This window comes from Sinohyriopsis cumingii, chromosome 7 (genome assembly GCF_028554795.1).
Source record: "Sinohyriopsis cumingii isolate HCF-2022 chromosome 7, ASM2855479v2, whole genome shotgun sequence".
Taxonomy (NCBI): domain Eukaryota; kingdom Metazoa; phylum Mollusca; class Bivalvia; order Unionida; family Unionidae; genus Sinohyriopsis; species Sinohyriopsis cumingii.
In genome coordinates, this window is record NC_142967.1 from 50,266,463 (window position 1) to 50,410,641 (window position 144,179).

Consider the following 144,179-nt stretch of genomic DNA (forward strand, 5'->3'; position numbering starts at 1 on the left):
GATCTACGGTATAGTACGCCGACCCTTCCGTAAGGTCTACCTGTATGAATATCGTTAGAAGATTTGATCGGCGATTCCCCTGATCCGTAGAACTCGTCGTGTACGGATGAGAGACAGCCTAACTCACTGTCGAGAAGCCACAATTCTTGTAAGAAACAAATATCAGAACTATCCAATAAAGTTCTTACATTTTGTATATTTCTTGTTAATGAACGACAGTTATAAAAGGAAATGCGTAAAGTATCTGTTATATATATTTGAGTCCAAACAGAATACAGATTTCACTTCCGGATCATCACCAAGGCCTTATTACTCACTGTGCACTGTCGCCGAAGTACACAAGGACACCCTCACCCTGAGCTCATATTCTCAAGAATAAACAATTACCTTTAATTCCCTACCAAAGATGCATAAATAAATTGCTTCTATCACCACCAAAGTGAGAGAGGAAAATATGTTCTAAAAATAGACTAGAAACTGAACTGGAAGTACTAATTGTGATCCTGACAGGCTCCATGTTTCAAGCCAATTTTAGTCAAAGTTTTATATTTGCATGCTACACCTATTTCAACTTCATACATGAAGTCTTTTTGAATGTCCTTGCAAATAAAACATGTCACACCTGTCAGAAATTATGTAGTGCTGGTGTTCCACAGGGTGCAAGTTTTGGTCCAAGTGTTCTTGAGAAACCAAAACTAAATTTGCTACATCTTCCATAATTATAGGAATTTTTCAATGCAGTAAAAACCTAATTGTAATACAAGATAAGGCCTGTCTTAAAATATGTTTGAAATTCAAAAATATTGATAAATTAAATTTTAATGGCAAATTAAATAAATATTTAAATTTTAAAAACTAAATTTTATTGAAAACTTAAATTTTTACACAAGTTTTAAAACACAGTTTGACTAATTTTAGACAGCAAAGTTGACTAATGAATGGTATTTAAAACAAATGGTAGTTTGGGTCTGTACAACTGATAACATTTTCCCCAGGGTTGTGAAGCAACATAGCTCATAGTGATTTTGGCAGCAAACCACAATATGCCTGTCAAGATGCATTTGGGTGTACACACTAAAGAAACAATGACAGGTGCTATGTTCCACATTTATTGTATCAGGTACTTAGGCAGTTGTTTGTGTCACTAATAGCACACTCAGATTTAAATTTCTGATGAGACCACTACCATATTTTTATATAAAAAAATGCATTCCATTTCAATGTTGATAACTACAAAAGGTGAAAATGGGATAGGAAAATAGTTTCTAGGTAGGCTCTACCTTACTGAAAAATGGTGCTAATTCTCTCTCATGAAGACCTAAGCCAAGTCTTTGAGGTGCTATATAACAGTGTGGTGATATGAACTAATCTTGGCCACTTAATGGCAGTACACTGCACATGCCCTTATGAAACCTTGCCATCACAACTGGACTACTGGAGAGCTTCCAAGCTGATCCAGCTCTAATGCTTTGTTCCAGATACCAGGCTGGACCTGAAAATATACAATATGTTTCAATTAATGCTTTAAAATAGTAAGGTATAGGTAAATGAAGTTAAAATGTGTTAGATTTGGTGATTTCAAAATAACATTAAGGTTGCAATCATGGGAAAAAATATTAAACGTGACAGAGTGACACTCAGAAATGTGAAGCAATGGCCATGTATTAAAGTGATAAATTCATCCTAAAAATATATGAGGTTCCTAGAAGCATATTTAGCCATTTACAGGTTAAAAAACTAATCAGGTAGACTGTGTATCATAAAGTTTAAGGCCATGTTGGGGCGGTGAGGTTTGATCATTGGTGCAAACCTTAGTACATACCAGTATACAAGAAAATCAAGTGACAATGTACTAAATTAAAATATATTACTATAAGCAATCTTATTCATGAAGGAAATAACAGTTTGGATATTGCAATACAGCTGATGTGGTCACACAGATCAACTATAGGTACCAATAAATCCAATATCATCAACTAAATGTGAAATTCTGATCCCCAAAACTTGTAAACAAGGATGGAAATTTGCATATGTGGGACATATACAATGTACTTGTTAAGATCAAATGTGCAAACACAATACAAATGATCTGTTTGAACATTTATAGTGTATTTTTAAGAGTGTTGGTTACCAATTATTAAGCTCATTGATTCAATGGAATCAGATATCAGCTGATGCTACAATACCGCACTCTGTCAAAGTACTAAATTGAAATATGTTATCATACATAGGCACATTCATGATGAAAATAAAATTTTGGGATATTTTCAGTGCCTACAGCCAGAAATGTGCCTTAAAGATTCACTATAGTTACAATGGCAGCCTATATAATGTACTGAATGTGAACATTTGATCCCATTCTAAAATATATGGATATTTGTTCACGTGGAATATTTAACCATGTTAAGATCAGTTTTACAAAGTTAAATTCAAATAATATGTTTGAATATTTCTTATGCAATCTTTAGAGTGTCAGTTAACAAATATTATTAGTAATTAATAATGCATAAAGCAAGATGAATTCCCATAACATCATATAGGCCACAATGCTGCACTACACCAATCAGTATCTTAACCAAACTGAACAATAAAATGGAATGCATTCTGTGTTCAACTTACATCATGTTGCTGTTTTCTTACATCCAAGGGTAAATATACCTGGGAAAAGTATATTTTATCCCTTTGACCTGTATTTCATTCTTGGACAGTTTAAAATGATTTAGTAGACAACTTGAGTAGGTTCTAGTATAAAGTTTTTATCTCTGTTCTCTCACTAAATACCTTGTAACTGTTTATAAACAATTATTGAAGGCTATACAAGCAGATATGTGTTACTCGGGAAGTTACCCCATCATAAACACATAAATTAACTGCTTGAACCCCTAATAAATAGTTTGAATGACCAATACAAAACAGAATTTTTCTTTGTGTATTTTAAATGAAGGTCTCATTTTGACTTACAAAGATATTTTCTCTGACAAAATTTGACAAATATCCAACATTGGAGCTTGAATATGGTGTAGGAATATATACATGCTGATATCATTTAATATCATTCCCCAGAAGTAATATATATATATATATATATATATATATATATATATATATATATATATATATATATATATATATATATATTTTGGGGACCAAATGTTTAATTTTTTATTTTTTTTAAATTTTCATTTAAATTTTTAAAATAAAATTTAATTTTTTATTTTTAATTTGATTCTTATATTTTCAAAGTCAATTATACAAAACATATTCAAATTTCATGTGTCTATCATTAATAATAAAGATTCTATACCAATTTAAACTTTACTCAAATACTGCACTGACAGGCCATAGAACAATTCATTTTACTATATGTTCTCTACATTTGTTTCTCAGTACTGACTTTTTCACTGTGTGACAATCAATACAAATCATATGCTAACCTAAAATACCTTCAAAGATGACTTCACATTGAAGTTCTTGTCAAAGGTGGACTTGCTCTTTTTTGAGATGCTGGACTGTCAACAGAACAGCATGTAACAGAACACAGATTTCACTTCCGGATCATCACCAAGGCCTTATTACTCACTGTACACTGTCGCCGAAATACACAAGGACACCCTCACCCTGAGCTCATATTCTCAAGAATAAACAATTGCCTTTAATTCCGTATCAAACATGCATAAATAAAACTCTTCTATCACCACCAAAGTGAGAGAGAAAAATATGTTCTAAAAATAGACTAGAACTACATTCGTGGGTACTGAACTGGAAGTACTAATTGTGACCCAATTCCAGGAGACCACATTAAATCCAAAGGTACCAAAGATGACAGGAGGAGTGACAGATGAGTAGCCAAGTCAAACATCGGAAAGGAAACACTTGCTCTAAAGCCCGTTAAATTCGTGTGATGTTATTTGACAACTTGTAACATGTCATTGATTGCAATAGTTTGAAAGAACTGAGATTGAGAAATTGTCACAAGAAGTATTGAATTCACTTGTTATATTTTATTAAATTGAAACATTTTTGGCCTCAAGTTATTTATATACCTGGACTGTCTGCATTGCTGAGTGGGGAGTTGGTGCTATTTAAATTTTAATAATTCATCTTTCTCCGGTATTAGAAATAATACCATAGAAAGCATGTGACACTAATAGATAGCTAATGTTTTCTCTGAGTATGGATAACTATAAGGATTATTATCTTGGCCTTCGTCAAGGACATTGTGTTTATTAAGTTCTTCATTATAATTTTAGTAATCAGCTTTCTAATTAAAACTTGGAACTTGTAACTGTAAACACTTAAAATTTCCTGAATAATATTTTCAAATAATTAATATTTTTGTTAACAAGAAAATTTTAATTGTGACCAGAGGTCAAGCAGAGGACTATATCATCTTGTTTTTCTATAAATTATTCATTCGTGCTCTTAGATCTTGAGGCTAAATCATTGTTGTTTACAGTATTTTATTTGGGCTGGAATTTATTTATTCACAAATACAAAGTGCTCATCTAAAATTATATTCTTGTAAAGAGACATTAACAGGAATTACAGTGAAATTCAAATAAGGATATATTATTGTAGTGAATTCATGTGATTCAACAAAAGACTAGGCACATCACCATGACATGTGTCACCAAAGGCACATCACCACTTCCAGCTTAGAATCTATTTTGGATTACCACTAAAGTTTATTCAGAACTTTAATTACTAGGACTTGTGTTAGTAATTTAATGATTATTCAGGATTTAATTCACAATACCATAGGTTCTTTTTACATTTGTTTCACTTTGTATTCAATGAAAATAAATTATTTGTTCAATTTTACAAAACTTGTTCATTCTCACTCTTTTCTATTACTTATTATAAGACCACAGAGTCATAATATATCTTTTAGCACTGCCACATCTTTTGCCAATAAAAGAGTAACTCTTTCTTTTCTTTTCACTTTAATAATGAAGTAAAGGAACAGTGTGATTTACGTGGACAAGAACCTCATCTAGTTAGCATGCGGAAATGGGAGACATTTGGTGGTTTAAGATTCCCATCCACCTGTATATTAGTCTCCAATTTCACAAATAAGATCAAGAAACCCAGGTTATGTCCAGATTTCAGCAATCCAGCTAGAGGAAATTAAGTCTAACATGTTGCCTCACTCATTTTGAAACCATACATTTACTAATAGTGGACGATGTGGTGAAATTGGGGCAAAATTAATTAAATTATTTAATTAAACAATTAAGTAAATCAATATTTTTAAACAAAACTTTATTCCACAACAGAGAACATGCAACTATATACATGACAGGCAAAACATAACATATATATATATAATTAATGAAGTGTGAATGTGAATATTTCCATTTTCATAAACAAGCTGAAATGTATTAGACAACACTGCCATTACCATTTTCATAAACAAGCTGAAATGTATTAGACAACACTGCCATTACCATTTTCATAAACAAGCTGAAATGTATTAGACAACACTCCCATTTCCATTTTCATAAACAAGCTGGAATGTATTAGACAACACTCCCATTTCCATTTTTATATAAAAGCAGAAATGTATAGGACGGAACTCCCATTTCCATTTTCATATACAAGCTGAAAATGTACAGGACTACTTCTATTTCCATTTACAATGGGACCGCCCATTTAGTATATATGCATGTAGGGGGATAGCAAAATTGCATACACTTGCATATGGTGGGGGTCTACTGATAATGTACATATGCATAGGAAGCCAGGGGGTGGGTGGGGTGAAACCTTGATAATAATTTGTCTAATACGTAACCTGTTTGACTGGGTTCAGTCGGCATGTGAATTTTAGTGGAGACTAGACAAACTTTTTAAAGTTACACAGCTTATTTCTTTAATGCAGCCAGACATTCAATGTCGGTGGACTACCTGTTTTATTAAACACATTAATATTATTAATCCTTGATCGTTTCTGCATGGATTAAATATAGGCCGTTCTATAGAATTTGGAGGGTGGTGTCAAGCATACATACACAGGTGTAGGGTGTGTGTAAAAAGGTATGCATGTGTACGTGTGGGGTGGGGTGGGGAAGGGGTCAAGCTTTGCCAGATTTTTGCGTATGTACTAAATGGATGGCCCCCAGGCTGAAAATGGATAAACTCATATTTCCATTTTCATATGCAAACTAAAACATATAAGACTGTTCTCCTATTTGCATTTTCATATACAAGCTGAAATGTATAGGACTGCACTCCTATTTCCATATAAAGCTGAAATGTACAAGAGATCTAGACTTATATTTCCATTTTCATATACGAAATGAAATGTATAGGTCAACACTCATATATCCATTTTTATCTACAAGTTGAAATGTTAGGACTACACTCCATCTGTATGTATTGCATGTATGCTATTTGTATACATTTTCATGTTCTAGTATTGACAGAGATATTCATAAGCAAAGGACCTGGTGCTTTTGGCTGGAAAGAGTTTAGCAATCACTGTGAAGTCATTTACATCCAACTTTACAGTGTTCATTTTTAGAGAATGGTTCACAAACTATAAAATCAAGCTTATTGTTACAAAAATATATACTGAAAGATTCTGAAGAGTTTCTTCCAAAAGTATGCAACACATGTAAGCACTAATGACAGACTGACACTTCAAGCACATAAACACACACAAATTACAAAATCCATGGAAAAGCAGCACAAATTATTCGTACACCTTGTTATTGCTCCTCAAAAGAAATGATCAAAACACAATAAAAACATATAAGAAAAAAATTAAAATCATGGAAATATTAAATATTTCACAAAATAACATAACTCTGAACAGTGTCATATTGTCAAAACAAATATCCATGTCCAGAAATCAAGGATTCCCCTGCTAGTATTGTGGAATTGAAAAACCTTAGTTATTATTAAAACAGTAAACGTCTAAGCCACATAAGAGATACAATGATATCAAATATTGACAAAGTGTGAAAATCAAAATGGTCTCTCCTTAGTATTAAGCTTTACAATCAACCTAAAATGTCTTTCACATATTACTGAGAAGAACCAAATTTGTGATGTACAAGACAGATACAGGTAAAACCCATTATAATGCGATGCTCAGGGTCCCAAATGTAACATCTTATGTAAGCAGGATCATGTTAACAAATTTTTTGAAAAACTTCCTCACAGAAATTTCAGTGTCATCAGTTTTAACAAACCTCTTGATCATATAATCTGCTAGAGATATGAATAATCAGCTTTTCTGAGAGCATGTACTTAGAATGTTAAAAGGAGAGGTCACCTTAAATTAAAAAATGGGAGTCTTGCTGCCATTGTATTATAAGCAGAATTGCTTTATAAAGGGTTTTACCTGTGTGTGGACAGACAAATGTAGCATGCAGAACAAGGTAGGGACGCAACATATGGAATGTATATTTCTACACATAGTCATTAATATCAATAAGTACATCACATGTTAAATTCACAAGTTCGAGTTGGCTATCTACACTGATTTATTTTAGAACAGTACACATTTCCCTTTGAGACCAGAGAACTATACCTGGATATGGTCATTACATATGTTCTATTAGACACTAATACCATGCCCTGATGTCACATGACAATATATTACATTATGTGAAGTACTACATCTATTACTGCTTTCCCCTTGTGAACTGTTCTCTCATAGTGCTGTCTAGTTGGGTACAGTATCATTGCATTGAAGTCTGTCGTTATATCCTATTAAACACCACTTTAGAAGAAGAATGCCCCCTGGAAAAAGCAATAACAGAATAACAGTCTGCATTTAAATCCAATATTTCTCATTAACTTCGCAAAGAGAAAGAGATACAAGTCCAAGGTAACTATTCTCTTGGAAACACAGGAACTGAGGTGTGTTTTGATCAAATAAGATTTTTAAAAGGAAAAAGACCTATTAATGTCTTAACTGGAACTAGAATTATACAAGTATATACCTCTACTTCTCGGCCACCATGGGTTCTGAGCATATGACACATTACCGTACAGTTTCTAATTTGGACACCACACTGTATCCATTTATTTACAAAGATTATACAATATATATATCTTTACATTTTAGCACAAGTTATAAAAATGTACTGATGTAATTCATTTTCATTGTAGCAATAGTTAAAAAAATTGTAATGAAAGTGAAACTTAGACTGAAAATTTTGCTTATCAGTGGTATCTGTTAATGAATCTATAGTATATATATGTAAACCACTTTGCTCTTTCTGGATCTGTAACAGAAAAATGAAACTTGTGTCTGTATATTCTACAGGCATTAAAAATGTAATGATATAGTTTGATTGAATACTTCTTCACTTATCCATTTTTCCCCCATTTTTAAAAGCAGCAACATCTCAGATTTGTGAACAGCATTGCCACAATTTTATTCCATGCTGTAGATTTATTTTCAAACACAATATACCCAGATGTACAGAATGGATTTGACTCTCTACTGATGTAATTTAAAGTGACTTTTAAAATTGCATTTTGCAACATGAATGAGAAAAACAAAACAAGATCCACTCTATCACAACACCTTTTGAAACCACATCCATACATAATAAACCACCAGGTAAATTGGAATAGGTACCCTGCCATTTCTTTGAAGATCATATAATCTCATCTGCTACAGCAGTGATTGATGGCCTCATTTTCATATCACTAGGGAGTCAGACATACATAGATTCAGAATAGGTTCAGATACCGATCCCCATTAATTCTAAACAGTATAATTCTAGTCCCAGGTTTTTAGCAACCAGCTGTACAAAAATAATTTAAATGTGACCTTCACCTATTTATATTAATGATGTTGGAAAAAGCAAACATTTTCCCATCATCTGAAGATAACCACATCAAATATTTATTTGTTCTTCTACCTAATTGTCAACTCATGCATTCCTACAGAGTTCCTTATTATTCCATGTTCAAATATAAAGAGAAGTATTCTTTATTCTACTGATTGTTGTTATTATAATCAACACATACCATCATCATCAATAGGTCCATCATTCCAAAGGTAAAGATGCATTGTACACCACACCCTCATTATAAGGTAATTCATTATTACACATTTCCTGTTTGAGGTGGTGGTGTATAAATACTTCATATCTCCCACAGACTGCATTAAAACGAATGAGTGCTGTGCTGTAATGTCCATAATTTTTCATACACATTTTAACTTATTATTTTTACTTAATATTTTTCAGCTCTTCTGATAATTTCTTAAGTACAAATATTTGAAAAAAATTTAGAGGACAAAAAAATCATTGTAATTTTAATGTAATGATAGTGTATCAATAATTAGATGGTACAAAAATGTACAGACATTACTGAAAGTGATAGTACAGTTATGGTACATAGGGAAGAAACATAACCTGTACATGACAAAAGGTCAATATAATGACCATGTACACTTATATACAAGAAAGATCCAATTCCAAACTTCATAGATCTACTGTTGCATAAGGCCTAGCAGATCCGGGTCTGTGCAGTCTGTAAGGAGTAATGACTAAACAACACAGATCCTGATCTGGCAGTGCACTGTGTGACTGCAGATCAAGGTCTATGATATTTTCAGCTGGACCAATAAGCAAGTAAATATGGTAGGTATATGCACATATTTACAAAAGATTAGGCAAGAAATTCAACCTTTTTGTTTTATTCACAAAACTGCATATATGTACAAATAGGACAAGATTACATAACAAACTGACATGAAATGGTCAGTCTTACACACACACACACACACACACACACACATACATATACATATATATATATACATATACATACACATACCAGCCATTTGATCAGAGACTTGTACCATATGTACTCGCTCATATTAGATGATTCCAACTGCAAATTGCACAGACCCAGATCTGAAATTGCATAATGCACCAGCTCATTTGGGTCTATGCAATTTGCTGGGAATAATATGTAGCACAACAACAAAATCTGATCTTCAGGTGCATTATGCCACGTACAATCAGGATCTTTGTTGTTTGCAGTTTCACTTGACTTAAAAGCAAGTATTTACAGTCATCTTGGCAAGTAGGCTAAGGTGCTTCTAACCTATGGTAAATTGTTTACATTGTCAACCACACACACCATTGAACTTTGAAACTCAAAAACAACTGTATGATTCCCATCCTTTAAAAAGTCGAATTGTTTACACTATCAACCACACACACCATTCAACTTTGAAACTCAAAAACATAAACTACGATTCCAATCCTTTAAAAAGTTGAAACTAATGAACAATATGCTAATGTAGATTTACATCATATCATACAACAGGAAATAATAAAAATGCCTCATGTGGAGAAAGGTATCATACGTAACCAAAATACCAGCCTCCAAGTTCTGGAGTTTTTTTTCTTCTTTTGAACTTTCAAATAAGAGACTGACATGTACTTATTTACATTATAATAATTTACTAGTCATAAAGCCCTCGACTCCTTTGCTTTCACTATTAAATCTCTCAACGGCAGAATAACGGTGATCATTAAATAGGAATTTTACCATGAAGAGTTATGGTGATCATTAAATATGTTTCGCTTATTGGAGAATTATCATCATCACATAATGGTTTCACAATGGGAGAATCATGATGATCATCAAACATGGGTTTCACAATTGGAAAATAACAGTGATCATAAAATATGGGGTTTACTATGGGAGAATTATGGCCACCATCACATAGAGCAGTGCTGTCCAACCCGCGGCCTGATTCTAAGTGGCCCGCCAGAGCTCAAGCAGCTGTATAGTCATTGCTTTTCAGTTTTCTGCTGCGGCCCTCAGCTTCAAGAAAAGCATTTTTCAGTGGCCCATGGTGTCAAAAAGGTTGGACAGCACTGACATGTAGGTTTTACCATAAAAAAATAACTGTTTATAAAATATGGGTTTATAAATGGGAGGATTATGGTGATCATATATTTAGGGTTTAATTATTAGAGAATTATGATGATCATCAAATATGGGTTTTATTATGGGAGAATCATGGTGATTATAAAAAATGGGTTTTATTATGGGAGAATCCTGGTGATCTTCAAATATGGGGCTTATTATAAGAGAAATATGGTTATCATTCTTCAACTGCAATAATTCTGTAGACAAGAAAGAAAGAATAACAATCAAACAATGATAAACAGTCTTGTCATGTATTGCAAAATATCCATTATCAACAAAGAAAAAAATCTTAAAGACTACATTCACGTATACATTATTACCCGATAATAAAAATAGCTTGCTCCTTGGTATGAGTCTAAATGAAATCACACAATCATAATTTCATCAAATGCCAAGAAAAATAAATGCAAAATGTCAGCTTTACATGTATAAAGGCAGTAAATATAAACTTCATTTGTTAAAAATAAAATGATTTTCATCATTAACAATAAAAAAATATGTAAGGACACTATAGAATTTATGCAAAGAGTGAAGTCCTGTCCGAAGACAATGTGTATGTATGAGATTCTAATGTAAAATAGAACTAAGGGTTTTCCCCCAAGCCAGTAGACCATAGTGGTTCCCTTAGTTTTCTTTCAGTTCCATTTTCATCCATGCTTTCTTAGCTTCACTATATCTTATATCATGTTGCCACTGCACCATGTTACTCATCCCTCACCACAAGACTTACATTTGTGACTAATCTGGTCATTTTCAAAGTGCAATTTATATCATATAAAAGCTTTTCACATTTCTAGAAACACTTACAGTACAGTGTTCACTCACCATAAAAGCCCCACTGTACATTGCCGCCCCTTCATACTGAGGGTATAATAATAATAATAATAATCGAGGATAATAAAACTGGTTCAGGATCAAAACATTACATGCAGTCCTCAAATAAACTATAAATGCAAAATGTACAAACCAAACTTAAACTAAAATGTCTGACTCACTCACATGCAGCTAACACTTACTGATATATTATTTTCATGAAAACTGTCTCTATCATACTTAACTATTTTGTCTGTACTGAGCATGTTTGGGCAGAAATAACATTTCCAGTAAATTCTGATAAAGAATATGTTTTCACAAATAATATCCACAGCAGGAATGGATAATCTTAATCTTTTTCTTGTTGACAGGAATGCAAAAACACTGAATCTCCAAATGTAATGCAAATTTTGAGGTCGAAATGTATACACCTCTCCCTCGATAACTTGCGCACAACGAGGTCCGCAAACATAGACCGCACTATAAGCGAGAAAACTGGAATGGGGGTGGGGTGGCGTTAGGGAACTGAACTGTTTAATGACTGAATCCTCATTTTAAAATCGTGTCAATAATAATTTTTAATAACATGCTTTTTCTAATGAAGTTGTTCATTATTCTGTTTAAATAACATTTATTTTCAAAATGTCCAACATGTGAAAGATCATTCCAACTAGTTTCAACAACCATCATGTGTACGCGAAACATCTGTGTATTACGTCACTGCTTTTTGTTTTCTTGATGAGTCTGGTTCCTGTAGTGGTGTTTAATATTATCCTGCCAAATCGGGAGTCCACAGAGCAGGGAACTAGACTAACTGTTGATACACCACCAAACAAGATTCCTTTTCTTCAAAAACAAGCAACATTTGTGAGACAATCATCTATGTCGAAACTCAATTTTTGTATTGTTCAATTAGTACAATATTGATGTCATGATTTTATTGGAAGTAATAATGAAACTTCTTATCATCCTTCAGAATATCTCTAAGTGCCAGTTCAAGAATTCTCTGAAACTCGCTTGCCCACAATGGTCCATATCTGCGAAATCAAGCACTTTATTTTACGAAGTATTCATTTCACTTGGCTGCCTTGTTATCTTTGATCACAGTTATGAAAGAGTTGGTTAATTTAAGGTAGTTTATGTTACATACACAATAACATTTATAAGTGTTCGATTGATCAAATGAAGTGAGTTCACCCAACATATGACCAGGGCCACTAGATTTTAAGTTTGTAGGATTTTCGTGCCTTTTAACTTTTCTTTTATTCGACCTCCTTTATTTGATTCAAAAGACATAATTAACGTGAAAATACAAAGGAGGCCAGCTTTTAATTCAGTGAATTCAGTGCAACAATACAACAAATACTTCTGCAGGTCAGTTATCAAAACACGTTCAGCACTTAATTAGTTTCTCAGAGAAACGCTCGTGGACAAAGCTGTTACGGTAGATTACACTTAAAAGGAACTAAAAGATAGAACTAGAACACAAATTTCAACTGTTAAAAAAATTATTTAATTTGTATTTATTTATTAAAGTACTGCCTCCACTCAGCGTAAGTGACATTTTCATTGATCAAAATTTCCTTACATATCGATAATTGTGGTGTACTAGGAATGTCGTTTGGAAAGAAAATGTAAAAAATTAAATGACCTATTTTAAATCTGATATTTCACTGTATTGATTACAATTTCCAGGTCCTATCTACCGTTTTCGATGATAAAACAAGCATACATTAAAGTTTCCATTACCAATTTTGATCATGATTTTCTTCAAGTTCAACAAATAGAGATCAATTCTGGGGGTATTTTCTGTTTAAACTGACCCCATGTTATAAGTGGGTTCATGAGTTATCAGGGTGCGAGTTATTGAGGGAGTGGTGTATAAATTCCACCAAGGTTTAAAGAGTAAATAGGTCTGTTTATGATATGATTCAACTGTTAGAACAGAGATAAGGTGATTTAGAAACTGAAGGGAAGTAATACAGTCTGACTCAAAGCCATGTTTAAATAGAAATTATTTACAAATCAGCAGCTGAAGGAAGAATTAAGAATTACTAAATTATGTTTTTAAAAGTCAAACCTTTAGCTGAAAATCAAGTAAAGTTCCAATTTTGCCTGCTAGTTAGAGCCCTGGCAGATAGGTATAGTTATCTGAGTTAACATTTACTGTCTATTTACATAAAATTCGATTTAACAAATTTAAAAAAGCATATTTCACAAAAATATTTCAGCTATCTAGAACTTTTCACTTTAAACAAAAATTCTTTTCAGTACACATACCAAAAATGTTCAGCACATACTTTATTTGTTGCTGTAAAACTACTCATTTAGGATGTAGTCAAAATACAACTACATATGGATTATTAACAATTAATTCACTGATCGACTTGTTGCTGTAAAACTACTCATTTAGGATGTAATCAAAATACAACTTCATATGGCCATATTAACAATTAATTCACTGATTTATTTGTTGGTGTGAAAATAAAAAATACTAATTAAGCATGTAGTCAAGATACAAACATACATATCGTCACATTTCATGATTTTCTGCAGCTAATTCTAGCAGAAACATTTCACAAAATGTATATGTACTGTACGTTATTCAAATGATGTGATTTTCCAGGGTGAAATATGCTAAATTGTATACTGTAAATACATGGATATGTCACAAAATCTAAATTTCTATCTGAGTTATTCCTATATAACTACTGTTTCCATTGACTGTATTGTCATTTGTGCGACACTATACTGGATTAGTGATTCATTGGGGGATCTGACATGACAGCAATAAAACAAGTTGAAAAATCACCATTTACAGAAAAACATACAGTAAGTATTAATACACTGTCATATATACATGTAATATATTCTTGGATGGAGGACCACTCTGGTGGCCTTGTGGTTAGAGCATCTGCCTCGGATGTGGGAGGTCACAGGTTCGAACTCTGGCTAAGTCGTACCAAACACTTATAAAAATGGTACTAACATCTGCCAAGCTAGGCACTCAGGATTAAGAGGTTAGTGTTAGGACTGGTCAGCCTGGTGTCAGGATAATGTGACTGGATGAGACATGATGTTACATGTCTACAGCATGATGCCCCAGTGCTAGACATCACTATAAACTGCAGACATCATAGCGACATAACTGAATTTTTTTTTTAAAGTTACGTTACAAATTTAAAACACACATACAATATTCTTGGCTGGTACATTAGATTGCAAAGACCTTTTCTTAGTAAAAGTCACATGGGTCATATAGGTGTTCAGAACTGACTATTTCAGCAATGGGTGTCATTTTAAGTATTTGTTTACACTTACCTTTAAATTGCAATTATTCACTTTATTTGGATTCTCATATATCCATATTCCTTTGGAAGGTCATTATTTACATGCCCGAAGAAATACTTATGGCCAAATCAATGTTAAATTACATGGATATTTTTGGATGAGGTCAGCCTAATTTTGTGATCCAGTAGAAGCCATATTGAATGCCATGTGCTGTGATGTCACAATGATACTGCGTGTATTAAAAACCAATTCATACCACCCTGTTTATTATGTAATGATAGACCCTACATACACTTTTCTTTACCCAGCTTAGTATATGGCCGCCATTGCTGAAGGCCACAGTGATCAAGAATTTTCATCTAGAAATTTTTGGATGGCATTTATGGTGTAGGGCATTCAAAAATCAGGATTGAATAGACTTTGGTTAAATGAGTTTCATGTTCAATTTTAGAACAACAATTGATACTTCATTTAACTTCAGTAAATGTGTCTACATGACCATACTGACATAGACTTTGGAAAAAGACAATTAATATCTTACTTTACATATTTTTGTTTTTTTATGTTCTCTAATTAACTAAAAATACATAATTAACACCAAAAACACCTTGCATTGCACTCCTTGATGATAACAATTAAAATGTCCTTCAGACAGTAATGTAACTTTGTATTTTTAAACAAAATTAATAAAATTTCTGAATTTGTTACATTTACAAGAAGGATATGCAAACAAATTACTAATTAACATTTCTAAATTAGACATTTCTCAATAAAGAATATGTAAACAAATTATTGAAAGGGAGCTAATTAACATTTTTAAATTAGGCATTTCTCAGCCAAATCAAAGCAGATTTTTTTATAGGAATTTTTATCAACATTTATAATGCTCTAAATATTTATGATAACACAACAATTAAAATTCATAATGCACTAAATATCTCTGAACACCAAACAAAATTCATAATGCCCTAATTATATATAATAATGCACCAATTAAGATGTTCAAATTTTATATTGCATCACGAACTCCCCTTGATCCTACCCACACCTCCAAAAGAATGACTGAGGACATTATTGTGTACTCTTAAAATATGTAATGACCTGCTCCAATTACTCTACTTTTATATGTAACTACTAATTAATTACCTGTTAAAAGACAATTTTAAAAAAAATGCAATTTGGCATTACAAGTTTTTTTTAAAGAGTGAAATTAAACAGTTTAAAGAAGGTAAGAAATGTTAAAAAGCACTCCACAATTTCAGACAAGGTGTAAATCACATTATCATCAACATAACAGCTTGTGATTATCATTTTCTTTTACAATTTTCCCACCAACAACAATAACCATTTCTGTCCCATTCAGTTTTTCTGTCTCGGCTACATCTGCTTCATCTGTATCTCGGGCCCAGTCTTGTACAGTCCCTGATGCAAAGATAACATAGAAGGCAGCACCAAATACATAAATGGCAGAAGAAATGTAGAATACGATCTGCCACTCCTCTCTACTGTGGTGCTAAAACAAAGAATAAAATATCAACTTTATTTATTTAAAGTGGATAGCACAAGTTCAATCAACTTATAGGGTGCCCTAACAATGTGTAAGATTTTGACATTGCATTCTTTTCAGGGTGACCAGAAAAGTAGACCAAAAATGAACAAATTCCAAACAATAAGTAAAATTATGAAAATTAAACAAGAGACCCAAGTGTGCCCAATATCACTCACCTTTCTGACTTCTGCCTAAAGTATGCTTCATATTAACTAACAAAAGCATTTTGTCTGTGATAATGTCATTTATATGGTTATACATGTATTTGAGTAATAAAAAGAATATACCTTAGGCATAAATAAGTAGCCATTTTTGATTTCCAAAGTAATAACTTCTGGATGCCTAATTTAATAGGATTAAATGGTGTTTGGCAGTCTCCATGAGTTCACATTGGTGACTGGCCACCATTTCTGCTGTGTCAGAGACTGGTTCTTTAAATCCCATTAACTTCACAATAAATTTCAAAACTTGGTTCCAACCCAGTAATATGAATGGAACCAGTCTATGTAGACTGACCCCAAAAAAAATGGCAACTGATTGGCATTGTAAAACCATATAAAGACTATCATATCCTGTTTTAGTAGCACAAAATATTGCCTCCACACATTTTTACAAGACATCAGTTACTGGACCTCTGCAGTATGGAAACCATGCAAATCTTCTGATTTAGATTTTGTTTTGACCAATCAGAACTGTTATATCTGAAAGGTCATTTCTGATTGGCTGATTTTGGAAACTATCACAAACATAAGTTGATAGTTTTATAATCCAAAGACCAGATTCTCTGGATTTCTCCACCTGTAACACCCTTGGTGGTCACTTATTCAGAATTTTCCACAAAGTGGAATTTAACTCTTTCGGCCCCGATCCTGTCTGTAGGCGTGATCCGGTTTCTGCATTCATTGGCCGATCCCGCCTGTAGTCGTGAATTGTTTACTGCATTCAATGGCCAATCCCGTCTCCAGGCATGATGAATGTGTGTTAGATACAACGTCTCTGTTTGGTTAGAAATGGGTTTATTCCAAGAATTAAACAACTATTAAACCAATCAGAAATGATTTTACTTTCATTTGTGGAAATTTTAATTGTTCGGAAGCCAAGGACTCGTGTTTGAGAGCGGTTTAACTACACGTATTCTGTTCATGAAAAATCGTAAATGATGGCAGACGTAAGAGTGATTTTTGATGGGAGCAAAAGTGAGGAGTTTCTCGGGTTTGATATTGAGCAAGCTGAGGAAAGATATGTTTGGCAGTTGGATATTTTGTGAGATTTAGATTCGGACATAGAAGTTTCTGAGATTGAATCGTCCGAAGATGAGGATGCTGACAGTGATGACGATAGAGTTCTTGCGGATAAACGTTGCACATATTTTTGTAAATACTGTATAAATAAGTTGTGAAAGACTTGGACAAATAGGGAACAAAATAGATCACTGTGTAAACAAATTCATTTGGAATAAATGGTGAAAATTTTGTGGATTTTAATTGGATATAAGAAGAGAAATTAAGGTAAGAGTGAATGCATGTGCACAATGTTTTCAAAATTTTTCAAACAGGTAAAAGCTCATGGGCACAAGCAGCTAGACACAGCTTTGTGCTTCTGAGGCATAGCAGCAGAGATACTGATAACAGTGCTGGGGCCGAATGAGTTAATAAGCTTTGCATATATGCAGCAGAATCGGGCTTTTTGAGGACTTTGTCATAAGTTGTGAAATCTCTGGTAACTTTAGTATCTTTCTCTGCACTTTCTGTTATTGAAAACAGCAACCATAGCTACTATAATTGACTGTTTGCTTGACTGCAAGTAAATTATGCATGGTGGTATCTTAAAATAAATACATTGTAACAGAAAAATGAAGACATCCACAATGAAACCATGCTTCAAAAAATGTGAACAATATGGAATTTATGAATGAGTACTGTGAACTCACTTCTATGGCTTGGCAAAAACATGTCTCTGTCCATACTTAATTTCAGAGATTGGGTGAAGAACCTTTTGGTTTCCAAAGAAGAATCACTGTTCAAGGTTTTTAAATTCATGGTTTGTAGTAAGCACTGAGTCCTTGAAATCTTGTTTATTTTTACTTTTTGTGTTCTTTTTTAAACTTGATCTGGCTACAAGGCCAAGTGAGCTTATGTTATGGTCCTATATCTGTTGTGCTACTGTCAACAGTTGCTTTTTAAACTTATTTTATCTGTCATCCATTGTGCATCCATCTGTCCTTTAGAACAAGTTTGTCACTGTTACCCCTTCTAAACTGCTTGAAGGAGTGCCATGAAAATGTACATACAAAATCATTGCTAGGTCTAGTTGGGACAGCTCTGGTGGCCTAGTGGTAGAGCATCCGCTTAGAATGTGTGAAATATAACAGTTCTGATTGGTCAAAACAAAATCTCAATCTTAAGATTTGCATGGTTTCCATACTACAGGGGTACAGTAACTGATGTCTTGTACAAAAATGAAAATGAGAGAACTTGATATAAGAAAGAATTTAATTCAATAGCAGAAAGTGAGTAATGGGGGAGGGGGGCCCCATATCAGACCTGCTGACCCTGACGAGTCTGTCTCAGTAAGGCAGTTGATTTTTTTCCATAAGTTTGACCAGTTTTCAGTAAGATGTAACAAAATACTATAAAATGTTATTGTACAGCTGGAAAACATAATTAAAAGTTCGGTATTCGGAATGTGCAGTGACGATAAACTTTATGTTCAACTGAAAAGTTCATAAAGTACACATAGACTTTATTTACCACTAGTACAGTTGAAACATTTTTAGTTCCAAACCCCATGGAGCTCAATGGCTTGTTGCTATCTCTCAACTTGATTAATTCTTGGACATTCTTTTTTCCATTTCATATGAGGACAGAAATTGTATTTCCCGCCACAAGTCATACTCAAATTGGCATGTGATGTCCAATAAACATAATTGTATCTCTTCCAGCTTATGTTCACAAGAATCTGAATATTCCTTTATATTTTTCTGTGTTGATTATTAACACTTTTCAAGAGGCTTACTTCCCCTGTTGTCTTAAATTTGCATCGCTTGCTGGATGCCATTTTTAACAAAATTCTATGATGAACAGTTTGATCATGCAGACACTTAGCATGAACAAATATGTGCAGTTTAAAGCATCTGATGTGCTGCTGTAAAGTTAGTCTGGTTCCCTGACCAATTTCACTACTTCTACTTTGAAACCCAGATCCAAATCAAACAGGGATGAAACAATTTTCCGAAATTTTTGGCAACAATCATTTTTCGTAGTTTTTTCTTGTGTGCCATAAGTCCGTATTTTAAGGGCAAATTTCCTAAGACTTACGGCAAAATCTTGAGAGTTGGAATGTCTGCCATATTCACAAATTAACTTATTTGAATGAACTTGTTACCAAAATTCAACATAAGTGCTGCATATCATGTATAAGGGGGGAAAAGATGCAAAAGTTAATAAATAATTACTGAAAGGGAAAGTAATACAATTTAAAAATAAAAATGCAAATGTAAATATTCATTAGACAGTTGTTTTCAGTGATGTGTAATCTGGAAATGGAAGCCTTATCCAAAATATACAACCCAAATTTTAATAAATATTAACACCTATATAAAATAAAATAAGTTCTAAAGATATAGTAAAAAGCTACATTTAAAAAGTATTTTTGTATCCTATACAAGTATTAATCCTTTGAAACTCCTAAAGTGCTTTTGTCTCCTAAACTATTAAATATCCTTCAAAACTCTTAAAGTAATTTTGCATCCTACACAAGCATTAATCAATTTAAACTCTGAATGTATTTTGTATCATACACAGGTATTAATCATTTGAAACTCTGAATGTATTTTGTATCATCCACATGTATTAATTATTTGAAACTCTGAAGGTATTTTTGCATCCTACACGTTTTAATCCTTTTAAACACTTGAAGTGTTTTTTTATCCTCTACTTGTATTAATCCCATCTCACCTCTGTCTGCGTGGGTTCGAGTCTCGGATTCAGCCAATGTGGGTATGTGAGAAAGCTTGCCAGTAGCTTCTCGTGGGTCGGTGGTTCTTTCTGGGGTTTTCACGGGTTCTTCCTCCACCATTAATACTGGCCGCCATGTATAGCCTATCGTTTGCCGAAAAATGGCGTTAAACCCTACTACAACAACAACAACTTGTATTAATCCTTTGTAACTCTGAAAGCACTGTTGCATCCTGCACTAGTATTAATCCATAGTGTATATTTGATCTTACAAATATTAATCTTTTAAAACTCTGCAACTATTTTTGTATCCAACTCTACAGTAAAGATACCTTCAAACAAATTAAGGAATTATCTACCATAATCTACTTGCTTATAAGTCAAGCCTAACTTTAAACTGCATAAACCCAGATCTGCCAGTACATTATGCCCTGGTAGATTCGCATCTCTGCAGTTGTTTTTGTGAGTAATCAGTTGAACAAACTTCATGCCAGTAGATCTTCATCTGCCAGCACAGTATAAGATGGCAGATCAGGGTTAGGTTGTTTCCAAGTGGATTTGACTTATACACGAGTATATACATAACAAAACTGTGATTAGAAAAGAAACTGGAGCTCATAATGAAAATCTCACTTTATTTTCCATTTGACTCCATACTTCCATCAACACCTTACCTTTGTCAGGTTGCTAGTTGCAACAGGTGACAAAAACCCTGTCACAGCAGCAATGGAGTTTGCAATTCCAAACAGTATCCCTGCAAATCCTGGGGCAATGTCCATGTGATTGACCACCCAACCACTATACTGGATGCCGGTCAGCGAAACACTGAGAGTCAGAAGGGTAATGGCCACAGCTGGCTGTGTGCAGTCAATGTAGCCAAGACCAATTAGAAGAATGGCTGGTACTATCATGCCTACCAATAACACAGAGTAATAGGAAAATGTGTTCGAGTTAACAGATAAATAATTTAAAATGACTTCATGAATGAAATAGTCGGACATTAGAGGATTTATTCAAATAGTTAATTTATCTTACTCATATTCTGACTAGATATTACTGAAATCTTTATATTAAGTCAATATTCATAATTCTTTTGACCTAGTTTTTTTCATGTAAAATAGTTTATTTGAGCAAGCATTATACAATCTTGAAATAGAAATATTCTATACATTATGGCATGAAGTCTTAAAACTATTTTTATTTTCTTCTAAAACTAAAGGAAATGTACAAATTGGATTGAACTAATCTTTGTATTGCTAAGGAAATGTACAAACTGGCTTGAACATATCTTTTAATTGGTAAGGAAATGTACAAATTGGCTCGAATTTATTTTTGAATTACAAAGGAAATGTACAAACTGGCTTGATCGTATCTTTGAATTACTAAGGAAATGTACAAACTGGCTTGAACATATCTTTGAATTACTAAGGAAATGTACAAACTGGTTTGAACATATCTTTAAATTACTAAGGAAATGTACAAACTGGCTTGAACATATCTTTGAATTACTAAGGAAATGTACAAACTGGCTTGAACATATCTTTGAATTACTAAGGAAATGTACAAACTGGCTTGAACATATCTTTAAATTACTAAGCAAATGTACAAACTGGCTTGAACATATCTTTGAATTACTAAGGAAATGTACAAACTGGCTTGAACATATCTTTAAATTACTAAGGAAATGTACAAACTGGCTTGAACATATCTTTGAATTACTAAGGAAATGTACAAACTGGCTTGATCTAATCAATGTATTGCTGGACATTTTTTTTTATTAATGACACTACCAACAGGTATATATTAATTAAACTACTGTGACAACCTTGTGCAATTAATTAAAACAAATTTAATTCAGATTTGTGAGTAAATAATAATAATAATAATAATAGCTATTTTTCAGATACAAGTCCATGAATGAAAACCAGAAATTTCACAAATGATATGACAAAAAATATTAATACAACAATTTACTACAACGATCAACTGATGAATTATGACAGCATGTAAAGTGAAACACTTCTTTCAACATTTTGTTTTAGTAAAGAATATATCCTATGCAATTACATTACATTGAAAATTGAGCAAAATGATGAGGTACATTACAGGTACGACCTTTCTAAAACACTTACCAACACTGGTGAAGACTTTTCTAGTCCATATATTACTAAGGACCTTATGAGACATCATAAAATCAGCAATACACCCAGAAATGTTAATGACAGCCCAAAATGCAATGTATGGCAATGCTGAGTAAAGACCATTCTGTAAAAGTATGAAATGCATGGCAATGCTGAGTAAAGAACATTCTGTAAAAGTATGCAATGTATGGCAATGCTGAGTAAAGACCATTCTGTATGAGAATGCAATGTATGGCAAAGCTGAGTAAAGACCATTCTGTAAAAGTATGAAATGTATGGCAATGCTGAGTACAGACCATTCTGTAAAAGTATGTAATGTATAGCAATGCTGAGTACAGACCATTCTGTATGAGAATGCAATGTATGGCAATGTTGAGTACAGACCATTCTGTATGAGAATTCAATCTTTGGCAATGCTGAATACAGACTGTTCTGTATGAGAATGCAATGTATGGCAATTCTGAGTACATAGCATTCTGTATTAGAATTCAATGTTTGGCAATGCTGAGTACAGCAATATATTCAACAATATAACAATACTTAGTCAATTTAAGCTCCAGATATGAATGTTATGAGGCTAAGCAGTTGAGACAAAAACTCCTTGGAAAGATAACTGATATAAAGATGCATACCAAATTTGGCTAAAATCCAAAAATTCCTATTAAAGTTACCTTGCAGAAACAAACTTATTGACAGATGGACAGACACGGGATCTATTCTAAGATATGGGATTGCAGGAGACACATTTATTTCTAGGAAAATATTGCTGAAAGATTAACCATAGTGCATGAAAATCACATATTAAATTTTCAAGCATTTTTGTCACTTAACCTGAAAAATTAATATATATGTGGATTACACATATATCAGTTAATAAATTAAAATCATATGAAACAATTAATTTATGAAAGATTTGCATGTGTATGATTGTGTGTGGTTCATTAGGAAAATAATTCAAAAGTCAAAATGTTATTCTGTGACTGATGGAAAACAAGAAAGGCCCTAATTACATTAAAATCTGTGCATAGTATTCAGTAGAAACCATCCAGAAGTTGTCTTTATAAAGGTAAACATGTATAAACTGGAAGTGGTCTTAACATGTGGGTAATTTTACATACAGGTGATCATAACAGCAAGATGGCTGTAATTACAAGTAATATCTATAAAGTAGGACTTAGTTGCATCAGATATTTTTTTTCTGAGAGTTGATTGGATTGGATTAACATGACTACAGTACAGTGCAATAAATTAGATGGTTCAAATATCTCACTGACCTCTATAGTGATTGACATTTTTGAAAATGCTGATAATCTGACATTCAAAAGATAAAATTTGCCCCATATTTATTCTTATTTGGTTGGAAAATTAAAGTATATATAACAAATAATTTATTTAAAATCTAAAATCTCCCACATTAAAAAGGCCCTTAAAATTTCTGACCATTAAATTTTGAGGGGTTCAATCCCCACAGGCAATTTTGTCAAATTGCCATAGGCTGCCACTTTGTCAAATCCTCAAGGGCTGCCATTGTCTCAAGCTTTATATAATTCAATACTTATGGATCATCAAATTATGTCTGGACTATACTGATCATCAAATTATGTCTGGACTATACTGAAAGAGTTACTTTTGGAATTGCTTAAACTTTAATATGATTAAAATCAAATCTCCATTGTCCTACATGAAGATCTGACAATGACTACTTATGGATCATGTTCAGGTGACCTTTAAATTAGCCAATGGAAATAAAGCTTTCAAAAATATTAAAGTGAATCAAATCGTTAGCACACATTGATGCTCTTCAGCCACACTACTCAGTCTCCCAAAAGTGTAGTGATTGGATGATAAAATTAGTGCTGGTGGTAATAACATAGGTCACCAGAACATGACCCCTAAGTGGTCAATGTCAAATCTTTAAGTAGGACAGTGGAGATCTGGTTTGAATCTAATTGCCTAAACTTTTAAAACATAACTATATTGAATCTAACAAGTTGCATCAATTCCAAAGTTTTTTATTAAAAACAAGTTATTCCTGCCAACCTTCCTGACAGTGGTGTAGTCTTTTGAGACTCAAAAAGTGGATTTTTTGGTCCCAAAGGTGGTCAGTGCATGTGAAGCAATTAAGTGATGTTGTACAACTGAGAATATATACTAGCCATCAAAAAATGCTGGAAATACATTTTAAGAAAGAAAATAAAATGCATGCCCCCTTCCTTTAAAAAAATGAATTAAATATACTTCCAAAGAAACAAACCTAAGAGAAATAACATTTTCAAATATCACAAGCATATACACATATGCACACACTCACAATAATGGAATGATAATACCATATCAACGTGCCTGAAAGGACAAATGTACAACTTAACCAGAGTGTGATGGACAGACAGACAGACAGACAGACAAGGCAACACTATAAGACTCTACAACTGTCAAGGTGAGGCAGAATTTTATTTAGCATCCACTTTCAATCTTTTACATCTTTTATAATTAAGTCATGAATTGCTCATAACAGACCATTCCTTGGACTATGGAGAACAGCTTTAAGGTAATTGCTCCTAATTGATGTCATCTGTTAGACAATGGAGTAGATCATGAATTGGTCTTAATTGACACCATTTGTTGGACAATGGAGTACATCATGAATTGCTCCTAACTTACAACATTTGTTGGACTGTGTATTACTATGTTAATTTCTCCTAATTGACTATTAGCTTAACTATGGAGTACAGCATGAATATTTGCTCCTAAATTACAGCTTTATTTGAACTATGGAGTACATCATGAATATTTGCTCCTAAATGACAGCTTTAGTTGAACTATGGAGTACATCATGAATTGCTCCTAACTGAAAACATTTGCAAGACTGTGAAGTAGGAGTTCAATGTTCATTTCTCCTAAATGACAATTAGTTGAACTATGGAGTACAGCATGAATTGTCCTTAACTGACACCAGTTGCTGGACAATAGAGTACAGTACAAATTGCTCCTAACTGACAATTTCTTGGACTATGAAGTACAGCATTAATTTGAAAATGTAGACTTTGATGGTCTTTCAGGTCAATGAATGGTCTGAGGTGACAAAAGTTATATCAGTGTACATTTTTGCACTCTTTAGAGATTGGATGCCACTGTTGTTCAAACTTTACTGAAGATCTTGCTGTATTTTTCGGACCATTGAAAATAATCTTTTCGCACCTGTATTGCTGTGAGTGTCAAACATGGCTACACTTGTTGACATGTCAAATATTGACATTCATGATGGTACATGACAGATGTGTTTTGACATTTTTCCTTAAAAAATAATCCCACATTCCTACTCCTCCAAACTTTATGGGAGGGTGGGGGCCATGTAGTCGAAGGCACTCACCTTTTAAGGATCAACCACACCTCATCTCTGTTTCCATGGGTTCGAATTTCAACCCAGCCAACATAGATATGTGAGAAATCTTGCCAGCAGCTTCCCCAGGGTCAGTGGTTTTCACCTTCCTCCTCCAAAAAACATATAGCCTATCAGGTGCTAAAATATGGTATCAGAGCCCACAAAACAAAATCCTAACTTAACCATTCTGTCTCCAAAAAAATCATGCTTTGTTTTTGGATGATTACATATATGTAGAAAAATGAACTGGCCCAAATCTTTAAGATGGCATCAGCAGTCTCATGCAAGGCAAGAAAATGTAATCCCTATCATTTCTTCCACATGTATTTCTCATTAAATAAACTTCCAATGAATAGTGTTCCCATTCTCTGTACTTTATCTACTGAAATTAACCTAATGGGCTCTCCAACTGCAATATTCCAAGTACTAGCAGCATGCGTCTTTCAAATGGTGGTTGTTTATCTCCTACCCCCATTCCATTTAATCACATCTATGATAATTACCTGTTAAAGCTGTCCAAGAACATAGGTTTCCATGAGCATTAATGATTAAGCATGAAATTATGTAAATCATGATTGTTTACAGTTTACACAAGTATAAATTGCAGTCTCCAAAAATGTCAAATATAAACAGAATCATGTTCAGGATTTGAGGATGTGACGATTTTTTATACATCAGTGGAAATCTCTTAGGATTGTTTTCTTACAGTGATGGAACATAAGGCTGATGCAGGGCCTTCCATTAGATTAAAAGCTGGAGAGTGAGTTGCTGAGGTAGGTGGGGGGTTTGCGTGACATCACCCAAAGGTGATGCAGTTTTTTTTAAAAAGTAAATGGGTGTAAAGTAAAAGTAGCCAAGCAAATTGCCCAGTTTCTGGCTGATAAGGAAACATGACTGACGACGCATCATCTGACATCATGATTTACCAATGATGTCATAAATGGTGTCACAATGTAAAATTCAGAGTCACCACTTATGACAAAACCAAGAAAAAAACTGCCACATGTTTTGTTGATAATTACTATAAGTCATATGTGGCATTCCAGATCTTCGTCTCATAAATATAATGTACTCACAGCTGTAATGTCAAATTCCAAGATGTCGTTCATATACGTTGGAATGCCGGTAAGTAGGGTGTACGTGCCCCAGTCAGAGCAAACATTAGCCATCAGTATCGCAAGCATGGGAAGAGATGTTGCTATCTTCAACCAGGGAAAACTCCGTCTCTGTGATAGACAAATAAATGCAAATTGGTTAATGCTGATGTCATAGGATTTATAATAAGTGGAAGAACAGCTGATTTACCTGACTGACCATACACACTACAAATGTAAACAATCTTTTGTTTTTCATTTTTGTTAAAATTTATTCATATCCAGTGATCTTGATTTTAGACGCAACATTGGAAAATCCCTCCTGAAATGAATTGCAGCTATGAACAGGCATTGGACCATTAAATATTTTGCAACCAGGAACCAGTCAACTGGTGGGGGAATAAAAAAAAATGGAATACTAAATCTTTTGATGCACCCACTGGCTTATAAAAAAAAATTTCATGTTCAATTTCACAAATTTCAATTTATGTACCATAGCTGAAAACAAAAAAATACTTTATTTTGAAATGTTTTTCATTTAATACTGAGAAAGTATCATACGAAATCATGCTGTGAAGCTATTTATTACGTGCAGACAATGTAGTACCCCTATTTAACGGCACAAGGCTGTAAAATGTGTCTCAAAACATCTACTTTTCAATATTTTCCTATCATTAAAATGATTTGTATGCCAGTCTAATGCACAAAATACACCACTCCCTCGATAACTTGCGAACCCGCTTATAATACGGGGTCAGGCGTGGATCCCATTTTGAAACCAGAAAATACCCCAAAAATTGATCTCTATTTGTTGAACTTGAAGAAAATTGTGATCCAAATTGGTAATGGGAAGTTTGATGTATTGCTTGTTTTATCATTGAAAACGGTAGATATAACCTGGAAATTTCAATCAACACTATGAAATATCAAATTTAAAAATAGGTCATACAATTTTTTACATTGTCTTTCAACGTGACATTCCTAGTACATTGCAATTAACGATATGTGAGGAAATTTTAATCAATGAAAATGTCACTTACGCTGAGTGGAGGCAGTACTTCAATAAATAAATACAAATTAAATAATTTTTTAGCTATTGAAATTTGTGTTCTAGTTCTATCTTTTAGTTTCTTTTAAGTGTAATCATCATAAATGCAATGTGTCCTCTTGTAATTAAATGTAAAATGCATCAATCTACCGTAACAGCTATGTCCACGAGCATTTCTCCGAGAACCTAATTAAGTGCTGACCATGTTTTGATAACTGACTTCTGGAAGTATTTGTTGTATTGTTGCACTGAATTAAAAGCTGGCCTCATCTGTATTTTCACGTTAATTATGTCTTTTGAATCAAATAAAGGAGGTGGAATATAAGAAAAGTTAAAAGGCGCGAAAATCCTACAAACTTAAAATCTAGCTGCCCCGGTTGTATGTTGGGTGAACTCACTTCATTTGATCAATTGAACACTTATAAATGTTATTGTGTACGTAACATAAACTATCTTAAATTAACAGACAGTTTCATTATTACTTGCAGTGAAATCATGACATCAATATTGTACTAACTGAACAATACAAAAAATTGAGTTTCGACGTAGACAATTGTCTCACGAAATAAATGTCGCATGTTTTAAAGAAAAAAGGAATCTTGTTAGGCGGTGTATCAAAAGTTAGCCTAGTTCCCAATTCTGTGGATTCCCGATTTGGCAGGATAATATTAAACACCACTACGGGAACCAGACTCATCAAGAAAACAAAAAACAGTGATGTAATACACATATTTTTTTGCATACACGTGATGGTTGTTGAAACCAATTGGAATGATCTTTCATATGTTGGACATTTTGAAAATAAATGTTATTGAAACAGAATAAAGAACAACTTCATTAGAAAAAGTGTATTATTAAAAGTTATTATCTACGTGATTGTAAAATGAGGATTCAGTCAATAAACATACCAGTTCCCTAACGCTGCTCCCCCCCCCCAGTTTTCTTGTTGTCAAAGCGATTTTTTTTTCAATTTTTGGAGGTCGCTCGCTAACTTGCACCTCGCTTATAGTGAGGTCTGTTTGTAGACCTGGTTGTGCACGAGTTGTCGAGGGCCAGGTGCATTATTATTTTTTAATATATTAACATTAAGTTCTTCGGGAAATGAATTAGTCGTTTGATCCCTGAAGGTGATAAAAATTTGAGTGCTCCAGTGACCTTATCATTGTTCCTAGCAATCCCAAAATAAAAAGGCTTCCACCTCTGCCAATGGGTAAGGCACATACCAGGTCTGAGAAAAAGATCATGACAAATCAGTTATGTTGCAGAAGTCACATGGTCCACAGCTTGATGAGCTGACAGACAATGAGAGGGACATTGCTATCACTACATTACCCAACTCCTTTCATTAGGATGATGAAAGCTTTCATTATTTTGGAAACAAATGGAAACAAAGAAGCTTACCAATTGAAAAGTGTGATATAAACCTGGTTTTATTTAATGGTACATAAACATTTTTTTGTGTTTTAACAGCTGTTCAATTTCAAAGATTGGCTACATGTTACTTAAGTTCTGAAGAATAAGAAATTAGCTGCTATTAAATGTTACAGTCTATCCCACCACACCCCATCCCAACCCACCCGCAATCTACACCAAAAATAATAGTAGGCAGAGCTGTGAACAGGTACCCGATTACTCAATCACCCACCGATTGCCTATAATAAAATGAGCCAACGGGTACCTATTCTGGGTTCATACAGAATTCTGAATGATAAATTCAAAGACTTTTCCCAAACTTTCAAAGACCACAAACATAGATTTCCAAGACCTATTTTTGCTAACAATTTGTTATGTTATATTAGAAAACAATTAATGCAAAACACTACAATATTGTTTAATGATGAAATGAAACTAAACGGGTCATCAAAAAAAAGAAACCAGGAATACTCGACTACATCAGAATCTAAAAACCTTGGATAATTTTATTTGTGACTATGGAAAGAATTTAAATGTTATGGGTTTATTTCAATTTTGAACGATTTAAAGACCTCAGGGCAATCTGCTCGATTTTCCAAAACTTTCAAGGCTTTGAAAATGCTACCTTATTTTTCCCAAACTGTCAAAGACTTTCAAAGACCATATGAACCCTGCTATTTAATGTATACATACAGTCTACCAGTGCACATGACCCCATAAGTCCATGGCTTGTAAAGGCAGCACTCACTTTATTTTCAAGTCATCAATCCTTTTGACTGAGCCATGAAATTAATACAAGAACTTGTTCAATACCAAGCAGTCTTGCCTCTTCCAGTAAACCTTTGACCTTAATCTCTTGGCTTGTTTTCCCATGTGACAACCCTTTGACTTAGCCATGATTGATATTTGCTCAGTGGAAATTAACAGAGGCTGGTTACTTGAACTTGCCACACAACTGACACATGTTCAGTTGCAACCTTTAACAGATTTCACAAACTGTATGATCAAAGTCTTACTTACAGAGCCCAAGCTCAGTCTCTTCATAAGCAACTACATATGGTAGTGAGGCCAAGGAAAGGGAATCTGACAATATTTATGATGAATAGACCACAATGATTTACTAGATGATGATGGAGGATTTCAGAACTTTTTCAGTTGTTGTTGTTGTTGTAGGGTTTAACGCCATTTTTCAGCACAAGATAGGCTATACATGGCGGCCAGTATTAATGGTGGAGGAAGAACCCGGGGAAAACCCGGAAAGATCCACTGACCCAAGAGAAGCTACCGGCAAGCTTTCTCACATATCCACATTGGCAGAGGCCCGGGACTTGAACCCACGCAGACAGAGGTGAGATGGCAGTGATCCGGAACGGTGAGCGCTTTAGACCACTCTGCCACTTGGGGCCCCGAACTTTTTCAGACAATGAGGATGAATGCTTGAGCTTTGTACCAGATGACATTAGGAAGTGGCATTTATACGATACTGTGAATTTTAAAAAATGTGGACTTACCTTTCATTGTTTATTTAGTATGTTTAACATAGTACCAGTGAATTGGACTATTTTTATAGCACTATGAGACCTGTAACTGAATTTATGGATTTAAAACATCAAGCATTGTAGATTTTAGTGGATTTCATTAGAACAATTTTTAAGTATTTTTCATTTATTTGTGACATATTCCACTCATAAATCAAGTACATTTTACATAGTTATGTTGTCTGTTTGTCTGTCATCCATCCATCCATCCAGCTGGGCTTATTTATTTTCCAAAATGCAACTCTGACTCACTGACAAGTCACCCCCTCAGACATATCTGACTTGCAAAATACACTCCCTGACTTGTTCACTTCAACCACTGAAAAAATACACTTTTGCATGCCGTTCATGCCAGCATCAACCTACAACAAAGCAGTTCAAGTTTGTACACACATAATACGATTTCCCTTTGATTAGGTACCCAGCTAACCAATCATTAAGATGGACACGTATCCGGTAGATGTTTACTGGTATTTTCACAGCTCTGTTAGTAAGCAAATAAAATTGGTAACACAGTATAATTAATGAAGATCAAAGAAAAATATATATAGGTGGGAGTAATATCAGTTTAATTTCAAAGTTATAAACTAATTCAGCTAAAATTAAAGCTCAACTACTTTAATCACTTCACAAAATTATCATTTTTGCAACTAAATGTTGAACTCACTTGTTAGTTCAATGGTTAAACAAATTCTAAATACATTACAATCTATTATAACCTCAAATTTTGCAACTTTACTTGTAATATGATTATTAAAAGTACAATGTGTAAGATAATCATTGCATCAATTACTGTTTTTCATGAAACTCTCCATTTATGTATTGTTGGTAGACGACCCCTGGTGACTGCCCACAGTGTAACCTTGGGGTCAGCCTCATTATGGATTGTTCCTGTGACTTTTAAATTGAAAATTGGCCAAAATACAAGCAATATCCACAAACTCGTGTTCTTCTGTTTCTGCAGCTGACTAGACATGCCCTATTTTGTGAGGGATTCCAGGATCTGGTCGGACATGCCATGTTTTATGAGGGATTCCAGGATCTGGCTGGACATGCCCTGTTTTGTTAGGGATTCCAGGATTTGGCTGGACATGCCCTGTTTTGTTAGGGATTCCAGGATCTGGCTGGACATGCCATGTTTTATGAGGGATTCCAGGATCTGGCTGGACATGCCCTGTTTTGTGAGGAATTCATAGATGATCTGGTTACATATGCCCTGTTTTGTGAGGGATTCCTGATAATCTCAAAGATGCCAGACTGAGATTCTATGATGGATCCCAAGAGATAGAAGGTGTGAAATGTTAGGCAGATCCTGGAGAAAGTCCATAAGAAGTCACAGTATTTAAAATAATTTTCAACCGATAAACACTAGAACAAATGTCTAAAAATAGCTCAATTTCTTGGTCATAATGTTATTGCATAAAATAATAAAGCATATTAAACATGACAACAAATACACCATCTTCGAAATCCATGTTCACGGAATCTGCATCAAATGTGGATAACGATGTACTTGCTGAGACACTGTTTTCCAACTTTATAGCCAAACATAATCTCCCATTTACAGTAGCAGACCATTTTCGGAATCATACAAACAAATGAAAACTACTCATATGGTGACCCAAACTCTGTGTCCTTACAGGAACAAGAAACTCAGAGAAGTGTGCTGCAAAGAAAAATTCACCATTCTCATTGAAAATGCTCCCTCCTTTGAAGTCAAAACTCCCTACCAATTTTGCAGATCTCCCAGTCTGTCATATGCTGACTTACAAGGTCAAGTCCATCTGCAAATAACATAAACCTTGATCTGATATCACATAAGGTGCCAACAGATCAAAGTCTATATTTGTTGTGCTGATTACTCCTAAAAAGCTGTATATATGCAGACCTGCCATCACATAATATGCCAGCAGATCTGGGTCTATGCAGTTTCTAAGTCCTAGATTATTAGCCGAATTTAAAGCATCCATTTCAAAATAAAGACTATACACAAAATGACTTTGGAGATTAAGGATCACCCTCAATCAACCATTCTTCCTATGAAGTGAAAACTGGTCATAAACATACTGTATATACCTTGTGTGTTTCAACTGTGAACAGCATAGACTCACATCTGCTGTCATATAATACACAAGCCGATCTGGGTCTGTGCAGTTTGTTAGGAGTAATAAACAGAACAAGCAACACAGACCCTGATCTACCAGCATAATTTGCGAAATCAGATCAGGCTCTATGCTGCTTGCAAAGGGACCTGATTTGTATATGACTATCTAGAGTACCTGAAGTAATGTCATGCCAATGCATCATACTGTTTTCAGTTGCCTCTGAATGAGAGTCTCCTCTATATTGATTATGTTTATATTATAGAGCTGTAGTTCTCTTGCACTCACCTCATTACTTGCTACTTAAAACTGTGCCCTGGAACTCCGTTGACCTAAAAAATGTTGCTTGCAGTAATTTTTATTGCTGTTATTTGCATGTCAAAATTACTATTTTCTTGGTGGTCCAAATTTCCTAAAACCGATGTTACCTTATGGCCTTATCACTGATTGGAATGGGTGTTTGCATTCAAGCTTCTGTCCTAAGAGACTGGTGTCTTGTATAATCATTCTCAAACAAAAAACGTGTGATTTTTTGGGAGTTTATGCATATAAGTGTATGTTTCCCTCCTGGGGCTGGCTTCAGATTTTCCCTTCTATAAAGACTGAGCATAGTATTGGTAGCACCTCCAAGAAGAAACTTCAAAGCAATTGTCTTCCTGTTTATATCAGCCAGGATGTCAATATAACTTGGTGAAGCCTGACATTTATCAATGCATTGTAAGTTCTGTTATAGCTATCATGTCTTTCGTAACCAAAATGACATTTAAGCTGCTGCAATTGTACATATCATATGTACTAGCACTGCAAAACCAAGATCTGCCATTGCATAATGTACCAACAGATCTGGGTCTGTGCACTTTTGTATGGAGTAATCAGTAGAACAAACACCACAGACACTAATCTGCAGGGCATATTATGCTATGGTAGATCAGGATTTTTGTTGTTTGCAATTTGACTTGACTTATAAGCAAGTATATAAAATATCTTGACCTGATGTCAGGTCTAATAACAGCCTGATAACATGTCTATCAGCAGCCTGATATCAGGTCTAATAACAGCCTGATATCAGGTCTAATAACAGCCTGATATCAGGTCTAGTAACAGCCTGATAGCAGGTCTAATAACAGCCTGATATCAGGTCTAGTAACAGCCTATATCTCTGGATTCACTACTGGAAGAATGAAATTGAGGCAGTTCTCAGCTTGGGATCTTCATTCAGCAATGCCTTCAACTTCTGAGACAGATGGTGGAGCCCAAACACCTCCACCTGATAAAATTCAGATATGTTTATCATCACTTTCTCAAATTCTCTCACTTCATCATCAAACTGTTTTAGAATTGTATCTGTCACTGCTGCCACTGTGATAGATTATATTATCCAAATATCGAAAGTGCAGTAAAAACTGTTTTAAGCGATCTCTGCTATGAGCAACCACCTGTCATTTCTGATCACAACCATAATGCACATCGATTTTATTATATAAACCCTCTGTTATGAGCAAACACCTGCTGAACACGACCAGTGACCGTGTTGTCTTGGCAAAATATGCATTTCAACACTGCTATGAATGACCGTATCGCAAAAAAAAACAGATTGACACCAATGACCATGACTTAATCCGTTGTAAACATGAGAGCCCAGGATACATGTAGTATGAAAAGAAAGTGCACATTAAATAACACTACAGGCGTACAACCATATAGCGAGATAAACACCACTAACCATCATTTAATCCTTTGTAACAATGACTGCTTAACTAGTAAAGATTGTTCTAATAAAGTATTTTTTTGAAAATTGGCTAGCTACCAGTTTTGTGAAATTTACAAGTCCAGCATATGGTGTCATTTGTAAACTGCAGTAAACCAGACTAAAGTAGATGTCACTAACTGCCATCATAGTGCTGAAGTCATGTGAATAGCCAGTAAGATTAATCATTTTTTCATCAAAGGGAGTAATGATGGACATACGCAGTCAAGTTAGAGGTTTGTATTTTTTCTTTATCCTAATGTCCCAGTGAGAAATCTGTTGAAAGGACTTCAGTGCAGTATGGTTGAGTACATCGTTTGTCTTTCCAGTTAATCAGTAATGCCGGGGGATGGGTGGGGTGTGTGAATGAGCTTCTTGTCTTTAATACTAGTAAGTGAAAATCGTTTCCAGATTTGTTATACTTTATTAAATTCTTTTTGTTACAGTGTTTCACCAAGCCACCATCTGATTACCCAGGTGCAGATGATCGCAACTTTTGTTTATTGAGCTATTACGCTGATCATTTAAACTTCATCTCATCTCAAAATCAATGTATTGTTTCTTGATGAGTTAATTATGTCTTTTGGTTTCATTCCTTGGTACATATTATATAATTATTCTACATTTCCCCAAAACCTGATCAAAACCGAAATACATTCAGTCGTTATTACGTCAACACTAATAACAATGGCAGAACCTCCGAAGAAAAAAATAAAAATTCTAACACTGGAAGAAAAAACATATTCATGTGATGTTCAAATATAAATTTGATGCACATTGTTTGAAAATGTATATCTTTATTATATAAAGATATTTTGAGAGGAATGCATGAAATATTTAACAAGATTTATGAATGAAGGATGTGATACATGTACAGTGAGTACGGGTATTTTTCCTTCTTAAACAATGCTATTGATCCTGGAAACCAGTCCATTTTCACACACCTCTTATGAGAGACCACCTGTCTTGAGAGACCACTTTTGGTTGGCATAAGGGGCGGTCTCTCATAACAGGTTTTACTGTATGATTAAATCTGAACATTGTCAACAAATGATGTGCATTTACACAGAATGGTAGAAATCATCTGATGTAACCCCCATGCATTATAAGGTGTAACTTTTGGTTCCTGACTGACCAACAAAAACACATGAATTCTAGCTGTGATCATGTAAACACCTATGTGGCTGATTAGACTGGTTAGCTGGCTACTGGAGTGTCCATTTTGCAACATATAACTGAAAGCCATAAGGTCAATCAAGAACGGTGAGAGACTACAATACCTATAGCAAACCACTGTTGATGGTCAGCCATCAAAATGCAAGTTATGGTGCTAATCCAGGAGTTATGATCACAAAACTGTAAAGGTGTATATTGATCACAATAACTAACACAACTGAAAAATAACTGATCGAGTTTTGAAAAAAATACCTTTTCCTCTGAACTTTTCCTGACCAGGGCCCCATCTACAGCCTGTGACTGTAATATGTACTCCCTCTCTATCCGGCTGATTCTCTTGTGTTGGCCTGGGGTGTCACTCACAAGCAACATCCATAGTACAAACCATACCAGACTCATCATACCTACACAGCATAATAAATAAACATGTTCTTGTGGTATTAGTTTTGTTCTTTTTTCAACAAAAAAAAAATCAAAACAAAAGACTGTTATTTTATTTTATTTTGAAACTGCAGTTGACAAAAATACAATATTTTTGTATCCCTGCAGCTGAATAAATAAATTCTATTATCAATTTAACTTGACCCTAATACCAATGGTAAAAGGAAACAAATTTAAACTGTTCCATAAATCAAATTATCCTCCCTGTTTGGGACATGTATTTTAAAGACATTAGTAGTGTCATTGTAAAATCTGTAAATCTCTTTCATTGTAGAAGTTAAAATATTAAACTGTGTTCCTCCACAATTCAGTGTCTTCAAAACAAGAAATTCAATATATATGATACTTTCAGTATATATTATCAATAATTTCTGCCAAATAATGTTTGTTTTCATGCCTCACAAGACACCTATAGAGAAGGAAGATAATTTAGATGATCCAATGTCTACCTACCAAGAACATAAAAAATGGATGGCCAGCCTCCTGCAAATCCGTATTTGCACAGTAATCCTGCCAGAGGTAGTGTGACTACATTACCAATCTGTGCCCCTGATGAAATGAAGAAAAAGAAAAAAAGAAAAAAATCCACATTTTACCAGTATTCTGCAATGATATGGTTAGTATATTTTAGAATTGAAAATGAGAGGAAGATGCCGTTTCATGAATTATTAGTGGAAAGTCCAACAACTACATTTTGATTGATTAATATTAGTAATTTTCATGTATCTTAAAATAGAATATGATAATCAAGTTATTTCGCACAATAAATGAAGTAAGAAAAAACTCCTTAGGATGACAATAATTTCTCCTGCAAGGTCTGGTGATTTTTAAAAAAATGTTTTTGTGGACAAACCGTCCTCTATTTTGTCTATACCATGCATATGCTGACATTTAACAAGTCTAAACATACACTAAGAGTTAATATTCATTTTAAAATGGATCAAATGTCTGACTCTGCATATGGGAGGTAACTCTTGCAACAATAGACAAGAGTCCATCAAAGGGACTGACATTCTACTGGCTAAAAAGAATCTCCAGGAATTTAAGACAAGACTATTTCTTCATTTTTAATGCACAGTGTTGAAACCATCTTTGACATTCTTTGGCAAGAAAAAAACTGTCAAATTAGCTGCTGTGGTGGACATACTGGATGTCAAGTGGTGGACATACTGGATGTCAACTTGTCTCCATTTTCGTTCTGGACCAATAAGACATCATAAGAAATTTTCTGCTGAAAACCCCATGCTGATATGACTTTCGAATTTGGAGAAGTAATGAAAAGGAGATTTTGAAGAAGGATAAGGAGATTGTGAAGATGGACACCTCAGTGACTACATTCAATAGCAGATTGGCATAATTTCTATTTTGTACCCCCAAAAAAAGTCTTTGGTGACAGCACAATGTCAATCTGATCATCCATCTAGAAGAAGTAGCAGTAACAAAATTTTTAAATATGGCCAAAGTGGTTATTATCTTAGAAGTCAAATCAGCACCATTTTCATTTATGACCAACTAGTTACCATAAGAAGTCTTTAAGTGAAAACTTCATGCTGGTATGACTATTCATTCAGGAGTAGTAGTGGTAACAAGATTTCCAAGATGGCAACTGCTGCAGGCATAGTGAATGTCTGAATGGCTCAATTATGACCAACTAGACATCGTAATAGGTGTTAAGTAAAACACTGAGCTAAAACTTCCGCTCATCCTTGATGAAATCTACGAGTGCCAATTCAGGAATTTTAAGTCCACAACAAGTCACTTCTCCCTAACAAACCATATCTTTGTATTCACCAGGTACCCATTTCACTTGGCTGCCTTTCTATCCTTGATCACATTTGAGAATGAGTAGTCTAATTTAAGGTAGCTCAATTATAGTACCTACTTATATAATAATACTTATGACAATGTTTGACTGATCAACTGAAATGAACTGACCTGACACACGAATGTGACCACTAGCTCTTACACAAGTTGGATTTGCATGCCTTTTAACATTTCTTTTCTTCCACCCCTTTCATTCGCTCTGATACAAAATACATACCTAATGTGATAATAATGTTTTTATTGAGTGTAACAATACAAGAAATACTTCAGCAAGTCAGAAATCAAATCAAGGTCGGTACTTAATTAGGTTCTCATAGAATTGCTGGTAGACATAGCCATTATGGCTGAGAAGAAGGTATACTGTCCTTATAATGGTTATGCTGATACTGAAATAAAACATATTTCACTGCACAAAACTTATTTAATTGGTATTTATTATTAAAGTTTTACCACAAGCTGGTATAACTGACATTTTGCAGACATCAAAATTTCATCCAATAGTTATTCACAGTGTAGTACTGAGAATGTCTGGAAAGAAAATTTAGCAAAATAAATGACTTCTTATTAAAAGGTTAGATTTTCATAATGTTCACTTAAATTTCCTTGGACTAACCACTGTTTTTGACAATAAAATGATTGATATAGCAAGGTTTCATTTTACCAATTTTGATTGTTTTTTCCACATTCAACAAATAGAGGCCAAATTGGGTGGTATTTTCTAGTAACAAAATGGGATCCATGCCAGACCTGGCATTATAAGCAGGTCTGTGAGTTATACATGTACAAGTTATTGAGTTAGTGGTGTAATAACAACATTTTCTAGATGGTTGCTGTGGCAGCCATATCAGACATCAGCTCATTTCATTTAGGACCGACTCGTCATCACAAGAAGTCAAACTCCATGGCAACATTACTTTTTATTCAGAAGGATTAGCAATTGTAAAATTTTCAAGATGGCCACTGTAGCAGCTTGGCACCTATTTATACTTAGGACCTACTAGACATAATAAGAAGTCTCCTGGTGATAACTCCAGTTCAATATTACTTTCCTTTTAGGAGTCATGGTGAGAAGATTTTCAAGATGGTCACTGTGGAGGCCATAATGGATATTAATGGGACAATTTTCATTTATACAGCGTAAGAAGTCTTTTAGTGCAAACCCCAGCTTGATATAACCATCCAAACAGGAGCAGTTGTGACAACAAGATGGTTATTATGGTGGCAATATTGGATGTCCAAGTAGCACTATTTGTATTTAGGAAAAGTGACCCATGGGATGAATGTGTACATGACATTTCATGGAAATCCTTTAAGTGGTTTGGGAAGAGTAATGTTTACAAGTTTATACTAATGGATAGACAAATGATTGATGACAGACAGATGATGGACAACAGACCCTCCCATAAGCTCTTTTGGTATATGACCAGCACAGCTAACAATGGACCCAGTTAGATTTATTTACCTGCATAGGTAAAGGACACCAGTTTACTTCTCTCCATTGGTGGAGCCCAACTTCCCCACAAAGCATGCATTGCAGGAAAACATGTTCCCTGTATAAATTGAATACAGATGATCATGTCATATTTTAAGCTGATTGATCCATAAGAAGTAAAACTTACATTATACCAAGGCCAAAGACGGAATTGTTTTAAAAAAGTTTTCAATATACTGGTCCATTGGTATGGAACAACATTCCCTGTGACATATGGCAGACTCCTAGCATTTTTCTTTTCATAATCAGTGTCTCAAATGGATGAAATCTTTAGACAATTGAACAGTTCTAGTACAATAAATACTTCCTTCTTTTCTGTAATTTTGCATCATTTTCAAAGTTGAATTTCTCAATGCAGGATGATATTTTATATTTCATATATGTTCATGTGTTCACAGATGTCTGTGTATGTGTTCCAGGCTTGATACTGTGATTTTTAAAATCACTTAATTATTTCGTGTCAAGCCAGATTCTTCCCATCATGTTGTATATACTGTATATATTGTACATAACAAATAGAAGGCCTCAAGGTAGATTAGTTCTGTAACTGAGTTACCGTCTCTAAATAAAGTCTTTATTATTATTATTATTATTATTATTATTATAAGATGCCAAACTCAAAGGAATATGCGTTAAATCAAATGTAAACAAATTCAAATGCTCCAAAGTTACCCATCTCTGAAAATTTTTATAAAAAGGTTTTTCACAATGTTCATAAAAATGTTGGGATAACTTACATGAAATTTTAATTGGCAAGCAAAATTTTGAAATATTTGTTCATACCTTCAGAAATAAATGTGACACAAAAGCACAGAATGCTTATAATAATAATCATAAAATTAAAGAAGAAGTCATACATCATTGTTGGGAATGTAATTAAAAATATAGATCTATTTTTTTATAGTGATTCTGAACATCAGGCATCATATTCCTGAAATTCTTGTCTGCAGAGTGCTCAAGTCTGAAAATTTGAGATTCTGTAAATTCAATATTGTATTCCACATCTTCTATTTGCCCCTCTTGAAATAGGTCATCTTCTGATGAAAAGTCACCAACTCCTATACAATACTGGTACATTTTTACCATTTCCCTTGTATGCCACACTTTTAGAAAGGCCATATTTTCACTGAAAAGGAGTGACATTATAAAAAGGGAACCAATGTCAAAACAAAATTATACATAAAAGAACTTTTATATAAACATTTAGATTTTTGCTATTATGCTATGATGTTAAAATTCAATGAGATGGATGTATACAAAGTATCTTAGACTCTTTATTATAGATGTCTATAAGTAGAGTCTAGAGTGCCCCTTTACCCTACTATCATAGCTAAACATTAAGATTAGGACTTAAGCCTGAGTTTGGCGCTTAATAAAAGTTTCAATAAATTGGGGTCTGCCCTCATGCCTCGACTCAAGTGTCCACTTATACTACGATCATAGTCAAGCATTGGGCTCTGGGATTGATTTATACATGTAATAACACATTTCAAGAATATGGAGCTTGCTCTTGTGACTTGACTCTAGAGTGCCCCCTTTTACTACTATCACAGACATACACTGGCCTCTGGGTTTGGCCCTAGTTATATACTCCAAAACAAAGTTACAAGAATGTGGAGTCCACTCTCATGCCATCATCTTTCTGATTATACCAGTATAACTTTTGAAAATGATATATTCTAAATAATAATACTTTCACATTATTCAAGATTGCCAAATGAGAAAATTCAGTATAATTGTTACAAAATATTTCATAATTCATTTATTGAAGATATGCACATTATTTGCCAATATAACCAATAAAGTCATTACAATGTTTGCATGCATATTATTTGCCAATACATGTATAACCAATAAAGTCATTACAATGTTTTCAAAATTAATATTCTTATCAAACTGTTACGGTTGAAATGTAAAACTCCTCTAGATGCATTAATTCTTGTAATGCCAAAAATACTTATTTTTACATCTGAATCGCTACCTCATTTACAAACCCAAACATGTGACCATGACAGTGACTGAAATGTTGATCTTAACCACATCTGCACCACTGAATCTTTTCAATAGGCTGATTAATGAGAAAATATGTACCAAAAAGCACAACGTATTGTACTTCTGAAATGAATGTATGCACATGGTTGAACAGCACATCAGCACAATACATGTTTGTACCATGATCTCATATGGAACGTGATAGTGTACTTGTGTGAAAGCTACATACTAGACAGAAAATGTTTCCAACACTGGGCCCTGAAAACCTAGCTCCCTCTTCAGACTGGTCACATATGCTGACCACTCATAACCTGTCTGCATCTTCAGACTGCTCATATATACTGACTCTTTCTAACCTGGCCCTCTCTTTAGAATGCAAAAATAACTCTCCCCTCATTACCTCTTCAGTCTGGTCACATACTGTCCCCTCATAAGTTAACCCAGCTTCCTCTTCAAACTGGTCACATATACTATTTTTGCACAGGTCTTCTCTAACAGTAATCAAACATCATTACACTGGCCACCTCTATAAAAGGTTGAACAATATTTTGGTCCTTACAGAGACAGGCTTAGAAGAGCTTTAATGTATCTTAGTTTTCAGAAATTAATATATATAAAAAATGATCACAAAAAATGTAGAATTATATGTGAACAAAATAATAATAATAATAATAATAATAAAAATCATCATCATCATCATAAAAACAAAAACGAAACAACACTAATTATTATTATTGTGTTGCTTACCGAAGAGATGCCCACTAAAATTCTTAAGACAATAAGAAATATGTAAGATGTCTGGGCAGCCACAGGGGTGATGAATGTTCCGATGATGGCAACAAGCATGCTGTATCCATACACTCGTTTCCCTCCAATCCGCGTGGCCAACCAACCTCCTGGGATTTGGGTTGCTAGGTAACCCCAGAAAAATGAACCCAGAATGAACCCTTGGATACTTTTGTCCCACACGAACTCTCCGTCCTGTAGTAAGAATTGAAATTTCAAAGTAACCATGGCATTTTTGTTATGAAATCAGTTAAAAAGTAGTTTTGAAAGGTATAATGACTGGGTCAAATAAATTTTATCTCCAGAGCCCAGAACTATCAGAATGCTGGATTTGGTCTACCATTGGTCCAACTGAGGTAGCAATAGGCTTCAATATGATATCATTACTTGTTGCAAAGATTATTTTAAAAACGTAACTGTAAAATATTTCAAAAAGAAAACTAAATATTTATGATGCATCTGAGAGAAAAAGGAAAGTTTAACACCTTCACATAATGTGTGCTTTCTGGGTTCCTGAATTTAAACCACTGATGTCATCGACATGTAGGTTGCGAGATTTATATAGTCATGTGACTCAGAATGCAAATGGTGAGATCCAGGTCAAATTTCAGCAACAATGTACTTTCGTCTTGTCTGTCAGTGGATTAGTTTTCTTAATGTAGCTTTCAAGGTCTACTAGTGTGCTCACACAACTTTCATTTATATGGTAAATTTAAACTTCTAGATGTGATTTTTAAAAATATTGTTTCAAATACCTCATCATTAATGAAAATAATTACCACAAAACATCGATTTTTTTATCGCACATGGAAAAACGCAACAAGCCTATTTCGCGCTCAGCAATTTCCGTAAGACGAATGTAAGTGATGTGCTGTAGGGAAGTTTCCGAACTGTGCATTTCTACTTTCATTGTTAGTTGCATTCAGTAGATGGTACCGTGCGTTATCCGACCAGTGACAGGCAAGAAGGTCTGCAGTGACCCAACGATTTCAATACCATCTATAAAAATAAAAAGTCACTTGGTACTATGACCATTAGACTACTCCTGCCAAATGCAGTACCAAGCGTGCTTTCTTGCCAGATAACTGAGTCCATGAACACATGATCAACAAAAACCAAGGGTTAGTGCAGGGCTAACAACATGTAGACTGAGAGAAGCTTGTACAGAAGTGAGAGCTAGTGAGGGTAAAATATCTATACATCTTTATCTTGACATTACTGGTTGTCAGCCCTTACCCCTCACCACAAATATACCTAGCAAAAGAACGATCAATGGGAGAAGGAGATTTTAGTGGGAGGGTGTTTGCAAACCATAATAGCTCCACCCCTACCCCTTAAAATGAATCCTGCTTTACCATGAGGAGCGTGTGTGTGTGTGTGTGCGACCCTTGAATTTTAATTTTGCTCACCCCCCCCATTACTATTCCCCCTCCCCCCGAAAAAAATAATTTGCATGCCCATGCTTATTTCATGCATGTTAAACAATAATAATAAAGACAAAAATGTTGTGAATACTTGATGCATTGTGTGTGTTTAATTGTAAAGGCTAAATACCCCCTTCGTGTTGAGGCACTGGGAGTAAATTACCTTGTTTGCCAGAATAGACACAACTGTGTCAATGGATGACGGTCTAGGTCAGAGTCAAACCCACAACCCATTGTTTGTGAGTGTGAACACTAATGTCCATTCAATGTGGAGAGTATAGTATTATTATTAACAATATGTATAGAACCATAGTTAAAAGTAATTTTTAAAAATACTTTAAAGCTGTCGGCGTAAAGATTTTACCTTCTGATGATGCTCTATATATAGGCACTGAACGAGAATTTGGAGAACCAGCACCCGGAAGATAATGCACAAGAGAGAACCAAAGACAGTAGAGGGTGTGACATATTCTGTGGTGCATTTTGATGTCACAGTGAACTTCCCATCATTCCCTGTTTACATGGTTTGTATAGCTTCATAGTTGATATGGATTCCTATGGCCTCACAAATTGTATCAGCATATGAGTCAATAATCATGTTATGTAATTTTTTTATTGTGGAAAAACTATAATGTATTGGTTTGACTCGGCAGACCAAGCACTTGATAACTTGTTATTATTTAGCAATGATACACTTTAAATGATACACATATTCATGAGAAATCCCCATCTGTGTGAAAACAACAATGATCAGAATACACGTCTAAAATTTCACCTACTACACAGATTGTGAATTAAATGTCCAGCAAGTAAAGAGAAGGAGGAAAGGCATTGCAAACTTTCATGTAATTGTCAGCATCCATACATGACACTCATGCAAGAAAATGAGCTTATTTTTTTTTATCTTATTTAGGCATTAAGTCCACTTTTTAAATGTTGGTAAACACATTTAAGCTATGTACAGATAATATAACATTTCATTAAATAGAAGTATTGTTAATTTTGCTCACCACATTTTTTTTCTTCTCTTTTCTTCAGATCAATGAAGTGAAGAGTAGTTATGACACGGAGAAAGAGGGACTTTCTAGAGCCATAAGAAACTGCAGAACCACAGTGTGGAGGTGGACTCTATTATTACAGACAGGCATGTTCAGATACAGAACTGGATCAGGGAGAATGCGAGAGCCACACACTATTATGATGTGTGACATGTAGCCAAGGGTATGTAGATGTTGCAATTTTTACTACGCTGAATGATACCATTTGATAAAACTTGTATACAAGCACATATAGTAATATAAGAGTTGTATGTTTAAATTTATATTAAAGTTGGAGTGAACATATCACTAGGAATAGTCAGCCCCTTCTTCCCAGGCCATGTACATACACACACAGAAGGGATTTAACTAACTAAAGAAAAGTAACTCAAACTTTAAAGATTTCAATCAAAACAAAGCTAGCACGGATTTTATTTTTTTAGCACATAGTCAAAATCATATATCGCAACACAAATTATTATTATTCATTCATTTAACTATGATTTAAATGTATGTTAAATTGAATGCTAATTAAGTCTTGTTTCCAATTCCATTAATTCTCTTCGGTAAATTGTCAGTATGAATATAGGCAATGGATGACATTTTTCAGTTTCTTGAATTACTGGGGTAACAATTTTGTTTTCTTCAGACTATGTTGAAGAATTGATGACAGTGCTAGAGGAAGTGATCAGGATTACAGAGGTCTCGCTAGGATTTTAAAACTAGGAGTCCTGGACTCCCATTTTGGTAAAAATAGGAGTCCCATCAGCAAAAGTTGCAGTCCCCTCCAGGGGTCAAGCTAGACTTGAATTTTAGGGAGAAGTGACTTCTTCTTTTGGAAAGAACTAGGAGAAGTGAAAGCTCAACAGGGAGAAGTGGACGCGAAGCAAGAAACGCAATATTAGATAGATAGATAGATACACACGCACTTATATGTTCTCTTATTTGAATTAAGCCCTCTATTTCCTAGTAATAAAATTTGCATTTAATTTTGGATTGAAGCAATACTTTATTTTCAATTAGACAATTTTCTGAGCTATTTTGGCCATATGACTCAAAAAGAGAAGAGAAACTACATTGTAACAAATTTTAACTGAGTAACGAGATTATATTATTGTTACGGCAAGTTAGTAAAAATGCTTAATCAACTATCCTTAATAAATGTTTTAAAATTATTTTACTTATTTATACTTTTTAAAAGTTCACAATAATGGCACTTTCAAGGATTTCTAAACGTTTTTGAAACAACCCCTGTACCATGTATATGAGGGCAAATGCACACGTGTTTTCAGATTATGCTATTCTTCCTCATTTCTTCGTTACAGATAAAACATGACCATTACCGTAACTATTTATACATAACACACTAAAACGCATAAAATTACAAATCATGTATATGAACTAAACCCTTCTTCAACACAGACGTGAGTGCATCTAATTTTAGATGTGTTCGTAATGTAATCAATCACTTTAATATAGCTTCATTACAACAGTCCATTGACAGGATTGCAAATTTATGGTTTATTTATTCGTCTACGTACTTTTAGCAATTTTAGGCAGTGGTTAAATAGTAACAGCTTTGCTAATTTTTTTCCGTATTTTCACGAATACGTGTCAAGTCAGAAAACAACTTAGACCTTACGACGCATGTCGCGAATTCCACAAAGTAGCGTTGTCCCATACGTTTCTGACCTACATATTTTGCAATTTAAAGTTAAATATTTAATAAAATAATACCTAGGCTTTGCTTTCATTGAATTGTATATTTGTCTGAAAATATTTGCCCGATGATTTACGAAAACAGACAATCTAATAAACTGGTACATCCCAGACATGTAACACAAATTGCTATTTACTCACTATTGTTAAAATTTCAACACAAGTTTGTATGTTTTTATCATCGAAGGAAACATGCGGAAATTAGGCAGTGATAGTTGCTACCTTAATCGGGAAATTGTTAATGGTCAATCTGCTATCAAAACACATGCCTGTGAATGTGCAAGAGTTTGTTGTTGTTGTAGGGTTTAACGCCATTTTTCAGCACAAGATAGGCTATACACGGCGGCCAGTATAATTGGTGGAGGAAGAACCCTGGAAAACCCCGGGAAGAACCACCGACCCACGAGAAGCTGCTGGCAGGCTTTCTCACGTACCCACGTTAGTCGAGCCTGAGACTCGAACTCACGCAGACAGAGGTGAGATGGCAGTGATCCGTAACGGTGAGCGCTTTAGACCACTCGGCCACTCGGGGCCCCGTTTGTCAACGTAAGTGATATCAAAACTAGGCCTAGCTACTGATAGCTTGATGAATACACTTCGCTACAATACAACACTAGAACTAACTGGGCTAAGGCGAGAGGGCATTTCAAAAAGTATGGTCAGCCAATGTACATCTTTAAAAAAAAAAAAAAAAAAAACCACGTCGAAGTCGTTTTTGTTTTCCTAACAGAAGAAGGCGAAGTTTAATTTTTTTAGGCGGCATAGTCGCCTACTTCTCCTGGTATCGTGACCCCTGGCCCTCCCAACAATTTATGAAAATTAGAAGAAGTATTGGTTGCCAATGAGTTTAATTTCTACATTCTTTATAACACAGACATGGCTTTTGCTTGTCCATCAGAGTGAGACTGAATTTTGTCAATCCAAGTAAGGACTTATTCCAAACACTAAGCTAGGCATCACACACTTTCTTACACTTAGCTACTGTCCCATCCAAACTATCAATTCTAGCAGCTTTGGCACTCTTCTGAATCTCTTTAAGATCTTCGTAAGTTTGCCGTTTAACCCCAAAATACTTACCGAAATTTGCGAATGGCATTTTGTCTAAGTCTCAACATGTCTTTATTCTGAGGCGACGTGCACTGCTTATTCCGCTACATTCGGAAATGAACACAATAATGAAAGCTAAAGTTGCTTATTTGATGTACTTTTCTTATAAATGACCACATCTACAACTTTGGGTCTTTCTGCCTCTGAATTCAATCCCTGTATATATCTACACTTTACCACCCGGCCGCCAGTCGAAGCCTTTGAACTTGCCGCCCAGCTATTGCATCATGTACTTTTGATGTACTCTTATAATTGCAACGTGTACATCAAGGGGTCTTTCAGCCAGTGAATTCTGACATTGTAAATATCAGCACAGTTAACTGATCAACGGAGCCCCGAGTGGCCGGGTGGTCTAAAGCGCTCTCCGTTACGGATCACTGCCATCTCACCTCTGTCTGCGCCGGTTCGAGTCTCGGATTCAACCAATGTGGGTATGTGAGAAAGCTTGCCAGTAGCTTCTCGTGGGTCGGTGGTTCTTTCCGGTGTTTTCCCGGGTTCTTCCTTCACTATTAATACTGCCATGTATATCCTATCGTGTGCTGAAAAACGGCGTTGAAACCCCACAACAACAACAACTAATCAACACATTTTCCCCACAACGCAGGTGGCTGAAGCAGGACTGGCAAGTGTTTGTATTTTGCCAGACAGCTACTACATGCGTATTATGACTGAAAACAGAATATACAGCAAATTTTTAAACTTGAATAAAGTTATGTCATATCATGTATCCCGGTTTTCTGTTACTTATTTCATGTTTTCAGAGTCAATGCCTCTAGCATAAAATTTGATTTTACGTTACGCATGTAATAGGTACGCATGTAATAGGTGTCTGGCAAAATTCAAACATTGTGTTAGAAAGTTAAATGAATCAAATGTGAACATGAACACACAGCAATATGTTTTAATATCATAGCTTAGAATCCGTTAAAGAAATGAAATTACAGAGGATTAAAGAATTTTTCAGGATAATGGATGAATGATTTTAGAACAATCTGTTATCAAAATGAAAGGTTTGGGTTAAAAAATCCACATTCTAATAACGTGATAGTACTGATCCATTTTGTTAATAACGGAAGGATTTAATGAAAGGGAATTTTAAGCATCATTTTCACACGCATATAAATAAAGCAATCACTTGTTCCAAAATTTACCCTGATAGTGGCACCAAAAACTACTGTAAGAATATTTTGCCTACAAGTGTTCATTCACTAAGACAGGATTTCCTTGCAATTTCCATATTGCCGAATGTAGGCACGTTATGCTGCTTCCAGGACATATTCATCCAAGCAAACTGTATGAAATCTTGAATGATAATGATACAATCCACCCTGACCTCCTCAGTTTTATTCAAAATCATAATCTCTTTACAGCATCTACACTTCTTGACTATTTACTGCTGTAATTTCCATAGGTACACCAATATACATGGTAAAGACTTTTGTTCTTCATTTTGTACCACAATAACATAACAATAATCAGCAATGTATTGTTGTTGTTATTATTATTATTATTATTATTATTATTATGAAGATTTGTTTCCCCATAAATATGTATACTTCCTTTGCCACTAGTATTATACACCAAGACCCACAGAGAAGATATATGCTTGCTGAACTTCTGGATACACCAGGTCTATGATTATTTTATCTTTTTAACAAAATTCTTACATTTTGCTATCTGTGGAGGGTAGTAAACAATCACACCCAAAGTACATTCGGGATCTGCATTTCATCGCGGCTTAAAAGAACAAACTTGTCATAAAGTTAATAAAATATTTATTTCCACACCTCTCAGTACGAGTCTTAAGTGTTTAACTTAACACCACTAGTTATCGATGAACCATGCCCACATGACAATCTGCTCTGAAGACATCCAAGTTTCACTCAAATTCGTGCCCTTCTCTTTTCATTATGAAATTAAATAACATTGACGAAAGAATAACAATAATTGCCATAATGATAATAGTAATTACCAGAATGAATAGCCCAAGCGCTACTCAGCCCCATTATGCACTATGTCCTCTTTAGGGTCGTCGTCCACGTTCTCGTCTCGTCCAGGCTTAAATTGGTACTGTCTAAAATTCATTACGTTCTAGGAGTTCATCTTCCTCAAACGACGAATATGAGCATGACAAAGTTTCCATAAATTCGCTTGAATCATCACTAAATTCAGCCATCACCACACACACTCAACTTTAGAGACTGCCCTACAGTACGTCACTTCCGGAAATCCTATTATCACCGGAAGTATACACATATTTCCGGAGCGTTTTCCGTAAAATGCACACAGTATCTTCATTTTCTTCTCTGTGAGTAAAAATATGCATTTTTAATGCACACTGCTAAGTTATTTAACGAAAAATGAACATTCTGATATATAATATGTATTACACTCTAGTAGACCTTTAACAATATTTCAGTCATATCGCTACGATGTCTGTAGTGTGGCAGTTTATATTGATGCCTAGCACTGGGGCATCATGTCGCAGACACGTAGCATGATGTCCCCATCCAGTCACATTATCCTGACACCAGGCCGACCAGTCCTAACACTAACTTCTTAATGCTGAGCGCCAAGCGAGGCAGCTGTTAGTAATCGTTCTGCTAGCGTATGGTGAAATCGTTCAACAATGGCTTGATTGCGATGTATATTGCCAAGTCCACGACAAACCCGCACATGGTGTTTCACCGATAACTCATAAACAGCTCCGTTAGTTTTTTCTTTACCTTGATCTGCCTGCAGAAGCTGCAACCATGTTAACGGTCCATCGAGGCAAAAGCTTTTGAACGCATTTGCGATATTTGTTTCATCTTAAAACGTCAATGGTTCGGCGTCCTTGTACCTGCTGGTCACACAGACAACAATTAGGGCGTATTTGTTTGTGTCTGCGTGCACGTACGTTATCTGCCATAATATGTTTGGCCAGTCACACTATGGCAACCCTACGATTAACCTTTGCTGAACTTTCTAACTTTCCAACGGCTGATTCACCCTTCCAGTAACTGTTCGGATTGTAGAAGTTCGCGGTTAGTTTTTTGTGCCCATGTTTGTTATATCGAGGCTTTGCCTCCAATGAGTGGACATTCCAATCTTAGTCTTCATGTCTCCTTTGATGACACATCTGGAGATTCTTCGAGTGTAGGATTAATCGCATTTTAATATGACTGTAGTCCACGTATCGCATTGACGTGCACGAAAATTATTTTGTTTTATAATACCGCATGGATATAGCTTGCTGGTTCTTCTTCGGTTGGTTGTTGGAATCCAGTCTTCGATCCATTCATGTTCTAGGCCTGCAATAATTGTATCCATGGATATACTTTTCAACAGGACACTTAATCCACGGCACATCAGGAGTTTCGTTAGTGTAGCAGTGATATCAACGCTGACGACTTTTATTTTTAACCTTGCGCGTCCATGGCTTTTCCTGGTAGGCCTCGAAGGTCCGGACCCCAAGGGTCTTACCAACGTAAACCTCTTTGCTCCACACCTGAGGAAAGTTCCAGCGATGGCGGCTTGACCATTAAGTGTTCGAATCCGAGCTGGATTTGTAGTACTTTGTTTTTGTGCGGCATAGAATAGTGTATGAAGGCATGTTTATCTTGCATACAACAAACGTTATCCAACAAGTCAATGATGCGATAGAGAAAAAGCTTCGCTTTCGGTGTAGCCCTGATCACCCAAGAATGGTTCTCCTGGAAATGGAAGTTACGTATTTCCTAACTCGGTCCGGACGTTAATTACTTATATCGCCGTATCCAAGAAAACTCAAATGCAAAATCAGATTTTGCGATGGTTAAATTGGGATTGGCTGCACGTGATTTCGCCATCGAAGGACGGTTACCGGTATCCTAATGTACTCAGGGATTTCGTAGACGCGGTTCTCGAGCATCGAGTCTGTTTTCACGATCTATGAAGCCCCTACGAATGAAGACCATGACCCGGAAAAACAAGCCCGCGATATTTTCTCGTGGCCGGCATAGGAACGCAGACGTAATCTATGTAACACAACGACATGCACAGGTGCCCAAAGTCATTCGGAACAACCACAACATATTTCGTGGGGTTGACGCATGCGGCTTCAAAAAGATTCTTTGGACCTGGTTGTCATGGAATTGTGTGGAGCAAAATGTTTATGCATTATATATCAGCAGGGAATGAGGAGGCCCTCGAGGGATACTTCGGCGGACTGGGAGGAGTAGGCATGCGTGGTGAATCCTTGACCATTCGACGAGATCCATGGAACCGAAATAGTTCGTTACACTGAACGCCAAGAGATATATTATTCCACTATTAAATCATTATTAATCAATATCACTCTATGAGCGAAATCCATGGTGATAGATCCATCCACAGACTGGCTCTCGTTTGATCACTTGTTCAAGTTACATCTTCAGATTAGTTCTATTTACGATCGATATAATTTCCTTATATCAGTTATATAACTGTTCAATCCATTTGTTAAGAGAAGGAAATACTCACAACTTAAGAAATGTCTTTGTCCAAAGAGAGAGAGAGAGATAGCTCTTAGCACGATGTGTCACTCATAAAAGTGTATACAAGTCTACATCTTTGGGGAAAACTACAAGTCTAAAAACTGCTGACTTTTGGATACAAGGGAAATGTATTTAATATTACATGGGGTTTTGCAATTTCTCGTAAAGTACAATCTTTATTAAAATAATATACAGTTGTAATATAGAAATAAATTAATTAATTTCAATATAATTTGGTGAAAACTACTTTCAATTTAATGAAAAATTACTTTTAATACAATTTAGATAAAATTTCAATCCTAAAATTTTTACTAAAAAATTCCGTCCTAATACATTGTTGGACTGAATACAAACGAGTATGGTGTCAAATTCATTTATCGCTCAATTACATTATGAAATAAATATCTCATTCACAAAATTCATTCAATGTCTTCGCTAAAGTCTCGGTTTCATCCTGTTACACTGGTTTGCCGCCTACAATTCGTGTGATGAGTTTCGGAATATGGTCACCAAGGTCACCAGGGACCCGTATACTTTCCTCGCTATCGACCAGTTTAGACTCCGCCTCCCGAAAAAAAAAAGTATCGGGCGCGTTTCGACAAATCAATGTAACGACCACGAAAAAATGTATACAATGTCGACAAAATATATCGACCGGCGTAAAGTCGAAAAAATATCAGAACAGACGTATTAAATCGCATTCAGAAGAAGACTTTGAAGGACCGCATTTTTTAATAGTTCTTTGGCGAGCTCAATGAACTTGTAGATCGACTGGAAAGGCTCGTTGCGTGCTTTATTGGCCTAATCTCCGATGGCGACCAATTGGGGGATTCTGCGCAAACAAAATTGGCTGAAGACCTTGCTGACCGCATTACGTGGTTAGGTAGACGTTCTTATGATATTGCATGATTTATCTCTAAAACAATTCAACACACTTATGTAGATTATATAAATGACATGAATTTAGTTTCAAAATTGTGGTGTCCCTAGCTGAAAAGACGGAGTCCTTTGCTGCATCAAAACAGGCGGTCTCAATGCGGTACTTGTAAGGGAGGCAACAATAGCTGATTACATCATGAAAACCTCATCTATTATTAAAATTACTTTTTACTGGGAAAATGCACACAAGTTGAGTTCCTCAGCGTTTGATGCAATTTTGCCAAAGAAATGCTGTACCAAGTAAATATACTAAATAATGACTATTACTGTAGAAAAAGAGCAATGCCCATGAGACACAAGATCTACTGACGATACAAAGAGAGTTTTTGGAATCTCACCTTTAATGTAGCTTGTTCTGTGACGTTAGTGTCCCCGGAAGCGACAAGGCCACACCGGCTGGATCTCAGCTCACTCCCGTTGGCAATGTCCCGACCTCCTGCCATTTCTTTCAGTGCTGTGTGGTTCACCATACACACAATAGCCACACTCATGTTGACGCGCAGAGCATACACATTGACGAAGCCAAAGAAGCCAAGCACAGCGAGACCCACACGACTTGAGGTCCACCATGGTACTGTTGGAACAAAAATATTAAAAAAGTTAATCTATTTACGAACCTTAATTAAAGAAGTCTGCTTCTGCGCTTTCTCACTTACTCACCCGTTCTGAACACTTCAAGTATCTAAGGTAACTGAAACTGTAATATCCTTGTACAAGCCAACATCATTATGTTAGCTAAAGGATGTAGAATAGTCCCAATGTAGTCCAATAAATCAGCTTCCAAAACATGGGCTGAGACTGATGAACCGGGGGAGGGTTGGTCTAGCCTATTCATTATTCGTGCGAGTGATGCAGACAAATGTTACCGCAACACATCAGTGTAAATCTTAGGCTTTTGCCGTATTTCTAACAACACTCGAGTTATGGTCGAAGGAATGGTTCTTTTGGCGATCTGTATAGAATATTGCCGGATCAAATCCTATTTTCGACAACTTGTAAATTTACGTGTAATAGCAACTCTACCTCATGTGGCCATTTAAAATTACGTGGCTAAATTATATTGTTCAGTCAGATACAGCGGCCAATCTGATGCGACTTATTCGCTCACTGGATAGTTCCCACTGACAAAGGCACACAACCAAAGGAATGGAAATTTTAAATAAGCGAATAAGCGGACGTCGTATCGGATTAGTTCCAGAATCTGATGGACCAATTAGACATCGCAAAATGTCTACTGCTGAATACCCCATGTCGATACAATATTTCGTTCAGGAGAAATACGGATAACAAGTTCACTATGAATGGCAGTCTTGGCGACTATATTTGATGTTAAATCTGCACCATTTACTTTTAGGACCAACTGAACAGCATACTGACAACCCCACATTGATATGACCATCAAATCAGGAAGAGTATCAATGATGAAGTTTCCAAGCTGGCCGTTGCATCGGCATATTGGAAGTCCGAGCGGAATCTATTTTATTCGGGTTCAACTAGACAAAATAATAAGTCCTCTGGTAAAACCCCATGTCCATATGACTTTCCGTTCATAAGGAGTAACTACAGCAAGATTTTCAAAATTGTTGCTGTGGCGGACATATCGGAAATTGTTACATCGGCATCATTTTCATTTAGGACTAACTAAATAGTAAACCAAGTCATTCTGTGAAAATCCCATGTTTTTTATGATCATCCATTGAGAAGAAGTAACGATAATAAGATTTTCAAAATGGCCACTGTAATATTCTGACTTAACTCTCCTTACCTCATGCGTACCTCCATTTCGTGGTGATCGTGTCTACCAAGTTTCATCAACATGGCATGTATAGTTGTCTACAAGGCGTAGGCGAAACCTTATATACCAGTACATCGATATTTAGTAGAAAACCAGTCCTCTTGCAAAATTAGTTGGGAACTAAACACCTCTGCCAAATGCAAACCTCCATCATGTAATTAAAAACCCAAGTTTAACGGGGAAAGCATTTATTATCTAGGAGGATGTGTGTGAAGTGTCGACGTTTTAAGTACAGAAAATTTAAAGTTGAATGCATTTAGCAATTAAGGTTATCGCAGTTAAGCCAGGTAAGTCTTTGTGAAAGGTCACTCTGAACTTTTGTCGATCATCTCCCCCATGTCAGTGTAAACTTCAAAGGAACAATATTTCCAAACCAGTGAAACTGACCGGGGTATCTTAAACAGTCTTTAGAAGTAAACATTACAGCTACCGACCCTACCGGCTTCGTAGGAACCTATGTCCACTTATCATATTTTCAAAAGGAAATTGTCACGAACTGTCGTACACAGATTCTGAGCTGTCTAAATCTGATGAAAGAAGTTATTTCTTTGGAAAAGAGTAGGGACCCTTGCTACGATTGAGTAGAATAATTAGGACGTACACTTTAGAGCAATCTGACTTTAAAGTGACGACCCTAGTGTAAATTCTTTAGTCTGAAAATGTCCTAGAAGGGAAAACTTTGTCTCTATCCGTGGAAGCCTAAAGATTAGTGCTTTCTTCGTGAAACAAGAAAGGGACCAGTGGTCGTCGTGTATAAGGAAAGGCATGTTTAGTGCTAGGACGCGGAAGTCCTGAAAATACAGCGACGAGGTACGCAATTTTAGTTTCATGTAATATTATATTATTCGATTGCTTGTTTTATGCAAATGTGTTTGCTAGGACTAGGCTTCTATAATATGTATCGTTTATTCAATTAATGGAAATGTGTTGATGTTAGATTTGTTATGCAACATGCAACTTACTTTACTCAATTTCATGAAAATATATTGATGCAAGAGTTATTATGCAATATATTTTATTCAATTTCATTGAAAGTGTTGATGACAGAATTGTTATGCAATTTACCTTTTTAATTATACAGTTAATAGTTCATTAGTAAAATTGATTGCATATGATCCAAATATTCATATGTGTAGGATTTCATATGGTTATATGAAATAACTTCTTTTGCTGTTAGGACGATAGATGTTAGATCATCGTGAGTTAATGATAATTACCTAATTATATCTGATTTTGTAATGCTTGGATAATCTTGTAGTTAAGGAATGCCGTGAGTTACATTTCTTTTGAATTTCATGCAATAGTGATCGAAGATGTAGTAGCATATGTAAAATAATACGGTAATACTTTGCAGTCACGTGGTAATTCAAGACTTGCCGCTGGAAAGCGAGGTCAATGTCCTATCATATTAAGTCAGAATTTACTCGGCGTGTGGATAGCTACAGGCTCTGAATAACTTTGAGGGAATTGTATGTACATTTAAATAATATGTATACAGTATTATGGGGTGAATTTGTCCTTTAAGGAATAGCTTTCGGAGAGAAGGACGAGACAGTCCGAAGATTAGAGTACGGGAAAGAAAGAAGAAGGACAAGTTCAGAGTAAAAGGACCAGGAAGTCCATGAAGGGGCAGAACCTAGAGTTTGGAAGGATGAACTAGGAGACGTTGATATACGGTCAAAGTGAATGAAGGTGATGCAATCAATTGTGGCTATGGCGCTCTTTTACCTCTCGTTATGATGATGTGATAAATCCAAACTGGACACACCTGTTGAATTCTACTTATATAGTCTAACTTGAATTTGAATTACCGTTTTAATTTGTTCTGATTAAATTTGTTCTTTTCTTGTCAAAGGGGTCTCGTATTGTTTATTTCTTACCAGCATTCTCGCTCAGTTCTCTGTTGAAATTCCGTTCTTCTTTCACTCCCGCCGGGCTATAATATCGAGGGAGGTCATTCTCTGGATAACGCAGCCAAACCCAATTAACCACCCCTCTTTATAAGAGGGCGACGTTAAAATGTGACACAAAAATGTTTCATGTGCCTGGTCATACTGCACCCAGTCCTAGACCAGTGTGTAAAAAGGTACATTATTTTTGGTTTGTTTATTTGGGTTTTTTCTCAAAAAGATCTCTGAGTGATGAGAGCTTTCCCGAGGATTCTGAAATCCAAACAGATTGTCAAAACTGTGTTGCATTAGTTTCTTGTAACATAATCAGTTTCTGGGTTAGTTACACAAACAGAGTGAACAAAGATTTTTTCGGCCTAATAAGATATTTCAATGGGTGTCTGCACATTGTAAATTTGGCATTAATATTATGGAATTTCTGAAAGCTACGGGGACTGATTTGGGAGGGGGGGGAACAAGGCAGACAACCAATAATAGTATTCATATACACGAGGAGTAGTTGCCAACGCAACATTCCTCCTTTGACTTAACATGGTTTTTGCGTACACGACCCTTGGATTCTTGCATTCTACGCTGACAGCTGTAGCCCTTGCAGTCCGAGCTGATAATGGTACATAAGACGATGTTTCTGTCTCCAAGATTGGCAGTGCTATCTCTATACTTTCAACGTCTACAGAAGTAGTGTTATCGGTATTAGTGGTTGTACTTGTATTGTTGTACATAATGAGAGAGAGAGAGAGAGAGAGAGAGAGAGAGAGAAGAGAGAGAGATTTGGTAGAAGTGACACTGTGCGCTGAGTGAAATGAAAACAAAATCAACACACAAAATTCACACAAATACACAATTGACGAAGACACATAACGGGTCGAGTGTTAGTTGTTCTTGGGGATTTAAAGCGAATTTTCAGCACACGATGGGGATAATGGCGGCCAGAAGGAAGAGCCTCTGCAAACCCCATGAAGAATTAACGACCAATGGAAACCACTGACAAGCTTTCTAACATACCTACCAACGTTGGCCGAACAATGATGGATAGAAGATACTATTTAGATCTAACGTGCACTCGCCCAAAAATCCAATCATTATTGAGAGGGATGTATAAAAGACATTATATACATGTATGCAAAGATTAAACTAAGGAAAGGTGTGGATGACAGGCAAATTAAGTCATGGTCATGAATAATACGTATGTACCAATAACTGTTATTTAAGTAAACCGATGTTTGATGTTCATCTTATTTTAGAATTCGGCCATTAATTAGTAAAACAACTGAATATATACCATATTACTTAAAATATACCATTGTAAAGGGATAATTTGTATAGCGTATCAATGAAATGATACACTTGCATGACAACGGCAAAACGCCTGAATTGTAAATGTATATTTAATTATATTTTTTAAACTAAGTGTTTTTTTTAGTAAATATAAGGAAATATTTCACGACTGTGGTGGAAACATGGTATTGTCATGAGTGGCAAAGTGACAATTCCCTTATATCAACAAGTGAAATACTTTCGTATATCTACTCATGAAACGTAGATTTTCTTATTATTATATATTTTTAAAGTCAACGCTTTCGATTGGTTTTTCCATTCTGCATTATTACACTGTTAAAAGGAAGTTCAGAAATTGAGAATTTACATATAATGCTTCAGAATGTGTATCAATATTTTTGCGCGGGTTGATAAAGTGAACATTGGTGGTGTGGGAACGCTATAGCAACATGACATAACGCTACAACATACTTCAAAACGTAACATTATTAAACGTGAAATTTTATTGACTGCGAGTTTACTTCAAAGGATTATGGCTGCAATTTTTTTTCCCTTCTTTCAGACGTGAATTTTACGCTCTGGCAGGCATGCAGTATATTTCGGTGGCAGACGCTGCACCCAAATTTCGACTGTAACTTTATTTTGGCTTGCAATCGACACAAATCAATGCCTGATTTCTTCATTTTCAGATATGACTACGATTGTGAGGACAGTTAAAATCGCTACTTAAACAATTTTATTATTATACAGTATGCTATAAAGAGTTTGTCTTCAAAATATGCACCCCGACTCTGATGTGGGAGGTCGCGCGTTCAAACCCTGGCTGAGTCATACTAAAGACATTTATTTTTTTTAAAATGGTACTAACAGCTGCCTCGCTAGGCTCTCAGCATTAAGAGGTAGATGTTGGGACTGGTCGACCTGGTTTCAGGATAATGAGACTGGGTGGGACATGATACAACATGGCTGAGGCATTATGTCCCCGTGCTAGACACCACTATAAACTGCCACACTGCAGACATCGTAGCGATATGACTGAAAAATTGTTACAACTACGTTAAAATCCAAATCACACACACACACACTATGCACCGCTTGTCATAGAGTGCAAAAGGTATACAGTACTATAATGTATGGATGACTCACAAAATGGAAAAGCAACAGGCCTTTCAAGTTCAGTCAGTGACAGCACGATTCATCAATTTGCACGTTTCGACGTGGAAAACTAGTTATCAAAAACGTGAATATAACAAACCTTTCTTCTGTTCGCCTCTTCGTTAATTACATGAATATAAATGTATACTAGAGGGTCAACACTATTTACATATTTTAACATCTATTCATCTTGATCGGGAGTGACAGAGGAAGGGCGGAAGACAGCGAGACTGGCAAAATTAGACGAAAACATAAAATAGCCATCCACATGGAAATACCGGTCTGAAGAACATACACAAGGGCAGATGTACTTCTTAACTGGAAAAAGAAAGTAGTTCCAAAGAGTGTTATCGCCACAGGGGCGATAAGTGGTATCGCCAATGAGGCGGTATCATTTTTCTCCCACTAATATAGTTCAACATCTTTGTGATATATATATATATATATATATATATATATATATATATATATATATATATATATATATATATATATATATATATATATTTTATCGATGCACCGACGAAATTTCATGACACTATACAGGGCCTGTCAAGAGTGAATTTATGTTATGTAACTGACTTCATTAATTTAATAGAGATTGTTTTGTGACTGGTTTTGTTTTCCAATTGTTATTGTTTGATTTCTAACTGCCGTGCACATGATTTAAAGGTTCATTTGTCTAGAAAATACGTATTTAAGAAGGATACGTAAAAGTTGTGTATATATTGCCCTATCAACGCAGATGCAGTGTACTCTAGGGCTTGTATAGTACATGTGCTTACAATTTGCCTACGTACGTGTAATATGCGATACAAGCCCGTGTGTAGAGTACGTTGAAATCACATGACCTATGATGCGAAAGCGCACGAATTGATGAAAATGGAAGAGCTGGTGATATGTCCTATTGTCTGTTGTCTATCGTCAGCCCGTTTTTATCACTGCCCCTCCCAAGCTACTTGGAGGAATGTTATGAAACTCTCTCTCTCTCTCTCTCTCTCTCACACACACACACACACACACACACACACACACATTGTGCTGTTCAGACAGCCAATATAGCCACCAGTGCAGCCATCTTAAAAATCGTATTATTGCTAGTCTTCCTGAATGGATAGTCTTATCAACATGCGGTTTGTATTAAATGACTTCTTACGTCTGATTTTACTTAGCTGTAAATGGTGCCAATCCGACTTTCAATATGGCCGCCACTGCAAGCATCTTTAAAATCTTGTTATTGCAATATATGAACAGAAAGTCATATCGACATATGTGTTGGTCCTAAATGAAACCGTTTCGCTTAGAAAGCAAATAATACCGAATGAGCCTCCAGCTTGAAAAGTTTGTTAGCTTTAGTGTCTTGACTGGATGATCATATATCAACATGGGGTTCTTACTAAAACACCTCTTATGATGTCTTGTTGGACCTAAATGAAAATGATGCCTACAGGAAAACATCAGCATAATGGATGGCATATAAGAAAGGATTAACTTTCACAGGGTGTGAACAAGCGAATCCTTTCACTGTACAGCGTGTTGCCTTGACAAATAAATGCTGAAATAACGAAATGTTCATTATTAAGAAATTATTACATGCTCTGACAATCAAGAGATCTATAGCACTTGAACCAGCGTATAAACAACTCGGCTCAGTGGAATTTATTTTTTACACGAAACTCCTCGAAACATTTGTCGGTCAGCTTAAGAGTCACTGAAAAACAGCGTGACACGGTGTTTTAAATCTCATGGAAAAACACAGAGTGACACCGTGTTCAAAATATCAAAGGGAAAACAAAGCAGGACACTGCGTCTCAAATCTCATAATCATCAACATTTCCAACATATTTTACAGCCTAAATTGCGTGTTTGGAATTAAAGAATTACAATACGGATCGAGTCCCATCATTAAATTTACTGCGACAATAATGTGTACACCCTTATTTCTGTCTTGTTTGCCCTCACCGTAAAAGTTAATAACATTTGGAATTACCAAAAAAACTGTAGGGGTTGGGGTTGGGAGTGTTTTATTTGGGGTTTTTTTTGTGGTTGTTTTTTCTGTCTGCACTAGTATATTCCTAAAGTGTTTAATCCTTCACTATTAAGATCCATCTATCAATAATTTATCGTAGCTTTTAAAAAAAAGCATCACAATTAATTAGTCTGCAAGTCTCCTGCCAAATATTGCGAATGTACTAAAGGCACATTTTTATGTGTACCAGTGATGTACATATATAATCGCTGTGCTGTCGTCTTTGTTTGACTTATAGTTTGTCTAAAGTTGAATGAACCTATTGGTATGGATATCATTACTAAAGGACAAATATCAAGGGAAATAACAGGACAAATATCAAAGGAAATAACAGGACAAATACCAAAGGAAATAATTTAGAAATGCATATAAAAGCTTTCAGATCAGTGATAATATGAGAAATACGTATGTTTGTGCCCGAATGACGTCATCAACAGCCATATTTGTGGTGGGCTAGTAGATACACTGTTGATTTTACATGGTGTTTGGAAGTTGAAATAAAATTCATTGAATCTCAAGAAACTGTCACAAAACATACACACGTAAACAGAATGCAAATCAGGCTTTCTATTAGTATCTATATTTGTAATTTATAAGTTGATTTTGTTTCAGTGTACCTTGTTAAAATTGGTAAATGTTGGTGGTCGCATATAGGAGAAACTGCCAAGTTGACCATCGTCCAGGTAAAATGGGCAGAATATCGTCTGCTAGTGAACTTGTCGGGACATATATATACTTACTTTGAACAGAGAATATCTGGTGAACTTGCTTTAGAGTAAATACACTCCAAGTAACTACCAACGTTAGTCCGTGTCTCCTCTGACCCTTGCCACCCCATTTTTGATATTAGGACATTTATGTTGGGGTGTAGGGACAGAGCGCATTCCCTATCGAAAAGTTGGAATTCGCCGACACCATTTGGTGTCGGCATGGGGTAGCCGCTTTCTAGCCGATCCATCAAACTTGAACGACCTTGGCCAGATCCAGGGCAAATTTCAGCAACGACGTAGTTTCGTCTCGTCTGTCAGCGAATTAAAGACATGACGAATGCAATGCTCACGATTTTTGAGAAAACAAATCGTATTCCTATCGATTTCGTGCAGGTATATCTCGATGAAAGGTCGTTCAAATTTGCTGGGTCGGCTAGAAAGCGGCTACCCTATGCCGACACCAAAAATGGTACATGCAGCTGCCACTCTTGGCGCTCAGCATTAAGAGGTTAGTGTTAGGACTGGTCGGCCTGATGTCAGGATAATGTGACTGGGTGAGACATGATGCTACATGTCTGCGGCATGATGCCCAGGTGCTAAACATCACTATAAACTGTCACACTGCAGACACCGTAGCGTTATGACTGAAAAATTGTTAAAGCTACGTTAAAAATCAAAATCACACACACACACACACACACTAAACCAGGCAAACTACTAAAATGTGCACTGATATTGACTGCAGCGAAACTTGCTTCTCTAATATATTTATTTTTCCGACAGTAACATAACAGTGGTGAAGTTCCCTCAGGCTGAAAACATATTGACGTTACTGCAGCTTCAAAATAGGTGATAAAAATGAATTAACTTTTTGTAGATCAGTTTCGCCATCTTGTCTACTGTGTAACTGTATGATGATATTATTTTTAGACAAATAATGGATCACCTTAACCATAACATTTTTTGTTTCAACATGGAAGGGCCACAATTCCTGTTAAACCCCGATGATTTGAATCATGAAGGCCAAAAATGATATGGTCATTCTCGACAATCTGTATTAGTGCTGGTTCAATGAACCAGAATGACCTGTCAGGGTCAATGTACTTGAATGACTGTTCACAATGAAAGACCTTATAATCCTAAGATCCACACCATTCCAACGCACCAAATAATCATGGAACAGAAATAAGCAAACTGGGTCAAATATATTAATCCAAATAAGAAACCATTCTAAAATTCATCCATTCTGTTGAAGGGCTGAAGCCGTGACGATAAATTAGGCTGAATGGATGTAATTGGTTTACTAAGGCTGACAAAGAGCTCTTTTGTAAGGACTCGTGCTAAAGTTTCCTTCAAACAAAGCAAGCTATAAAAAAAATCATTTATATCCCCTCCATAAGGTGCTCGTTTGTTTTCCTTCTTTTTAAAACAAACGACAAAAACATTTATTTAGCACAAATCTGCCCATTTATCCTTGAAAAATGATTGCCTCCATTCAAAACAGGAAAGAAAAGTTGTTTGGTGAACAGTTGACGTCTTAATGCAGTATTATCCCCTGATCTCTTTATCTCGAGTTCGCACACAGTCCCGCGCGCCAATCTGATAAAAATCAGATCTCCACTGTACTACCTAAAGATCTAACAACGACCGATTAGGGGTTATGTTCTCGTGACCATTGTTATTACCATTAACGCTCATTTTATCAGCCTATCAGGTGAAGCCTCATCTCTTCGTGTTTGAGAGACTGAGCAGTATAGCTGAAGAGCGTGTGTGCCCGTCGATTTGATTTACTTTTAAACTTATGGAAGATGCTAACTCAAAGGTGATCAGTACATGATACCTATGCGGTCGCTGTCAGATCTTCATCCACGATAGTGAAAATCTGATTTTAATCAGACTGGCCCGCGCTCACACCTGATTCTGTCTTTTTTTTTTCTTTCTTTCTTCTTTGTGCTTGATGTACGCGACATGTTTCACGGACAACATGGGTTCCTACTTGCAACCTGCTGACCAATTCGCGACAAAAAAGTGTTAAAGCTGGAGGCAACCATAGTAGCATGTTGTGCAAAACTTTAACGACGAAGGATAAAAATGCTCAACAACTGAGACGGAGTTTCGGCCTCTTGCCCTAAGTTCTATTCTGTGCCTTCCGTCTTTGTCATTTTTCCACATACATGATCATATGCACTCCCTCGGGCGCTAACATTTTTAGCGTATGTATGTATGTATGGTACGTATGTATGTATGTATGTATGTATGTATGCATGTATGTATGTATGTATGTGTAGGGTTTAACGGCACATCAACACTAGAATGTCCACATGGTGCCGTGTAAGCGTCGGTACTAAAAAAAAAAAGGCATTTAGAATAATCTGGAATAAATCGCTAATATCCTAAAACTACAAAAGTCATTTTTTTGTTTAAAATATTTTTCAGTCTTTTATAAAGTTCACAACCTTCTCAGCTGGAACATCATGACGGGACACATGCAATGGCAAAAGGTCGCTTCCATTAATCGCCTTTTACGAAATAGGGGTGGAGGAGAAGTTTGGACCAATTCTGCATTACCGATCTCGATTGGGGTTTAGCGATTTGGTGGTACACAGGGTGAGCTATTTAAGTCATGCTCAGGTTTTATCACATACAAGTCCTTTGGCAACAATATTTTATTATTGGTGTAATCCCTGGGAAGAAACAAGTACAAGCTGGTTCTTTATCATTTTAAAAAGACCCCAAACAGCCTCAGAGATATACGGTAAACTAAGCGCCATGCATGTCGCGAGAGAATACCAATGACAACGAAAGCCGATGTGATTCAGTTGTTAGCGTTCCAAAACTCGCGGCCGGAAGAATGAATTACCTCAGCACTGAAAAAAACCTGCATATGTCGCTGTACCCTAAAACACATAACTCATATTGTAATTTTAACATATAAATGTGAATAAGGTCCTATTAAACCGAATATTTTCTCATACAATGTGAATAAGGTCCGATTAAACCGAATATTTTCTCATACAATGTGAATAAGGTCCGATTAAACCGAATATTTTCACATACAATGTGAACAAGGTCCGATTAAACCGAATATTTTCTCATACAATGTGAATAAGGTCCGATTAAACCGAATATTTTCACATACAATGTGAATAAGGTCCGATTAAACCGAATATTTTCTCATACAATGTGAGTATTAATGTTAAGGACAATCAGCTTAAAACTGAAATCTCCTACATGAATGAAAAGCCCTTCAATGACAACTCAATATCAATATGATATTCCATCTAGGATGATTGGAGACAAGATTTCAAAATGGCCGCTGTCTGAAGTCAGGTCGGCCCCATTTTCATTTATAATCAAATGGGCACCATAAGAAGTCATTACATGATCCTCGTTATGATCTGACCATACATTCAGAAGAAGCAGCAATAAGAAATATTTCCAGGATGGCTGCAGTGGTGGCCATATTGGATGTCTGAGCTCTCAACAGCGTTGTTTTCATATAGGAACAGCTAGGGCTTGAGATGAACGAGAGTATACAGTTTTGTGGCAATTCACCAAGTAATTTTGAAGGAGTAGCGATAGAAACTTATGCTAACGGACTGACGGACGTTAGACGTCGGAAAAGGGGTCATCCCATAAGCTCTTCTGGTCTATGACCAGCTGAACTAATACGTGGACCGGGAATTCCGAAGGTCACCATATACGAACCTTTATCTGTGCCATCCAGATCTAATTATTATACGTAGATCACAATTGTAATTAGAATGAACGTATGTATTTTATAAATAATTCCTTGACATGCAATTATCCTTGTACTTTTATTTATCGCTGCAACCCTGTTTAAACATTTCCACAGCTGTGACTTCAATGTGAAGCAGGAATTTGTATATTTCGTTTAAAAGGAGTTAACATCTTGTTTAAATTAAGACCTTACTTTGACACAAAAAGATCACGCGCTAATGCAAGAGACAAAATATAATATCATGGATACGAGTTGTAAATGTTCCAATACTTTCTACATTTATATCTAACCCCTTCGTTATCAGCACCTTTTCAGTTTTTGCGAAGGACAACACTTGAGTCATTCCAATAATATGTTGCATCAGGCCCAATAAAACTACATACACGTTTTTGATAATGATTATATGTACAAATATTTTTGTTGCCTGCAGGCATAGCTATAATGTCGGCTCCGGTACTTATCCAGTGAGCTATTTATTACCTATATGTGCACGTCCTGCTATCAAGGGACTTTAACTTAGAAACATGCTTGTACCGGAAAAACATTTTGGTAACATCCTTTGTCCTGACTAAGGACTTGTATTACATCAGTTAACTTTACCTTTAAACCTTGAAAAAGCCATCAAAACAAGACATAGGTCACATAATCCCTGCTTAACTGAAATATGACTAGTGTTGTGTACTAGTGTATCCTTGGATGAGACAGCAAGTTCATACGATTTTTGAGAGCCAGAATCACACACATAAAATAAATCATACCTCTACCGACAGCTGTTTTAAGTGTCCTGTCCACAACATGGTGTTAAAATATGTTTTTACAAAACGACATCTGATCAATGGCCACAACCTAAGTACTGAGCCACCTAGGCTCTGCCTGCCTGTCTGCCTGTCTGTATGTATGTATGTATGTATGTATGTAGATAGGTAGGTACGCAGGCAGGCAGGCAAGCAGGTATCCATGTATGTACATGTCGGTAGGTAGGTAAGTAGGTAGGTTGGCGTTTAGAGTTTAACACTAGTTAAAAGTTAATCTGTGCAAGAGTAAATATAAAGGATTGCAAACTAACACAAAATTTGGAGGATAAACCTTCCAAACAGATGTAAACATGCAGTACTACAAGATAAAATGTAAAGATTAAAATTAGCGACGTGTAATAAACGATTACATAGCTCATCCCCACTTTCACTATTGCCCAGTAGCCATTATGAACATTATTATGGGGCAAATCAATTCACATTCAAGTTTTCCTGGCCCCTATCCCCTTTGTTTTGCAACTTTTTATTATCTTCACATCTGAATTTTAACCATTTTAAAATTTTAAATTTTAATAAACACTAGACAGTATTGTGCTGATAAATTCTGAAACCACCCAACTATCTACCCACCTACCCACCCACAACAAATACGAGTTTCGTCTGACTCCTCCCAACCAATGTTTGATACTTCAACATTTGCATTGGGTTGTGGGGTCATTGTTAATTGACTATAATTGTTGTTGTTGTTGTTTTAGGGTTTAACGCCATTTTTCAGCACGTGATAGGCTATATATGGCGGCCAGTATTAATGGTGGTATTAAAACCCCGTAAAGAACCACCGACCCACGAGAAGCTACTGGCAAGCTTTCTCATATACCCACATTAGCCGATTAATTGACTATATAAAAGTCACCTTGGCAGCATAGGGCAGCCGCTTACCATCGGGCAGGGGAGCATAATCCTCTTCGGCCAAGGGCCAGGTTGCATTTTCTAAGGCCACTACAGGGCCGCAAACACTACTTTCTTTAATATAATTACTGTTCACGGGCCAGATTTCTGTGTTTTAAATTCCCCGAGGGCCAGACAGAACACGTTCGCGAGCCGGAGTTGTCACATTATCCTGACACCGGGCCGACCAGTCCTAACACTAACCTTTTAATGCTGAGCGCCAAGCGAGGCAGCTGTTAGTACCATTTTTGTAAGTCTTTGGTACAACTCGGCCAGGGATCGAACCTACGACCTCCCGCATCCGAGGCGGACGCTCTAACCACTAGGCCACCTGAGCGGTCCAATAGTAACGTGATATCAACAATAAAACCATTTCCAAAGTTGGTGTACAAAAATTGGAAAATAGTAAATGACTATCACATGCTGTTTGTAAAACCTCGAAAAGACACATAATTCACAACATATTTATTCCAAGAATAACGATCAGAGACCTGTCGTTATCGCAGCAACCTGTTCAAAACCCGATTCGTCGAGCACAGAGCACATGTGAACGCGATAGTCATGGGATAAAACAATCGCCGACACGTGGTCTATTCTTGAAGAATCTGACTTTAAGCTGCTTCGACCCTTGCCTGACCAGCCGATCAGGTTCTTGGAGTTCATAAGCTGGAAGGGCTGATGAAGAAAAGACAAGCCGTGAAGCTGGGGGAAAATTAGACAAGCCTGTCAGACAAACGAACATGTTAACATTATTATTTTGTGCCAGTGTGAGAAGCATAGAAGCAGTAAGAAAATACGAACGTCCCTGCAGCACATAGTCAAGAGAGATTTCAAACATTTTAGATGTTGCTGATGTGGAAAATTTGGAAATTTGTAATACTCTGTTGCAGCTAACATGCTAAAAGATCGTCAGTCATGTAATTTTAAAGCATCTTCATCTACTAGTTCACAGTGGTGACGGACTTAATTTCATTGGCTGGGTTGGGTAAAAGATTTGACAGTTGTTCATTCACAGTAAATTGCGGCGTCCCAAAGTAGGAACCTTTAGTAATATTTATGATAATAGACTTGTAATAAGATCAATTTTACAACTGCAATTTAATGTCAAATTACGCCTTTATTTGGCGATCGTAAACACAGAAAGTTGCACAACATAAATTGTGTCATTTCTAACAAACACTTATTGTAATTCTCTCTCTCTCTCTCTCTCTCTCTCTCTCTCTCTCTCTCTCGACTAATGTACTAGTCTTGTGTCTGAAAATAGAACAGTACCATTATCAAAAAAGTACAATTATCAAGTAATAATTGACTTGAAAAGGGGGATATGGGCAGCTGTGGATTAATATTCGTTATGTCTTTTTTGCTGTGGGTTAATATTCGTTATGTCTTGATTGCTGTGGATTAATATTTGTTATGACTTGATTGCTGTGGATTAATATTCATTATGTCTTGATTACTGTGGGTTAATATTCGTTATGTCTTGATTGCTCTGGATTAATATTCGTTATGTCTTGATTACTGTGGATTAATATTCGTTATGTCTTGATTGCTGTGGGTTAATATTCGTTATGTCTTGATTGCTCTGGATTAATATTCGTTATGTCTTGATTGCTCTGGATTAATATTCGTTATGACTTGATTGCTCTGGGTTAATATTCATTATGTCTTGATTGCTGTGGATTAATATTCGTTATGTCTTGATTGCTGTGGATTAATATTCGTTATGTCTTGATTGCTGTGGATTAATATTCGTTATGTCTTGATTGCTGTGGATTAATATTCGTTATGTCTTGATTGCTCTGGATTAATATTCGTTATGTCTTGATTGCTGTGGATTAATATTCGTTATGTCTTGATTGTTGTGGGTTAATATTCGTTATGTCTTGATTGCTGTGGGTTAATATTTGTTATGTCTTGATTGCTGTGGATTAATATTCGTTATGTCTTGATTGCTGTGGATTAATATTCGTTATGTCTTGACTGCTGTGGATTAATATTCGTTATGTCTTGATGGCTCTGGATTAATATTCGTTATGTCGTGATTGCTGTGGGTTAATATTCGTTATGTCTTGATTGCTGTGGGTTAATATTCGTTATGTCTTGATTGCTGTGGATTAATATTCGTTATGTCTTGACTGCTGTGGATTAATATTCGTGATGTCTTGATTGCTCTGGATTAATATTCGTTATGTCGTGATTGCTGTGGGTTAATATTCGTTATGTCTTGATTGCTGTGGATTAATATTCGTTATGTCTTGATGGCTCTGGATTAATATTCGTTATGTCTTGATTGCTCTGGATTAATATTCGTTATGTCGTGATTGCTGTGGGTTAATATTCGTTATGTCTTGATTGCTGTGGATTAATATTCGTTATGTCTTGATTGCTGTGGATTAATATTCGTTATGTCTTGATTGCTGTGGGTTAATATTCGTTATGTCTTGATTGCTGTGGGTTAATATTCGTTATGACTTGATTGCTGTGGATTAATATCAGTTATGTCTTGATTGCTAGATAAGACAAAAACCAAAGCCTATTAAACGCAGTTAAACCTAAACTGGGGGGATGTTTGTTCTAAATATAGCCGAACTTTGTTTAAAGAGAATCATTGTCGCAGGGCACAATACACGACGCTTTCATACCAAGCTATGGAAATCAAACTGAACGTGGCTTGCAACCACTCCAGTATATATATATATATATATATATATATATATATATATATATATATATATATATATATATATATATTCAGAGATTCGAAATAAATTGGTGTTTTACATTTCAATCCGCAACATTGACAATTTGTTACACGATCTTTCCCTCAAATAATTTCACTTTCAATATGTGCCTGATTTTGTCTTGTTATTTCATTTTTTTCTTCTTCGTATCATTCTTTTAAATTCACGTGTAAAAAAGATCGAGAAAGGTTCTCCACGAAGGAGGAAAGTATGATAACGGCCTTTATGAGCCCTGGCAAAGTACGCTTTTCTCAACATATGTACAGGTTGAGATTTTTGTCGTCTTTTGTTGAAGAAAATCTACACCTCATAAAACTGTCAAAAAAGCGGTGCGAATTTAGATTTGCCATCAACATTTATCAGCTAGATATTTTACCGATCAGACGAGGACGTGTAAAAGTTAGAAAGCTTGACCCATCACCAAGCTGTGGGAGTCGTCTGCTTTTCAGCTAGTCGCTAGTTCGTACACGCGACCATATTGTTTTACGCACTGGTTCAGCCAGCTCTTCGCCTTGATAATCAACACCTTCGTACGTTGGTACGAAACCTGTGCCGTTTGGAATTCTTACATAGCCTTATCGTAGCGAATACGATCGTCGTCGGTCCGCTTTTTAAATCCATCTCAGAGAAGAGGAAGTCTGAGACAAAGAAACACCGTTAGAAATTTCCCCACTGACCATAAGAGTTGCAGAGGCCATTTGTGAGCCGTGAGGAACTGTGCCTTATTTAATTATCATGTAATGTGACCAAACGTTCAGCGCCGTGATGGTAACTGCCATTGCTGAGATTTCTAAATCAAGACGCCCGAGGTCGGCATATCTCATCTTAAGCAAGCATTTGTCAATTATTGAGGAGATGGTTGTACATACCCCGAAGGAAATGTTATCGTCGACACCTTACCGTCAAATACCATGTTGGTATTATGATAGCAATCGGTCCCGCGTCCACCTAGGGATTTACTTTGGGGTTTTGTATTTTGCTCCAGCGAAAACGCAAATACATTCAGCTGAGTGCGGGTTGGATTAAGGTGTTATGGGTAACCACAATGCTGGTTGTCCATTTGTTTTGCATCCTCGTTCCATCTAAATTTAAAGTGCTAAGTGTCAACCCCAAGCTTACGCAGATACTCTTCCATCAGTGGCTTATATTCACTGTCGATGTAAGGCACCTGTTTTACGACCGGCTCCAATACTCCGTCATCAATAGTAGGATGATTCGTACTCATCGTCCGATCGATCCACCATGGTTATACTAAGTATTACGCAGGTTCTGAATGAAGAAACCAAAGACAGTGACTGAAATTCCAATCTGCTGTGCGTCGACGTTGTGTCCCTCACTAATAAAGTTGTCATGAAGCAAAACTATTCGCAAGGTATCCGTATGAGGTGATCGCCATTAAGACACCATTTACACTGATTACAGATCACCTGCCGTCAATGCGTCTCCCGTGGAGGTCAATGAAACAGGCTCCAGCGGCTGCGACAGTGTCGTTGTCGGTGCCGAGTTTAAAACCACCAAAATTCTGAAAGCTTTGAACTGAATCTCAGCGATACAAACCGGACACATTTATTGCCGTAACTTCATCAACTGCCGTGATATTATCATCCGTTAAGTAAACAGTCTTTTAGGCGGTGCTGGCCGTGTTAACAACTTCGCGGCCTGGAATGTCAGCCTTGAAAAAAAAAGGGGACGATGGCCCCGATGCGACAGCAGACTGGATAGTAAAGTCATGTACACGTAAACCAACAGTGTGAGAGCAATGGTGTTAATTCCAAGAGCGCTAGTGCATCTCAGCAAATTAACTGGTTTATTTTGCTTGATTTATTTATTTTCCATCTAAAATACATATCAAGAGCTTGTTCATGCAGCCTTCACATAATCGACGATGTGGTCGTCCATAGGAGACTGTGTATGCGTGTTCCATTGGGGCTCACCACCTGCAAGAATAACTTCGGGCAGGTTACTGTTTATCTCATCAAGAATATTTTCGGCTATGTGGGGATTTTTTTTTTCCTTTTGCTTTGTTTTTTTTTTTTTTTCTCGAGGTTTACAAAAATCCGCAGGATGGTGATATATGCTGCCTGATTCGGTGCCACATGCGTGCCAGATCCCTAAAACCTCACGCTTTCAAAGGCAAAGATGAGAGTTGGCGTGAAAGAGCCGATAGTTTGGTTATATTAGCATGATGACCCGCATGGAAGCCCATATGCAGTCCGCAGTCACGCAAGGAACGAAAGTCTGTATATTTCATGAGCGGATTAAGGTTGTAGTACACACCTGGAACATCAAGAGATGTCGGTTTGATGGTTGGATTCTGGTTAATTCAAACTATTGAACCATCTCCAAAAATAACTTTATCATCGACGCGAATTAGAGCATCAGATGCATTTTCAACTATCGCGAAGTAGAGATGACACAGATCAACTAACTGTTGCTCCATCATGAGGTGTATATGCGGAATGGTGTTTTGCATCTGGATCAGATCTGTTGACATAGATGATAACTACGTGCTACCTTTCGTTAAGTAGAAGAACATCATGAACAATTGGTTCTTTGAAATCGTAGACAGCGAAATGAAGTTCTGGTGTGTGTGTGTGTGTGTGTGTGTGTCTGAGAGAGAGAGAGAGAGAGAGAGAGAGAGAGAGAGAGAGAGAGAGACAAAGACAGACAGAAAGAGACAGACAGACACAGAGTGACAAAGAGACAGATTTGGACGTTTAAAGTAGCTTTAACAAGTTTTCACTTATATCGCTACGATGTCTGCAGTGTGGCATTTTAAAGTGATCCTGACACCAGGCCGAACACTAACCTCTTAATGCTGAGCGCCTAGCGGACAGCTTTTGGTACCATTTTTACAAGACTCTTATATAACTCGGCTGGGGTTCGAACCCGCAACCTCCCGAGGCTTGCAGACATCTGATTTCACTGCTGAGTGACTAGCTTCTTTTTTTCACTGATATGAGAACGGGGAAGGGCAAAGAACGCGACATATATTGTGATGACAAGTATCGCGAGTTTCCTGCCAGGTAGCCGATTGCAGTGCCAGCCGCCCTCAGCAAGACCGACACTTTATACGATTGACCCGAAATTCCTGGTCAGAGACACCGCCTCCATTCCCTGCTCCCGCTTTCAGCATCCCGTCCGTCCGCTTCGGCTGCTTTTTACTAATTCTTTTGCGCCTCCTCAGTTTGGTTTAGGTACCGGAGACTGTTATCACAATCGTGCTTTTAATAAAACAGAGAACGGTGACAAATGAGGTTATATTGATTCCCTATTCTCGAATAAGTGATATCAGCCCCTGTCCTGGGTTTTACTTACAATATCACAAACAGCGGTAAGTAGGTCAAAGTTTCTATAGTAAATTGGTGGCTATCTGGAGTTGCCCATCGACTTCCCCTTCCTTAGCCATAAACTGGACTTGTAGATGCTCGCGCTGCATCTACACCGTGTTTGAATTTTACGACTTTGGTAGATCATTTGCAAGCAAACCTTTGTATATGGTGGCGCTATACAGTTTCGCATTTTGCATAGGTTAGGATTTTAAAGAAAAAGAATGTCCCCGGCTTTCCTCACTGGTTATACTGGCTATTTAAAAAAGACCTTGTATATCTTAGGTATAATGCAAAGAACCTTTAATTCCCTTTATTTTGGTGTATGATTGATGGGTGTACTATGGGTTATAGAGTATACAGCTTGGCCTTACTTCAGATGTGCACCTTTCAAAAAAGTGCTAGCTCTACTTGGTCATTTTCACTTCCTGAACTTCAAAGGTAAATTGTATAAAAAAGAGCCGATAACTTTTTTTACATTTTATATATTTGGTAATTCATTCATTGCACTTTCAGAAGCTGGTATTGTCTAGTCTGGCAAAATTCATTTTCCCTATTTTAATAGCTGCTATGTATAGTGTACTTTAGACTAATTCAGACTGATTTTTTAACACAAGGGTGCAGTCATTTTAGTTAGCAGTGTGCTTAAATCATGTAAAATTTCCAAAAGTACAATATCCAAAAGAAATATCATCCACATTACATTAATGTAGCATAGAGGTATGCAAACATTCTCTCCACTGTGCATGTTTTAAATGTGAACTACTTCGCCTTACATACGTCACTCTCTCAAAAGTACATATTATCTGGTGAGCGCCACCATAAAGAAATGCAACGTTTAGACCAATGATTTATCGCAGTGTGGGACTACTTAAAATTCACTTGATCCGAGGAAGTGTGCGGTCTCTCCGTTACCTCTAGCACTTCAGTGGGAGCTATGTCTTCAGATTCCGATCACTCTGTCATTATGGCTTCGTCGGCTGGTATCACTTTTGAGCCACGATTTGTTTTATTTGCGCTTCAGCCCACAACGGCTTCGACTGGAGGCCGAACCCTTGGATGAAAATTGTATCCATTTATTTTTATAATATCGCTGAGGCAAAACATTTATTTGTTTTGTTTTTTGTGCTAACGTAATGCCTTTGTTAACCCACGTTACTGCGATCATGACGTCAATCTTTGCCATAATTTGTAAACCCACCAGGCGCTTTTACTAAATCCATGTATGTTGTGATACGCATCAAACTCGTTTAGGGGTCGTTCTAGTTCTGCTTTTGTAGACATATGTGCTTGCTTCCACCCAGAAGGCACCTCGATGCCGCTGTAACAATGACGGGTTTCCCCTCGGTCGTTTTTACTTCTTATTTTACTTCAGTGGTAAATGTGATTTCATCTTCGTCGGGCCCCATCGGCGCAGAACTCCTCCATCTAAAAGCAGCATTCATCCATAATGATATAGCTATGCCCACGTATTAAACAGAAGACAGGAGAACTCAAACAGCATTAATAGTCGCGGCAGGAAAAGTAAATATGTTTCAGTACAGGAACAAACTCGACTCATCTCGATCCCTTCAACGCGCGTTTGGTGTAAAAAGTGCCTGGAGCACCAATGTTGTGATTAATAACCATGCAACATAACAGACAAAGACCAGGAGATTACCTTCAAAATTCTAAATCTTGGCAGCAACGATGTTACTGTGCACGGACTGGCACTCACAATTGCTCTGAGCCGCGACACAAGAGCTCAGGCTCAGGCTCACGCCAACCGTGTAGTTGTGAGTAACCTGGACCGCACCATAGTTGATAAAATAACTGCCAAGCTAGAATGAACGAATTAGTCACTACTGACGATGTCGATACCTTGGGTGTTTATATGAATCTCTGACTGACGGAAAAGGAGAGGAAACACGTGGTCTCCCAGGTGATACAGAACACAAAACACTGCTGTCATGTTTGACGGGTTGTGAGTATGCATTAGGTTGTGAAACGACTATGGCTAGTTTTGTTGCATTTCGATACACGATATTTGACCCAGAAAGAGTGGGAATACTGGTTGATCCCACGAGAAAAGAAAAGCTAACACGTATTTAGATTGGATTCTATATTTGTATTTGAAGGAAATTGCTCCATACTGTACCTTAAAGTGGGAAACGAACACAGTCTTCAAACAATGCTATAAAAGAGAGAGTTGTTGTTGATGTAGGGTTTAACGCCATTTTTCAGCACACGACAGGCTATACATGGCGGCCAATATTAACGGTGGAGGAAGAACCCGGGAAAAGCCCGGAAAGAACCACCGACCCTCGAGAAGCTACTGGCAATCTTTCTCACATACCCACCTTGGCCGAATCCGAGACTCGAACCTACGCAGACAGAGGTGAGATGGCAGTGATCCGTAACGGAGAGCGCTTTAGACCAATCGGCCACTCGGGGCCCTTAAAAGAGAGAGAAGGGGGAATGGAAAAGAAATAAGGAAACGACTACCTACCGACAGTGATTTGGAAAAGATCGGAAGCACCTGGTGATGCTGACATGCCGGCAATTAGTGTTCGATCTGTCATTCGATTATATGGTGAAATCTGTTCCATCAGTATAATACAACGGCTAATTGAAATTCGCATAAATTTTGTATCATTCAAATATCATGTTCAATTACATTTTGTTTGTGTAACCGATTAAATTGTTATATTTTATATACGTGGCGCGTGTTGTTCTATTATATACCTCTGCTCAGATCTCTGTTATTCCATCATTAATTTCATATTTTATTGTGATTGTTTACTCGATCCGGGCACTAACACCGTTGTCGATCATCTCCAAGTTAAAGATAACCAAAAAACAATAAGAAGTGGGGAGATATCATACATCTCCACCACCTCCTGATATATGCGTGTCACCTGCCTGTAGTTATTTCAAATGGGGGACTAAAACTTCATGACTGTAGTTACAAACGTGCTTTTGCTAACTAGATTTGAAAAGTAGATCACTGTGACCTACTTTTGCCAAAAGTTAGCAGTCCTTTCCAGAAAGTACATACTATTTGGCGACAACTCGATAGGATTGGTCAGTGGACACTTGGAATTTCGCCCATGCGATAGAATGCAGTTCGATGTTTATATGCACCACAGATTGCCTGATGTACTTTGCCAAAACAATTATGACCACTGGATACGTCTAACTGCCTGTTTGTCCACGTATCCCCCTTAAATGTATCTTCTAATAATCATAATAACAAGTTTCCTTTTTAAACGGAAGTAGTCGTAAAGTTAGAATGAAAACGTACATCAATAAGAATAAACAAATGATAAGAAAATATAAATCACGGAAAATTGAAAGGGGAAAAAACATCTACAGCCTTTTCACCGCAAATACATATATCAGAAGTAAAGAAATGAATTATATTTATGTTTTATTTGATAAGCTAATATTTCATAATTACGAAGTTCAGTTTCATTGATCTTTGCATCTGTTAAATTAGTTCCATATAGGTATACTTTTACTTTTTAATGGGCGCAAACTTGTGTCCGCTTCCAGAGCGGTCTATTAACCTATGAAAAGATACAGTGCATTATGCAGTATTAATGGTTATGCCGATGCATGTGTATACGTTTGCCTGCGTGGATAAAATCCTTAAGGTAACAAAGAATACTGTTTAATTGATTATGCATATGTAATATCAGTGATTTGTCCAGTAATGCAAAATCGATACTGTTCAGTGCGTAACCGCTCTATGCTTGCATACTGTTGCATCATCACTTCTTCCAACCGGACGTCCCACATCGTGATTAAACCCAAGCGGTATCCACCCACAGACGACATCCATCGTCTGATATATCTGAGGAGATGCTGTAAAGCCACGTTTAATATAAGAAGGATGCCGAGGAGGCCGTCCTAGTCACATGACAACACAAATCTCGCAACCTACATGTCAATTACACGAGTGTGAGATTTGGAGTTTTAACAAAGAACGTATTCGGACTTTCCGAGATAAATCTGAAAAGACTTAGCCATGGGTTGAGTACATGTGCGCCCACACATACGGGCAAGTTGGGAATTGGGGTGGGAGCACTTAAACTCCAAACCCCACTCACTTCGATTTCACCTGTAAACATTTACTTGTCTACATCCTTAAAATTTAACATCTGACCACTATGTTGTCACACACACACAAACAAATAGTCTATGGGCACCCCTTGCTTAGTATGAAGAAAAGAGGTCGTTTATGTTTTGTTAAGCACGTACGCCATACCCTTATTCAGTCAATCATTCAAATGCCTTATTCAATGGCAAGTCCAATTTTATAACGGACCTCCTCATATCACGTGAAACAAGCAAAGAGCATATTGCCTGCACGAAAAAGGTTTTTGCTAGCAAATGAAACATACCCCTCAATCAAGATCCTGATTGCCTGAGCATTTACAAAGCTGAGCATACAGCTGATTGCCTGAGCATTTGCAAAGCTGAGCATACAGCCAGTTATTCACTATGTTAGAGCGACCAACACTATTTGATTTCTGTTTTGATGAGATCATTGCTTGTTTTGAGAAAAAATGGTACTTGACACATACACTCAGACAGCCAACGAAATTTTCATCTGAGGCTGAACAATCTGCAAAGTAGTCTGAGTTTCCTCTGACCTTTCCCACCCCTCTTTAGATATTTTCAAAACAAAAATGTCATAATATCTAATATGGGATCGGAAAGGCCAGAGGTAACTCGACTATCTGCCATGTGAATTGTTACTTTTAGGGTCAATGACTGCATATAGATCGACTTTATGGGTTGTTTTTCCATATGATTCACTGAACGAGCTTTCAATGGCAAATGTGTTTAATTTTATTTGGAAGTTTGATATTTTTTATCTTACGTTGAGAACTCTTAGATAAACCGAGTCAAAGAGGATTCACCAATAAAAAGCATGAATACGTGATTTGAAAATGTTCAGCTTAATAAAATATTTACGTTTGAATAACTAATAAAGTGTATGTATTTTGAGTTTTGCATTAATTTATTTCTAATCTTTAGTTTATATTAATGAACTGGTGTAACCTTTTACTCTTTTGAAGCTGAGAAAGACAGTTCTATAATATATGATTGATACAATTGATTGATATAATCATATATTATAGAACTGTCTTTCTCAGCTTCAAAAGAGAGAAAGGTTACACCAGTTCATACATCTCTTGCAATGTTACTTTCTACGTAGGACCGCTCCGGTGGCCTAGTGGTTAGAGCGTCCGCCTCGGATCCGGGAGGTCGTGGATTCGGTCCCAGGCCGAGTCGTACCAAAGATTTACAAAAATATTTACAGTTGCCTCGTTTGGCGCTCAGCATTAAGAGGTTAGTGTTATGACTGATCGGCCTGATGGGACTGGGTGGGACATCATGCTACATGTCTGCGGCATGATGACCCAGTGCTAGACATCACTATAAACTTCCACATTGCAGACATCGTAGAGATATGACTGAAAATATTGTTAAAGCTACGTTAAAAATCCAAGTCACACACACACACACACACTTTCTACGTAATGAAGAGCTCCAAAGGTCAGCGATCATTCCAAGTAAAATAGTCTCCATTTAGGGTGGAATTTTGGGTATGTTGTATAAACGTTTATGTCGACTGTAAATGGAGACCGAATAGATTCCTACATTTTTTCCTTAAATAATGTTTGAGATAAATATGAGTGGACACGCCCTCGCCATAATGTAATTCTACTCCGAATGACACATGACCTAATGGGACATCACTCGTGCAAATCGGCATTAGGACTCCTGGAATCTGGTCAAAATTAATAGATCCGGTTCAGTACACGAATGTAGTCCCATTCTATTTTTAGAGCATTTTTTTCCTGTCTCCCTTTGGTGGTGATACAAGAGTTAGATTTAGGCATTATTGGTATGGATTTTAAGGCAAATGTTTATTCTTTAGAATATGAGCTTATGATGTGGTTGTCTGTGTGTGTTTCGGCGACAGTGTACAGTGAGTAATAAGGTCTTGGTGATGATCCGGAAGTGAAATCTGTTTTCCATTGCACGCTGATTGTCACACATTGGAAAATTAAGTACTAAGAAACAAATTTAGCGAATATATAGTAAAATTAATTGTGTTCTATGTCCTCCTGTTCACTTTAAATCGCGTATGCCGGATCAGCTATTGTCCAGTTTTTTTTTTAGTAAACCCCGATTTTCCCTTTGCAGAAAAAGCAGTCCAGTAAGACTGCTCGAACTAAAAGCAGTCCAAAAATATCCGACGGACATGCATAATAAATTCTATGACCTTTAAAGCTCTCAACGTTGTGGGGTCTGCTGGTATTTTCAGCTAATCAGATTCGACAGTTGCAGCTTATAGATAGATCCCGAGTGACGTCATCAGCAGCCATATTTGTGGTGGGCTAGCAGATATACTTGTTGATTTTACAAGGTGTTTGGAAGTTGAAATAAAATTCATTGAATCTCAAGAAATTGTCACAAAACTTGTACACGTAAACAGAACGCAAATCAGGCTTTCTGTTAATATCTATATTTGTAATTTATAAGTTGATTTTGCCTCAGTGTGCCTTCTTCAGAATGAACAATTTGTGAAGTCGCATAAAAGAGAAACTGCCAGGTTGCCCATCGTCCACGTAAAATGGGCAGAAGATCGTCTGCTAGTGACCTTATCGGCAAGTACCTACTGTAGTTGTTGAGTAAATATCTACCCCAATAAGAGATACGCTTTTCATTCTTTCAGTCAAGTTTTCTGAACCGTTCTCTTGTAATGTGTAACTTAAAGCGTCTGAGGTTTTACCGCTACCTAGAACAGGTTTTCTACTGATCTGAAAAGCAGGACGATAAACAACGTCACTGATCGAAAATGAGCTAGGCCGCTCAACAACAACAAAAAAAAAAAGGGTCCGAAAATTGAGCTAGAATGAAATACGAGAAGGCTGTAAAACCATCAGATAATTAATTAGGTCACTGAGCCAAATGGCGAATTAAGAAGGAACGGTTCGTTTTGTTTGTAATACAGAAGGCAAGGTACATTAATTATGACCAAGTATTTAGCTTATTTACGAAAGCAAGTAAGACCTGTTCAGGTTAAGGACCTTTCCGGTTATTGCCTCTCAAACCAGGTGTATTTCCTGGGATTGTCGAATTATTCATATGTCCTTATTTTTCTATAACTCTGATCAAACATAGCGAGGAAATTTTTTCTGTTGCGCATAACTTAACCGTTTAACCGTTTTCACAATTAATCTGACCCCATTAAAATTCAAGCTGTCAAGTTAAAATATACAATGAGCCAATAAATAAATTACTATTTAATTCATGAAAAGGTCCGTGCAAAACACGATTATGGCATATTTTCCTCAACACTAAAGCAGGCAGTTCAATTTTTGTACGTTTCAAAAACCTCAACAAAAAAAAAAAACAACTGACGAAGTCCTAAAGTTTCATTTTTCGTTTCTTCTTGTTTTTTGGGGTTTGACGCCATTTTTCAGCGCATCGTATAACAGTATTACTATCGTATAACTGGTGGAGTAAGAACCCGGGCAACCCACGGGAAGCTACTGGCACACTTTCTCACATATCCATATTTGAAGAGTCGGAAACTTGCTCAATTAAACAACTATTTTTACCTAAGTGGTAATTAAAATAATGTAACCTAGGTATTTCTATCAAATACAATTAATTACCTGTCAATAGTTGCTTCTGTTCTCGTTTGAAGTCATATTGCCCATTAAAAAAAAAACATGGCGTAGAGACAAAGCAGGGCACATAAACCTTCAAATTTGCAGTAGTAATTGAGGCACATAAATTAGGAGTTAGTTTCAGCTCTTGTGTTTTATTTCTTCCCTAAGATCAAAAGCAATTGTCGTTGGAATAATGTATACCACCATCAAAACAGCCCAAATGAGTACAAGTTCTTCATCACCACGAAATTCAAACTCTGAAAATAATCGTTGCAAACTATGTGACGTATCTTTACAAGGAATTTTAGGTACCATAGTTTTTGCATTAGAAGAAGTGTAATTCATCCTTTACAGTTTTGTTTCAGAAATTACATATTCTATTAAACCAAGTTATTTTGTTTCTACTGTATTTGATATGCCCCCACCATCACCACCACCCCCGCATACTTCCTTGGCGAGGCTATGGGCACTGAGTTTTAAATTTTAAAAACGTACACAGATCTTCTCTAGTAACTGAATTATTTTATCACATATGGAATCTCTTCAATTGAAAATCTTTTTAGATTTTCACCTGGACAATAAGTTTACATTTTCAACAGATTTTTTTTTCTCCTCCTAGAAATGTATTTATTCTCCATAATCCTCTAGAGTGTATTGCTGAATTTTTCTTCGTGAAATGTACATTTGTGAATCAAACAACGAGAGAAAACATCGTAAATAAGAATATCTTAAACTCTGTGTGTGTGTGTGTGTGTGTGTGTGTGTGTGTGTGTGTGATTTGAATTTTTAAGGTAGTTGTGTGATTTGGATTTTTAACGTAGCTTCAACAAGTTTTCAGTCATATCTCTACGATGTCTGCATTGTGATAGTTAATAGTGATGTTTAGCACTGGAGCATCATGCCGGAGACATGTAGCATCATGCCCCACCCAGTCCCATTATCATGACACCAGGCCGATCAGTCCTAACACTATTGCTGAGCGTCAAACAAGGCAGCTGCTAGTACCATTTTTATAAGTCTTAGTATGATTCAGCCGGGGCTCGAACCCGTGACCTTCCGCATCCGAGGCGTACGCTCTAACTACTTAAAAGCACAGAAGCAGTCATGTTTATCTGCAGTAGTCCAGCTACAACCATGTGTCATAGCATCCATTAATCATTTCTAAGGAATTTACAGGTTACTCTAGGAGTAGATGAAACCAAAAATATATGACCTGATTAGAATAAACCCCGCCATAACTGCAACATTCCTACAATATTTATTAACAACTATCAATTGTTTAATACATTGTTAGTACAATCATTTAGATTTTTGCCACATTTATTTTCTAATATTTTGGCAAACGCTTAATTTCTGCAAAACGTTTAAGGAAAATAGTCATATTCATTCGCAAACATTACAAACAAAAGGGCTGATAAAGCAGTTTAAAAAAATTCCGTACCCAAAATTGCATTTTAAAAAAAAAAAAAAATTTCTAAATTATAAGGTGCCTTACGTCGCAAATGAAAGATTTGAATTCAGTGCTATACGTGACTGCGAAGTATGTATCTCACATATGTGCTTATTTTGCAAATGCCTGAGCAGCATATTATTTTAGAAACATAAATCCAGTCATCACGTACCCATCCTTGTTACAGACAATTCCAAATAGTTCAATAGCTTTCTAATTTATTGATATTTAAAAACTGTGTAGAACATCACCTGAACAAGAAAGTGTGTAGAGGTGCATATGGAGTATTCTGAGTACGTTTATTTTTTGGGGGGTTGGGAGTTGGGAGTAGAGTTTGTTTGGGGTCTTTGGGGGGTGATGTTATGTTTACGTGTATAAATATAATAAGCCGTATTACAAACTTTACACGTATACTTCTGTGTAACATTTATAACAGAATCAGTCTTGGCAAATTAATAATAAACACACCACAGATAAAATGGCGGCAAACACGCCTAAGTTTAAAAAAGCCCAACTAGTTAATTACCTTATTAAGCATTTAAAACTCATGAATAAATACTGCTGAATTCCAAATCGAAATGGCTTACCTTTTCTTGGGTCGATCTTCTGATCCACGGGCTCACTTTCTGCATCATGACTCGCCATATTGCCACGTGGTTTCTTCCCGACTGTAAACAAACGGTATTACAGTGAGTGATGAGCGAGATATGTGTACCTCTACCACGACAAGTGTGTCTTGTAACCAACTGGATGGCTGTCTGGAGATAACTGCTTTTGTACCATTTGGTTTTCACAAAAATTACACTTGACCTTTTATGTTTATGAATTACCGTGAGACTGACCTATTTACTGAATGCTGATGCAATATTTTGTGTTAAAATCACGACTCGTGTGTCTTTCCTATACTGGTTACACAAGTGAAATCAATAATGCAACACAGGCGGTCCAGGCCGGATACATTAGTATACCGTATATACGTTCTATTACAGAATAGCTGCATCAGTTATCCTAATCTTTAATCAACATACACCGGCTTTGAACAAAACTAAACTCGACGAATTAGTATTATTTCCGAATTTAAATGTATGCACTAGTGAGAAAAACACTGTAAAAGAATATATTATTCAGTTCATTTGAACTTAATTGCATAAAGCAGCAGAGAGGGTGAACATACCACTTGCTTTAAAATCCATTTATGAACATAAAACCTCATATGAAAAAAATGAAAATAAAAGGTCAATAACGTCAAACCGAAGCCTCTAACTAAAACCGAATTTCTCTAATTGGGTTAGTTTTTTGTTAATTTATCTTTGTCGTTCGTGTGTTTCAAATTTTGTTTACCCACCGTGACATATTTGTGGTCGCACCCTCTCTGGTGCTATACATGTGTGAGTAATTAAATCATTATTATATCAATCTCTCAATCAAATATTTTTACAAGACCTATACGATATCGTGATCTAGGATCACGTAAATTTATTGTTATAAATCCGTATGGAGTAGATTGTGCTTTTGAAAAGAAGTTTTTGAACCTAATCATGTCCATATCCCCACTACACCAAGTCTGATGAATATTTCGCAGAGTATGTGTATGGACTCCATTAAACACAACTAAAATATTGCAGTTATCTCTGATCACTTTAGGTATTTGTGAATATCGCTAAGTAACATCAATCACATCAGTATTTTTATGTCTGCCTCGAGAAAATATTCTACCTGGATTTGATTGTTTGTCCAACATTACATCATCGTCCCACGAGATTATTAACAAATCCATCGAGGTTATCTACAGATGGGGTCTCATCAATATCGGTGATAAAATTAATAATATCGTTGCCGTCCTGGTCCAACAATTTTGCATTTTCATTAAAATCTTTAAGCACATCGTAGCATCTCTGAGCATCAACTGACGGAGCTACTAAATACAACTTATCCATTTTTGAGCCATTTCATCATCGGATTAAGTAATAACTGCGTCTTACCATACCCAGATGGACTTATGATAATTGCTCTGATAAAATTTGGTAGCGCTGGATGATGAATTTGACTGGCTCTTGCTTTCGTGTCGCTGAGAAATCAGTGACACCCAGCATCCACCCCCACAAGTGGATTAACAACAATAATAACAAAAAAATAAAAGAGCTTCACTTTCAGGTAAATGTGTAAAATGTGGTACAAATAAATATATATTTATTTCGTCTCGTATGCAAACAGGTGGTGATATCACTACTTCATTAGGAAAATTACCAGGAACTCCATGGACTAAATACCCAGGTGAAAAACATCTTCCAGGATATAATTATTGCGGTCCTGGAACTCGAGTTGATATCCGACTTGATGAGCGAGACCTAGTAATGTTTCCTAACTGAAATATTCTCAGCATGATTTTTATTTTTTAATGTTTTTCTAATTTCATGGTGTTTGTTTTTGTAATAATATTTATATATGTTTTTTATGTTATGGGTGTTGTCTAATGATGTAAAGCGCTTAGAGCTTCCAAAGATTAGGCGCTGTACAAAGTCCTCATTATTATTATTACTATTATTATTATTATTATTATTATTATCATTATCATTATTATTATTATTAGCTGAAGTTGTATTGGAGGGGTAGAGCAGCGATTAGTAAACTCGCTGATGCAGCAAATGTTACACGATATGTTGCTGCAAATTGGTTAGCACGACAGGCAATATGGCAAATTTACCTACCACCACCTAAAAAAATCCGCATGCACATTTTCATGTCAGCAATCCTAATGAAGTTCATCAAGCAGATATTTTGTTTTTACCACACGATACTATTAAAACTGGTAGACGTCAATCACGTACATACAAATACGCGTTAAGTTTCGTTGACGTTGCAAGTAGATATAAGGAAGCAGAACCGTTATCAACTAAAACTGTAGCTGAAGTTGTATCTGCTTTTGAACGAATTTATCAACGAGGATCCTTGCGATGGCCAAAGTTACTACAGGTTGATCCTGGCAAGAAATTTCTTGGTGCAGTATCATCTCTGATAAAAAATACAATGTCAAAATCAGACGAGGACATGCTGCAATTCATCGTGATCAGGCAATTGTTGAACGATTTAATCGAACACTTGCTGAGCGGTTATTTGGATATCAATATGCAAAGGAAATAATTCAGAAAGATATGAGATCTCGCGAATGTGTTGCAAGATTACCAAGTGTGATAGCTGCGTGAAATTACTCGTGCAATTTATATGAAACCCATTAATGCAATTACAACACACAAAAAAACATATGCCAATACAACGACCGACACGACTTTTCAAAACAACCAGTACTACGCAATATTACTGTAAGATATTTATATGAACTTGGTGAATTTGAAGGTGGTAAAAAAAAATGAGTTATTGATCCTATTTGGAGTGTGACGAAACATACAATTTATAGCGTGGTAAGACCCACGGGTAGACCTGCAATCTGTAGACTTGATTTGACTGCTCCTCAACGTGGGTTTGTACGTGAACAATTACAACTAATTCCTGAAGACACACAATTACCACCGCATTCACGTTCGTAAACTAGCACCTCGACGTCGATTACATTCAAGATAGGTCAGCATCACATTTTCGCCTGTGTTAAACCAAGACTAATATTAATTCTATCTACGGTAAACTGTCTTAGATTATCATTTGAATATTACTGTGTTACAGCTCGCACAATAATTATTTTGCTGTTGTTTCACTGTCATGCTAAATTCAGCATCGAAATTCAAGCCGCGCTTTATTTCGTCACACTGTTTATAACTAATTTTTTTCTTACTATATTATCGTTAGTTTCCTGAATTTTATTATTTTCTGTGAAGTCTATGACAATTCTCCGCAACTAAGATATTCTTCTGACTCGAGACACTGCGAGATAAACGAAGTTTGACCATTCGATACGATCATCGACGATCGAAACATTTGTTTCAGAGATTGTCAATCCTTGTGATGAATTAATTGTTATTGCGTATCCTATAGTCCATGGAGTTTTTTCACAGTTAATGCGCTCTCAACAACACTGACACAAACTAAAACAATATAATTTAATACAAGATTTTGTTTCTCTAACGATCCTGGTATATCAGCGTCGATATTTTCTCGTCGCGTATCTGCTGGTCGATAACACAATGGTACTGGTAGATTTGAACATTTTTCTTTATGTAACATAAATAATTGTTGTTGAAATGTATCAGGAACTATCTTTCTGCTTGAACTATCAAATCATTTGGTCTCCATAAATTCCAAAAGTTGTTTATAGGAGTTTCTGAAATTATTTCACGCATTATTTCACACTGAATTTAATCATGTTGTAGTCTGGTTAATTTCTTAAACTCTCTTAATTCTGGATCAAGTGCTCTATAATCATCAGTTATTTCTTCATAATAATCCACAAGTTTTATCAGTCATTTATGTGGAGAGAATCCAACACAAGGTGGTGGTTGACCATGATCGTCACACATTATTACAGCAGTATATGTTGTCAATAGCCAATCAAGAAATAGTTTTAACGTTTCTAATGAAACGGTGCATATTTCATCCCAAACAATAATCCTTGGAATACATTTCTCGCCCATTCGTTCATGAGTCCATTTGTCTTCCTTCCATCGAAAGAATTTATGATAAGTGCATGATTTAATATTTCATTCTTTCATTTCTCTTGCGAGTCCGTGTGTAGGTGTTAATACAACTAGATCAAAATTTCGAAATAATTCGATCACACGTGTTGTTTTACCACAACCTTCAAGCCCATTGAGATAAACTGTTTTATGTCTAGCTCCTGGATCTATTACTGATGGTGCTAATGAGAATTTTAATATTTGATTTTTCGGTAATAAACATCCTTAATTTCAACGTCGGCGGATTCAGAATAATTAAGTATAATTTCTTGTTTAATTCTGCATTCACCCCAAGATGCATAAGTGCCGATATGTAGTTGTTCTAGCAATCCTGTATTTATTTTATTGATATAAAATGACTCCGTAGCGACTCTGACAGCAAACTCAGAAACTCTGTTTATCATCAATAATAGATTTATCGGAAAATACATTGGAGATCTTAAATGAGTAAACTGCGGTGACTTACCATCAATATAACTCACAATTGTACCTAATTTAGTCCCGTCTGATAAATTAACATTACTTCGACTTATAAATGTGTTTCTATTCTTTGTATCAGCAATTATAAAATCGAGTTCAGCAGCATCTATAATTAATCTTATACAATGTCGTTTATGATCATATGATCCTTCTTGGGTGAATTTACCGATTAATTTTTCTGCCAAGATATTTTGCCAATTTTTCTGCCAAGATATTTTGCCATTTTATTCTCAAAATCTGTCATATCAGGATTTTCATCATCAGAATATTTCTTTTGTTGTGGTAACCAGACTTGTTTCTGTGAACTATATGATATAATTACTTCACTTACAATCAACGATATCAGTATTTTTACAACGAGCATATATCATAATAATACTGTTGGTGCCCATATTTGTTCTGAAAAATGTTTGCCAAACCAGACATAACAAATCGGATGAAGATCTTCGGCAAGCTTAACTGACTCGATACAAGCGAATCCATTCAGGTCAAAATATGGTAATGGTCCATTTATCGATACTCTGGTCATCACGTGTGTTGGAAGTCCAAATCCATCAAAATACTTAGAACACTCTCCCACACCAGAAAACACCCTGTATAACATGCAACCATATCAACTGAGATAACATCCTTATAATCGTACCTGGTATTCAATAATCCACCTTGTCCATATTCGATACAACTCGATATTATAGCATTGAGAAAATCAAGCCTCGTAGGATTCCACGAATGTTTCTCTCTAGCAAAATGGAACAAAATGAGTTTGTGAAACATCCTATCATCAAGAATTATGAAGCATATCGTAATGGTGTAATCAGAAAATGTCAACTAATATACTAGTTGGTAACGTCACTAATACTATTTACCTCTTGATCAATACTAAGGGGAATACACATTATTTCAGTCATAGATTTATCTACGAATGTTTTCAGCAGGGTAATCAAGGACGGTCCTGTAACTGATCATATTAATGTCAAGAATTTCTATAACTATTTAGATAATTTGAGAGCCATTACACAAAGCCGGAACAGAGATTTCGTGGTACTGGTAAACATTCAGAAACAGCAAAACTGTGTGTAAGTCTGTGAATAAAGAAACTGGTGAAGAAATAATATTTCAATCAAAGAACGCAGCTGGAAAATATTTTGATAGTTGAATGCGTTCGGTAAAATATGTTGCAGGTAATATCACGAGATCTGCTTTTTCGAAGAAATATAAACAAAAAATAAATTTTTGACTATTGTTCAAGGGAGATAACTCCGTCAAGTTAAGCTCTCTCTGGTGTGTGTGTGTGTGTGATTTAGATTTTTCACGTAGCTTTAACAATTTTTCAGTCATATCGCTACGATGACTGCAGTGTGGCAGTTTATAGTAATGTCTAGCACTGGGGCATCATGCCGCAGACATGTAGCATCATGTCCCACCCAGTCACATTATCCTGACACCACGCCGACCAGTCCTAACACTAACCTCTTAATGCTGAACGCCAAGCGAGGCAACTGTTAGTACCATTTTTGTAAGTCTTTGGTATGACTCGGCCGGGGTTCGAACCCGCGACCTCCCACATCCGAGGCGGACGCTCTAAAACACTAGGCCACCGGAGCGGTCTTATACAATGCTGTAAATATGCTACTAAAATTAAGATTGTATATTCTCTATAAATAGCTTAATAAGTAAATATGTAAATATTTTATTATTATTATAATTTTTATATATATAATGAACTTTGAAGATATTAATGTTATTATTTTCTGCAATTAAAATGTTAAAATATGACGGTATAAAAATTGAATTTGATCCAGAAAAATTATTTGTGATTTTGATTCATTGCAAACACGAAAATCTGAAGATAGATACACACCAAGTACAGATTTACTAAGCTCATCCAACATTCTATGTGTGTGTGGGTGCCACTGTGGCCAGTTGGTACAGAGTCTGATAAGTAATGAACGGGTTCTAGACGTCTGAAGGCCACCGTCATCCGGCTTGTATGCGTTCCATTGGAAAACAACTTATCTATCATTTTCAAAGATAAGATAATGTCGTAATCCATTTATCTGTGTCAGTTTGCGCTTCTCCACTAATGTTTCTTGTTCTACAATCACATCTCTCTCTCTCTCTCTCTCTCTCTCTCTCTCTCTCTCTCTCTCTCTCTCTCTCTCGTACCTACCTATGCAGAAATAAGCAAGGTATGTTTCATGAACATGTATGTTACCTAGATATGGGACAGAAGGGAAATAATACTACCTTTACGACATTTTTAATCAAACTTAAGGAAAATTTGCAACCTCGTGGTACTTAACACAACAGTAATGAACCTCAACTATCAGAAAAAACAAAAACAAAATATGTAGGAATTCACAAGAATTCATGTGATGATTTGCAATAGCAAAATATTGAAATCGTGTCCTTAATTATTAAGAAATCGCACACCAAATTATGAAATAACATTATTTTTCTCATACATTGGACTCAGCCATGCTCATGATAAGTATGCAGTGCAAGAAGTTCGTGAAAACCATTGCACTTGAACCTGGTTTTATGGAGAGAGAAGACAATAATAATACCAATAATGAGGACTTTGTGTAGCGCCTAATCTTTAGAAGCTCTAAGCGCTTTATAACATTAGACAACAACTATAAGATAAAAACATATATAATGATATGATTACAAATAACAAACACCATGAAATTAGCAAACATAAAAACATGCTGAAATATTTAAGGTAGGAATCATTATTAGGTCTTAAGTTTGTTCTTGCAGTCGAAATAAGTGAGTTTTGAGAGCCCTCTTGAATGGGATCACTGTGTCTTTGTGTCTAAGTTCAGTGGGCAATTCATTCCACGTTCCTGGGCCCTGGTATGAAAAAGAACGAAATCCATATGACTTCGTTTTCATAGTGGGAGTAATGAGTTACGATTGTCAGAAGAGGAGTGTAAGTATCTTGCTGATGTGTACACATGGGTGAGATCGGATAGGTATGTTGGACTAGAGTCCGACAGTGAAACGTAGCACAGAGAACAAATTTTGTGTTTGATTCTGGATCGAATGGATAGCCAGTTTAGTGTACAGAGCAGCGGGGAGGTGTGCTCTGATCGTAGTACTCTTAAGTATGATCCGAGCAACTGTGTTTTGAACTTTTTCAAGTTTTTGAAGTAGATATTATGAACCAGACAGAAATGAGTTACAATAGTCCAGTCTTGAAAGTACTAATGAACACACAAGTGTTTTAGTGGCATCAACTGAAAGATATTTGCGAATGGAACTGATGCATCTCAGCCCAAGATATGCATCCTTGCATATGTTCATGACATGCTGGTGCAACGTGAGAGTACTGTCCAGAGTAATACCTAGGTTTCGTGCTGACTTTGTGAATATAAGGTTGGTGTTGCTTATATTTATTGTTTGAGGTAAAGGATGTGAATGAGAATTTTTTTTTGTTGTGATCAGAATTGCTTTAGTTTTATCATCATTCATCTGAAGCTTGTTACATGTCATCCATGATTTCACATTAGAAATGCACCTCTCTACACCTTGGATGTTAGCACCAACTTCAGTTGGGTGGCCATATTTGTATATTTGGGTGTAATCAGCGTACAATTGATGAGACACTGGATGATGATCTATGACACTTGAGAGTGGCTGAGTGTATAGAATGAAGAGAACAGGTCCAAGAACAGACCCCTGTGGAACACCACAACACAGATCAACTGGGCTGGAGTGTATTCCATTTGCAGGCACAATTTGTCTCCTGTTGAACAAGTAAGAATTGAATCACATTAAAGCTGTATCATGAATGTCAAATACATGCTGGAGACGGTGAAGTAATATATCATGGTCTATTGTGTCAAATGCATCACACAAATCAAGGAGGATTAGGACTGTAATCTTTCCGCTATCCAAAGCAGAGATAAGGAGTGGACTGGCGAGTATCACGTGATGGCGGTTTGTTTAACAACAAAGGAAGTTGTAGCAGTGCAGCAAGACAGCTGAGTAAAAGTCTAATTGTTCTCGTTTCCAAAACAAGGAGATGAAGCAACACAGGCAACAAGCACACATACCATAAAAAACAGAAGAAAAAACAGAACAGCTGCTGCAGGCCGGTTAAGCGATAGCGCCATCTTGAACAACTTAAAGTTCGTTCAATGTATAGTGATATGCAGATATTTCATAAAACTTTGTTTTATGAAAATTGTGTTTATAAATTTTGTTAGCAGATAGTAGACACTAGTTTTCACAACCTTTGACTTTGAAATTAGTCCAACGAATGTTGACTGTGGAATTGTTCATTGAAAAACTAATCAATACGAAATTTCTTTAGAATTCTTTGTTGATATATGGAAAAAAAGGTCTTGCACTTAATGCAAGTGAAAATAAAGTGCAAAATGTAAGCAGTGACTTTAACTGTGTACCTGGGTCAGACAAGAATGGTTCCAAACATTCTATGTTGTACAATTAATGTAAATAGGGAACTAGACTTAAGACATTTGTTGTACTGATTACTTGTTGGATACTAAAGACGATTAATATATTTATCATTCATCACTGTAATGTTTCTTAAAGACATGTGATTATTTTGATGACGAGAATTAGACTAAAAGTAATGTACATGTGTTATAGTTGCACGCATGTTTCTTTAATAAACGATGCCACCAGTCGACAAAATAAACATTGACCGATCCCACCGATGTCAAGTCATGTTTATTATCACATGTATCATGCATACATGCATTCATACATACATGCATGCATGCATACGTGCATACTTACATCCATCCATCCACACACACACACACACACACACACACATACATACATACATGTATTTGAGAGAGAGAGAGAGAGAGAGAGAGCGGAGGCGATAGTTTTGAAGATTGAATATTGTAACCTTCCGGACCTTTGAAAGACATTATTCATGTATGAGATGAACTATTACAATTTCGGTACAAGTCTTTGTATATCATTCATGGTCTTTTTTCTATCCTACACCCCCACCATGTTTTCACCTCATCTTCATCAATAGTATAGTTATTAGATAAAGTATCATTTGTACCTCTCTAACGTCATTATTACCATAAATGCTAAATATAAGTAATTTTTTATTCATCTGCCTTTGCTCTATCATCATCGGTAAATCATTCAATAATCATTTTGTTGTCTCTCGCATCATCATTAATTGTAATGTATAGTATTACGTATTGATTTTATCCGTCACAACCATTCTCTCTCTCTCTCTCTCTGTCTCACACACACACACACACACATACACACACACACACACACACATCACCATCATCATCAATGGCTAATCAGTGGCATAAAGTATCAGCTATTCTCCTTTCCTACTGTTTTTGTTTTCTCTCAGTCATTATCATATCATCATAATAAATAGTACATCTCTCATACAATTATCATATTTCTTCTCCGCTATTATTTTCTGTTATGAAAAAATATCAGTACAAACAACAAATGATCTTACCTGGTGGCAACCTCTAGAAAATCGATCACATTTTTTTAATCAACTGAGTCCAGCATCCGTCTTTAATATTTTTGAAGTGTGATGACGTCATCAACCGTTATTTCTACTATCCGAACTTTAACTACATATTTCTGTTCTGGAAATTTATACAAAATTATACAATGATACAATCTGAAATAAAAAGCAGGCTCAACATTTTATCTTGTGATATTACTTTCATCATGTTATTCAGCCCGTGGTAGAATGGGCAACTTCCGTCTGGTGGATTCTAATAGAAAGGGTTTGTGACCGTAATGGTGAAAATAAAGGTTAATTCGCCGGACTGGATTCATGACATGGTCGTCCGATAGTTATGCGTTGGTACGTCACTGTCTTTTGAATGCGTATGTGTAGTTTTTCAGTCTTCTTGCGATTCTGAAGCGATAAAAGACGCTTGATAAATGTCGAATCGAGTGGAGGGTTGTGGTCATGCTTGCACACCTTGTGTTCATTTATAGTACAGATAAGGTGATTTCATTTTGTCAGAGATTTCGCAGTACTTTATTGATAAAACGTCAGACTCCTGTGGTATTAGCACAATTACCGTAGTTTTGTAAAAAAAAAAAAAAAAAAAAAAAAAAAAAAAAACCCAAAATAAATAAAGGGTCAAAGGCATACCAATGAACTTTTCTAAAGCCAAGCAGTAAGACTGAATATAAAAAATAGAGATTGGGACCTAAAATTGGGAGGTTTTTCGTGGCATTTTTAAAGCCTTGTTTTCACTAAATATTGATCGATCTTTGTGGTGAAATTCGCTAAAAGACTCGCCCTTTCTCCATGTGACGTGCCCTATTTCCATATTCTGATCAGCTGTGGTCAAACTGCAGAATAGCTAAAGATTAGTCTTAAATAAACAAGCAAGAAAGCCGGAGCGGCTAATTAAAAGTTAATCCCTATCCATGCAACTATTTAGTGAAAATGATTGGCCCTCTGCCGTAATTGAAAGAAACCACGTTCTACACTATTGTGTGTTACGCATGCACCAGCAAATAAAGGATTCTCAATTTTTTTAAAACTAAAGGTACCAAACAAGCCAGCCTCATGGTACCGTACATGTGGCAACTATTTTCCCCTCTTTGTATATCCGACTTTATTCCCTTATTGTCAATTCGTAAAGCATTTAGTATTGTTTATTATAAAACATGTATTCTGATTTAGTTTTGTTTTGTGGACACATTTGCTGCGTGGTATGTATTTTCATTCATTTTTTAATTTAACGATGGTAGTTATCATTGGTATATACGGTATAAAAATGTCAGGTGTTCACTCGTCTAAGTTTATTTCGTGGGAATGGCGCTACAGCAGATGAAGTTGCAGCATTCGTAATGATCATTCTTGGCATTGAAATTAATTATCGACGATTTTATTGTTGCGGTTTACTTTTTGTTCTGTTTCTTTTTTATTTTTGTATTATTGTTGAGGTAAAAAAAAATCATTACTTTACGTGAATACTATTTAAACTTAACATTCTATTTTGTGAAGAAGCTAATTCTTTATGGTAAAGTAATTATTTCGTCACAACAATAATTCACAGGTGATACAACAGAACATGATGTAGGACTTGTCTTGTTTAGAAGAAATGAAACTCGAAGACATAATGTAATAATTGGGAGTTCTCTGCAAAAATAGGAAGATATTATGTAATCGGGAGGTAGGCGTGGAGCAACCCAAAATGTCGGGAGTTTTTTCCCCTCACGGCGTGAAAGTTGACAGGTATAATATAAGGTTGCTTACATCAAAGCAAACTACAACTCAGCTTTTACGGTATTAGCATCGAGCCGTATTGTTTGTTCATTGTGTTGTCATACTGGGATTACATTTTAATGAGTTAGGCATTTATCAATTTCATTGCAAAGTAAAAACGTAATTTCCGGTGCACTGATATAAAATGTTCAATGCAATATTGCATAAACAAACAATAACTGAGTCAAAAGGGAGAGATAGCGTTACAGCAACTCGCATTTGCTAAATTCTTGTCATCGTTCGATCAAATTATACACAAATCTAAATTAGGCAGAAACAATAAGAACACATAAAAATTTTTAATAAAATTTTCAAACAAGTTTATACCTTTCCTTTTCAATAATCATGCACGCCAACTTCGAGATAAGTATACATGTAAAAAAAAATACAATTATGCCTAAATAAATGCATTTAGAATTTGTGCATCTTGAGATATCTCGCAGTTGTAGGTCGGCTTATACTCAGGCCATGCACTTTCAGTGTTTATACCTGTTCAGTTTGGGGGTCGGCTTATGCGCGAACCTGGTTATACGCGAGTATATACGGTATCTCCGCAATACAGTGATGATATATTGCGTCATCACCTCTAACGTGTCCCTGGTTGTAATATATGCGATATACCCATTTTTTAAAAAATTAACATTTACATCAGCATACTCAGGTTTTAAATGTTTTTTCCTTTAAAGAAAACCTATCATTGCAGCATGATGTCAATTTTCCTCCTTAACTTGTTTAAATTTTTCAACAGCACCTTCTCTAAAAATTTAATCAATGGAATATTTTCTTTTCTTAAGGTTTTGGTAGATCTTTTTTATTTCACCAATACCTTCAAGTATCTCTTCTTCATTCCCAGGGGGTTGAACGGCAGTTATTCCAGCTGGAACATCTCTTAAAATTATTTTTGTCTGTTTTGTTCTTCATACTATCTTTTCAGTTTGATCAGCCGTTTATTTTAACTTTGGAAGAAGGCCTTCAGTAGCTTCTGCAACTCTTTCAGTAATCTTTGTAACAGGTTCAAAAAATTGTTCTTTATCTTCTGCATATTCAACTTGTGCTTCTTGACGTTCTTGCAGTTTTTGTTTGAGAGCATAACGAACAGGAAGATAACTTCTAAATGCTTCTAGTCTTTCTCTAGCTAATCTACTAGTGTAAGATTCCATTATTGATATAATAATGATTTAATTACTCACACATTTATAACAGCAGAGAGGGTGCGACCACAAATAAGTGTCACGGTGGGTAAACACAATTTTGAAAAACACGAACGACAAAGATAAAGTAACAAATAAAACTATCCCAATTAGAGAAACTCGGTTTTTGTTAGAGGCTTCGGTTTGAAGTTATTGACCTTTTATTTTCTTTTTTTTTCGTATGAGGTTTTTTGTTCATAAATGGACTTTAAAGCAAGTGGTCTGTTCACTCTCTCTGCTGCTCATAAGCTAGGTATCGAATTTGCTTCCGCGTTTCAGTGAATGAAACATTTTGATTGTATAGCTGAATTACTTAATCCGGAATCATTACAACGAAATTACACGTATTTATTGTATTCCCCAATAAAAACATCAAACAGAATCGTCGGCATTTCTTGGCAGTGTCGTTAAACAGTAGAAACTCGTATACGACCGCAACATGTGAGACAAAATTGTAACTTAAGTTACTGTATAATTGAAGTACGAACCACTGCATAAAGAGATAAACGATACTCTATAGAGAAGTATATAGCTACGATAAAAATGCAGGTTAAGGCAGCTAATTTTGAATAATATTACCATAAATACATATATTTAATAGAAAGCTAGCACAATACCCAAAAAGGGGGAAAATAAAATTGTAATATATCTTCTTTTAAGTTTTATAATTGACTAGCACACCTCTCAAACGATCAGGGTCTGAGCACTGTAGAATGGAATGCAGAGAAGGCGGAAGCGAGTGGACTAACTAATTACTGAATCGATTAAGGAAATTGAATGACAGGTCAGAAACCAACCAAGTCAATTCTGTATATTGGAAGAATGCGATTTCACGTTTACACAATCACCAGATCTCATATTTTTTAAAACAATTTCGTTTTGATTGTAAGTTTGTAGTTTTGTGAGGTTGAACGCCTTTCGCATGTTAGTGGGTTAGACATTGAGGCCAGTAAATGCGCTGAACGAAGAAACCGTGAAAAACCCGGGGAAGAGTGTACCCATTGGAAGATAATAGCAAGCTTTCTCATAAACCCACGCTGGTAGATCAGAGACTCGAACTCAATGCAGACAGCGGTGAGATGTGTGATGATCTGTAAAGACGATTGTCTTAAAACATTAGGCCTCCTGGGATCCATTTTGAATGTAAAAAATTGCAAGTTATTATTAGTTCTAAATTTATGGGAACGCTGTATTATATGCAAGAGTGAGATTGTAACAAACAAAAATATGTGATAATTGACTAAGACAACTCAATCAAACAGTTGGGGTAGGGGTGCGGGGGTAAAAAAGCTATTAGTGCATTATTTGGCTGAATTTATCATTTACACTTAAATTACGTAAATAAAGAATCAGTTTTCGTTATACATATCAGTTAGTTAGCATTTTGATCACATAACTGAATTAATACAATATGATCCAAATCCAGTCATCAAACCGCAAGTTCTTCAATAAAGTAAGCCACCAAAACCTAAAATTAACTGCTACATCTTTCTTAGACTCTACCAAACCCTAAAACACAAAAAATGAAAACGATTTGTGTACACTCTGTGCTGAAAATATGCAGTGATAATTTTAAACAAGAAACCACTATGTCTATCCTACTGGGTGAAAAATTTGTGAGTCGAATTGGGGCTCCTCTGGAGTGTTCACATACGAAAGTATTTTCGCAAATTTTGCTTATTTCCGTGATGGTGCAGCTATTTTGATTCTAAGCTAAATGTTACATTGAAATCTGATACGACACGGCAATTGAATCATTGCTCTTAGTAACAATGTGAATTTTGTAGATGTCATTAGCGTAATGAACTTTGCAGATGTCATTGTGACACATAGCCATTTTAAGTTGATGTATGTGATTATGTACCGTGTTAAACCCACGATGTGTAAGGTTACGGTACTGGAATTGGTCTAGGGTAGGCATGATTGATTCTTAATAAGGTTCTGTTTGACAGCTTCGAGAGGGAACTGATCAAGATGAGCTAAATTGGTTTTATTTATTTAAAAATTGCCCAGAGGTTGCAATTTTGCAGAAACAGCGTTTGTACTTGCTGAAACATGTTTCATAAGTAGAAACTGTGCAGAGATCGGTTGTTAAGAAAAGCTGGACGAAAGTGAAATTTTACATACTCTGGAGAGGCGGTTAGATAAACCTAAATTCCGATTGGATAAGTAACGGCTTGGGGTGTGTTTCCATGCTACTTTTCATGTTCTATAAACGTCTTACCTGGCACAATTAATCAAGTTTTGAAATCATTACTTCCAGGAAAGTAGTACATTCTTTTTCTCGTAAACACAATTGTCCGGAGGGACGTGTTTGGAAGTCTTTGAGAGACGACGCTGCTAAATGGGAAGCGAGCCAACTTCGAAAGCACAATGTATGATGTCTTAATTTCATGCAATTTTCTATGACATGAGTCAGAAGATAATTGTTTGAATATATTTGTATCAATTTCATACATCAGTTTTCTTTGATATGAGTCTGAAGATAATTGTTTGAATACATTTGTCTCAATTTCATATATCGTTTTTCTTTCACATGAGTCTTACGTTAATTTGCTAAAATTGTTTGTCTTAAATGATACGAATCACACATGCTAAGAGTTGGCTATTATTAGGTCTGTAGGATATGTATACCGATAAATTGTTAAATAGCAAATGAATGTAGTTAAGACGGGAAGTGAATTTTGCTTGATCGATTTGTATAACAAAGATTTGAAGTCTTTTAACCAAGAATCGGTTGCTTTAGCATTGGAGCAACAATTCAGACGATACGGCTAGTTAGTGTCGGCCGCATGGTGCAGGCTCGATACTTGGTCTAGTTAATAATTAATAGTTCATGTAGCAGGGCTTAATTGAATATACTATAAGTTAATAGCCATGTTGGGGAGATATGTTAATCTTCCTGTACTATATTAGTTTTCTTATTGGAGAAAACTAAGCTAGAATTTATACGGTAAGGAATGCAAGTTCGGGACCTGAAACCATATTGGCAGTTAGTGTATGTTTAGAAATACGACATGAATATCTCTAACCAGAGAGGAGTGACTATTCTGTCCAAGAATTAAAATACCCTACAAAATATTTAGGTTGCATACATCTTATTCTGAAAGGAAATAGCTCAACGAGATATATTAGAGATTATCCGTATAGGAATCAGTGACACGCAAGAGGCTAGATGCGAGAAAGAGGCCATTGTAGGCAGCAACGTATGCGAAGCCGGGGGGGGGGGGTAATAAATCTAGTCCAACCTCATTTGTTGACTCTGGAGTGACCCGCAACCAGTCATCAAGTTATACAGAAAAGCTGGGCAATTAAGTTCGAAAAGGAAACTCGATTTTATGATGAAATTTGTCCTATTTGTGTAAACGGAACTGCTAGGTGCATCTATTTATATAAATTTTGGTAATTACGTTCTAGTAAAAGTGCATCCCTCGTGTGTCTTGTGCAATTTTATGTTGTTCATCTAATCAATTAAATTGTTATATTCTTGGAATCTGCGATATTCGGCATGAATATTCTTTGCAATACAAGGAAGAACAAACGATTACTTTGAAAGGATTTTCACTCATGGAATAATTGTGTGTCGTACGATATCTAAGACATAATAAAGAATTGCAAGGTATGAAACAGCACTATGAAGTCTGCAACTAAATATAGCAGTAGGGACATAGTATAAACTATATATATACATTGAAAATAAATTAAAAACCTAAATCTAGTTTTGTATTTTTATTCACTATATAATTGTAATATGGCCTCAAAGTTCTTTAAAATATGTTTTGAAAATCTGGATTTGTTAAACATTTTTCAACCATGTGTTCTGAACACACGCTATTTCATGGATATTTTGAACGACATGTAAGTCTTACCTTTATTACCAATTATTGCTCATAATTGATACATGAACGCTGTTTATAGTCAAGTACTGCTTCTCAACACACACACACACACATACACACACACACACACACTTCTTGAGTAATTTATACCTAGTGATAAAAAATATCACAGTGCCGATTATGACAAGATTTCTCATATTAAAAATAAAAAAAATACATATTTTAGCTGAAATCCAAATTGATCAAAAATAACAGCGGTATCGATGTTTTAAACATTCGACGTTCATTTTAATCCCATATATTATAACATTGTTTTCAGAATAGAATGTTTACAAATCGATTGCACTGTCTGGCTGTGTTGTTAAAATCTTGGATTAGTGAAATAACATCTGGCGTTTCCAATAACACAGTACGCTACCTGCTACGCTATAACTGTCACGTGGCAATGTATTTGATGTCACGTGACAATATGTATTTGACAATCACAACAACTTTGTAATGAAAGAGGTGTAGTTGCGGAACCAGACTAGCAAATAGAAAGGATAAATGTGGTTTAGAAGGCATCAAGGCGAGCATGGCGCTCAATGGAAATAAACAAATCAATCAATCAATCAATCAATCAATCAATTTTTAAAAAATAACAAAATATTTTTTTTTAAAAATCAAAACTAGACATAGTACAGTAACTCCATCTGACCCCGCTGCAAGCGTGCCGCTTTGGGCCTCGTAAACAATAGTGCGCGGCTTGGGAATACTAGTTTAAAATAAATACACGTGTGCATACATTACGTGTTACTGGATGAATTGTTGACCAAAATAAACCAGACTGGAACAGAAAGTTGTGATATTAAAATGAATTTCGGATGTTTTTATTCGCACAACTTTACCAAGTACAGTGGAAAGTATCACGGCTGTACACTTGGTATAGTGGGGTTTTAATAAAATTTGAGGTCTTCTGGTACGCGAACAAACCGAGAAATGCTCTCAAGTATATATGAACTTGTAATCCGAGTAGCTTCTTGCCAAATATTAACTGCAATACTCTGCTCCCAGTCCCAAAGATGAGGAAGAGATATGTGTGAGAGTATGGAATCCTGTTCGGGCCAATCGCTCCATCGCGTAGTATTTGAATGGGCGATGGAGCGATGAAGCGATGTGATGGATTGATGCGATGGAGCGATGGTAATTTCATCGTCCCATCGCATCGCTCCATTGCGTCATAGCAGTATGCACACAGGAGAGAATAAACTGCAAAGTATGTGGTCACTAGATTAACCGGAATAGAATAGATATTTACCGGAATAAATGTAATTACTTGTATATTATGTAACAGCAAAATAAAACGAAGATTTTATCACTTTTCAAACAGATCTTGGCTTACATGTATTAATGCAATGTAACAATTTTGTTTTGTGAGCACTTTTGATGTACTTTGAATTGTCATATTTTTATATTGCAAGCATGTGATTTTCCCGCCTATTAATCTTTCTCATAAAATGCACTAAATGTCAGATCTTTAATCAACTCGTTAGACTGTACCTACTGTAATCAATATGTAATTTACGTTAAATATTGATGTCACCATTTACTGCAACGTTTGAGTTGCTACTCACCCACCCCAAGTTTCTTTAAAAATACATCAAATTTCACTCTTAAATCTTACTTTTCTGTTGGTATTACACAATTATTCCGGTATTTTTTTCAGCAAATACCTTTATTTATTCCGGTTAATCTAGTCACCCAAATCATGTGACTTAACTAATTTACAAATGGGCGACCTTTGACAAATGGATAAGAAGCTTCATCAACAATAGCTATTCATACAAGCAAATAATACTGTTTGTAACTTTGTAATAGGTTTCGACATGGTGAATTCTATTTAGATAAAGAACTACCTGAAATGCTCCGTGGACATTATTTAAACTTAGTTCTCTCTTCTTAATCACTGACGCAGCAAATGCCGTTTAAAACTGACTATAGATGTTGTAAAAAATGTTCATTTCAATCGTTGATCCCAGCGAAGTGGGCACAACTTATATAAATAAAATCTACATTAAAAAAAACACAATCTACATTAAAGAAAACACAAAGCAACCCATCATATCCCACCCCCACTCTGTTAATGAATACTGTAACGTAATCGAGCTGACCCTTTGAGACCGGGCAGGGTTTTAAAGAAACAATAAACACGTTCGTGGATGATAAATGACAATATATTAAACACTGGTACTAATTATCTGAAAATAACACAGAAACACATAAAATGAATATAAAACACATATGAAATATACTTTGACTACTATGTCACATTCAAGTAGTCAAAAAGTTCTAGAAACTCCATGTAAACTTCATGTACACAAACATCTCTAGCAAACTTTCATATAAACAAATGCTTGTTGCAAACTCATATAATCAACTACTGGTTGCAAACATGTAGTCAGACACTACTGTCATAATTCACATGTAGTCAAACCACTACTTGTTATTGTACTTTACTTGTAGTCAAAACACTACTTGTTATTGTGCTTTACTTGTAGTCAATACACTACTTGTTATTGTCCCTTACTTGTAGTCAATACACTACTTGTTATTGTCCTTTACTTGTAGTCAAAACACTACTTGATTGGAAAATACACGTTGACACGGCCTTCTCTCTGGCACGGTCACTTTCCCCTCCGCACTTGTACCCGTACGTTGGCACTGAATTGGTGGGTTATACTTGTAATGGTACACCAGACGTCATGGTATTCACAAGCCCATCCGGCTGCTCATAACCGGCGAGGTGAATATGGAAAATAAACACACCTTTCCAATAGTCTAATTTAATTGGAATGGGTTTTGTTGCAACTTCTTTAAGAATATACGATAGGTACGAAGTATGACATAGGAATGCTATGCAATAAAAACAAATATACGTAATGTTATGACATTAATACATACATAATATGTTTTGAAATTAGTCGTGATAGCGACTAGATGAAATTAACTCGCTACTACATTGCCTAGGTTATAACTTAACTGAATTGCAAATATGATAAACGATGTGACCACATAATACAACAATGAACGTGCTTGTACGAAACTGAATAATTATTGTAAATAATAAAAAGAGTTGACTAAAAAACATTCGACTCACCCAACTGTTTGGCTTTAACAAAATTACAATGGCACCTGCCCGACAGCTGAATATGTTTAAAAGCTTCCCTCTATATTGGCTGTGCCCTTCAATATCTCTACCCGATATATATAGTAGTGCGCAATAATACATTATTTCGCACGTGCCGCGCGAGCAATAAAAGCGTCACGCGATACGACGAAAAATTACATTTACAGAAATATTACGGCGCGTGAAACAAGACAACCTGATTTAAATGAAAAGTATGGAAGACTAAATGAGCCATATCGGGCATTTCGTAACAAATACCAACCGTTTCTGTTTATGAATATAAACCGTATCTGTTTATGAATATAAACCGTCTAATATACTATACTAAGCTGACCATATATTGGTTAGAAAGAATATTTAAGCAGCAGAGGGGGCGAATCGGACATTTTGTCCAATCGTTATTTTGCTTAATTATTACTTTCTGCACTCAACGATCTAGTGTCGTCAGCGCCTGGTAAAAAAAAAACGACGACGTCGTTGGGGGATCGTCGCGTCGTCATTTGGTTTAATTAACACCTTCTGCGCGCCGATCCCCAGCGTCGTCAGCGTCCGGTAAGCACATCGACGACCGCGTCGATGTCATCGCCCCCTCTGCTGCTAAGTGGTTATTTACAATGAAAATTATTTACAACTAACCGAATATTTGGTCAAGTCCGATACGATATCGTGTCCGAGGATCATGTAAATTTATCGTTACGAATCCATGTGGGGTCGACTGAGCATGACTAAAAAAGTTTCGAAAAACATTAAAGTCCATGTCACCGCCGCACCATGTCTGCCAAATATTTCGTAGCGTGTGTGTATCAACGCCGTTGAATACAGCAAGAATATTGCAGTTATCTCTGATTACTTTTGGAATCTGAGTGTATCGTTGAGTGACATATATCACGTCAGTGTTTTTATGCCTGCCTCTGGAAAATATCCTAGCTGGGTTTTTTTGATTGTCTAACATAACATCATCGTACACGACTAGATTGTTAACGTCGCCATCAATATCATCAATACCCGGTGCATCATTGATATCCGTAATAAACTCAATAACATTCTTTTTAGCGATCGCTGATGCATTCTCGTTGAAATCTTTCAACACCTCGTAGCATCGTTGATCATCTACGCTAGGAGCAACCAAATACAACTTATCCCACTTCATCCATCTCATTATTAAATTGAGTAACAATTGCGTCTTGCCGGATCCAGATGGTCCGATGATAATCATCCGGATCGAGTTTGGTAACGCTGCAACATGCTTAACTGGTTCTCTTGCTTTAGTCGCCGAAAAATCAATTATATTCATATCTCTATACATAAATTATGGATCTATATTGTGTGAAGTGTAGAGTGCGTACTGGCACAAATGATATGACAACCGTTACGACAAGAAATAACAGATCGGCGCTTACTGGTAAGTGTGTACAATGCGGTACAAAGAAATTTAGATTTATTTCTATTAGACCCGGAGATGTTTTTAAAAAAAGCGAGGAGGTGACATCGCAGCCAAATTGGCAAAACTCCCCGGAACACCGTGGGCAAAGTATCCAGGAGAAAAACACCTCCCAGGATATAACTACTGTGGCCCCGGAACACGATTAGATATTAGACTCGATGATCAAAATCAGCCCAAACCCGGTGAGTATCCAATAAACGCTATCGATAAGGCGTGTCATGCTCATGATGTTGCTTACAAAAGTAGCGATCTGCAACAGCGTCATATCGCGGATGTAAAATTAATTCACGCGCTAAATGCTATTCCTGATAAATCCGTCAAAGAAAAATTGGCCTCATGGTTGGTAAAATCGGCTATGAAAGGTAAATTAATGATTGGCGCTGGTAATTAATAACAATCATCCAAGAAAAACGATGGATTCCATCTATTATTCTCCGAGAGGATACTGGAAGGGGAAGGCCGCAATTGGTAAGCTTGCAAGCGCTGCAAAGGTAACAAAGACCACTGCGGCTAATTGGTTATCCAAACAGGCTATATGGCAAATCTATCTACCACCGCCTAAACAAATCAACTTCTCGCGCTTTGATGTCAGCGTACCTAATGAAGTTCATCAGGCTGATATACTATTTCTGCCGCATGACAACGGTTACAAATACGCGCTAACCGTAGTTGATGTTGCGAGTCGATACAAACAAGCGGAACCGTTGAAAACAAAGTCAGCAACTGAAGTAGCCGATGCGTTTGAGCGGATTTATCGAAGAGGTCCTCTGCGCTGGCCAAATCTATTACAAGTTGATCCTGGTAGTGAATTTCGCGGCGCTGTTTTATCAACGCTGAAACATCATAGCGTCGCGATACGACGAGGTCATACTGCGCTACATCGTGATCAGGCAATTGTTGAACGATTCAATCGGACTCTCGCTGAACGGTTATTTGGATATCAATACGCGAAGGAATTCATCCAAGAAAAACGATCTCGTGAATGGGTTAAAAGGTTGCCAGGCGTAATTGCAGCGTTAAATAACGAGATTACCCGAGCAATCAACATGAAGCCCAGCGACGCGATTAAATACGAGTATATACCCGGAAAATCAAAAATAGATAGCGTTTCCAAGCCGATTCTTGGCGATGTTACCGTGAGATATCTGTATGAACCAGGAGAGCTTGAAGGCGGTAAAAAAAGAGCTACTGATCCTATTTGGAGTGTTACCACACATAACATATCAACGATAACACGATCAACTGGTAGACCACCGATCTATAGACTGGATTCAACTGCTCCTCGGCGCGGATTTACACGCGAGCAACTACAAGTGATACCTAACGATACTCAATTACCCCCACGTGGTCTTAACTAGCGCCGTTGCGTCTATTGCACTCAAGACAGGTCAACCTCACATTGTTTTTGACATGACCGAGACTGTTATCGATCCTATCCACGGTAAATTGGCGAGTGTCTTTATCCGAATAACGCCAACTCATTATACAATTGCAACTTGCGCAGTGATTATTCTGTTGTTGTCGTAACGCAATTATTAATTCGGCATCAATATCAAAACGCCGCTGTTTTTTTTTTATCCTGTTGGCGGTAACCCGAGAGTTTTCTATCAATGACGCTTGCATCGATGGTGACTCCGTCAGTGACTCCGTCAGTGACTCCGTCAGTGACTCCGTCAATAACAATTCTTCGAAGCTGATTTATCCTTCGTACTCTGGACACTGCAAGATAGACTAGATTCGACCATTCGATGCGATTATCAACTATCCAAACAATTGTGTCCGTGATGGTTAGTCCCTGCGAGGAATGTATTGTTGTTGCGTATCCTAGCGTCCACGGGGATTTATCAGCACGTAGCGCGTCCTCGACGACACCGATATCAACGAGCACGATATCATTCAGCACGAGAATTTGTTTTTTTGTCCCCGACGCTGTCGGGGCTGGAATTTCAACTTCAATGTTCTGCCGCCGTGTGTCCGCGGGTCTATAACATAACGGCACTGGACGCGTTGGAAACTTTTCCTTATGCAACGTAAACAACTTCCGCTGAAGTGTGTCTCTGACTATCTTTCTACTCGCTACAATCAAATCGTTTGGTCTCCATGTTTCCCAGAATTCATTTAACGGCGTTTCCGGAATCACCTCGCGAATTATTTCACATTGAATTCTATCCGGCTGTAATCTGATTAATTTTTTAACCTCGCGCAGTTGTTCATCAAGTGCTCGGTAATCAGTATCGGTTTCTTCATAATAGTCCACAAAACCCCTTAACCAATCATGTGGACCCTCGCCGACAAATGGTGGTGGTTGGCCATGGTCCCCACACATGATTACCGCTGTATTCGCGCGCAGCAACCAATCAAGAAACATTTGTAAAACATCTAACGAAACAGTACATATCTCATCCCAAATGATAACCCCAGGAATAAATTTTTCACCCATTCGATCAGGAGTCCACTCACCGCCGCTGTATCGAAAGAAGCTGTGATAAGTAACGGCGTCAACATTTCGTTGTTTTATCTCTCGCGCTAGTCTATGGGTCGGTGTAAGCACGATTATACTTGCCCGCGTTCGAAATAATTCAATTGCCCGAGTCGTCTTTCCTGACCCGCCACAGCCGCTTAAATAAACCGTCTTGTGTCTACAAATTGGATCAGAACACGGTGGTGCATTAGACCATTCTGATAATTTATCACCGCGTAGGTAATTGTTCTCAACGGTGACATCTGCTGACGGGGAATAATCGCGTCGTATTTCATTTTTAATTCTCCATGTACCCCAACTCTCGTCCGGACTAGTAAACTCGGCTACGTTTCCCTTATACGCTACGTCAATATAAAACGAATCAACGGCTACTCTAACCGCGGTGTCAGGAAATCTATTTATCATCGAGAATAAATTAATAGCGGCATAACCCAGCATAGACGCCCTCAAATGTGGATACGCCGGGCTGTCTCCATCGCTGTAGGTAACAACTGTACCCAACCTCGTTCCATTGGACAAGAAAGCTGTTTTGCAGTTCACGTATCTATTTTTTGCCACTGCGTCCTTGATTACGAAATCATATTCTGCGTCATCTATAATCAGCCGTGAGCAATATCGTTTGTAATCGCAGTTTTTTCCACCTTGTGTGAACTTACCGATTATTCTTCTACCGAGATCTTTTGCCTCGTGGTTTCGTTGGTTAAATATCCTCCTGGACCATTCGACGATATATTCCTCGTCGGCATCGATGTGTTTTCTGGATTCGTCAATTATGCTATCTAGACGCTCTGGTTCTGGTAACCAGACTTCAGTCTGCGCCCGGTATGATATAATCGCGTCACTGACAATCAACGAAACTAGCATGCTACAATCAATCATATACCGTAGCAGCGCTATTGGCAGCCACTTCTTTTCAGCCATGTGTCTACCGATCCAAATATAGCAACAGCGATGAAGTCCTGCCGCGAACTCAAATGATACTACGCGAGCAAATCCGGTTGAATCAAAATCAGGCAGTGGTCCATTAATAGCAACACGAGTCATTTCATGTCTGGGGTGTCCAAATCGTTTGAAATACTCAGCGGCGGATCCATACCCGAGAAAACTCGCTGGATAACAGGCAACCATATCAACGGAAATCATAGCGTCGCGGTTGTATTCAGTGTTCCATAATCCACCGTGATAATACTCCAAACAACTGGATTGTACATCCGGTAGAAATTCCCTGCGCGTTGGTCTCCACGCATTTTTCCTTGCTGCAACATGAGCTACAACCGATGGAATCGTAAAACAATTTGTTAGCAGTTGTTCATCATGCTCTTCAAATTCCATGGCGGTTTTTTTCATCCTGTTGTGAAATGCTTCAGTGCGATGTAATTCACCGTTTGGTCTTACAAACTGATCAAAGGTATCCGCATCGTTTTCAGCGCTGCGAAGTAACCACACTGATACAGGGTCGTTTTTACACAAGTAGGCAATAGCATCAAATAGTTTCCTCTCCGCGAGAAAACCATCCCGGGAGAATTCTTCTCCTAAAAATTCTTCGGGTATATACTTTACTGTTCTATCCCGTGGAAATATTGTGATCGCGGGCGTCCATGCGTGTTCGTTATGATCAATAATTTTGATTGGGGCTCCCTTCGATTTATACTTCGATTCGTATAATACTTCACCGGTTATCGTTGTAACGGTTATTGGAAATCTCAGCGATGTTTCTAATCTCGCTATGTCGCTGATGGTTGCTCCACGCTCTTTTACGGTTAGTTCCCACTGGTTGATTTTGCTACGTCGTAAATCAGTCAATTTGTTTCCTCGACACGCATTTGTAAAATGCTCTATTATTCGTTCTGCTACACAATTTATCCCGGTTGACTGTTTCATCGGTTTCAGTTTTCCGATATCAGGTTTCTTATTTAACGGGTATATTCCATAAACAACTGCTGTTTCAGGATACGCTCGTTCATAGTATGGTCTGTCAATTCCGGTTAACAGCCCCGGCTTGGAGTCGCGGCTAACAATGACTGTTTTCTTATCGCTGAGAACTGGTTCAAATTTATCACGTATGATCCAATCACCTGATTCCACCCGGACAATGAATTTTACTCTGAAGAAATACCTTTTACCGTCAAGTTGTGATATTATCGTTGCTGCGCGGTTGTCGTTCATGGTAGCATCAACAACACCATCAATTCGAAATGTTGACCAACTATGAGATGCACCATCACGCTTGAATTCATCGATACAATCGCGTATTTTATTCAACAGGGTTTTATCGTTTATTAACGCTTTTGGTGTGTCCTTGAGGACTCTATCGAGATTAAACCTAATATTTTTCCGGGGCTTAATTACTGCTAATCTCTCAAACTCATCCATATAATTAAAACAAGTATTTAAATGAAAGAATATAGTATAATGAATCACTGCAAATGGTTGATGATTGGGTCGACAACCCCGTGCAATAAATCATGTAGAGGTGAATTCTGCGGATACCATTTACAAAGCGTTCGTAATGGTTCTCTTGGCCCCCTACCGTGCTTGGTTTGCCACGTCGGTGTAAGAGGAAAATCACAGTTATGTATTAATTGTGGCGGAAAGCGATACAGGGAACTAAAACGCTATTATGACAAGCGAATTAAAAACGCCGTCATTGACCCTACCGCAGACTTCGTCATTAAAACCCCCCAAGACTACGTTGAAAGATTCATAATTAAACCAAATAATAAATTAGACAAGTAGTATTATTATACAAATGGACCAAGAGTTCAGACCTCACCCTGTGTTTGTTAATTACGAGGCATCTCGCGACGGTATTGTTAGAAATCGTAGACTGAAGAAGCCGGTTGGTACCGTAAGTAATCAGGGGTATTTGATGTTTGGTGCCGGAAAAAAGAAGTATTATGTTCACAGGATTGTATTTGAAGCATTCAACGGATTAATCGAAAATGGGCTTGTGATTGATCATATTAATAATAATAAGACTGATAATTCTCTTACAAACTTGCAAGCTATCTCGCAAAGTCAGAATACCAAAAAAGGCCAAACCGGTAAATACCCAAAGAAAGCAAAACCCGTAAAGTCATTTGATACAACAACTCACGAGGAAAAAATATTTCAGTCGATGAATGAGGCAGGAAAATATTTTGACATTTATATCGCCTCAATACGATTTGTTGCAGAAGGAATACAGAATTCAGCGATCTCAAAAAAGACCGGACATAGAATTCGATTTTCATATATAACAGAAATCAGCGAGTGATGAAGTCACCGGCGCCTATGGCGCTGACGAGGTCACGTCTAACGAATTATTAAACACCTTCGGAATTGATACACGGGGTTTCATTTTTCTTTTTATTTAAAAACAAGATGTTTTATAAGAATAATGAATATCGAAGACATCAATAATATATTAGCCGAGATTTCAAAATTAAAAAATCAAGGAATTGAATTATCTGATGGTCTCGACAGTGAAAAAATATTATCCGATTATGAGATTATTAACGAACAGTCGAAACGGGGGCGTTTTACCCTGGCCCGCGAGTATTTTTTCATAAAACGATTACAACATACGATTAATGAGAACCTGTACCACAATGACGCAAATGCATTCATTGGACTATTTACTGCCGTTGAAATAATACGAAAAAAACTCGGACGTGTTTATGAACGACGCCGGGAGATTTCTAGTAAGATCAAAAACATTAGAAGGATTATAGACGAAAACTCCGTGGAGCTCCCGATGGTACACTCGGCGGAAAATTAGAAAATTGCGGATCAATTTACAATAATGGTAGGTGAATCACTTACTACTCGGCTAGCCAGAGAGCGGCTAGCAGCGCTTAAAAAGTTTATACCGTTACGAGACAGGGTCCGAGAACAACTTCAAACGCGGCAGCAACTACAAACCGATTTTACTGTTGGAAGCGAACAACTCTTTGCCCCGGTAACTAAAGCGACCAAAGATGTTACGGCGGCAACTGTACCCGTCCTCGATGCGCTTGAAAAGATAGCGGCAGAGACAAAACAAACAAAAAGGTCTTTAGAAACACTCCCTGCGAAAATAGCGGCTGCTACAACACGGAGGCCACCACCACTCGCTATAACCGAACCACAAGAACCTTATGTTACAATGGCCGACGAGGAAGAACTAGGTGCTACTGCGAAAGAACCAGAAGAAGAAATACCGGAAGAAGAAATACCAGAAGAAACACCAGAAGAAAAAGAGGGGAATATACCCCGTATTATACTCAAGAAGAGCACAATAGATCAAATTAGAGGCTTCAGCAACAGGGAAGAATTAATTAATTTTGCTGCCAACAATTTTGCTAAGAGCATACGAGATAAGAAGCATATCAATAGCGGTTACGAGAAAAATATAAAGTCGTTAAAAGACTGGGCAAGAATAGTGTATTTAGCAAGTAAACATAAAGATGCATTACCACATCGTAGTAAATCCGATTACGATGAATTCCACAAGGAAGTTAAGAGTATAACACCAAAAAAAGGAAAAGGATACTCTGTTGGTAAAGAATCCTACGGCGTTACCTGTCCTGGTAGTGTTCTCAGTGATATATCACGGCTGGAAGTACTAATTGGAGGAAAACGAGCCGGAAATAACTCTCCGGAAATAATCAATGAGGCCGCTGATATTTGCAAGCGTTTATTTGCAGGCGGTATTATGGACATTAATGCATATCGAACGCTCATAGACGAACTCGTGGATGATTAATTGGAAAACCGGTGTTTTTATAATAAAGATGATCATACACTACAACCACGATAAACCAGTACTCGTCTACGTGGTAAACTCGCGATTGCCTGTTTACCGCGCGTACTATGGAGATGGTCTCGGTAGCACCATTGCGGGGTTATTTACAAGAATGGCTCCAAAAGTAGCGCCGTTAGCCAAACAATTAGGAATGAAGGCTATTGATGTTATTCGTGATAAGGGAATCAGCGCTATTGGAGACGTTGCCGGAAAGGCGCTTTCAGCCGCGCGGGACAAACTAATGTCGTTGGTGAGGAGAAAAAAGCAAAAACCACCGGTGATGCCATCAACGACAGTGATGCCTGCGAATGTCAGTAAAGTGATAAATAACGCCGTGGAAGAAAAACTAGCGTCGTTGGTAAACAATAATCAAGATGACATCGCAAACATAATAGCGGGAAGTGGTTTAAAACCACGACGATGATTTAGATGCATCAGCGTATTATTAAATAAAATGTTTAAACGAACAGCTGACCCGGCGTTTGATATGGACGCACCAGTGCACAAGGATGATTCTGTCCGTAATTATCAATTTTATTCCTATCATGCAGTACAACCCGACATACGATCGCGAATTGAACTTCAAGTCCATGATACCAGTAAATATTTTTTACCGTGTGAAGCGTTTATTGAAATCGAAGGAGAACTTGTAACAGAGGCCGATACTCCTGCTGTACCAGCACCGTATCCAGATGGTACCAAAGTTGGCTTAGTCAATAACGGCGTAATGGCGCTGTTTGAGAGCGCAAAATATCTCATTGACGGGCGAGAGATCGAGTCTATAGAACGCGATGTTGATGTTGCTACAACAATAATCGGGCTAGCAAGATATTCAGACGATTATACAAGATCAGCGGGTCCATCTATGATGTTTGCAAAGGATACTAGAAACACTGCTGGAAACTCGCAATTTGTGGTAAGACGACCAAGAAATAATGCTAATAACAATGATGCTGATGTTGAGAATATGATTATAAACAGCGATCCTAATTTTAACATCGGAGCTGCAACACGCATATCAATGTTAACAGGGGCGCGTAGATCTTTCTCATGCGCGATTCCACTGCATCATATATTTGGATTTTGTAGGAACGTGCGAAAAGTTATCTACGGAGCAAAGCATACCGTGGTGCTTGTGCGAAAAGGTGATGATAGAAATGCAATTTGGAGAATTCCAGCGGATCCTGCAAATCCAAATAATGACCCTGGTAAAGTCGTTTTAACTAAAATATTATTGTGGATGCCAGTAATGACTCCATCCATTACCACAGAGGCACGATTGCTATCCTTTATGGAGCAGGGAGGAAAATCATTACTAAGTTGGCTAACAACAACAACAGATACTAAGCAATCAAATATCAATGGTATATTCACATGGAACCTGGCATCACAACAAGGCATTTCGGCTCCACGTCATATATTTGTCGCGTTGCAGGATATGACGAGAGTTGATAATCAATTATCCAGCCATATGATATTTGATCGATTAGGCGTTACTGACGTCTCGCTGAGAATAAACGGTCAGCAGGAACCATCCGAGGATATACAGCTTAATTACGGTCAAAACCATATTGCACGCGTGTACCATCGGTTGCTGTCGTATATGAGTCGTGATCAAAACGTCGACACTGGTTTGCAAATATCACAATATGATTTCAGAGAACTATATCCGATCTATTACTTTTCGCTGGAACATCTTGATTTAACAAGACAGTCCGTCGTTGATATACACTTCCGAGCTAATGTAACTCGCGGCGTTATTGCTAATTATAGAGCTATTGCTGTCATCCTCAGCGATAAATCAATGCTGCTAGAAGGCGTTGGTGGACGAATGAGAATCGTTGATGCGCCAGTGGAAAACATGTAATTGAAAGCATAAACGCGTTTACAATAAAATGTCGTATAGTGTCGTCAGTGTAGAGTTGACTGATGGTCAAGTCAAGAAATTACGATCAAAGTCGGCTAAACAATGCGGGACCACAATAACGCTGAAGCCGTCACAGATGGCAGGTGGTAATCATAAGATATCGTTGACGGCGCGTCAAATAAAACATTTCAATAATGCGATGAAGAACAGAAAGGGTGTTCAGGTAGATTTCTCGGCCGCAGCGATCAAAGACATGGAAAAGACCGGTGGGATATTTCCGCTGTTAGCCGCGATTCCAGCGTTGATTGCCGCGGCCGCACCAGCAGTGGCTAAGGCGGCGGCGTTAGGAGCCGTTGGTACCGCGGCGGGAATGGCATTAAAGAAGGCAACCGGGAAAGGCTACAAAAAAAAACGACCCGTGGCCGGAAAGGGTCTAAGACTACCGGGAACCCCGTATTCATGGTACTCGGGAAAGGGTCTAAGACTACCGGGAACCGTTTATTAACTCGGGAGTCAATGACTCCTGAGTCTATGACTCCAATGTCTAATTTTGATTTAATAGACGCCGCAAACGCGCTAGCGATAAAAAACTTCAGAGGTGTTTTTATGAGGGATCAATTACCGGCGGCACCAAGGAATATTGAAACCGGCATAATTAACCTCGATGGGTCCTCCGGAGCGGGAACTCATTGGGTTGCATACGCGATTGATCCGCGTGCGATCGTCTATTTTGATTCATACGGGTTAGCCCCGCCGAAAGAGTTCATGCGGTATATCCGGGCGTGTTCAGCCCGGGCGTGTTCGGCCCGGGTTTTTTATTCCACGCTGCCAACACAGCGATTAAGCGACCCACCGATATGTGGCCGCGAGGTATTGAACGTACTTGCGGCGATTTCATCATCGCGAAAACCACCTCATATGGTTGTAAACGAATATACTAGTGGGGTCGTAGAAGCTCAACGGATTTTAGAGAATAACATTTACAATAATAATGATTGATATTTGGGGACGACCGGTTTCGGCGCTGAAAAAACCCACGGAAACGCCCGCCACCGATGACATAAAAAAACTAATTGAGGATGAAATCGCTGATACGTTGAATTTAACCAGTGTTGACCCGGGCGAAATAGTTGTATTTCAAGACCGCCAGGGTAAATTGAAATCCAGTAATGTGTCACTGAATGACGTTTTAATACGACAGCGTGATGCCGCCGAGGACACTATCGCGCTGTATACCAGCGACGGACGAATCAAACCGGGTGAATCCATCTTGACGATAAATGGAAAAATAAGTACACTTGGCGACAATTATATAACCATGTCGGATTCGTTAAAAAATTTGTATAATAAATTTAACATACAAGCAATTCAGTTCGAGGGGATACAAGTATCTGTCGCCGGTATGCAATTCATTATCAATAGTTTTTTTGGAACCACGATGATAGCCGAACCAAATCTTGAAACAATAAGAAATGCTATTTTGGAGTTTACGGCGATGTCAGCCAATTTATCCTCGTTACGAAAAAATGTTAACAAGATTGATAGCGCCGTTGATAAATTCTTTGGTAAAAAAAATATCAAACCGGATGAAATCACAATAACTATAAATGATATCACTGCGTATAGACAGGAAATAGAAAAAATCAAAATTATTGTTGAAGCGTTTAAACAATCACTATTGAAAACAGAGCAATCCGAAAGAATAAAAATCCCTCATGAGAATATCATCAACACAGTATCCACAATTCAGCATGGATCATTCGATTGGACTCCTACACAGAATACAGTAGAGATCACCGCAACTGTTAAGGGTATTTATCGATTGACATTGATTTCGGCGATGCAGTTTAGTATATCATCGTCGAGTTCATCCGGGTTTAACAATACAATATCAACAATTATAGACAAGGACGCAACTGAACGGTTTGTGATTAAGGCCGTTGATAGCAGTATATTTAGGGCAGACATTACATGGTATGTGGAATTTGTAGCGAATCTAAGTAATTAAAAGCACTAGTTCTTTTAAAATAAAAATGACCACCAAGGAAATTGAATCAGAGGTATCACCGACGTCACATCAATATCGATTCGATACCGCAAAAGAATTCTCCGCGAACTTAAAAACGCTTTCCGAACAATACCGTGCAAAAATAAAAAAATACCGCAGAAAAATAACCGCCATCGACGCGGTCGTGTACTCGGTATCGGGTATAGTAGCTGGCGCCGGTGTTATTTTATCCACGGTGACCACGATAACCCCGATCGCTGTTCCAATCGCTATCTCCGCGATGACAACAGTTGCTGGAGTTGCCAACGCAATCACTAGGAAGATATCATCGTGTTTTCAGAAAAAACTCAACGAGTATACAGTAAAACATCAAATAGTATCCGACGCATACTCGAAATTATCCGGGTTGATCTCGTTATCGATTGATAATTTGTTCGTATCCGATGTTGAATTCTCCACGATGGTCCAGTTATATAGCTCCGCGATGTCAAAAATCGAGGATTTTCAACTGGAAGTCGGAACCACCTGGTTGTTAAAATTAGACACTAAAAACAACGAATAATAATAATGTCGCTGAACCCCGAAGGGTCTCAATTACTTCAGCGGATCGCGGAGAATACCACTCCGGTACAAACAAATATGATATCGATAACGTCAACGAAACCCGAATTCAGTGTGAACTTCCCATCGCCGGTTCCAGTGAAGGAAATAGCGCTGGCAAAATTGCGAGTATATCACAGTTGGCCTAATATCCGAGCGGACGCATTTAACGGACAACAACCTAATAACTCGCTGGTTTTTGCATGGACAAATAAACCCGATGGGACCCCAGACTGGAATGAGGTTACAATACCAACTGGGTCATACCAAATAGAACAAATCAATAAAGAATTTCAACGCAGGATAAAATCGATCACAGGAAAAGAATCAAAAATCGCTATTACGGTTCATGAACCGACGTTATCGTCAACGATTGAAATAAACACACCGGGGTATATGGTTGATATTTATAACAGTTCAATAAGAACCATACTAGGTTGGCCTGAGAATCCACCCGCGGACTTGCACACGAATGAGAAATCGTATCATGAGATTAATCCCGGGTATCGAGATAATTTGTCTATTATGAAAAACACGTCATTACCCAGCAGGTTTATATTTCAAGACATGGACACCATGCAGTGGTATTTTCAGTATGACAAAACCCCTGAATCGATCGTCGTATTAACAGTTAATTTAGATGATATCACTAATGCGTTTGCCGAGATTAATTATATTTACCATTCACAACTAGAACAGCTACGGCAAACAAAAGCACGAAAACACGTTGAGGTGTTAAATCAACTCATATCAGACATGGAATATATCAATGAACGAATCGTTAAAACAATATCCGATAACAGCGATGGTAATAAACAAAAACTCCTAACCGAGTATAATATCACAGAAGCCGATTTACCCGATTTAAAGTTTTCAGGATACAACGCACCAGAACTAAGAAAATCTCTTAATGATTTTCTCGGTCCATCAACTAATATCCTCAAACACGATAACGGAGATGGTGGTAGGCATATCGCCCCGTACAACGTAAATATCGCATCGGTGATAGCGATTAATCTAGTGTGTGATGTTATCGAAGGGAGTTACCAGGTAAATACCAAGCAATCAAATCAAGCTCAACAGGGGTATATCCTTTATTCGTTTTCACCAACAGCCCCTCCCGGATTTTTAATCGTTGAGAGTCCGATTAATCCAGTCTATATGAGATGCCATAATCGGTTTTTAACGAGAATTAATTTTAGAATTACCGATCAGTCAAATAACCTAATTGATCTACAGGAGGAGGAGTTAGTGATCACTCTGTTTGTAAGATCATTGTAAATAACTACTTAGCAGCAGAGGGGGCGATGACATCGACGCGGTCGTCGATGTGCTTACCGGACGCTGACGACGCTGGGGATCGGCGCGCAGAAGGTGTTAATTAAACCAAATGACGACGCGACGATCCCCCAACGACGTCGTCGTTTTTTTTTTACCAGGCGCTGACGACACTAGATCGTTGAGTGCAGAAAGTAATAATTAAGCAAAATAACGATTGGACAAAATGTCCGATTCGCCCCCTCTGCTGCTATTTATACTGATAATCAAAAGTGGTTAATTAGTTAATATCCCCCACAAGATAAAGAATCAACTGGAAACTTATTCAACTTCAACGTAAACCTTTAGCTATCAAACAGTTATTGGTTAATAAAAAGATTGAAAGATTGAAAAGTATATTTACTTCATACATACATTTCTTTCCAGCTTCAAAAGCAGAGGTGTCTCCGTGTGGAGTTTTTCTTGAAGTAGCTTCTTATCCATTCGTGAAAAGACGCCATTTCGTAAATTTGTTAAAAGTCACATGATTTGTAGTTTATTCTCGTCCTGTGTGCAAAATGTGACGATGGGATGGAGCGATCATGAAGCGATGCGATGGATCAGTGAAATTACCATCACTTCATCGATCCATGGTGCGATGTAGCGATTGGCCCTAACAGGATTCCATAGTGTGCGCATTTATTTTTGGTTCGACGCATGGGTAAATGTCTTTCCTTAAATACTTAGATTTCGAGTCTCTAACATGTTTCAGTCTTTTTGTAAATGTTTCGTTACCTAAATTTGTTCCTAGCTGCTCTATTTTTAACTATGACTATGAAGATATCTGCAAACCCTCTTGTCATTTATTTGTTGATTCTTTTCATTAGACAGTCAACTACAAACTCCTAACTGGTTCACGTGTATCTTTAGTCGTTCTTTAACATGATCTTTAATACATCATCTGGGTCACTGTAACCAGTATTTCAATAACAGACCACTGCCAGAAACCAAATAAGTTACAAATGAACTATGTTGTATACCTTCAATATTTAAAATACGACATTGCATTCGTTATGTTCTGTACCGATATGTTTGCATTTTAAATGGCTATCATCTCTTATCTTTTCAGCTTATTCCTCCATCACAGCTGTAACATACGTTTATTGTCTTATATTTTTCAAATAATCTGTGAATGCAACAAGTCTTGCCGTTCTAGGTCGTTATTGGTCGCAAACTACTTTCCCAATCTTTGTCAACGCATCATAAAATACCCAAATACAATCTGTTGCTCTGTAAACTATTAGTTTATGTTATTTGCTGATTGTCTTGAAGTAAATCCTATATCTTAATAGAATGTGTTTGGCGATTCTGATTTGCCCAAATATTTCACAACTATGGTTGAGGTTTTTCAAAAGAACATTATTTTTTTTTTGTTTACAAGTTTATGCCTTTAGAACTACTATACCATATGAAACAACAAATTACATTTCGAACGTTTACTTGGTGTTCATTCAATTTACAAATGGGCCTTTAACATGCATTTTATATATCGAACTATCTACGTTGTACCATTGCCTTATGGTAACTGTTTTACAAAAATAGTAAATTATTATTTGCATGTCTTTTTCTGCCCGTGATGTCTGTTTATCTATCATAATATTAGCTTTAAAAAGGATTTTATTCCAACGCAGTGGCACTGTCCATCTAAATAGTCATAAGAACTAACGTATTGAAATCTGATTAGCATGTCCACAAGCCTTTGTCTTCCCATTCAATTATCCTTTGATGCAAATATGGTCAACTATTTCATAAACATTTACAGGCATGTGAATTTACTTTCAATTTTCCTAATGTCCTCTATTTTTACGTGACATATATGGAACCAGTAACTGTATGTGGCCAAATTGTAATTTGGTGATCTTCGTTGGCCGTATTTAAAATTAATTCCACAGAATTGAAAACACCATATTCATTATCAGTAAATGTTACCTTAAAAATCTTTCTGTATACAATAGATTAAGGCATATCAATGTATGAGATTTATCTGAGCCATCGATACCTATCTTTGTACAATTACTAAAATATTAAATTCTGTCAAACTTCCATCTTGTACTTTTTTTTATTTCCTAACCAAATATGGTATTCCAAATGTTGGATAGATGCTCAATGATATTATAGATATCGTATCTAGTCAATATATTTCGAGAACGTGTACTGTAGGAAAAATTTCTTTAATCAACGTGGGAACCTTCCTGGGTGGGTCTTTTCTTACGTCTGGTGGTTAAGTCTCGTCGTACTTAAACAGGGCACAAACGTAGGGGTTTTTGAATGATGGTCTACTGTCACCGCAAAAAAAAAAAAAAAACATATGAAGCATTGGTGTTACTTCGGTAAAAGACGTACTCATTTACGTTTTTTAAAATGAGTCATTCTATTGAAATTCTGTATTTGTTCTTCATTAATTATTGCTTTAGTTTTACCGCACTTATTAAGAGCGGTTATTTGTTTTCACTGTTGTTATTTTTGTATTGGCGCCACATCAAGTATCCAATTCTTCATTTTGGAATATTAATTATATAACACCGGTCACAATTTTGTAGAAGTCGTCTGCTTTAGAGATACAATGTGCTATTTATTATCAATTTTGATGGGCTGACATCAAATATGACAATTAAAACAACTGATTGGCTACTGTTTCCAAGATGTTTACGTTTTTAGATTTTACATCTATGTATATTGTGTAGACAGTAGAGTTTAAATCATAAATTGTAAACTTAAGTCTTTTCATTTGTTTATGGTTGCTTTACATGATAATATTTCACCTGTCCTATTTATATAACACTTTAGAAAACAGCAAAAGAGGTTTGTAAATAAACTGTATCATGAAACAAAATGCTTAAATAATATTATGTCCTTATTCAGTGTCTACTCGGCGCTTCTTGGCTTGTCTGTTTAGTTCATTAAATGGAGCATTTCTTGTCACTGTCCAGCAATAATCTGCAAGCATTGATGGGCTTTAGTTGCCCTGAAAGCGTTTCTCCATTGTTGTAATGTCCTGGTGAAATCGATCGCCGTGCTCGTCGCTCTATACTCCACAGTTCGGTGGAAATAAATCTAGATGAGAGCGCAAAAAAATGTATCCTCAGTGACGTGTTGCAAGCAAGGCCTTTGTATGCTTTGATGAGGTTTTCCACCAATTCTCTGTGGTTGTCTGCCTTGTTTTTCCGAGACAATTTGTTGCCACTAACTTGTAGGCTTTCCATGTCGTCTTTTCCTTGCCACGCAGTGCATGGTCAAATGGTCAAATGCATCACCTCGAAGAAGTTCACCAACAAAGACACATTCCTTTATTTTATCTTCATTTAACCTTGGAAATTTTCCACGGAGGTACTTGAAAGCTGCTTTTCTTTTGTCCATTGTCACGATAACATTCTTCATCAGACCCAGCTTGATGTGCAAGGGTGGTAATAAACTCTACCTTGATTCAACGAGTGGTGGATGCTGAACACCTTTTCTTCCAAGCTCCATTGACTGTCGGAATGGCCATTCGTTCATGATGTAGTGAGAATCTCTCGCACAACTATCCCATTCACAGAGAAAACAACAGTACTTTGTGTATCCAGTCTGCAGATCAAGCAAGAGAGCTAAAACCTTCAAATCGCCACAAAGCTGCCAGACATGTTGGTCATAGTTTATGCACCTCAAAGGTTGTTTAATGTTTTCATAGGTTTCCTTCATATGGACTGCGTGGCCAAGTGGAATTTATGATAAAACATTGCCTTTTCTGCAGCAAAACAGATTTTTAAGACTCATCTTCCATGAGATAATGAACAGTCTCCACTCATCTCGATCATCAGCAATATTGAGGGCTGCCATCACACCATCGATGTTGTTCCTTGGTACAGGATCACCTGGGACAATACACTTTTGACGGTCACGGAATATGGAAACCCTAACACCACCAGCCAAGAGATTCTACTGATATTGTCTGGAGCCCAGCAGCTCTGCCTTACTCTTGGATAGTTCCAAATCCCTGACAAAGTCATTCAGTTCACATTGTGTTATGAAGTGTGGTTCAGACGAGGAGGATGGGAGAAAATATGGATCATGGGACATTGCTAGTTCAGGACTAGAAGTTTCATCCTCTTCATCTTTCTCTTCTGATTCAAGTGAGAATGATTCTGGTGCATCAGGAAACGGCAGTCATTCTCCGTGGGGTACTAGGCGTATGTCTGAAGGAATGTTTGGATAATGCGGAGTCCACGTTTTCTTCTTTGACACACCTTTCCCAGCTGGAGGCACCATACATAAGTAATAATTGCTGCTTTGATCTGTTGACTTTCTCCAAATCATTGGCACTGCAAAATGCATAGCTGTCCTTTTCCTGTTCAACCACTGGCGAAGATTTGTTGCACAAGTGCTGCAACACATGTGTGGGGCCCACATCTTGTCCTGATCTCCAATTTTGCAGCCAAAATAAAGATGATATGCTTCTTAACCGTAGTAGTTATACTGTGCTTTTGTTATGCAAAATTCACTTCACCACAAACATAGCAGAAGTTATCTGCATTGTTCGCACAAGTACGAGGCATCTCTGCTAACTCTGGCTAAACAGAAATGTGTCCCTTTACACAATCAAACACTGACGAATAAGAGAGCACTGTTTGGTTTCTAGAGCTAATATAGGGCAATTTGTTCGGCAGAGTGATGTAAGCTTAGTTATGATTGCATCATCCATGACTTCTATGAATAACATGATGCAATTTATATCATGTGTGACGCAATACTAGCTTCAGATTGCAACATTCATTGTTTTGCCTAAAAAGCAAGTACTGTCTAAACCCAGTTATATATGTACTCATAGATCCAGTCAAAGATGTATTTTAGTCATTTCTGGCTTAAATTGAGATCCCTTCTCTTTATAAACTCACTTCTCTTCCGCCATTCCCAAGTCAAGGGTCGTATATACTGCCCCAGTAAAAGATCTTTAAAAATAGAGCCACTCAACAATTTTAAGCATCATTTTCGTTCTCAGTGACCCAAAATTAGTAAAGTTTGACTACATTTATTTCGGAAGCGTTTTGGCTGCACATCAGTGTAATTAGAAGCATTTCAATGCATGTTTAATTACTTTACATGTGTACCATCTTTGTCATCTAACATTTTAACCTTTGACATTTAGTATCAATCTTAAGATAATTCTAACCTTGCTGTCCATAGGGGTAGTAAATTTAAAGTGAAACACATACACCCACAAGCACTGAATATAATATTTCCAGGTATTAAAATCATTCAGATTCGTCTACAAAGATAAAAAAAAACATAAATCAAAATATCTTAAAAGTATGGAAAATAATGAATATAGTTCAAAAATGTTATAGAAAATAAATACAGTATTGAAGAATTATGAATATTGTATAAATTCTTCCAAAGAAAGGATGCATGAAAGTAAAAGAATGATGATTTATTTCAGTTAAGCGGAAGCAAATGTGAAAATAAGTACAAACAAGAAACTATTTTTTTTGAACGCGGTAGGGCTAAATTAAGACAATTTACGTCAACTTATACAAGGGTAAAACAGAAGGAACAATTTTTTTTTACTATGCAAATAATTTCAGGCCGATTCTTAACGTAATTTAAATGATTTTTTTAAAAATGATTTCATCACTCAGTTTGAACAGATAATCACGGATATCTTGAAATGGAGTTTTGAAGGATGAATATCAACAAGTTTAACCCTCAGAACGCGGTATACCTCAATGGGTTAAAAATCAGAAAATGCCGATATTGTTTTGTAATGCAGTCGATTCAGTAATAAACACCCCTATAAGGGATCTTTAAAGACCTTCTAAATACAGCTTACACAAATGCTCTCAATGGTTTGATATCCAATAAAAATCTATGACATTGACAAATTTTACAAAAATAATTCGTTATATATGTTAGCGTGAGATAAAGATTATTGATGAAAAATAGATTACGCCTGTGAGAGTATCATTAAAGAAAAATAAAAATTAAGCTGTTTACGTTATCATTTTTGATGAAATAAACTACCATCATGTAGGAATCTAGGATTTATCCAGGTTGGTATATACTCGAATTAACAAAGGAAATGGATATATACAAGAAGTGTTTAATTATTTTAGGACACCAGAACAAACACACACACACACACACACATATACACACACATCAGGCCTGAAAAAAGATTTCGCTTGCAAAATTATTAATTATACACATTAACTACACGTTCCGTTTGTCGTTTATTGTGCGTTTTGAAATGTGCAATGGGAAAAAAACAACAAATAACAACGTGATACATTCTGCAACGCAATACAAAGCTAGACAGTAAAAACAGCAAAGTATCTTCTATCTGGTTTGTGTGCATACTTCAAAATCAATTCCAAAATATTTCAAACCGATAGCATATAGAGGTATTAATTGCATACAAGTATTTTACGATGCGTTGAGTTTCCATATACTGGGCTGAAAAATGTATTACCTTAACTGAAAATCACATGAAACATGTAACTTCAAACGTTGTCGCACTTGTCAGAATAGACAGCGATGCTCGTACTCACAAAGATCGAGACGGCTGGGTTCCTAAGGGGCAAGCCTTATCTCCCAGCAATAGCGACGAAGACCTTACTATAGTACAAGTCACAAGGGTCATGTAGGCATTCACTACCGACTATTTCAGTAATGGGTGTCATTTTTTTTCGAATTTGATTATACATACCTTTAAGTGGCAAGTATTCACTTCTTTTGGATTCGTATACAACCATATTCTTTTGGAAGGTCATTATTTAAATATGGCAAAATCAATGTTTAAGTATGTAGACATTTTTGGACGAAATGAACCGAAAGGTGTGATCCAGTACAATCCGGATTCAATGTCGCACGCTGTGATGTCACAGTGAAAGCTACTCACATTGATACAGAAATTCGTACTACTCTCGATTGTGACGATTCCACTCGACGCACTCTTACCTTTACCCAAGCTTAGAACATGGCCACCATTGTAAAAGTCCATAGCAATAGATAATTTTTGTCTGGAAGTTCCTTGCTGCCAGTTAAGATGCAGAACATTTTCATCTGGAAGTGCCTTGCTGACAATTAACACATTAACCCCTAGCGACGACTTAACGGGGCAGGAGGTAGTAGCCTACTGCCGAGCTCTGTAGCGTCATGATCATGCATGATACACTTACGTGGATGGTATTATAGAAAGGTAGACAGATGTAGCTCTACAATGATACCAAAAATCTCGAATATCTAGTTGCACTACAAAATACAGATTTTAAAAATAAAACCTCATTTTTGGACCCGACTTATTTCGACTCAAAATTCGCCCGTGGTCGGAATCCGATTTTGTGTCCTTATTCTAGACTTTTTGGTCTCAGATCTAAGGCAAACCGGTATGAACTGCAAACAGACAGATGTACCTTTGCAAAAAGTAGGATAAGATGGGCATTTGGAATAAAGAGAGGTCTCGATACAAAAATAATGGCCCCGTTTAGCCACAAAAAAAAAGAAAGAACTCCAACTCTTTTACCCTTCTGCTCATGCGCGAGTCAAATAGCCAATGAAAAACGATGTTTCTAACACAACTAGGCAGTATGTTACTGAAAGATCACCGGGGATTTTGGTGTTTTAGGATCTACTCAGAAATAGCTTTCAAAATGTGTTTCCTACTCGATTTTCAGGCAAAAATGACAAAAACTTACAGGGGTTAATGTTTTAAGATGCAGAACATTCAATAATCAGGATTGAATAGACTTTGATTAAAGAAATTAGTGCTAAAGTATAAAAGAACAATTTATATTTAATTTAAAACGAGTAAATGCGCATACATGGCCCATGTGATTTTTATTATAATAATGTTTATTCCACAGCAAGGCTGATCACGAATAATGGCAGAGATCACTGTAAAAAGCTACATCGACAAATGTAATGTATAATCCACATGTGGCTTCCCCACTGTCTTAATTGTTTGAAAAGCCAGATTTGGAGATTTCGACATCGGTACACACAACACAGCACCGTTATTTGGGCAGTAAGACCTCGACCCCCAAAACAAATATCAGGGTCGATTTATTTCATGATACGAATAACATAACCCAGACAATTATCTTCCTTGAATTATTCCCCTTTTCATTCGTGCTCTGCGATAATGACATCGTATGACGGTTGACAATTTTTCATTTACTAATCAGTCCATTTTATCAATATTTTTTTCAATACGAAGCCTTCATAATCAAACAAGTAATACCACTGTCTCACCAATTTTCAATTGTCAGAACGGGTTATGGGGATAATCGGAGGTAATTGTGTCACTCGGTATGACCTTTTTCCTTCAGATTATTGCTTCTTGTTCAACGTTATTCTAGCGTCGAGCACCTGTGGTATAAAATAATAGATTTTGGTGATATTGGATAAGTCACTCTATTCAGTCTTTTGTCAGTATTCATGATTCCACATTTGCATGAGCCAAAAAGTTTTTCAAAGTTTTATTAATTCAGCATCGTCAGTAAGTTTGCTAGTGATAATCTTCTAAGGGGTTCTACTTTAGCTCTGAAATAGTAACAACGCCATTTTTACGTAGAAAATTTATAATACCACAAAGCGCATAGTCGTTGATATTTTGTGCACACAACAAATAATAAATCGAACAAGCTATTGGCCTATCGGTTGAAGCAGTTACTTTCTCTTCACCACTCTCTTGCAAACAGAATAGGTGACAACAATAGAACTGGTACTTTAAAAAAGAGGAGTGAGATATTGCATGAAACATATATTTAATCCGTTAACGAAGCATTTTTCGCTCCTTCCATGCTTTTAAAGTTAGATAGAATAGAAATTTTAAGCTCTGTGCTAAAAATGAACCAACAGGAAATGATATGTTGAATGTCTTGCCAACTTTGCTTGTTCAGGACACCATTTAACTTGAAATAGCCTAGGTCATTGCAACTTTTTATGGGCATTAGCACATGCAAAAAATGTGAATGCACACATGAAACTGCATGACCATTTATACAGCTGTGTCTAGGAAAATCAATAAAGACTGTCTGGTGTACTTTGCCAAAGCAATTATGATCATTGTATACAGCTATCCACGTGTGGGTGTGGGTGTGAGAGAGAGAGAGAGAAAGAGAGATAGAGAGAGAGAGCGTTATAACGCACACTTTCACTCAGTAACGTACTGAATAACCCCTATCATGTCATTTCACGACAAATTCCTTGCTTATATATAGCTCTATAAACTGCCAATCAAATTGCTTTATGGAACGTCCATTCAATTTTCTGAAAATAGACAGTGATTTATTTTCCAAACAGGGATAATTTTTCTTTTACCTAAAGATAACATTTTCAACTAATATAGTGGATATATTGGGTTATTTTTCAAAAAATTTGGTGCAACATTATTCTTTCCATTTATTTGATTGCTTGAGACTTTTTTTTTTTCTTTCTCCTTCAAGCCAATCACCCTCTATTTCCCGTAAATTAAATGGTCACACCCATATATTAAATGAGAACGACAACGGTACATAATCTTCTTATACTACAGTGTTAACGTGAATGCGTCTCCATGGCTACCTCTCGCATGTCAGACTACAGTTAGTTCATGTGACCATATTACTGAAGTATTTTTCGATCGAGAGCCCCAACAAACATCTCAATTTGCCTTTCACCCAACACACACTATCAATTTCATGATCTTTCGATATTTTGAACTTGACAAGAAAAAGATCAAAGTAAACTTTATGAAACTTAAACAGTGCTCATCTGGACAGATCTATTTAAGCCGATCCCGTATATTGTCCAAAGCATTTTCACAGACACTATGTCTACCTGAAAAGGATGTGTGTGTGTGTGTGTGTGTGTTTTGGATTTTAAACGTAGCTTTAACAATGTTTTAGTGATATCGCTACGATGTCTGCAGTGTGGCAGTTTATAGTGATGTCCAGCCAGTCACATTATCCTGACACCAAGCCGACCAGTCCTAACACTAACCTCTTAATGCTGAGCGCCAAGCGAGGCAACTGTTAGTACCATTTTTGTAAGTCTTTGGTATGACTCGGTCGCTGATCAAACCCACGACCTCCCGCATCCGAGGCGGAAGCTCTAACCACTAGGCCACCGGATCGGTCGTGATGGAAGCAAATAAAATCAATTTGTCTGAAGCAAATCGTGGTCAGTTTCTTGTTACAAACAGCATTTTGCTTTAAAGTTGCTGCTTACTACTTTTCCACCAACACTTAATGCACGCGCAGAAAGCAGATATAATGAAAGAAAAAGATATTGGGGTTGTCTAACAAGCACTTTTTTTTCATAATAGACCATGTAGGGAACTGACGTATTCGTGAGATTTTTGCTGAGAATTTATTGGTTTAAATATTTTTCTAAATATAGTCCAAACTGTAAGTCTTCTTCCCGTCATTTTTTATATAAGAAAAACAACTTAGTAGAGCACAATTTCAACTATGCAATTGAGTTCTCTCCCTTATAAGCCTTAACTAATTGAGCGTAAGCGCAATGTCTCTTGCCTCAAATATTATAATTACTAATAAAGTTTTCCTATGCTTCACGAGGAATGTTTACAAAAGAAAGAAATCTTTTAGTATACAACTTTGAAGAATGCAGATAGTATGTTTGCAAATCAATCGAAGATAGTTATGTGATACTAGAACATCGGAATTTACATTACAATGAAATCATTGACTACAACCAAATAAAATACCGTCGCTTTGTATGAAGAAAATATATAAACTTACCTTTCTTTTTAAAGATATTAAAAAGAGAGACTGCAATGATTAACGCAAACTATAGCAGTTACTACTTTAAATAATATTGTTATATTTACATCATTAAGAAGACAACCATTTTTAATTTTACTGGCATGGCCATTTTTACATCATTAAGACAACCATTTTAATTTTACTGGCATGGCCATTTTTACATCATTAAGAAGACAACCATTTTTATTTTACTGGCATGGCCATTTTTACATCATTAAGACAACCATTTTAATTTTACTAGCATGGCCATTTTTACATCATTAAGAAGACAACCATTCTTATTTTACTGGCATGGCCATTTTTACATCATCAAGAAGACAACCATTTTAATTTTACTGGCATGGCCATTTTTACATCATTAAGACAACCATTTTAATTTTACTGGCATGGCCATTTTTACATCATTAAGAAGACAACCATTCTTATTTTACTGGCATGGCCATTTTTACATCATTAAGAAAACAACCATTTTAATTTTACTGGCATGGCCATTTTTACATCATCAAGAAGACAACCATTCTTATTTTACTGGCATGGCCATTTTTACATCATTAAGAAGACAACCATTCTTATTTTACTGGCATGGCCATTTTTACATCATTAAGAAGACAACCATTTTAATTTTACTGGCATGGCCATTTTTACATCATTAAGACAACCATTTTAATTTTACTGGCATGGCCATTTTTACATCATTAAGAAGACAACCATTCTTATTTTACTGGCATGGCCATTTTTACATCATTAAGAAGACAACCATTTTAATTTTACTGGCATGGCCATTTTTACATCATTAAGACAACCATTTTAATTTTACTGGCATGGCCATTTTTACATCATTAAGAAGACAACCATTCTTATTTTACTGGCATGGCCATTTTTACATCATTAAGAAAACAACCATTTTAATTTTACTGGCATGGCCATTTTTACATCATCAAGAAGACAACCATTCTTATTTTACTGGCATGGCCATTTTTACATCATTAAGAAGACAACCATTCTTATTTTACTGGCATGGCCATTTTTACATCATCAAGAAGACAACCATTCTTATTTTACTGGCATGGCCATTTTTACATCATCAAGAAGACAACCGTTTTTATTTTACTGGCATGGCCATTTTTACATCGTCAAGGAGACAGCCATTCTTATTTCACTAGCATGGCCATTTTCAGTGGCGTCACTCGGGTTGGTGTCACCCAGTGCGGTAGCTGATGGTGTCACCCCCATGGTCCTCCTTCCGTAACAGACCATACAGAATCCTTAGTAATGTCATTTTGGTGTTACCCCCCTCTGATGGTGTCACCCGGTGCAGTCCGCACCCCCGTCATCCCCCTAGCGACGCCACTGCTGTGCCTGCTAGTCATGTATTTAACTGTGATCGGTTATTCGCTTATGAAATCCGACTAGACCGAGCAGTGTGTGCTCTGTAAAATTTGCAATTTTTCATTTTGGTGTCACCCCTCTGAGATGGTGTCACTCGGTGCGGTCCGCACCCCCCCCCCCCCCGCACCCCTCTAGCGACGCCACTGGCCATTTTTACATCATCAAGAAAACAACCATTTTTATTTTACTGGCATGGCCATTTTTACATCATCAAGAAGACAACCATTTTAATTTTAGTGGCATGGCCAATTTTACATCATTAAGACAACCATTCTTTTTATACTAGCATGGCCATTTTTACATCATCAAGAAGACAACCATTTTTATTTTACTAGCATGGCCATTTGTACATCATTAAGAAGACAACCATTCTTATTTTACCGGCATGGCCATTTTTACATCATTAAGAAGACAACCTTTCTTATTTCACTAGCATGGCCATTTTTACATCATTAAGACAACCATTTTAATTTTACTGGCATGGCCATTTTTACATCATTAAGAAGACAACCATTTTAATTTTACTGGCATGGCCATTTTCACATCATTAAGAAGACAACCATTTTTATTTTACTGGCATGGCCATTTTTACATCATTAAGACAACCATTTTAATTTTACTGGCATGGCCATTTTTACATCATTAAGAAGACAACCATTTTAATTTTACTGGCATGGCCATTTTTACATCATTAAGAAGACAACCATTTTTATTTTACTGGCATGGCCATTTTTACATCGTTAAGAAGACAACCATTTTTATTTTACTGGCATGGCCATTTTTACATCATCAAGAAGACAACCATTCTTATTTCACTAGCATGGCCATTTTTACATCATTAAGAAGACAACCATTTTTATTTTACTGGCATGGCCATTTTTACATCACCAAGAAGACAACCATTCCTATTTTACTAGCATGGCCATTTTTACATCATTAAGAAGACAACCATTTTAATTTTACTGGCATGGCCATTTTTACATCATCAAGAAGACAACCATTTTTATTTTACTGGCATGGCCATTTTTACATCATTAAGAAGACAACCATTCTTATTTCACTAGCATGGCCATTGTTACATCATCAAGAAGACAACCATTTTTATTTTACTGGCATGGCCATTTTTACATCATCAAGAAGACAACCATTCCTATTTTACTAGCATGGCCATTTTTACATCATTAAGAAGACAACCATTCTTATTTCACTAGCATGGCCATTTTTACATCATCAAGAAGACAACCATTTTAATTTTACTAGCATGGCCATTTTTACATCATTAAGAAGACAACCATTTTTATTTTACTGGCATGGCCATTTTTACATCATTAAGAAGACAACCATTTTTATTTTACTGGCATGGCCATTTTTACATCATCAAGAAGACAACCATTTTAATTTTACTGGCATGGCCATTTTTACATCATTAAGAAGACAACCATTCTTATTTCACTAGCATGGCCATTGTTACATCATCAAGAAGACAACCATTTTTATTTTACTGGCATGGCCATTTTTACATCATCAAGAAGACAACCATTCCTATTTTACTAGCATGGCCGTTTTTACATCATTAAGAAGACAACCATTTTTATTTTACTGGCATGGCCATTTTTACATCATTAAGAAGACAACCTTTCTTATTTCACTAGCATGGCCATTTTTACATCATTAAGACAACCATTTTAATTTTACTGGCATGGCCATTTTTACATCATTAAGAAGACAACCATTTTAATTTTACTGGCATGGCCATTTTTACATCATTAAGAAGACAACCATTTTTATTTTACTGGCATGGCCATTTTTACATCATTAAGAAGACAACCATTTTAATTTTACTAGCATGGCCATTTTTACATCATTAAGAAGACAACCATTCTTATTTCACTAGCATGGCCATTTTTACATCATCAAGAAGACAACCATTTTAATTTTACTAGCATGGCCATTTTTACATCATTAAGAAGACAACCATTTTTATTTTACTGGCATGGCCATTTTTGCATCATTAAGAAGACAACCATTTTTATTTTACTGGCATGGCCATTTTTACGTCATCAAGAAGACAACCATTTTAATTTTACTGGCATGGCCATTTTTACATCATTAAGAAAACAACCATTCTTATTTCACTAGCATGGCCATTGTTACATCATCAAGAAGACAACCATTTTTATTTTACTGGCATGGCCATTTTTACATCATCAAGAAGACAACCATTCCTATTTTACTGGCATGGCCATTTTTACATCATTAAGAAGACAACCATTTTTATTTTACTGGCATGGCCATTTTTACATCATTAAGAAGACAACCATTTTTATTTTACTAGCATGGCCATTTTTACATCATCAAGAAGACAACCATTCTTATTTTACTAGCATGGCCATTTTTACATCATTAAGAAGACAACCATTTTTATTTTACTGGCATGGCCATTTTTACATCATTAAGAAGACAACCATTTTTATTTTACCAGCATGGCCATTTTTAAATCATCAAGAAGACAACCATTCTTATTTTACTAGCATGGCCATTGTTGCATCATCAAGAAGACAACCATTTTTATTTTACTGGCATGGTCATTTTTACATCATCAAGAAGACAACCATTCCTATTTTACTAGCATGGCCATTTTTACATCATTAAGAAGACAACCATTTTTATTTTACTGGCATGGCCATTTTTACATCATTAAGACAACCATTTTAATTTTACTGGCATGGCCATTTTTACATCATTAAGAAGACAACCATTCTTATTTCACTAGCATGGCCATTTTTACATCATTAAGAAGACAACCATTTTAATTTTACTGGCATGGCCATTTTTACATCATTAAGAAGACAACCATTCTTATTTCACTAGCATGGCCATTTTTACATCATTAAGAAGACAACCATTCTTATTTCACTAGCATGGACATTTTTACATCATTAAGAAGACAACCATTTTAGTTTTACTGGCATGGCCATTTTTACATCATTAAGAAGACAACCATTCTTATTTCACTAGCATGGCCATTTTTACATCATTAAGAAGACAACCATTTTTATTTTACTGGCATGGCCATTTTTACATCATTAAGAAGACAACCATTCTTATTTCACTAGCATGGCCATTGTTACATCATCAAGAAGACAACCATTCTTATTTTACTAGCATGGCCATTTTTACAACATCAATAGGACTTCCATTCTTTTTATACTAGCATGGCCATTTTTACATCATCAATAGGACTTCCATTCTTTTTATACTAGCATGGCCATTTTTACATCATCAAGAAGACAACCATTCTTATTTCTCTAGCATGGCCATTGTTACATCATCAAGAAGACAACCATTTTAATTTTACTGGCATGGCCATTTTTACATCATCAAGAAGACAACCATTCTTATTTCACTAGCATGGCCATTGTTACATCATCAAGAAGACAACCATTCTTATTTCACTAGCATGGCCATTGTTACATCATCAAGACGACAACCATTCCTATTTTACTGGCATGGCCATTTTTACATCATTAAGAAGACAACTTCGCGAAAATCCCACGTTTCGGAACCCGTAACTTCAGTTTGGTACAACGCAGAAAATTCAATGATGGCTTGATGGAGAGAAAAATATCTCAGAAGTAAAACAAGCCATATAGTATGGTCGTGTGCCTTTAAAGACGGAAATAGCAGAAGGAAATCGAGGGTCATGGGTGGAACGAAGTATTTGGAAGTTCCGTACTTTCTCTCTTATATATTATGATGGAGAGGGTCCTATGTCAGAACGGGTCATCGGGGTAATCTAAGGTATTTTTGTCACTCTGTATGATTTTTTCCTTTAGATGATTGTTGTTTTTTTTCTTAACATCAAGCTCGCGTCGAGCACCTGTGTCTGCTTCGTGTATCCGATTTTCTCCATGTTTCTGGTCGTTGTTCTTTGAATAAATATGTTGAGAATTAAGTGCGCTTTCGTTCTTTTTTACATGCAGTTCGTGAAGTTAATTTTGTATGTTCGATTTTTTTTCTGCAGCAACATTGGAAAGGGATTTATCGTTGATATCACGTAACTATTCGACCTCTGATATCGTAGTCGTTCCGTATGTGTGATTTGTTTAGTCATGTGACTAAGGCTATAAATCAGCCACACACCTATATTTCAAGTGAGTCAAGTGAGTGGCTGTTTCGTGAATGATATCTCCTGTTCATAAAAATCTCCAAAAATATGCTGCTACTCTTGTCTGCACACGTGGCTGTATATTTTATACACTTACCGGTATTTCTCGCGGATGTTGAACTACCATCGGCTGAAGGGTTCTCTTGACAATATTTACATACTATTTCCGGATCAAATCCTATGTTTGATGACTTATAAATCCACGTGGCATAACACATCCATCTGTCCTGCGATCATTTTGAATTTCGTGCTAAATATGGCTTTCACCAAACGGGTAAGTGTCTGAACTGTACGCAGGTGTGTTCCGGAAAGATCTGCTTGCATTATAATTGCACATTCTAATAAGCAGGTGACATCATACCGAAATATCGTCCATCAGTATCAACACAGACTGGGAGAGGGGATGATTTATCTATCTCATGACCAGCGACGCAAATCGAGTACCAGGTCAAAATGTCATCACCGCCTAGTTTCGTCTCATCTATCAGTGGATTCAAGACATAATGAATATTATGTTCATAATTTCTGAGAAAATTAATTATTCTCCGTTCGATTTCATTCAGCTTACGTATTTAAACATAGTTTAAACTACAAATTGTTATTATATATTACTAATTTGTTATTGTTATTTTCACTTCATTTTTTTAAGGGTGGTAATCCTTGAATAATGTCCCTTTTTCAAGACTTGCATCTTTTTAAAGGTTTATTCCTTTTCTTCTGTCAATCAGCAGATAATATGTGGAGTTTACTTTCTCTATTTGCGTGTCCATCCGTCTATCTTTCTTGACCGCGGTATAACTCCTATATTGTTCAACTTAATAACATGAAATCTTCGTTGTGGCTAAACTTCGGACGAGAATGTGTTGTGTACCATAATTGTTACCTATCGCCAGCAAACTTCCACTAAAGGTACGGCTTTTGATCATCGAGTATTGCTTTCCAGCATAGATGTTAAAAACGTTAAAATAAAAAACGTAAAACAACGCATTTTTTTCTCAATAAATATAAAACGAAACAAAAAAAAAACGTTCCAGTAGTTTTTAGGCAACACAAAAATCAATATTTTACTTATTTAGACGCTACTTACCAGTTTTAAAGTTTCAGTGATGCAAATATGAAAAAAATGTCAAAAGTTTTAAACCGTAGTCCAGATAACATTGAACATTTTTTCACTCAATGTCGTTATCACCATCTGACTGATCTGACCACTCTATGGTTTCCTCCATATAATAACCTGTATGGCCGATGATTAAAAAAAAATGGAAGTACCAAACAAAAAAAAAAAAACGCAAAAAAACGCGTTTTTCAAGGTAAAATAAAAAACGAAAAAAAAAACGTTTTTATCATCTATGCTTTCCAGCGGTAGACTGCAATAGTTAAAGTTCGAGGATATATTAAAATAACTTAAATCACGTTGTCCATCCTTTCTGTCTGTGCTGTAACACACACACACACACACACACAAACGCACGCACGCACACACACACATGCGCATACACAGACCAATCTTTATATATATATATATATATATATATATATATATATATATATATATATATATATATATATATATATATGCATGCATAAAGATTGGTCTGTGTATGCGCATTTCGGACGAACATGGTACACACCAACATTGGGTCGCTGTGCCCGACTTTCCATAATTGAATGTATCCACGCAATAACGCTAACACCGAACTTATTGCAACAAAACCCCACTGAGAGTGCATCTTAGGATAAGAATGTTTCAAACCAAAATCGGGTCACTATAATGTACTTTTGAGGATTTAACAAACATTGCTATAAAAAAAATAAATGTGTCCTTCCTCCAGGTCAGAGCTGCATCTACTTCCATTAAACTTACCCTTGTTTTATCTTAGGACGAGATGGTTATATGTGACACAACAACACTGGGTCACTTTGACCTACTATAGGAAACAAATTGCTTAAAGTATCCAAAGAAATTTCAGCCACACTACGTGACAGTAATATAGAGATATGTCAATATTCTCTCCACTGTGCATGTTGCAAATGCAAACAAGTTCACGTACACCTGTCACTCTCTCAAAGTTCATAAGATCTGTACAGCTTTAGTACAACTTTTACTGATAGTATGATCCTATTCTATTGAATTTATACTGATATCAGCCCCAAAGCCATATTTCCCATAAACTCAAAAGACTCTTTTATTTTGTTTTGTTGTGGGGGGGGGGAGGGATAACGTAAACTTGCTCTCTGCACTTTCTTGTGACTAGTACGTAAAAGAAAAAGCTTTTGTATCAAATAGAAGACATGTTGTGGGCATTTGATAGATGCGTAAGTTGACACCAGCTGAGCAAACGGAGTAAGCAACCACATATTCAACATTTGGGTTGACAGTTGTATGCTTAGTCAATCGGATTCCATGTTCATTGAAGTTGGGGGTGTTTTGATTTGTATTTTGGGGGTAGGGGTGGGGGTTGTTATTTTTTTATTTTTTTAAACAGATATAAATATTGAACATTTAGCTAATATATTTATGTTCGCCAGACTAGTGTCGAGTAAAAATCCAATTTATATGAGATAGAGGACGATATCAAAGCATCACATTTCTGCGTTTCTCTTCAAATTATTATTCACATTTCTGTCAATCTTCGAATCACTCCACAAATGTTAAAGAATCCATTTCAGAACAGCGTTGAAAGAGTCTCGCCCGAAGCTACTTATCGTTAGCGAGACGAATAAACGAACTATTACAGATAATATCTGAGTTCTCCAAGGCGCAACAATCTCTCGATCAATCGATCGACCGCTCCGGTGGCCTAGTGTTTAGAGCGTCCGCCTCGGATGCGGGAGGCGTGTGGTTCGATCCCCGGTCGAGTCATACCAAAGACTTACAAAAATGGTACTAACAGCTGCCTCGCTTGGCGCTCAGCATTAAGAGGTTAGTGTTAGGACTGGTCGGCCTGGTGTCAGGATAATGTGACCGGATGGCACATCATGCTACATGTCTACACAGGAGTCTGACGTTTTATCAATAACGTACGGCGAAATCGCTGACAACACGAATAGAAAGGTTTTGTGACCGTAATAGTGAAAATAAATGTTAATTCGCCGGAGTGGATTCTGACATGTTCGTCCGAGAGTTATGCGTTGATACGTCACTGTCTTTTGAATGTATATGTGTAGTTTTTCAGTCTTCTTGTGATTCTGAAGTGAAAAAAGACGCGTGAGGAAAGTCGAATCGAGCGGACGGTTGTGGTCACCGTTGCACTCCTTGTGTTCATTTATATTACCGATAAGGTGATTTCATGTCAGAGAATTCGCCATACGTTACTCATAAAACGTCAGACTCCTGTGATGTCTGCAGCATGATGCCCTGTGCTAGACATCACTATAAACTGTCACACTGCAGACATCGTAGCGATATGACTGAGGTATTGTTAAAGCTACGTTAAAAATCCAAATCACACACACACGGACGCTCTCTCTCTCTCCCCCCCCCCCTCTCTCTCTCTCTCTCTCTCTCTCACACACACACACACACACACACACACACACACACACATCCTGTAGTAGTAGTGGTTAGAGCGTCCACCTCAGAAGCGGGAAGTCGTGGGTTCGAACCACGGCCGAGTCATACCAAAGATTTACAAAAATGGTACTAACAGCTGCCTCGCTAGGCACTTATCCTTAAGAGGTTAGTGTTAGGTCTGGTCGGCCTGGTGTCAGGATAATGTGACTGGGTGGGACATCATGCTCCATGTCTGTGGCATGATGCCCCATTGCTAGACATCACTATAACCTGCCATAGTGCAGACATCGTAGCGATATGACTGAAAAATTGTTAATGCTACGTTAAAAATCCTAATCACACACACACTGTAGTAGTATTAGTCGTATCTCATACGTGGGCACATACGGTGTAAAGCTAACAATAAGTTGTTTTTCAACACTGCGTTACGAATAGGCACACTAACCCAGTTTTTAGCTAACCTCTTACACCTGTTACAAGTGTGGCATTGTATGACAAGCCAAACAGGCCAAAACCAGCGTAAATAAGAACGATATGGAGGCTCGCACGAACGTTAATTGTTTATTTCTTAAAATCACTTGATCTCTGTGGCACGCCTGTAGCCAGCTCTAATACGCGTGAATTCCGGCTTTCCTTAAGGTCTTTGAAGCAGTATGACAAACCAGCAGGACATTAACATCTTAATACCAAGGAATAAAAAGATAAAATGCACTATCTTGAGGCTAGGATAATGTATGTATGTATGTATGTATGTATGTATGTATGTATGTATGTATGTTATGTATGTATGTATGTATGTATGTATGTATGTATGCTTGCAGGTTGATGGGGTGGGGCTATGTTTTTAGGAAGTTGCATTACTATATTGGTTTACAGGTGATATCGCTGACTAATTTTCTAACATATGAATAGAACTGCCAGTGCCGTACATTGCTAATCGGGCTTCATCGTGTGAGAATAGGAGAAACCGTTGGCATATGTGCTATTTCATCTATTATCATGTGTATGAAACAAGTTAAATCCTGTTTTACCAGCTGGGGATCAATTATTTTCGCCCCATCCATAAATAATTTGCAATCCACGTGATCGTAAATATGGGTGTACCGTATGTAAGTAAGAGTACATGAAAACTGACAAACACTTAATGTAGGACAGATGGCATACGGTCTGGAATACAGTGAAATATATAGACTCCAGACACGCACATATACTATTTTTTGTTACAAAATAATGTCATTACGAATGTTTGACATATAAACTGTCCAAATATTTAAAAATGCAAGATTTTAAAAGCTCTCTCTCTCTCTCTCTCTCTCTCTCTCTCTCTCTCTCAAATAAATCTAAGAAATAAACATATCAATGCCGTGGAATTCTCGCTTACCGACTGTATCGGAATAAGTTACTCGAACTTTTAAAAAAAACAATATTTATTAAAACTTACTTTTTCCCATTAACACGATGTGGGATGGCAGGATTTGTGTTATCGTTCATGCTCACGTTATATTTTTGGTTCTCTCTTAGTGGCCAAGAGTATTTTTCAAATCAGAAATACCCAAATACAAATAACCGGAATCATACAGGGATTGTGAAATTTCAATTTTTAAAGACATTTATTGATATATAGCATGAACCCAAATGCCAGTTCTAATTAGAGCTCGACCCCAATACCGGATATGGTAGCAGGAGGCCTTGAAGCAATTTCAACCACCCACCCCAAACGCGCTCCCAATATGTTAGTTACGTTTTCACTGCGTTGCAACCCTGCCCGACGTGGGGGGGGGGGGGGGGGGGGGCGTGGAGCAGTTGCTCTACTTGCTCCGCCTTTAATCCAGCCTTGCTCATCTCGACCGGCTGAAAACTGGCAATCTGATTAAAATCAGATCTCCGCTGTTATACATCAAGATCTGACAACGACCGCATAGGGGTCATGTTTCGGTAACCTATGTTATTACCATAATTGTTAATTTTATCAACCAATCATACGAAATATAATATCCTCGCGTTTGGAGACGAGCACTGTGGATGAAGAGCATGAACGTGTACAGAACGGTTTGATTCACTTTAAGATTTTTCAAAGCTGCATTTCCATTGGCTAATTCAAAGGTCACCAGAACATGACCCATAAGCGATCGTCGTCAGATCTTCACGTCGGTCAGCGGAGATCTGATTTTAATCAGATTTGAAACTCTGGCATACTTGTTTAACTTTCCAAACTTTACATCAGAATTGTTTTTACTGGCCAACAATAACAATATAGTGACTGGCATTTAACTGTATACTAGAATGCAATTAAATGCCAATCACTATATTGTTATTGTTGCCGAGTAAAAAAATTAAATTGCATACTAGAATGGGGGACCCTAGTGGCCGAGTGGTCTAAAGCGCTTTCCGTTACGGATCACTGCCATCTCACCTCTGTCTGCGTGGGTTCGAGTCTCGGATTCGGCAAATGTGGGTATGTGAGAACGCTTGACTGTAGCTTCTCGTGGGTCGGTGGTTCTTTCCAGGGTTTTCCCGGGCTCTTCCTCCACCATTAATACTGGCAGCCATGTATAGCCTATCGTGTGCTGAAAAATGGCGTTGAACCCCACAACAACAACAATAGCATACTAGAATGTAAAAGCCTGAAACGATGAAATAAGAGTTAAGTGCCTTAACCAGGAGCAAAGGCAGCCGAAGTGCCCTGTTCTGACAAGGATTCGAACAATGATTGTGAGGATGCGAGTCCAGCATGCAAACCATTGAGCCACCGTGGCTTCTGCTAATTAATCAGTATTTAATGAAAACATTCAAAAACTTAGCTATCTGACATTGGTTGCGCCTGCAGAGTACGTCCAAAGAGCAAAGACGAATTATTGTGAATTATTGAACTGGTTATGACAAGTTTATAACATTGCCGAGAATTTATAACAAAGTATTTGTAAATTTTTTATTCTTTTCTCTTTGCAATCATTATTTTTTCAAGTGCAGAGGGCGGCAAGGGTGTTTTGTTAACGTGCATTTCTGTTTCGATTCGCGAATGGTTCAATAGGTATAGTTGACTAATGTGTGACATACGGTAACAGTAGTAGTAGGTCAGCAGTGCTGTCGCGAGCCTAGGCACACACGTGGATCAGGAAATGTGGCATTATGTTGCGCAAGTCTGACGAGAAACTGTCTCACCACCTTCGCTAGATAGTGACATGAATTTGACTATTCCCGGCCACAACATGGACAGTGTCATTATCTCCGTAAGCCCTGTACAGGAAATTCTCAGGTAAGCTTTACTTATCTTTATTAGTTGAAGTTCTAGTTTATATTACTGATTATGAAGAAAATGTCAGTAGAAATTCAAACAATATTTTAAACACACTGTGTGTGTGTGTGTGTGTGTGTGTGTGTGTGTGTGTGTGTGTGTTTCACGAGTCCTCAACACTTGAAAAGCCGTGTAGTGATTAAGCAATCGGGAGTTATTTTTGCGCAACAACGACAAAACGGCAGACCCGTCCTGGTGGGGAAGAGATCAGAACCCTCGTCCTTTCTGGTTGCTCATTTTCTATACCTTGTAAAGATTTGTATCATCCAACCTTTTAATGAATTTGGATGATGCATCTTCAATGTTGTTTTCGAAAGAACGTGTCTTTTTCAAATTTTGGCACTTTTAATTTACAATTTTCTAACTTAATTTGGATGGTCACCTTGTAGTCATCATTATATTGATGTGCTGTTGAACCCAGTGCATACGTACGTACGTAATACATACATACATACATGGATCAATGTACCTTTTTGTCCCTCACGACTAAATGAAAATTAATAAAGGTAAGTCGTACGAATTTATTATACTCCACGCTCATCCCAAAATTTAACAAAGCCATCATATAGTAACCATTGAGCTAGCCAGTTTTAACTGGATTGTGACGTACGAATTCTGCACGAAATGTCCTACATTGTACGATAGCCGGATTTTGTCACAATTATTTTCTTTCTTCATATCTTGTTTATCCCAGCTATTATTATGTTTAAACTTAAATAATATATTTTTTTAAACAAAATGGTTCGCCAAGGGTTCTCTCTTGAGAGTTTTCGTTTCAATGTTCTACTCAAATCACACAACCATTTCAGTTTTAAAGGTTCGTTTGCTGTTACAATAATAGATATATGACTCCGCCCGGTAAAGGGTCTCAAGTGTTCTTATGGAGGCGATAGATTTTAATTCCTGCGAATACCTATAACAAAAGGGATAATTAACACTTAGCCTGTGGAGGTGGTTACGTAACCTGAGTGTAGAGTATTAAAACCGTCTTTGTTTTGGGTTTAACGACATTTTTCAGCAACGGATAAACTATACATGTGGCCAGAGGTAAGATGACAGTGGTCGGAAGGCGAGTGTTTTAAACTGCTCGCCTTAAACCACCTAGGACCCCCTTTTGAAAATGTCAAAGAACCCCATGATGAACTATTGCGTTAAAATTCCCAACTAACTTGTTCAATCATGCTATCAACGTGTTATAAGTAACTTTTAAAATGTTAGAATCTGCTTAAATTCAAACGCTTTACTTTTCACTAAAGACTTACACCTTAGAAAAAGAAAATCTGTCGTAATTGAAATGGTTCGGAATAATTATATAAAATGAAGCCCGGTGGGAATATGCATCCTTCAGCGGCAGAGAGGGTGTAATATTTTTATGATCACAATGATATTAACATGCTGCCAAATACATTTTTACAATTTAAGAAAAGGCAAAGACCATCGCAAATTGTTCTTATAATTCAAGGTTTTGTCGTAGGAACATCCAGAACCATCAAAACCATTTAACATAGTGAAAATTAATTAAGTTTTCATTGTACTCTTTCGTATATCATATACCTAATTTAAATATTAGCGTCTTATTTCCTGTCATGAACACCTATTTCGTTGTGATTACGATGGTGAAGGTGAAACGTCGTCATTATCAGTCAGTCTGGTTAAAAATCAGAACATATCGTTACTAACGGTAAATCTACATAACACGAATTTGCAACGCTTTATCTGATGGGGTACTAAAAATAAGTGGACTGGAAATTGCAAAGGTCACCAAAACATGAACTTGTATCGGTATCTGTCAGATCTCCAAGTATGGCTGATGAGATCTGATTTGAATCAGATTGCATTACCATACCATACCATTTTATTGGTGGGGAAAACTCAGATCGAAAGAGAGGGAAATAAAGGACAATTGCCTCCCTTGCAGATGCGTCACTCATTGCGATGCATGATGGTTACATGGATGGGGTGCGAAACGATACCAGCTTTGAAACTGTAAAGAAAGGCAGAACCTTAGAGACGCATGTGTGCGGTGGCTTTTCCCACGCGTTTGGGCGGCCGTTTATACTGATTATGGCGCACGGAATGCGTACCAGTGCTCCAAACAGGTTACAGGCTAAAGCAGATGGGCTAACCCTTGTGCGCTGGAGTTGCGAAATCGTTGCATAACGCATTCCTTGCCCCAAACTAGATCGCGTGTCTGGTAAAGTTCACGTCATCTGATTTCATAGTTCATGACCTGTCTCTCAGAGTTCATGACCTACCCAACACTAATCTGTAATACATATTTCGACTTCCAGACGTTTAGTGTGGAGGAATTTGCTAACATAAGCGATTTTCTGCATGTATCACCTTTATTGTGTAAAGTTACTTAACTTCAATGCCTAGAATATAGGAGAGATCACAGTAATACTTTTTTCAGTGTAAAAAGTATCATAGTGTTCAGCTACAACACATTCTGCTTTTTTATATATAAAAAAACTTAACAATTTGAGTTATAACAATAAAAAAGGTATTTTATGAAAAAGAATCGAAAATTCAATCGTAACACTGAACCAAGAAGACGATGAAATGTGCTGGGTAAAGATTATTTGTGACGAACTTTGTACTGAAGTATGTTTTCTTATGATATCAAATATGCGCATGTCTGACTGCTATAAAAGTAGACATGACCCCCTCCACCCAGGCTTTAGATGGACGCTAATCGCTCCGGTGTTCCAGGGCTTTAAACCCCTATTAAATGGTTTAAAAGTTGTCTTGGAACGCTCACTTTTGATTCTGACATTCTTTCTATCTTTAAAAGACTCGTTGAAATAAAATTGATGACTGTTCCATAATTACATTTTGTAAAATCCTGACTGAGGCGTGTGACGAATTTTGATTTTGTGCCCGCTCATTCCGTAAATCAAGACATTACTTTACCTGGAGAAATCATTTAGTTTTCTGGAGGAGGAACCTGCCATTTTCATTCGAGTCGAGATTTTTTTAAACTAAAAAAGTTCAGTTTTTAACTAATGTAATGAATATAGTAGATATTTGGTGGAGGGGAGTGGGTGGTGTGTATGTTATAAATCAATGCAAGCATCTTTTTAAGCTGTTGGAG

The 144,179-nt window shown here is 36.6% G+C and overlaps 2 protein-coding genes and 1 long non-coding RNA gene across 4 annotated transcripts in view; 2 read left to right on the plus strand and 1 right to left on the minus strand.

The window, feature by feature from the left end:
* Positions 1–5,245: 5,245 nt before the first annotated feature.
* On the minus strand, positions 5,246–103,668 carry LOC149795200 (sialin-like). 2 transcript variants are annotated; one of them, XM_089964941.1, is made up of 11 exons: positions 103,468–103,668; positions 83,524–83,604; positions 53,757–53,992; positions 42,658–42,891; positions 39,889–39,976; positions 37,056–37,151; positions 36,414–36,565; positions 27,120–27,269; positions 22,653–22,785; positions 21,195–21,433; positions 5,246–16,528 (listed from the first exon to the last, which is right to left on the minus strand). In XM_089964941.1, the coding sequence occupies exons 2-11, from the start codon at positions 83,579–83,581 to the stop codon at positions 16,301–16,303; spliced, it is 1,614 nt and encodes a 537-aa protein (XP_089821067.1). In that variant the 5' UTR covers positions 83,582–83,604; positions 103,468–103,668; the 3' UTR covers positions 5,246–16,300. The 2 variants fall into 2 exon arrangements, with proteins under 2 accessions (XP_089821067.1, XP_089821066.1); XM_089964940.1 differs by lacking the exon at positions 103,468–103,668 and having other exon boundaries at positions 83,524–83,850.
* On the plus strand, positions 37,084–46,218 carry LOC149795201 (uncharacterized). Its single transcript, XR_016422279.1, has 4 exons — positions 37,084–37,218; positions 44,509–44,644; positions 45,159–45,341; positions 45,807–46,218. It is a non-coding gene; the product is annotated as an uncharacterized LOC149795201 (long non-coding RNA).
* A 37,172-nt stretch (positions 103,669–140,840) lies between the features above and the next one.
* LOC149795202 (cytochrome P450 26A1-like) overlaps positions 140,841–144,179 on the plus strand; it is an 11,043-nt gene continuing 7,704 nt past the window's right edge. Inside the window, exon 1 of the mRNA XM_089964943.1 lies at positions 140,841–141,046. Coding sequence (XP_089821069.1) covers positions 140,973–141,046 — 74 coding nt within the window. The 5' untranslated portion in view covers positions 140,841–140,972. The remainder of the gene's footprint in view (positions 141,047–144,179) is intronic.

What these genes read in the sequence shown, in the direction of transcription:
- LOC149795200 (XM_089964941.1), bottom strand. Translation starts at nt 83,581, where the DNA reads ATGGCGAGTCATGATGCAGAAAGTGAGCCCGTGGATCAGAAGATCGAC. An exon ending in TTTTAGTGGGCATCTCTTCG is followed by an intron (nt 39,977 to 42,657) that starts GTAAGCAACACA and finishes CAATTTATACAG; the next exon opens with GGAACATGTTTTCCTGCAAT. An exon ending in CAACTAGCAACCTGACAAAG is followed by an intron (nt 16,529 to 21,194) that starts GTAAGGTGTTGA and finishes TCTTTGTTTTAG; the next exon opens with CACCACAGTAGAGAGGAGTG.